The sequence below is a fragment of the Pelmatolapia mariae genome, linkage group LG6 (assembly GCF_036321145.2).
Source record: "Pelmatolapia mariae isolate MD_Pm_ZW linkage group LG6, Pm_UMD_F_2, whole genome shotgun sequence".
In the NCBI taxonomy this organism is placed as follows: domain Eukaryota; kingdom Metazoa; phylum Chordata; class Actinopteri; order Cichliformes; family Cichlidae; genus Pelmatolapia; species Pelmatolapia mariae.
Genome location: NC_086232.1, coordinates 421,089 through 545,855, shown reverse-complemented (window position 1 = coordinate 545,855; position 124,767 = coordinate 421,089). Strand labels below are relative to the sequence as shown.

Sequence of the window (124,767 nt, the reverse complement as noted above, 5' to 3'; positions counted from 1 at the left end):
GCACAGCCTGCAGCTTTGGTTCTGTCTGCCATGATCAGTGCTTGGCCTTTATAGCCACTGGTAGAATTCCTTGTTGCCATCCACTTCCTGTATCTGTCATGGTGCATCACATGCATGGGCTCGGTCATCCATGACAGTTCCTTCTCTTATTCATTATTACAGTAGCAGTAATAGTCTTCAGCTGCCTGAGGCACTCTGGGAGGGGTGGGGGGGTGGGGGGCATATTCCTGATACACTCGTGGATATGCCGTGTTTTTTCCAGGATCTTGGCTGTAACACTCACCAATCCTCGCCATCCCCATTTCCTCGTAGAGCTTCAGTGTGTTGGACTTCAGGTGGGGCCTCCTTCCAGTCGGACATGCCCAGAACACCTAAATTCCTAATCAGATGTAGGAACTACCTCAACTGGCTCCTTTTAATGTGGAAGCGTAGCAGCTGTGTGGAAGACAGAACTCCTCATCCAATCCCTAAGGGAGAGCCACCCTTCAGAGACAACTCACTACCCAGTGCTCGTGACTGTTAGTGAGAGTAGGGCCATATGCTATATTGCCAAAAGTACTCACTTTATAGACCTTGCTTTCTGCACAGTCATGTCTTTCACTCTAGAGAACATATCTATCTCTGTTGCTGTCACTGTTACTGACAGCGTTGCTTACACCACTGCCTCTGATATTTTGATTTTACTTGGTGATGCATGGCTTGGATCAGCTTCATGGAAACCGATTCCATGAAGCTCTCTGTGCACTGTTCCTAAGGTAATCTGAAGATGAAGTGTGGAGATCTGTAGTGATTGACTCTGCACAAAGTTGATGAACTTTGCACAATGTGCGCCTCAGTATCCACTGACTCCACTGTGATTTTACAATGCCTACCACTCTGTGGGTGAGTTGCTGTCGTTCGCGTCCACTTTGTCCTCTCACAGCACCACGCTGGAACTTCACTGAGCTCCTGAGAGTGACTCATTCTTTCACAAATGTTTGTAGAAGCAGTCTGCATGCATAGGTGCCTGATTTTATACACCTGTGGTCATGGAAGTGATGGAACACCTGAATTCAATGATGTGGCTGGCTAAATAAATACTTTTGGTAATATAGTGTACTGTCTTGAGGAATTCTGGACTGAGACAATATTTTAGTGCTGCATATCTTTAAAAAGGTCCTCTATGCTGTTGCATTCTGGGGCAGCAGGTTAAGGGTCGCAGACGCCAACAGACTCAATAAAGTGATCTGCAAGTCCAGTAATGTTGTGGGGATGTTGTCCAAGATAAGGACAATGTTAGACAACACCTCCCACCCACTCCATGAGGTCCTGGCCACAGGACACGCTCAGTGAGAGACTGAGATTACCCATAATGCACCACTGATTGACAGGAAATCATTCCTGTGGATATCTCTGTACCTCTCCAAAAGTTGATTCTGTTCATCTGGACGTAGCGTTTTGTGGGAGAAACGTTTCGTCACTCATCCAGGTGACTTCTTCAGTCTCAGCTGACTGCAGGTTTCCCCAATCTTATAAACAGTAATGGGGGACATCTAAAAGCTGACGTGTACCGTAAACCTACACATACGGATCAGTATTTAAGGTTTGACTCTAATCATCCACTGGAGCACAAACTGGGTGTCATCAGGACGCTACAACACAGAGCGAACACCATCCCCACTGACACAGCAGCCAGGGAGGGAGAAGAACAGCACATCAAGAAGGCCCTGAGTACATGTGGTTATCCCAGCTGGACTTTTGTCAAAGCTGGGAAGGCACCTAAAGAAAGCTCCAGCCGATCCAGGAGAGAAGGACAACCGCTGCCCAAGCAAAAACCTGTAGTGATCCCATATGTGTCAGGAGTATCGGAGCAGTTGAGACGCATTTTTTCTAAACACCGGGTCTCTGTGGCTTTTAAACCCCAAAACACGCTGCGCCAAAAATTGGTCCACCCCAAGGATCGGGTCCCCCGACACAAACAGAGTAACATAGTGTACGCTGTTAAGTGCCAGGAGGATTGCCAGGATTTATACATCGGGGAAACCAAACAACCTCTGGCGAAGCGGATGGCACAACACAGAAAGCTACCTCGTCAGGCCAGGACTCTGCAGTCTATTTACACCTACAGGCCAGTGGACACTCTTTCAATGATGAGGATGTACACATCCTGGACAGGGAGGAACGCTGGTTTGAGCGCGGAGTCAAGGAGGCCAATTACGTGAAAAGGGAAAGACCATCTCTGAATCGAGGAGGGGGCCTAAGGGTACATCTGTCACCATCTTACAATGCTGTGATTGCAGCCATTCCCCAACTCTCTGTGAATGGTACTCATGGCCATTGATCAGTGGTCTTTGATCAGTGGGTTTTGGTCAGTGGTTGTTGATCAATGGTTATGAGAATTTGTATAATTAAGATTAAGGAACTGACCTCCCAGCCCATTGTTCCTTCAGTGGGCTGGTTTCAGTCATTATGCAAATGTACTGTTTATAAGATTGAAACCTGCAGTCAGCTGAGACTGAAGAAGTCACTTGGATGAGTGACGAAATGTTTCTCCCACAAAACGCTACGTCCAGATGAACAGATTCAACTTTTGGAGATTTACTTTCCTGGATGATTGAGAATGCATCAAGACGTATCTCTGTACCACTCCTCCATCTAATGCACAGCACGCAGTGCAGCAGTCACAACCTTCTGCACAAGCTCCACAGTGAAAATAACAAACACCAAAGTTTTTTAGTATGTTGTAACACTGTAATATATTGTATTGTTTACTTTAGTTCAGTCTGTTACTGTTCTTATTGTCTCGGAGCCACTGTTACCACATCATTTCTTTAGGGATTAATACAGTATTGTGACTCTGACCAAGCAATAATGACACAGTGGGTGTAAAATGCGCACACTGTGAAAGTGGAATTAGAGAGAAACAAACGACACCAAGGCTGGAGCTTATGGCCTTTCAGTCAGATCAGTCTGGAGTGGGTCCGACTGTGGAGCGCTCTGTATCTATGCTCCACACGTGGGCGCGCATGTGAGATGGCCATGTGCCCCGAACGCAAACAAAGCTCTTCAGCCAATCATAAGACTCCCAGCTCGCCCTCCTCCTCCTCTCCTAGCTGCTGCTGCCTGCAGTAGTGCAGCGGAGTTCGGAGGAGTCGGAACATGCTGCCGGGGCCGTGTGGAGCTCCCGAAGTGTCCCGGAAAAGAGGTGCTGAGCCGGGCCTGCTACCGAGGCACGTCTCGGAGAGGAAGCGGGCCTGCTGGGGAATTCTGACCAGCCAAGGTGGGCGCATTGATGTGTTTTGGTTGGAAGCACATTGGCGGCGGGGGGGATTTCTGTAAATAGTCCCTATCAGAGTGTCAGTGTAAATAACACACTTCCTACAAGTGTGTGGCTGTCAGGTGGAATTTGAGCGTGTTTGGAACAGCCCTGCTCCAGGGCCAAGCGGGGCCTCCAGCAGTTTGACTGGAGCTGAGCGTCTGCTCAGTATGGAAACACTGCCGGTCGGGTGCTTTCATACTAAGGTGGTACATTTAAACGGGGTTTGCACTGAAGAGCTGCTGCTCTGTGGAGCAGCTGGATTGAAGATCCTTATGCTAAATCAGCAGCACTACTTGTGAAAATACCCACGCAAAACTCCCGATTAATGCCACAGCATCAGTATATCTGTCCAAAACAACTGTGTTTGAACTTTATCACGTGAAACTGCAGTAAAGCCTACATTTAAATGAGAAAAACACAATAATCTCTTTATTACAAGCTGAAACACTCACACAAGCACAGAGCACTCGCTTCTGTGTTTACAACAGGCACTTTGTATCGTGAAGTACAGATTTTACCACATTACACAGAAAACCCAACAATGTGCCTATGGTCTCCAAGCACCTGGTAACAGAACAGGAAGAGACCTCCAGCAGAACCAGGCTCAGGGAGGGCCATTTATCCTCGGGGCGTTGGAGGTTTAGGGAGAAAAGAATGTCACGAAGGCAGCTCAAGGGTCTTTTCCCTTAGGTTTCTTTGAAATCCGATTTTTTTTAATCATAAGTGGACATGTCATCCCTGCTGGCTGTTAGAAACAATGGAGGTTCACAGACCTCAGCATACACCTCCATTTTCAGCTGTACCGTCACTGGGCGTGTTTCAGACATGCAGCCTGCTATGCTGTGTTTGAATAATGTCGGTAAACAAAGTTAAGTAAAAATTCTGTGTTAGAGGAATTCATCATACATTCAGTTATTGATACAGAAATGCATAAATGTGCTTTAATGCTGGGTCATAATTAGCCAAACACAGAAAGCTGCTCAGTGTATTTGTGAGCTGTTTGTTACATGTTCAGTCAGTAAATACTGATCTTACCAAAGGCGACGTCTCTAATGTTGTGGCACTAATGGAGGCAGCACTAAGATCTATGACGTGATGAACAGAATGGATATTCTTGTCCTCCCACAGTCCACAGACACGCTTGTTAAGTTCACTGGTGAGTCTACACTGGCCACAGGCGTGAATGTGAGTGGGACTGCCCTCTGTGTCAGCACTGTGCAGGCACCCTGCCTCGCAGCCAGCTAGCTGAGAGCGACTCCAGCTGTTTATGATCTTCATAGGAAGTTTCTTTGTGCTTGCAAACGAGCTTTGCATTTATTTTTCTTCTATTTTTGACAGACGTCTGTCGTGATCTCTGTCTCTATCTCGGACTTGACTGCACTTTTTTTTCAAACCCGCTAACTAAAGATAGCCTGGCCATATCAGACTTGCTTACTACACCCTCCAGCGTCCTGTTTTAGAAAGCCAGTTTCAAATAGTCAAGATACCCAGGTCTGGCACCACTGACAAATGTTACCAACCAGCTGACCCAGCTAGCACAGAGCTACACTGGCAGATGTTACTATAAGTTATTTTCAAAAGATGTGTGAATGAAATGTTCCTACATAAGGTGGAGGGTGAGGGAAAGTGGGCTGTTTCAAGTAAAACACCTTAGGGACTTGTGATCCTGTTATGTTCTGAAAGATTCCTGCAACGCTTCATTCTAAGAGTGAGGAAGACTCCCAACGCAGCAGCACGAGTCTGTTTTCAGGAGTTACTGAGGCTGGAGGTGATTAATGCTGTGAACACGTCACACAGCCTGCAGTTTGCTTCAGAGGGGGTTCAGGTTTCAACCTTTGGTTAATGAATGGTTCTAAATTGGTTTTGGTTAGTTAGTGTTAATGTGGGCCATGCAGGGTTAGGCTTATTACAGTTAACTACAACTAAAAGACTTTTTAGTTCATAACATAAAACTAAACATTTTCAAACAATAACGACTAAACTGAACAAGGAATCTCATTCTGGAAAATAACTCAAACTAAACTGAATCCATCCATCCACTTATCCTTTCCAGGGTCGCGGGGGTGCTGGAGCCTATCCCAGCTGTCATAGGGCGAGAGGCGGGGTACACCCTGGACAGGTCGCCAGTCTGTCGCAGGGCTAACACACAGAGACAGACAACCATTCGCACTCACATTCACTCACAGATTCACACCTATGGGCAATTTAGATTGACCAATTAACCTATCCCCACTAACTGCATGTTTTTGGACTGTGGGAGGAAGCCGGAGAGAACCCACGCAAACACGGGGAGAACATGCAAACTCCACACAGAAAGACCCCGGCCTGATGGTGGAATTGAACTCAGGACCTTCTTGCTGTGCAGCAACAGTGCTAACCACCGTGCCACCGTCTTGCCCTAAACTGAATCAAAAGCAAAAAGTCCAAATGAAATAAAACAAATTAGAAAATAGAAAACTATGATAACATTAACCTAAAGTCAGCCCTGTGAACATGTGTTTAATACAGAATGATTTAATGACACATTTGTAAAACCTGCAGAAAGCGTATTTAAATGTAGCCCAGTTAAACCCCCGTGGCAGCTGTGTCGTCCCATCCACAGGACGCCAGCAGCAGACCGCAGCTCACTGGAGCAAGGCTGCGTTCCTACTTAACTGTGTACTGTCACCTGGATGATGACGTTTCTCCCACTGAAATATCCAGATGAACAGAACCAACCTTTTGGGATTTCCTTACCTGGATGACTGAGCATTAACTGTGCACTCTTAGCAGAAACATTACACATTTCTTTGCGGCTGAAGGCAGACTCATTGAATTGGTGACTCACTGACAGAGTGGGCTCAGCTTTTTGATCAGAGAGGTTCGTTATTATGATCTGGAGACACTGCTCAGTGCTCTGCCACAGGAGGAGCCTGTCAGTGATCCAGCTCATTATAAGCTCATCTGATCATTCTCAGTGTTTTGTTGGTGTTTAGATGGCGAGGTGATTCTTAGTCTGACGTGTCCCGCATACAGGAAGGACAAACAGGAGGAGTGAAGGGATTCTGCTTAATTCAAAATGTCCTATATCTACCAGTGGCTGGATGTGCCGTGGGGAGACGGAGATATGGGTATGTTGGACGTGAGACTGTGTGTGGGTCTGTGGTGTGTGCTGCAGTGACAGCTGAGGACGTGCTGACGCCCTGCTACAAAAGAAGTAAAAATCACGTTTCTCATGAAGTGCAATTCTTTGTGATTCGTCCTGTTTTCTACCTTAATTGCAGATTAAGCAGCAATTTCAGGAGCAGGACCACGCCTCCAAACACGCTCCTTCCGGTTCTCATCTATATAGGTTCCCCCAGTTCTGCACGCTGGTCATTCTCGTTTACGTGCCCCACCCGCCCTCCCTTTTCAATTCTTTAACTTCTTCTCTTCTATTTAGTACACGGGGATCTGTCAGGCCCGGGAGCTGTCGCCGATCACCTTCGAGGCCTTCCCCAAACCACAGCTCAACTCATGTCCAAGCATTCACCTTTACCTACTAAAATTCTGTCAAACATAAAATGAGGACGTGGGCCCAGCGAGTGAAATGTTCTATAAGAGTGAAATAAGATATAGTGGAGATTGGAGCCACATGCCTCCAGTGTGTGTGGGATTCAAAGCTTTCCTGTTGTCGTTTTGGGAGCGTGTCAGGCCGCACGTGCACGTGTGATGTGTGTTCACGGGTCGCAGAGAAGGAAGATGCTCTACTGCTTAGTGTTCACCAACACGACGGCAGGGTGCCATCATAGAAGTCCTCACATGGACAAACATGTTGTTGCTGTTTCATCGTGGAATTCCTGATCTTCAAACTAAGACTGAGACAGAGTTTGAAAGCACATCGGTCATTAATGAGCTCAGGCTGGTGCTTTGTATTCCACTTTCTATTACAGGTCTGCATTTTTTCTGTGTGTGTGTGTTTTCAGGGTCCTGGGCAGATCGTTCTCCTCTCCATGAAGCAGCTTCTCAGGGTCGGCTGCTTGCCCTGCGCACTCTGCTGGCCCAGGTGACTGTATCCCTCTTCATAAACACATCGATGTGAGGCTCCGGTAATCACTTATGAGTTTGAATAAAGTCGACACACGTCCCGTTATTTATATCTGTTTTTCAGGGCTATCACACCAACATTGTCACCATCGATCATGTGACTCCTCTTCACGAAGCCTGTCTATCAGGACACGTCGCCTGTGTCAGAGCTTTACTAAATGCTGGAGCTAATGTGAGTATCAGCACCATCTTTATGGACGCACCGTGTGTTTGTGTCCAGCAGCTGTTTGTGTGTCTAGGTGAACGCTGCTACCATTGATGGTGTCACTCCTCTGTACAACTGCTGTACGTCGGGGAGCGTCGGCTGTATGGAACTGCTCCTGCAGAGCGGCGCACACACACGTGCATATCACACACACTTCCCCTCAGCTTTGCACGAAGCCTGCAAGAGAGGTAAATATAGCCAGAGCACTGTTTGATTGTGTAACACGTGTTAACTACAACTACGTGAGCTTTGTGCTGTGGTGTGTGTACACGTGCAGGTAACAGCCACTGTGTGGAGGCCCTGCTGTCTCATGGAGCAGATCCAGATTATGAAGTTTCCCACCTGGGCTCTCCTCTGTATGTGAGCTGTCTGCACCGACACACAGCCTGCTCAAAGGTCCTGCTACACAGAGGTGTGAGTCTCATTCACTACAAAGCTGAGTAGCTTTACCTGATGTTGCTCATGTCTGCAGGGCTGTGACTGATGTTTCAAGCTTTAGAGTGAACAATCACCTGACAGCTCTCAGACACTCGTGCTAAAATGAAAGCTCCCGTAATTGTGGAAATACATCTGAAGGTGGAAAAAGTGAAAATATGAAGTCACTAACATCTCTTAACCAGCAGCTGGGGTCATAACTCGTACTCCTTTAAGAGACTATATTACCCCAGTTCTTCAACAGCTCCCCTGGTTGCTCACAGAAGCCAGGATAAACGTAAAAATCTTAGTTCTCACGTTTAAGTGCATCCATAACCTTGGCCCTCCTTATCTCTGTGATCTGCTTCATATCTCCACTGTTGCCCACTCTCTCAGATCTGCCACTCATCTTGTTGTTCCTTGTGCTCGTCTCCTCACTGTGGGGAGCAGAGCTTTCAGTTGCTCTCCTCGGCTCTGGACTCACTTCCTCCACTCATAGGAAATATAGATTCCCGTATTTAAGTCACAGCTCAAAACCAACTTGTTTAAACTGGCTTACTCACTATCACTTCTACCTCTTCTTAAAGTCAATAAACAGTTCTTTTACTGATGGCATGAAGTTGGCTTTAATGTTAGTTGTAAGGTCTTGGGGTTGTTACAGCTTCACCTTGATCACAAACTACGCCACCGTCGAACTAAAACATAACATAAAATTCAATGAAATAGTAAGACGAGTGAAATAAAGACATAAAATGATCTATATAACATACAAACATACCTCGCTGGCTGACCCATGCTTTGAGGCAGAAATGAGCACTTTACAGATACTTTTAAGAAACAACTTTCTCTGAATTAAATTGGCTTCTCTTGCTTCAACTTGCCACGCTCACACATCAACATGGGCGTGCATCTCCCTCAGGTGCACCAGTGGAACCAACATGCAGTGCAATAGTTCCTACATGAGAATTTTCACAATAAATGACCTAATGGCATATAAAATATGCATAGTGCAAAACAAAATACATTAACTGAAAGTAAGGCAGTAAAACTCACTTTAATACACATCTTACTTGTTGTCAAATCTTGTTTGTTGTTTTTCTATTTTAATGTATTTAAATCAATTTTTTATTGATATGTTTTTACTTTTTGTAAGGTGCCCTCAAATAAAATGTATTATTATTATGATTAACCCCGAGGATAGACTGTGGGGAGATGTAGATGCACTGCAAAGAGGAGAGTGTTAGGTCAGGGTTAGAGATCAGAGTCACTGTCATGTCAGTGTTAACACACAAGAGTGCGGTTTCCTCCCGGGCGTGTTAGATAAGAAGGGGTTAGATAAGATAAGATAAGGTAAGGAAAGATAAGGAAAAATAAACCTTTGTTAGTCCCACACCTGGGAAATTTGTTTAACAGGCCACGTCCTAAAAGAATAATAGAGGACAGTCCGCATGGTGGTGAGCACTGCGCTCTCACAGCAGGAAGGATCTGGATTTGGTTGTTCTGGTCGGCTGGTCTTTGTGTGTGGAGTGTTCTCCACACCCACAGTCCAAATACATGTATGAAGGGTTTCTTTGATTAATCTGGATTGGCCTTGTGTGTGAGTAAAAGCTCTGCAAAGTGCTTCAGGCTGCAGAAAAAAGTGTTGTAGGATGATGTGTGAACAAATGTGCTTGTGGTTTGCAGCAGCTCGAGTGGTCTGTCTTTCTAAATGTCTCTGTGTCGACTGTCCGTGGTCACGTTTCATGGCTCTGTGGGTGTGTCTGATCTAGGAGCAGATGTAAGTGTTGGCAGAGGCTGCGACAGCCCTCTGCATGCGGCTGTCAGACAGGACAGCGCAGATCAGGTGTCACTGTTGCTCGACTACGGGGCGAATACTAACTTCCGAGACAGCAACAATCAGCGGCCGGTGGAGCTGGCGCCCCCTGGTGGGAAAACACACCAGCTGCTGCTGGCCTTTGAAGGTACTGGTCATGTGTGGTGACTCTCTGTTATTGTGTAGAACCAGATGAAACTAAGTCGGTCTGAGTCACAGCAGCTCTGTCTCTGTCTCCTACTAGCTTCTCCAAGGAGTCTCTGCCAGTTGTGTCGTCTTCAGATCAGAAATCTGATTGGGCGATCCAGACTGAACTTGCTCCCCGTGCTTCCTCTGCCCGGCCTGCTCACTCACTACCTGGACTACAGAAGCAACGAGCAGTGACGCCACCGTGCACGCTGATATCACCGCTCTGTGGTTTACACCGAGTCCGCCGACATTTCACACGAGAACACGCAGACCTTCTGCTGCATGCTGTACTTGCTCTGTTGCACAGCAGATTACTTTCATCGCCATAACTGACGATCTGTTTTTTTCACTAGGACTTTAGTTACAATGGGGACAATTTGTCTTTGTGTCTTAAACAGAATTTGATTGTGTTTCTTCCTTTTGTTTAGCTTTCCTAATGACTCCTCGTGAACTTTAGGTGTGTTGACCCGGTGCTGAAACGACTGCTGTTTGCTCTGCTGGTCTTATCAGGTCTCAGTCTGTAGGTCTCGCCTTAGCTTGGCGATGGACAGTCTTCACCGTGATTGAGCTGAGCGCCTGTTTCAGCCATCATTGTACTTTCATTGTTATGGCTCAACTTCACCTGCTTCCAAGGGTCACGGAGAAGACAAAGATCTGATGACGTGAAGACTCCAGGGTGACCGACATCAGGGTCATCCCTGATGTCGGTCACCTAATAAAGTTGTTTAAGTGTCGCCGGAGTCATCACTCCTCCTGACTGAGCCAATCAGAAGCCAGGAGGAATGGTGACTGGATGAACATATTTCATGGAAATGTCCTGGACCCCAGTGTGAGGGTACCCGTCCTCCATCATTGCTGTTACCGTCTGAATTCAGTCCAACACTGATCAGAACAATACTGGATAACTCTGAGCACCCTGCATGACTTACTTTGCGATTTCACATGTATTTATTCATTTCACTTCAGCTTCATGTGTATTTTTTAATCTTTCTGAGCTGCTCGTTTGGTGATGTCATATTTATTTTATTGAGTCAGGCTGTTTTCATGTTGTGACTGCTGTAATGCGATCATTTCCCAACGTTTGGGATGAATAAAGTGTGTCATATCTAATCCTCTTCAATTTGTTATTTCCTTGGTAAAGTGATTTATTTGAAGGTCGGGTGTGGAAATACCTCAGCGAAGTGTGTGGTTGTACAAAACATGCAGGCGTTTAATTGGTTAGTTGAGTGCCTTTCAGTGTGCTGGCATGTCCACGTCTTTATGTGGCTTAAATTAGGCCAGACACGTCTGAGGTGTTGTACAGTTACCTGTACACACCTGTGATTCAGCTCTTGGTACCAAGAGGTGAGACCGAATCATTGCTTCTTATTATCACCCCGTACCTTTATTCTGAATGCTTTCATATTAACTCCGTGTGAATGCTACCAATGGCTACTGTCCCCTTGGATGCACTCTTTACAATTATATATGACGTGGACAATGAGCCACATCCCTCCTAATGACGAACAAACCAGACAGGACCGACCTCTTGTTTGTCTCCACACCCAGTAATACCTGCTTTTAAGCCCGTGCGTGAGCCAACAGCAGTGGAGACCACAGCCTACCAGCATTACTTGTCACCCGTGCAGCAGCACAGCCCCACAGGTGGTGGTACTGCGTCTACATCTACAAGGCGCCTCAGAGAGCGGGAGAGCCGGACACGACCGAGAAACAACCGAAGAAGAAGAAACTGTTCCTAGCATGGAGAGGCACGGCGTGTCGGTGTAGTGGAGGCGGAGGTCGCTGCGTCAGCGGGAGCCTGTTCAACACTCAGCACAAGCTAGAGACCTGTTAGCTGCTTAGCTCCCGTGCTAACTTGAAGCTAACGCAGCGTAGCGGCTGCTGCTAACATGAGGCTCAAAGTGGGATTCATTCTGCGGAGTCTGCTGGTCATCGGCACGTTTCTGGGCCTGTTGGTGCTCTGGTCCAGCCTGACCCCCAAAGCCAACAGCGACAGCCCGTTTGAGAAAAGGGTGAGTACACAACAGACTCTGAGCCACATCAGTGTTAGCGTGTGAGCAGTTATGACACACACACACGCTGTTGCACTGTGTGTGTGTGTGTGTTGGGCAGTCAGCGGACGCTGTGGTCTGGACTCTAGCTGCACAGCTGCCTGTAGAGTCGCTGCTGCTAACAGCACCGTGGCTCCCAGGATTCATATCCGCATATGTCACCATGTTGGAGTCAAAGGCGGAAGTGGGTTGTAAAAGTTGTTCCGGTATTGCGGTTTTTCTGCAAGGTATTCAAATGATTGCATGTAGACATATGACCAGTGTGCCACTGAGCCACACGGTCATGGCCAGCGGGAGGTTGTTGGTTCAATTCCAGCCGGAAACGCAGATCCTTTTTGGGTTAAGTAAGAAAGGGCACCCCGTGTGGAGATTGCGTGGACCCGGTCCCGAGGACGTGTTCTGGCACTTTGATGGAGGCTTCAGCAGCTCCCGGTGCCTCAGTCACACCTCAGAGGCTTTTCCTGTTGTCACTACAGGAGCAGATCTGTGTGCACACCGCAGCCCACAGTGGGACACCTTTACGTGTCGTGTCCCGTGTCTGCAGCTGTTTAATGGTGTAGGCCACGCTCTGCACAGTCACGCTGGTGTTGTCAGAGGACAAGTGTCCAGTACGTCCTCTTTATTTGTGCCAGAACAGGTGTCCTGAAGCCCTGACCAGTCTTACAGCGCTGTCAAACACAGGAGACAGACAGGCTGCACCATCTGCACTGTTGTCATGTCTTCAGGACATTATCTGCCTCTTTGGCTGGAGGCAGGTATAAGTAGAGGGGACTGGTGCAGGGTTTCACACCGTTATTCTATTTTTATCTTATTGTATATTTTATTCTATTTTATTCTAGTGTATATAGTATTCTATTTTATTCTATTCTGTACAGTTGTGTACTGTATTTATTATTTTATTTTATTCTAATTTTTGCTTCATAACTTTTGCACTGTCCACTTCCTGCTGTGACAAAACAAATTTCCCACGTGTGGGACTAATAAATGTTATCTTATCTTATCTTATTGGATCTGGTGTAAGGAGGCTGCCACAGAAATAGTGTCACCTCTACAGGGCTGGGCTATATGGTCAAAAGACGTATCCCAGTTGTTTTTGTCACATTAGTGTATATTGATATATGACGACAGTTTCTGTGGTGGTGGATGGATGGGGGGGTTGGACCATTTCCAGGAATTTGCCCCACAAATGCTCAAAGTACTAAAAAGTAGTTCTTTTTGATACTTTGCTGATAATTCATCCATACTTACAGTTACTGTAGTATGTTTTTGAATGCTGGACTAGTGGCGTATTAGTGTATTAGCAATTTTAGGGCAGTAAATGAATCCTTCTGTCACGGCTGACAGACACCAGCCTGGTGCAGAGAGGCTGTGTGAGTGCTGTGCCTCTCTCTGAACATGGATTCAACTCTGCTAATTTCTTGTTGGTATCAACATCACGCCGAGTCTCTTGAACAGTGTGATGTTAGACAGCTAACAGGCAGCACAGGCAGACTCCCTGCTATGGTCTTCGGTATGCTGCGCTGCTTCAGGCAGGACTGCTGCCTCTCTGCCAGCTTGTGTCACGGTTTGCTGGTGAAGCATCAACGGAGCAATCACAGCTGTTTGCAGCTACTGGTGATATTTAATTTTTAACGCGAGCTGCTTATGAAACCCACCTGTAGTCATGTACCTGCTGTGGTGTGTCGGTCTCCGTCTGGGCCTGCCACCAACCTTCAACACTGGGTAGTGCGCCACCTGGTGGTTTGTACTGAGGGTGAGAGAACCTCTCTCTCCATGAACCGTGACCCCTCAGAGCGGTTCACGTCATCATTGCTGATCGGACCCTCATGGCCAACTCTAACAGGGTTTCATCTGATTTAGCTTCCTGAAAGCAGCAGTCACAGGCAGCGTGCAAAACTGTTTATGTGGGCTATAACCATAACGTGTTATTATTACTAAATAAACTGTGCATAGAAGAACAATGAACTCCTGTGCTCCTTCAGATATCAGTGGGGCTGGTTCAGTGTCAGGAGTGTGGGACAGTCTGAGGTTTGATTTGTGTGTCCTGGCAGCAGTGAGGCAGATACATGATTTAGTACACACATGCACAAAGAGTGTGCCTGCACCCACTAAGTGTTGGCTAAACACAAAAACATTATTTGTCTAATAGAAATAAGGTAAACTGGCTAACACCGAGGAAGTCCAGCAGCTTCCTTCACTAGGAGTTTAGTTTCCACCGGTGTGTCTTTTTCTGAAACCCACCCCACCGTCTGCTCGGCTGTTTAACATCAGCTTGGAGGGGCTGAACCTGGACCAGACCAGATCATCAAACAAGGGGGAGGCGGGGTTTATTCTGCGTTGTCAATTTAGACAGACGGGAAGCTGCAAAAATCCATGACTGACTTCTGTGAATGAGAGAAGACTGAAGCAAGCTGACCAACACATGCTCATAAACATTTGTTACCAACTTGTTTTTATTTCTTTCTTGGCGTGCTGAGGTTTGAGAGCTGCTCACACTCAGTCAGTTTTACACATGCGGAGCTGCAGATTTGGCTGAGCGAGTCCATGAAGAAGTAGTAACAGGCTCTCATCATCTTAGGTTAACGGTGCTAAACGAGCAGCTTTGTTCCCTGCTGAAGCAGGTGAGTCACCGAGCCTGTGAGCAGCTGTATTTAATCCAGTCACCTCTGCTTATCCCAGTTCGGCCCCGGGGATGCTGGAGCCTGACCCAGCTGTCACAGAGTCAACTGAGTCACACCTCATTGTGTTTGTATAGATTTCTGTGTTCGTGTTTCTTTTTTCTTTTGATTTGGTTTCAGGGACTATACACAAAAGGAAAAGCTACAGTTAAAATCAACACACACACACACACACACACACACTCTGATATATCAGAATATTAAACATATAAATACAGTTCCATAAAGCACAAAACAATATTATTAATCATTAATGCTGACAATCCATTTGTTCACATCATGACAGAAGAGCTGAAATCTCTGCACATTTGGAAGCATAGCCCCCCCTTGTGGTGGACCTGGTAACTGTAATGGAGCAGCATTATTAATGATCTTGTGCACTAACCGTATGTTTGAATCACGTTTGATTATCAGAATTTAACATCTAGAACAGGACAATAATGATATTGATGTGCTTTTCTCTGTAGAACCTTTTGAGTTTGTTTGTTTGTGATGTGTTTGGTTTTGATTCGCTCGTGTTTGTGACCAGCATGGCGCGCAGACAGAATCGCTGGATTTAAGAGTGTCTTGGCTGCATTAACTCTGTGAATGTGTTTAAAATGAGCTGCATTGTATTTCAGTATAGGACACATGTGTTTGATATCCATGTCTGTTGTGTTTCATCATGCAGGATGACAGCTTGTTGCCCAAAGGTGACCTTGCAGAGCGGTTTAAGCCTGTGATGCCCTGGCCTCATGTGGAGGGGGTGGAGGTCGACCTCGACTCCATCAGACTGAAACACGGTGAGGACTGACTTTTGTTTTTTCCTGACTGTGGCTGAAGCGGGTGACTGTCAAAGTGACAGCCCACTGTATTACTGTATTTAAATCACCAATATTGGTGTATACCTCCTGTATTAGACATGAGTCAATCAGAGAGGCTGGGATGGTTTGTACATGTGCAGAGGAGGGAGGGTGGATGTTCTGGACACAGGGTGATGAAGACGGAGCAGGAGGGAAAGAGGAAGACCTCAGAGGAAGTTCATGGATGTAGTGAAGGAGGAGATGCAGGGGGATGCTGGGATAGGGAGATAGTCTGATGTGGAGCAGCTGACAGAAGATGATCCTCATTAGTGATTGTTTGTTGGTCTGTAATCACTGCTAATTAATATCAGCCCTGAGAGCCCTGACTGTGGTTTTCTTCAATATTCAGGTAAATTTGGTGTTTTCTCCTGCCAAAGACTTAAAGTCTAATTTTCTTAGCACTTGTATGCTGTGGTCCTGTGTCATCTCTTGGTTTGTGTTCAGGAGGGGCCGACCTTCCCAAGGATTCAAAGGAGCAATCCAACCAGAAGCAGGTGATTCAACAGCAGTATGTGACATTCAGACCTCACACACACGCCTACACTAGCCCCGTCCTGAAGAAAGGTACCCTGGGAAATTTTGAGCCTAAGGAGCCTGAACCTCCAGGGGTCCCCGGTGGACCCGGAGAGGGTGCTAAGCCGTTTGTCCTGGGTCCAGAGTACAAAGACTCGGTTCAGGCCTCCATCAAAGAGTTTGGCTTCAACATGGTTGCCAGTGATATGATCTCACTGGACAGAACAATCAATGACATACGCCACGACGAGTGAGTACTGCTTCCAGTTGCCACTGAATGCATGTCTGCCATCTTTTGTCCTGCAGTCACATAAACCTGATTAATATTACAGGAGATAAACTTTAATAACCACAGGAAACACCGATCGTCCTCCTGTAACCTCACTCAGGGAAAAACATGTTTAATCAATCAGGAAATGATACTGAATCATGCTGAGTGTGCAGACACATGTTCACAATGTGTTTCTCATAAACAGAAAAGCGACAGGTCATTAAGTACGCCGTATCCTCTGTTCTGAGTGCAGAAATGGGCGTGATGACCAAATCACTGTGGCTGATTTCTAACACGAGACCTTTGGCAGTGTGTAGAGTGACACAGGTGCTGCCTTACAGCCTTTTCAGGTGACGCTGCTGACTTTATCGCTCAGTTGAAGTGAGAACATAAATGTTTCCACTCAGATCCTCGTACAGGCTGCAAACTAATTAGATGAATTATGTTCTTGTGTTTGTTTCTGCATGTACGAGTCAGTGTGAAAGGAACATTAACATAAGTATGGGTCCTGCTGCCGTGGAGTGAAATGCACCGTTAGCCTCATTCTCACACACACACACATTGTGCACATGCTTTCTCTGTGCCTTCGAACTTTAACCTGACGTTCACACACTCACGCTCTGATGGATGCAGAGCTGAAGCGTCGGACTGTGAGACGGCGCCTGTGTCACAGTGTCGATGCACAGTTTAAACAAGTTTTACCGTGTAGGAGTTGCGTTGGTGCAGCGAGACTGTACTACGCTGTGCAGCAACAAGGTTTCTCATGGCACACCGTGTCCTCTGTGCAGGTGTAAGTACTGGCACTACGACGACAGACTGCTCACATCCAGCGTGGTGATAGTCTTCCATAACGAAGGCTGGTCAACGCTGATGAGGACTGTCCACAGTGTCATCAAGAGGACTCCTCGCAGGTACCTGGCTGAGATTGTCCTGATAGATGACTTCAGTAACAAAGGTGGGTCTGTTTCCCCTCTCCAGGAATAAAAACATTATTTTAGATGCATGTTGGTTCCACTGTGAACAGCCTCCTTTTTCCATCAGTGCTGTTAATGATCACCTGCAAAGGCCGTCCTGTTGGTTCACGTGGTGCTGTCTGCTGCAGTCTGTGGTCAGAGGGAAGGTGTCATATGGTGTTACCATCATGTCTGTGCACGCTCCTCAGATGTGGGCGGCTGTAATCACCCCAGTGGAGCCAGAACGCAGCACAGAGAAGATAGAGGCTAACAACCTGACTGTGTAGAGAAATAAAGCACCGGCACAGACACATGTCAGTGTATTTGCTACAGTACGCTGCACTCAGCTCTGAGTCTGTGGAGCATCAAAGAGAGAAATGAAAGTGTGAGAGGAGACAAGCTGTACAGCTGACTCATGCTAGCTAAGTTAGCTAATGTTGTCTGACTAGGCTGGAGTGCTAAACTCTTAGTGGAATGTAACGAAACCTACCTATGATAGAAACGTCTGTGTGATCAGCTGCTAGCAGTCATGTGGCACTGAACATATCAATCAGCTGGTGCTGTGTGCAAGCACGTATGTGGGAACACATCACCAACTCGTGTCTTTACTCCAGCATTCGTCTGTCAGCAAACCAAAACTGTTTTATCGAATGCTCATTGGTCCAAACGTGTGTACTAATGCTGGCTAACCAATGCACTTGCAGCCCATCTGAAGGAGCGCCTGGAGGAGTACATCAAGCAGTGGAACGGCCTCGTCAAGCTCTTCAGGAATGAGAAGAGGGAAGGATTAATACAGGCCAGGAGCATTGGAGCCAAGAAGGCCACCAAAGGACAGGTACCATGTGATGTCACTGTTGCTTTTCCTCTCTAATGCTGATGATGTCTCTTAGACTTTTAATTAGCAAACTGATCTGAATTTAAAATAAATACAGTGAAGTACACAGTGTGTGAGAGTACTCTGTGTTAAACTTACAACATCGCCTCTGAAGAGATCGTGTCTGTGAAGGTTCTCAGTCATCCAGGTCATCGTAGTCAAAGGAGTTAGCAAAGAAAAGCGTCTGGACTTCTTAAAGTTGCTTGAAGACGTTTCACCTCTCATCCGAGAAGCTTCTTCAGTTCTAAGGTCAAATGGCCGAGAGTCCCAGATTTAAACCCAGTGGCGTTCATAAAGTCAGCAAAGAGGCACAGAAAAGAAGATCAGACACCAGCGACGGAGGATAAGAAAGACAGACGCAACAACGTTGTCATCCCCTATGTAGCCGGTGTATCAGAGAAACTCAGGAGAGTTTTCTCCAAGCACGACATCCCAGTGTACTTCAGACCCAGCAACACACTCAGACAGAAACTGGTTCACCCGAAAGACAAAACTCCAAAACACAGACTGAACAACGTGGTGTATGCTGTACAGTGCAGCGAGGAATGCCCAGACCTCTACATTGGAGAGACCAAACAGCCACTTCACAAGCGCATGGCACAACATAGAAGAGCCACCTCCACAGGACAAGACTCAGCTGTCCATCTGCATCTTAAGGATAAAGGTCACTCTTTTGAGGATGCCAATGTTCACATTTTGGACAGAGAGGACAGATGGTTTGAAAGAGGAGTGAAAGAGGCCACCTATGTCCACTGTGAGCGACCATCTTTGAACAGAGGCGGTGGTTTACGACACCAACTATCTGCCATCTATAATCCAGTTTTGAGTTCCCTCCCCAGACGCCTTAATGCCCACTCACATCCTGGGCCATCTGACCTCAGGAATTCACACGACAAGGTGGGGCCAGGTTTCACAATGAGCTCACCCGAAACCATGGCTGATTAGGTCCCACACCCGCTTTCACACCTTGGCTCATGTGATTAGAGGATCACCAGGGGGTCCTTTGTCCCTCTTTGGGGGGATACTCCCACTGGGTTTAAATCTGGGACTCTCGGCCATTTGACCTTAGAACTGAAGAAGCTTCTCGGATGAGAGGTGAAACGTCTTCAAGCAACTTTAAGAAGTCCAGTTTCTTTGCTAACTCCTTTGACTCTGAAGAGATCCCAACGTGCGGCCGCTGCAGACAGGAAACTCTGTTCCAGCTCAGCTGATGACGCTCTGTTGTAGAAGCTTCTTACGTTCTGGCACTGCTGCAGTTTTCCGCATGAATTTTGGTTCCATGTGATGTAACTGTGTTTTGTTTTGTATGTACACTTTATTACTGCAGAACCAATTTCATATAATAGGAAAGTAAAGGTAACTTTGAACCTCAGTTCATAGTTACTGGGCTCCCATCTTTAAATAAGTGTCAATAACTGATTTGTAAAAGTGCCAAATGGCACCCCGCAGTCCTGTCAGTGATCCTCTGCATCACCGACAGTCCGACGAGCTGAATAAAAGAACTCAGACAGAGAAGCCATCACTGAAATTGATGGGAGATCAGCTGACAGGCGGGAGAAAAGCATGTAGAGAGGACACGAACACAGTACAGAGGAGCGTCCACAAACAGCTGCAGAGGGTCAGTCGTTCTGGCTCTAACAGGGATGAAACCACACACCACTAATTTATCAGCAGAGTGAGAATTTTTAGTTTCTAATTTTCAAACTGTGCAGATAACAGGAGGCAGGCCTCGTCTTTGTAACGTGAAGTTTAAACATGCTGGAGAAAAACCACTTTGAGGTTTGTCACAGTGTGACTGGAGGTCCGAGTAATGCCAGCCAGTAAGAGTGGACACCGTGTTTGTGAGAATTTTACCAACAAATACAAACACGGCACTTCATTTGTCCTTAAACATGGCTGCAGTTTAACCCTCCTTTGTGTCATGTGACGCCGAACGCACTGCCAGATTTGCAGATGCAAACTTGCTCTGTATCATGTACACACACTGAAGGCGTTGTGTGTTTTTGCTGTTGACATCAAGCCGCAATGAACTGGTCCTGATGTTTCTGAGCAAGAAAAGGAAGAATTCTCACGAGTCGGCAGATTTCATGACCCAGCAGTCGGAGCTGCTGTCGTACATATTTCAGGATGTAAGTGGGGCGCGTGGAGCTCTCGTTGCTGACTGATCTAAGCAACATTTAGACAGAGGCTCGGATGAGCAGCATCACATTTCAAAGGGTTTCCTTTTTAAAGGTGCTGGTCTACCTGGATGCTCACTGTGAGGTCGGGATCAACTGGTACGCTCCACTGATCGCTCCCATTTCAAAGGACAGGTAGTACACACACACACACACACACACACACACACACACACACACACACACACACACACACACACACACACACACACACACACAGACAGTGTAGCCTCATGTTATAACAGCTGTCATAGCTGTGAAGCTGTGCTGTCTGTTAACCTGCAGCTTGTTGTTTTTCAGCAATACTGATTTGACAGTTCATCAGTTTTTCTGTTTGCACGTCCAGTTCAATGACGTGACTTCAGATATACAGACATTATTATTACAACATTATTTGTAATGTTGCGTCTGTGCTCCAGTGTGATTGATGTTAAATCAAATCACGATGTGCAGAATTTCAGCTTTGAGGGCTTTGAGTCAGTGAATGATTTAGTCAGCTATCTTTATTAATCCCCAAAGGGAAATTGCACAAATTGTGTTTGTGTGAGTTTGTTATTGCAGCAGCAGATTCACACAAAGACACAAAGCAGACGCATTTTAGAGGCTCAAAAGTCACTGACTGAACTATCATAAAGTCAAATTTAAGATTTTATTTTTAAATTAAGAAAAAGATATGAAATGTGATGAACTGCAGGTCTGTGTAGTGTGTCTTGGACAGATGAGCGAACCGGCCTCGCTAACCACGAAGCCGTCTGTAAGTCAGTGTCCTGCTGCTTTTTCATTTTTGCAATATAATCTACATATAATATAATCTGGATATAAAATGGCTCTGATTCAAAACCAACACATCACCGTCCAGAATAATATGGATCCAACTGTTTAATGTTAAAAATAGCTCAACAATGTGACACAGATGGTTTTAATCTTATGGCCGATCAGTGGCTGAGGACCTGAAGCTGTATTCATGGAGCCTCGGTGAGTTAGGGCGTACCCTCCACCAGGCCTTTGACATTTTATGCTTTTTAATCAGTTTTCTGTATCAGAAAGGTCTGACGGCGCTCCAAGGACGCGTCATCGTCCCACTTTAGCACCGCGGCTGCTGACTGCAGCTCAGTCTGCGCCTCTAGATCGTCTGCTGTGCTGCATCACTTCTACACTCTGAGCCACACACTCCTTTACTCTGGTTTTACAGCGCTGTTATTGAAAAGCGGCACATCCAAAGGCTTGTGTGTGTTTATGTGTATGTAGGACAGTATGCACAGTGCCGCTGATAGACTATATAGATGGTAATGAGTACAGTATGGAGCCCCAGCAAGGCGGAGACGAGGACGGCCTGGCTAGAGGAGCGTGGGACTGGAGCCTGCTCTGGAAGAGAGTACCGCTTAGCCAGAGAGAGAAGGCCAAGAGAACACACACCACCCAGCCTTACCGGTACACACACAACACACCAGCTCATTAAAACTGACCTCTGTTCTGTTTGTGTCTCCACCCCCCACCCCCGCCCCGCGTGGCACCTTTCCCTGTGTCTGTCTGTGTGTTTTTCCTGCCACTGCTGTTATCCCCTTCATGTACACCCCTCCTCTCCACGTATGCTGTATGCGTGGCCCTCTGTGTCAGAACGGTGTGTACGGTGCCTCTGATCGACTCCGTCCACGGCGAGACGTTCACCTTTGAGCCCCAGGGTGGAGGAGACAGCAATGGTTTTGCTAGAGGCGCCTGGGATTGGAGCATGCTGTGGAAGAGAATCCCTCTGGGAGCCAGGGAACATAAACTGAGAAAAACTCAGACTGAGCCATATAGGTACACACAGTCATTCCTAACTCATGTGGACGTGTCCCGGGTCATTTCTCACAGGGCTCACAGTAAGAGTAGTGCAGCCTCACCTTAACAGAAAAATCTTAAAGTCATGTCAGCAGTGCTTGTGTAGAGGTAACGGTCATGAGTGTGATTCATTGTTTAGGTGTCTGCTTTTGGGGAATCGCTGCACACATCTATCTTCCACCCACTGGAGGGAAGGAGCTTGTTGTTGTTCTGACTCCACTCTTCTGTGTTCAGTGTAGCACAGCTTCCTCTCAGGTGTCTCTTACCCTGAGTCTGTCTGAAAGGACTCCTTCTTTCCTTTAAGTGGTCTTGGCGGCAGGCTGCGTTGCCTAAGGTGGGTTGGGTCCCGACCTGAAGGCCGTGGGACTTTGGGATATTTGTGGGGTCTGTGGGTGAGCTTCTGGTGTGAACTGGGCTCGGACTGGGGCACCATCACTCCTTTTTTCTGTCTTCACATTTTCATTCGTCCTCCTGCTGTCTTTCACTCATGTCTCTGTCACTTGTTCATTATTACGTCAGCAGAGGGACTGACCACGTAGAGTCACATGATTACAAAGAGATGGAAGGTTGTTTCGGGCTGAGGACTGTGTGTCTTTATACCTGCAGGTCTCCAGCCATGGCAGGAGGTCTCTTTGCTATAGAAAGAGACTTTTTCTTTGAGCTGGGACTGTACGACCCTGGACTGCAGATATGGGGAGGGGAGAATTTTGAAATATCTTACAAGGTAGACTTTGAATTGTCCAGTTTATGTTCATGGCTGATGGATCCCTGCACATTTTAAAGACATCATGGTTACTGTGACTCTGTATGCTGGTCCAGATCTGGCAGTGTGGTGGCCAGCTGCTCTTTGTGCCCTGTTCCCGCGTCGGCCACATCTACAGACTTCAGGGATGGCAAGGCAACCCTCCGCCAGCACATGTTGGATCCTCGCCTACTCTCAAGGTAAAAGCAGACAAACGTGAATGGATTGAAACTTGTATAGTGCACATCTTCTGTTTCAGGTTTCCACAGAGTCCTGCATTTCCAAGTTTCTGTCTACAGAAAGGAGGTGTTGCTGCCATTTGGCCCTCCACCTGCATGCATGGAGCCAGGTTCAATAGCAGATGCATGCTTTTGCCATTCTGCCCACAGTCACCGCTACACCTGTACAATCACTCTGTCATGAAATGGATGTTACTTCATCTACATATGTTGCATTTGTGTTTGCAGAACTATGTTCGTGTTGTGGAGGTTTGGTGGGACGACTATAAGGACTACTTCTACGCCAGCCGCCCTGAAACTCTCACTCTGGCCTACGGAGACATCAGTGACCTTAAACGATTCAGGTGCACAAAAACCGCTCTTCTACCTTTTTACTGAGTGAATGCCCACTCAGAACATAGTGTAGCACTGACTGACTTTCCCCAGGATGCAGCGTTTTAAACCACATGTATTCCTTCAGCTGTGCAGTGTGATTGTATGATTTACAGTCGACGAGTCGGTCTTCATTTAGGGAAAAAACTGTTTAATGTGAAGGAACACAGAGGAAACCCAGAAGCACACAGTGGTCACAACTCGCACAGAAATGGCTGTGCACTTTGTAAATTGTAGTGGGTACGATCATATCATAAAGGTTTGTTGTGCTTTTGACACAAATTCACTCCATCGCCGTGGAAACGTTAAACACTGACCTCCAACTGTGCTCAGAAAGATGTGCCTATGCATACACCCTTTATCACACTGTAGTGTCAATGTTTTAAAAGTGTGTGTTACAGGTGTGCAGTAAATAACATCCACTGTCTGTGACCTGAGGATGAAGCGTTTTTCTGTCTGAATTCAACTTCAGCTGCTAACCACACAGCTGATCTCATGTTTGCTTGTTGCAGGGAGGAACATCGATGCAAAAGTTTCAAGTGGTTCATGGAGGAAATAGCATACGACATTCCACTGCACTACCCACTTCCTCCTAAAAATGTAGAGTGGGGGGAGGTAGGTGTGCTCACACACACTCTCATTTTGATATCATAGTGAGGACATCTACTTCACATAATGCTTTCCCTAGCCGCTCACCCTAACCATTAAAGATTCAATTCAATTCAATTCAATTTTATTTATATAGCGCCAAATCACAACAAAAGTCGCCTCAAGGCGCTTTATATTGTACAGTAGATCGCACAATAATAAATACAGAGAAAAACCCAACAATCATATCATATGACCCCCTATGAGCAAGCACTTTGGCGACAGTGGGAAGGAAAAACTCCCTTTTAACAGGAAGAAACCTCCGGCAGAACCAGGCTCAGGGAGGGGCGGCCATCTGCTGCGACCGGTTGGGGTGAAAGATGAATGCATAACCCTGTCTGTGGCCCTAAAACCACATTTTGAGTTTCAGAACTGTCTTCCCACTCGTGTGGACGGGCATTTAGTCCCCATAAGGCACGCTTGGCCAACTCCAGGCCTCAGGCCGGTGTCCTGCAGGTTTTAGATCTCACCCTCAGTCAACACACCTGAATCACATGATTAGTTCATTACCAGGCCTCTGGAGAACTTCAGGACATGTTGAGGAGGTTATTTAGCCTTTAAATCGGGCGATCGTGGCTCAAGAGTTGGGAGTTCGCCTTGTAATCGGAAGGTTGCCGGTTCGAGCCCCGGCTCGGACAGTCTCGGTCGTTGTGTCCTTGGGCAAGACACTTCACCCGTTGCCTACTGGTGGTGGTCAGAGGGACCGGTGGCGCCAGTGTCCGGCAGCCTCGCCTCTGTCAGTGCGCCCCAGGGCAGCTGTGGCTACAACGTAGCTTGCCATCACCAGTGTGTGAATGTGTGCGTGAATGGGTGAATGACTGGATGTGTAAAGCGCTTTGGGGTCCTTAGGGACTAGTAAAGCGCTATATAAATACAGGCCATTTACCATTTAAATCAGCTGTGATGGATCAAGGACACATCTAAAACCTGCAGGACACCGGCCTGAGGCCTGGAGTTTGGACACCACTGCCATAAGGGCTGTTGGTCCCCACAAGCCTGCCAGTATTTGGTCCTCATAAACGTGTTTCACACACGGCATGCTTCATTGTCCCTGTGATTGCAGATCCGGGGCTTCGACACCAGTTACTGCATCGACAGCATGGGACACACTAACGGAGGCAATGTAGAGCTGGGCCCGTGCCACAGGATGGGTGGAAACCAGGTAATTAAACACTGTCACACGTGATGTGGCTCTTTGTTTTCATCTGGTGTGACGACATGAGCCAGTGTTACTGTGATCAGTGGGTTAAAGTGACAGCTGGCTGCTTGGGTTCCTTGTCTCCCCGTGAGCGTGCTCTCCTGCCTCGTGTCACAGAAAGGATGGAGGCAGGCTTTATGTTAGGTGTCCAGTCTCTCACACCAAGATCCTGACTCTGGTTTTTCACCCTGAACTCTGTGTAGCTGTTCCGCATCAATGAAGCCAACCAGCTGATGCAGTATGATCAGTGCCTGACCATAGGAGGCGACAAGTCTGCTATCATCATCACACACTGTGAAACGAACCAGCACATGGAGTGGAAGTACTTCAAGGTGAGACACACACAGATCATAAGAGAAGATGAATGTAGTGTTGGTCTTTAGATGTTTGCTCAGCAGCGTGTGGAGACTGGAAGCACTGAGATCACACTAACATGTAGGAGGCAGAAAATATCTGACACAAACTGAATTTACTGCCTTTTTTTTCTCTCCTTTCCTGTCTGTGTCTGCAGGATCTGCATCGATTCACTCATGTGCCAACAGGTAAAGACTGCACTGCCATTGTAACTTATCTGTTCTCATCATTTAACCAAAGGCACTTTGGCCTTTATCACACATGGAGTCAGCTGCTGTTTGCATCATTTACTTCAGCCTCAGAAGTGCACACGCACACACACGCGCACACACACACACACACACACACACAAGCCCGTTCAGCTATCTTAGTGAGGATCTTCATTGACATAATGGTTTCCCTAGCCCCTTACCCTAACCCTAACCATTAAAAATGAATGCCTAACCCCTACCCTGACCCTAATCTGGCCCTAACACTATTCTTTAACTAAGCCCCAACCCACATGATAAACCCTAACCATAACCATTTTAACGTTCTGGTCTTAAACCTAATTAATTAATTAAGTGGGAGGGTATAAATAGAAGTTGAAGGCACTCTCTGCTCCTTCCACTCCAAACCATCGGACAGAGCAGATCGCTGAGAGCAAGCCTGCTTTCCTTTTTTACTGTGTGCCTAGGCCTGAAGAAGATCTTCACAGGTCGAAACGTCGCCACATAGGCACACAAATTCGTATTCATTTGGCCTGTTATAATTTAATTTTTCTTTTTTCTTTAAAAACTAAAAGGTTTTTTTCAAAACCAATTCATTTTCTTTCTTTTATTTCTTTAAAAACGTATTAAAAATTTAAGTTAAAATTTAAAATCCTAAGTTAAAAAATTTCTTTTCATTTGGTAAAAAAAAAACAATAAAAAAACTCGCTTCCATCCAACTCATCATGGTTGGATGGACTTCTGACTGGACCCTGGTGCGCCATGGCAGACGCCGTGGACAATCCAGGACCCAGACACCCTACCGGGGGATGGCCCGTGCACTGCCCGCCTCCAATTGGAGGAGGGGCCCAAATGCTCATCCTAAACTTAACCATAACCTAACTGTAACCCTGACACTAAAACCACATTTTGAGCCTCAAAAAGGCTTCAAACTTGTGAGGACCGGTGAGTGTGTCACAAGTGACTGTTGGTTCTCACAAGTATAGTAGAATGCAGATTTCAGTCCTCACAGAGATAGCTAGACAGGAACACACACACACACACCATTCATGTTTTGCCCATGCTCTGCTCTGCTCTGGTCTGGTCTGGTCTACATCCTGCAGTGTGAGTGTTGGGCAGAATGTAGACCAGACCAGCACAGAAGGTTGTGGTTCTTTACTGGTTCTGGTTTGGTTTTTCGTTACCCTGCAGTGTGACACCCTGCACGCTCACAGCAGTAATAATCGTGTCCACACCAATCATTGTTAAAGTCTGAAGGGCAGCCTTCCCACAGTCGTCCCTCAGTGCATGTGGACAGCACCAGTGTGTAGACCAGGGGTGGAGGTCCCCACCCCTGGTGTGTGTTTTGTAGGTGGCCTGTGAGCGTCCGTCAGTAATCTCGCTGCTGTGTTCTCCTTATAGGAAAATGTCTGGACCGCTCCGACCTGCTTCACAAAGTGTTCGTATCAGACTGTGACACCAGTAAAACCACTCAGAAATGGGAGATGAATAACATCGTGGCTGTGTGAAGACCTCTGGGAGAGCGATCTGTCCCTACGATCTGTTTAAAGGAAAAATACCTGACACCTAGGTGTTGGTGTACCTCCAACAAAATGAAGCCCAAATGGTTTAACTGTTGACATCGGCCCAAATGTGAAGGTTGCTCTGACACTCCAGAAGAAGAGTTTGATCCAGAGCTGCTGGATGAACACGAAACTGTCCCTGGTGGTTGTTTACACTGTCTCTGTCCTTTCAGGCTCTCAGGTCTTTTCTAATTTTCTCATTGCATTTGTGAAATGAATCCCATCAAATCTTAAGATTATTAGGTCTGTTTAGCCCTTGGCCAAACTGATGAGCTCGCTTACCAAAGAGTTTAGACTTCAGTCGCATCATCATCATCATCATCATCATCATCATCATCATCATCATCATCATCATCATCATCATCATCATGGGTGTGGTTTTTAGTCTGCTGCTGAAAAAAGACCAGGATGAAGAAGGTCCTCGGTTTAACTGAGGAAAAGAGCAACAAGCGGCACATTTTTGAAGAATATTTGGACGTGGTGACTCGCTGCTGTTGTGTTTGCTTTGATTTGGTTTTATTGGAGTCTTCACAAACAAACCCCTCGTCTGGCCTAAGTGTGATTTTGATTGCACAGGCTCAGTTTGGCTAATTGGTGAATTTATTTTCATTTACCAAAATGTTGAAAAGGCAAAAAAAAAAGAAAAAAGGATTTCCTCCCATTCGTGTCCCTAAGCCGTGGCAGCGTTTCCTTCCTCTGTGCTGAGCTTTCAAACCAGCATGAACTCCTGAACTTTAGTGCTTTGCTCCTTACAGTCTTCATTTACTCTCTGGCATACACTGGGATACTCTAAAGGATGTGTGGTTCGCCGTCTTACCAACAGTCTGGATGAGGAATATAGAGTTTAGTAGCTGACCAGTACTGTGACTCAGTAATAATCGGGGGTGGGGGTAGGATTATTAACGTGTAAAAAATGCACAATTATTGTGGTTAAAAAAAAAAAAAAAAAAAAAAAAGAAGATGTTTTTGTTTTGTGTGCAGCAGGGAGGGGCTTTGGTGTTTGGATGATCATGTATGCAATGTTTTGTACTGTGTAAATAATCATTTCTAAAGATGATCGTGATGAATTTTGTGGAGGGCTTGAATGATCTTGTAAATAGCTAACTTATAGCAGAGATTTCATAATATGGGCTGAGGAAATAAATGACCTGATTTTTACTACTATAACTGTGTGACTGAAGTGGAACTACTTCATCAGACCCGTGCAATAATCTCGCCTCACAGCAACAAGGTTACTATGGATACGACCCCTCCCACAGGCCAAAGATGTGCAGAGTTATGGACACGAGCGGTGACACAGCCTGCAGTCTAAAGCAGGTCGGGCAGAAAAGGCGAGAGGTGTCAAGACGGACGGGTGGAGCTGCAGTTGGATGTGTCCGGTGTTACAGGCTGCACAGTGTGCTTCAGTTTGTTCTGTGCTCTTCTTTCTGTTTAAAGAATAAGAATCATTTCTTTTTGTGAAAAAGCTATAAACAGAAAAAGGATTGGGAGAAAAAAACCCTAAATTTCCAAACTAAATACACTAACAGACGATTGTCAATGCTCCTGTGTAAGGTCATTAAGATTAAACAGTGATGATAACCTTGGCCCATTAAACAATATTAAATTGGTTGAATTAATGCACAGTTTCTTCCTGATAAAAGGGAGTTTTTCCTTCCCATTGTTGCCAAAACAGCTGCTGGGGTTTTCTCCATTTTGCCAGATTTGTCTGGTGACACCACTGAGCTAAACGATCTTTATATGAAGTATTTAAACCTTGAGAAGCACACACACCACGGTATTGCGAGTCAGTCACGGTGTGTTCTGCAGTACCCCTCCATGAACATTGTGCTGATAATATTCATGTACTTTTACCCACAAGAATTTCTTACAGTTTGACACGTATTTACATTTTCACATAACTAATTGACAAATAATCATAAAATCATAAAAAGGAAATCCAATTATCTTTTCAGTGTAATGTAAATTCCTGGTAGGCAATATCAGTGATGGGAATAACGGCACAACTCCTGGAGCTAAGGGGGCAAAACAATGGCATGAGTGCTGCTGTTTGACTGAGGAAGAATAAAGTAGTCGTGGTAAGCCAATCACACGACCACTTCAAGATGACAAAGCAACAAGGTGACAGTTTTTAAATTGTGTTGATAGGCCACGTAAAACCAGAGTCATGATAAACAATATATACACGTGTTTTTCCTCAATAGTTTCATGTTTACTGTCTAAGGACAGCACAGCAAGCACTCTCTGCTTATGAGCAAACAAAAAAAATCAAACCAAAATCAGCCCGTTGGTTGTTTAGGAAGAGGGGGAAGATTTAGGAGTGACGGCGAGAGAGAGAGAGAGAGAGAGAGAGAGTTTTGAGATGTGAGAGATTTGTGACGTTTAACGTGTTTGGAGTGTGTAGTTCATGTGTTGTCTTGTGTAGTTAGTGTGTAGTGTTGTGGATAGTTTTGTGTTGTGTGTCAGAACAATGAGGCGACTGCTGTCTCCAGGTAGAAACAGGAGTGATACACCTGCTGCTGTCAGACCTGCAGGTGTCAGGCTGTGATGTTCTCCTTTATAGTGGACAGAAATTATTTTTTTGGAGTGGCACAAATAATTTGTGTGGCATCTTATTGAAGAACAGCTGATTGTTCTGTAAATAGTTTGAAATGGTTATTAAAAAATTACTTTTAGAATCTTGTAACTCAGTTACTAACTCAGTTACTTTTTTTGAAGAAGTAACTAGTAACTATAATTAATTACTTTAAGTAAGTAACTTGCCCAACACTGGGCAGTATATCGTTAGATGTAATGAAAAGAAAGGAAAACCCGAGCATCGAGCTCGTCCTCAGGTTCTCTTGTAGTTCCTCTACTCGTCCGCTTGGTGGCAGTATTAAGAGGGAACGAAGAAGAAGCAGAGGGAACGAAGAAGATTAGTTATGGCGGTTCAGGTTGAGGTGAGTTATTTGGAGACTTTCCCGTCTCACCTCAGTCCTCTGGATGTTTTGATGTTAAAACCACACTTGGACCTTGTCTTCCTAAATGACACGGATCCGCCGACCGTCCTCTTCACGCCTCAGGGGCCTCAAAACTCCGGCAGGACGGGTATTTTACTGCGTGTTCACCAAACTACCGAGGAAGAGACGGCCGACGGAGTGACCTGTCCTACAGCCAACACCGAGTCAGCGCCACGGGTTCGGCTCTTTACCAGCCGGCTCTTCCTGCGGCACCACGGGCTCCTGCAGTTCAGAGGTACCGGAACCGTCCGAGCTGTGGAGCCCGTCAGCCTGGACAGAGTCGTAGTTGGAGCCCGCAGCAGGCAGAGCCTCCGCCTGGCTGGATCGGAGCAGTTCACCGACAGGTTGCTGGAACTCTGCCGCCCGGGACATTGGCTGCTGGCTCGGCAAGGAGACCCGCTGCTGCTCCCCCGACATACAATCCTGGGAGAAGACCCAGGACAGGTGATGTTCAGAGTCAGATTGTCCCCACACTGATTTAGAATCCCACCGTGAAGAAATGCTGTAAACATCATTTCTGTTTTCAACTGATAATGTTTGTTTTAACTAGCAACAAAAGTGCCAAATCCTGTTTATGTTACTTCCACAGTGCAGGTTAGCCTGACCTGTTTTACTTATATTTGACTCATGTTGTGATGCTTGTTGCCTTAGATTCACACGTCACATTAGTAAGCAGATGATGGAAAAGGCCCTTTATTTACTTACACTTGTAAATGTTAGAATTATGGTGAAATCATTTTGAGACCATCTCGCCCGCCCTTTAATATTTTAAACACAATGCTCTCATTTGGATCTTTGATAGTCTGATGTTTATGTGGCAGCTGAAGACAAAGAGCAGGACTGATTGAGTACTTAAACACATGTTATTTGTTTTGTTCAAAGCTCTAAATTCAGTGATTCACTGATTCTAATAATCGCAGTGAATCATTTTCCACTGAGCAGCTTCTTGTTACAGCTCCAAAATAAAGATATGATAGAGAAATGAGAATACAGACTGATTTGCTTCTGTTTTCTGTTCATGGTGCAGCATCAGCTGTTGGAGCTGCTGGTGCTGGAGTGCAGTCCTGTAAAACAGGGGAGGATCACAGCTGATACCTCTCTGGTTCTGACAGATTGCTGGGATTCAGTCACCCCCCCACCCTGCAGGCCACTCAGACTCTGTGTGTCAGACTTTGCTCATTACGCTGATGGCCTTGGTGCTGGCCCATGTCTGCTTGATAACAGGAGCGTACTGGATTCTGGGTTCCCAGGTGTCCCGTGTCCACTGCTATGCAGAGTGGAAGTTCGGGTAATGGACACCCAGCGATGGCTCGAGCTCAAAGAACAATACGGGGTAGCCGTGGACCTGGACAGCTGTGTGTTTGTGACCAAACAGCTGCTTCTCAGACTGGGGCTTTTCAACCAGGAGTGGGTAAGGCTGTCGAAGCTCGGCGAATCCAGAGGACCCACAGGAGAGGGCGATGTCACGGGGGGCATCTGCAGAGAGAGGCTGGTCTCTGTGGTGGTGATGGATCTGCCACCAAGTCCAGAACTACAGAGCCATGACAACCTGGGCCTCATATCACCTACTCTGTGGTTCAACATGACTGAAGGAGAAGTGATCCCTGTAAACAGCTTTATGCTCAGGATGAAGGTGCTTCAACACACTCTGCAAACACTTCAATAAACAAGCAACTGTAACCAGATAACAGATTAGCTAGCCATCTGCACAGTGGGCGTTTTGTGCTGTGGGTGGACTGCACCTGGTGGCAGTCGTCCTTGTTCTGCTCTGTAGCCTCCATGAGCAAACTAGTTGAATGTAGAGTAGCTCACCAGCTCACAGCGAGTCTTCAGAGCAGAAGAAATGTCACCAGCTGCAGCCAAGGAGTGCATTGCTGTGAGGAGGTAGTTAAATCATGTCAGGAACCACAACACCTAAACAGTAAGCCCATACACTAATCCAAGACTGAGAGAGCCAGGCTGACTTTCAGAGTAAGTGCACGGTAACTCCCAGTAAATCAGTTTTATTCTTGGTTGTCGTAACACGTCTGTGCCCGCGGGCCCGTTGTTCTCGAATTGGTCCGCACTTTAAAAAAAAAGTAGGTAAGAGTATGAACCAATCAGGGTTTGCTTCCTGTCATTAACCTTTTGCTCATCCTTACCAGACATGGGCCACAAACAGTATGTTCAACTTGGAAACATGTGTTTGGAAAACTATAAGCACAGCCACCAGCAGAGTCGGATAAAGAAATTACTGCACAGCTGTGAGCAAGTCTGTTTCTTCAGATACATTCAAATATCAGGTTTTTAAATGACTTTAAATTTTTAGCGCTCAGCGGGTGCTCACAGAGGAATCAGCTGTCTGATAGACTGCACAATGTTCACCAGTCGTCTGAACTTTGAAGGTCGCTCTTTTTGTATAGTATGTATGTATGTATGTATATATATTGTCTGATGATCCGTTAATCTGGAAGAGTTGATTCTATTCCAGGATTCCAAATTCATTCAAATAAAGTGTCAGTGTAATAGGAAAAAGCTGTCACCACCAGGCATTTTATATTTGTTGAAGACTCATATTTGATCAGTTAAATGATTTTGATCCTTCCTTCTTCTTAAAGTTATCCAGGGTTGTACACTTCACACCATAAATATCCTGAATTTGAACCCGGGACCTTCTCGCTGTGAAGCAAAAAAAAAAAAAAAAAAAAAAAAAAAAGGTTTCATCCCATCAGCAAATCTTCAGTGTTTGTTTGTTTTTGTTTCTGTCTCTCGTCTGGTCTCAGAGGTGGGACCCCCCTCCTCCACAACCCGGTGGTTGTCGCTCTGACACGTTCTGCCGCTCGGCTTCTCCACCGTATGCCAGCGAGCTCCACATCCAGCCGGTCACCTCTCCGCTCTACAACAACCTGGGCTGCTATGACAACCTGCTGGCTCAACATTTCTGCACGCCCAGGTTGACTGATGCATCCAAACAGTGTCCTTAACATGTAGAAAGAAAGCAGCACTGTTTTACCCCAGCAGTTTGTCTGGGCTCGTTTCAGGCTGGTGTCACCAGGAGATGTTCTGACTGTTCCAGCTGGAAACCATCCAGACCTGCTCAAGGCCCACTCTGAGGGGATCCACAGGTGCTGCTTATTGCTGGTTAATAACATAAGTCTTTGTGCTCATTACCTAAATCAGATTGGTGTTTCTTAGGAGCACTTGTTTTGTTCAAGATAAAAACTTTTGAAAAATAATTCAAACATTTTAATAAATGAAATATCAGACGAGGTTTCTCAGAGAATACTGTTAAATGTCAGAACAACATTGGTGGGTGGGTTCATTTACATTTAGAGAGAAGCAAATTGAGCCTAATAGATCAAAAACCACTTTGAGGCTGTAAGTTTCTAAATTAATGTTTAAATCATCCACAATAACCATTTTGTATGAGCTGAGCTCTAAACAATAGGCCGAAAAATCCTGAGAAATCAGATGAATTCAAATGAATTCTGAATTCTCGTCGACACACAGGCTGAGGAGCAGGAGTGGCTGCAATCTCCCACTACAGCTTATTAAGCAACCAAAGACCCAGACAGTTAATGTGACTCCACGGTGTGGATTCATTTAGGCCATCATAATCATCAGATTTCTGTAAGAGGAAATCAACAAAGCTCAGAAGAGAGAAAACTAATATTTAAAAATCCACATTTAACAGTTTTATTCTTTGGTGCAGTGGAGGATGCTGTGTGTTCTTTGGAGGCACCAGAGACCAGAAACTGTTTACTGACCTCAGACTGACGTAGCTAATGCACTGCATCACTCTGTGACTGTTCAGTGAAAAATGTGTCCTCTGAACGTCTTCAGGTGTCCGGTGCTGTTCTTCAGGGTGAAGAAGGTGTGCTCATCTGCAGGAGGAGAAGAAGGGGGAGGAGCTTACTTGGCCAGCAGACAGCGCACCTCGCTCTATATGGTGAACAGTGACCGCTAACCTCAGTCATTCTTCTTTATTTCATTTCCTCTGTGTGCTCCAAATATGCGGTATGTTATTGGATCCAGAGACTTTGATTCACAGGCTCATCTAAATGTTCTTCAGCAAACATAAAACACACTTTGTCTGCAGCTATGGAGTCCTGCGTGGTAAGCATGCAGGTCAGGGTGGTTGAGTGCACTGATGCACCTGCTGGTCCTAAGCCTTTCTGTAGCTCTCCACATGTCGGCCCCTCGGACAACTCTCAGTAATTCTTTTCACTCTGTCTGAAATCCTGAGGGCAGCAGCTGGTCGAGGTCAGTTTATGGGGAGCTGATGTTCTGGTCTCCAGCAGTGCTCGCAGTTTAGAAATTCTTCTGTAAGCGATGCCATCAGTATGTTTGCAACAATAAGGCTGTGAAGTTCTTGAGAGAGCTCCGTGGTCTGACCATCGTTTCTTGTGTGACACTTTGGTAATGACACACCTTTTTATAGGCCAACAGTTGTGACTGAACCAGCTGATATCTGCACTGAGTGTTGCTTTCTGATTACTGATCGGGTTCAGCTGGCGCCTGTTTGCAGCTCCCTTTCTTCATGTGTTCAGTACTGTGTCCCTGTGTCATTTCATCATTTATGGACATCTATGGTTTGATTTCTTTGCATGTGTGGATTTAATTAGTTGTTGTCGACATTTGTTGAAAATTTCATGCAGCAGCACTTCTACACATCCGTTTAGTTGGTGATGTGTTCAACACTTATTGTGGATACTGCTGCCAGTGAAACTGGGTTACTGGTGTTCATGAATGATTGTGTGACTACTGGTCCAAGTAGCATTCATGGGTGGCTGTAGCTCAGGAGGTAGGGCAGGTCGCCTACTGATCGGAAAGTTGGTGGTTCAATCCCTGGCTCCACCAAGTATCCTCGGGCAAGATACTAACCCCAAGTTGCTCCCCGATGCATCCATTGAATGTGTGTGAATGTAGTTAGAAAGCACTCAGTTTAGAGTGTGATTGGGTGAATGTGGCATGTTGTATAGAGCACTTTGAGTACTCCGGGAGAGTAGAAAAGCGTTATATAAGAATCAGTCTGTTTACCATTCATTTTGAAGTGTACAGGGTTGGACTGTCTGCTCAGATCCAGCTGAATGCTGTGAAACTGATTGGTGAATACCTCAGTGTAACACATCCTGTAAAAGCTACTCGAGTTTCTCCAGATATGGTGTAGTGACCATGTCAGCCAGCTGATCTCAATGCTTTAGTTAAACCGTTGAATAAACCCATTTTTAGCTCACTGGGTTGGAGTCCGAGCCACTTCCCTCTCTGTGTCCCTGCCTTCCTGTCTGTCTTCACTGTGTCTGTCCAATAAAGGCTCTTTTCCCAAAGTGTCAGACAGCAGCTTAGCTGTGTCTGAGGATGCTAGCTCAGGGGAGCCCTGACTCACAATAGATGCACTGATGAAACGTGAGTTGTGTGTATTTTGTTATAAAATGTACCAAAAGTCTTTTTTTCTTTTTTCCCTTGATAATTTTTCTACATCTTTGTGTTTTTCTTTATTTGATCTCCATTTCCATCTTCAGTGTTTTGTTGTCATGTTTCCTGTCTTTGTAGTTTTTCTTTCCTTCTCATTTTTGTTATTATTTTTGCCCCTCGTTCATGTGTGTGTGCCTTTCACGTCCTCTGTGCCTGCACTTCTTATATTCTGCCTGGTTTGCCTTAGCTCGGGGATAACAGGGTTGCAGGCACTGTTGATTTATCACAGCAAGTAAATGAGACTGTTTGTTTGCAGGGATCCTGCTCACAGTGCAGTCTTTTCTAAATCTAAGCTGTTGTTAGTCAGCGTTGTTGCTCTGACAGCTTCCCCCCATCTCCTCAGGGAACATCTATAAACAGCCCCGTCCCATGTTCTCTCGTGGAGGGAGCAGCTCTGTCTCCTCCAGGCCTTAACAAGACTGTGGAGCTCCTCATCGACACCATCCTGCCTCACCTGCAGCACAGGTAACCGACCTGTCTGCTCAGATTTACAACATCAGGCAGTGAAAAATACAACTCAATAGGACCTGAGCTTGAAGTTCACATAAACAAACCTAGTTCAGTAACAGAGGGATGCATGATGGCACACTGCTGATGTTGGCTGCATGTCTGCTCGCAGCAGCTCTCTGTCTGGTTGCACTGTCCTCCTTCACGGTGCTGCAGGAAGTGGAAAGATGGCAGCAGTGAGGGCAGCAAGTGGCAGACTAAACCTCCACCTGCTGAAGGTACAACAGCTGTGCTCAAGTTTTAGAGTGATAAGATAATTAGACATCAGCACATTCTTCATGATTCCTCTCTGCAGGAGAATATTTTGTCTTTAAATAAAAGGCAGCGTATTGTTTGTCTGCTGTTGTTCCTCGTTTGCAGGTAGACTGCGTGAGCCTGTGCGCTGACAGTCCTGCAGCCTCTGAGGTAAAGCTGGCGTCAGTGTTTCAGAGGGCCGAGGCCCTGCAGCCCTGCGTTCTGCTGCTCAGGAACCTGCAGCTCGTCCTCAGATCACGAGGGGCTGCCGAGAGCGACTGCAGAGTCCAGGCAAAGCTCTGCCAGCTGCTCAGCTGCGCCCCCACCAGGTCAGTGACTGCCTCTAACCCTCATTTAATACACTGGTCTAGCTCATCGAGTAGGTGATCATGTTGATGAAATGGGCTTTCCTTTTATTACATCCCCTACCTGTAAACCATGCACCACTACAGGAGCGCAGAGTTTGACTAGGCGCCACACTTTGACTCGGCTCTGCTTCAGAGCATGCAGCAGAGACGTACACAAGTGTTTTTAGTCAAACTGGAAGTCTCCTGTGTGAGCCATGGCTCAGAATATAATAAAATGTATCTGTGGTTCTCTTTCAGTGTGGTGATGGTGGCAACTGTCTGCAAAGTTCGAGATTTGCCTGCAGGCATCATGGCAGCGTTTGTCCATCAGGTAGCAATAGAGAGTCCAACTGAAGAGCAGCGGCGTGCCATGCTTTCCAGCCTGAGCAGAGACCTGCACTTAGGGAAGGACGTCAACTTAGAGAACCTCTCCAGACTCACCACAGTGAGTAATGACATCGACTCTACTTCACACCACCACTGGGGCAGAATGATTACTGTTAAAGCTCAGGCGTTCAGGTGAAAACATGTTAGGCAGCTGTGTTGGTCCAAATTAGAGACCTCTGTAAAGCTACTCTGGGGAAGGCTTCAGGTTGTTTCTAACCACGAAAGCCTAAAAGCTTCTTCTAGCTGCTCCCGTGTTCAGGAGTTGCCACAGCTGATTGGATCCACATGTTGGATTTGGATGCTGGTTGCCCTTCCTGAGTGTGGTTCCTGTTTCAGTCCACATGTTCTTCCTCTGCTCCACAGGGTTTTGTGTTGGGGGATCTCAGTGCTTTGCTGGTTGAGGCTGGTAGAGCTGCCTACAGGAGGTTGATCCACAGCTGGTGAGAATAACTACGTCTTACAGGACAAGATTACCTTCTAGTCCAGATCAAATGTGTCATACTTCATCACCTGTAGTTTATAACCCAGTCTCTGAAACATGTTGGTTTTGAAGGTTGTGGTCCTGGAAACAGCGAGGTGGTGGGGTATTTAAACGCTGAAGCTCGGTGCTCTCAGCTTCTTGGTTTTTGTGTCTGAAGCTCTAATTCAGTATGGAAAGGTTGAATGCTCCCCTCTCAGGTCTCGACTGAACATCCTTCTGCCTCCTGGAAAAAGGTGTAGACCAGGGGTGGGGGACTCCAGGCGTCGAGGGCCACAGGTTTTAGATCTCACCCCGGGTCAACACACCTGAATCACATGATTAGTTCATTACCAGGCCTCTGGAGAACTTGAGGACATGCTGAGGACACCGGCTCTCGAGGCCTGGAGTTCCCCACCCCTGGTGTAGAACCCTCAGACAGAGAGCTTCTTCTCCACAGCACCATATCTACCTCACCCCTGCATACCTCATGCTTAAAGAACTGTGGAGACTTGACAGCAGTTGGTACAGTGCTACTTTGTAAATTGTTTGCTTCTTACATATCCTGTTGTCTGTGTCTTAAAGACTGCTGTTCTATGCTGTAGGTTACCGTCCACTGTTGTTGTGTGAATACTTAATCGTGACAGAATGAAGAACGGTGTCTCACTGAACAGCCTGTAGTTCAGTCTTTATTGTTGTTTGTGCAGTGGTGCTCGGCAGCAGGAGGATCTGTGCTCCAGCGGAGTGACCATCCTGAACCAGGACTTCACCTCTGCTCTGGAGATCCTGCAGGACACCCTGTCCAAGGCCATCGGGGCCCCGAAGGTGACCAAAGACTAAAAGACCGTTATATTTCCATTTTTGCTGTCGTTTTTGTTAGCGCCCCTAATAAGGCCACACACACAAGTTTGTTGTGCATGAATGGTTGTCTGTGGCAGACTGTGGTGGAGTCGATCAAAGCAGAGGAATAACCTTCACTCAGTTTTTAGAAATTCAAATCCATGTTTGGAAAAATGAACTGACACAACAGGCAGTGATCTTTGTTGTGTTTATTGTGTAAACATAATATTCATTATTTACACACAAAAAACGTGAATATAACAGTAAAGACTTCTGTGTGTCATCAGGTTGTTTGTTTACATGAGAGTTGTGTCACTCCTGTTGTATAGATACACTGAGGAGGTGTGTGTGCGCAGAAACACTTTGCCACACACACACACACAGTGTACCAGGGGCATGTAGAAACATTGTCGTACCATATGCACGAGGAGTGTGTGTGTCACAGGTGCAGCTTAATAAATTGGAAAGAAGCAGCTGTTTCTTGTTTCATCACGTTGTTGTCCTTTGTGTCCCGTGTTGTGAGTAGATACCTAATGTGCGCTGGGAGGATGTCGGCGGTCTCCAGCATGTGAAGAAGGAGATCCTAGACACGGTTCAGCTTCCTTTGCAGTGTCCTCAGCTCTTGTCTCTGGATCTGAACCGGACTGGAATCCTGCTGTGTGGACCACCAGGGACAGGAAAGACTCTGTTGGCCAAAGCTGTGGCTACTGAGTGCTCCATGACTTTCCTCAGGTAGATTTAGTTCCACTTCATAGGAACGAAACGGCCAGAAAGGCGTCACGCTGAAAAGAATCAGCATTTGTTTGCTGAGATTTGCTGCTAATGGCCGAGTGTTCACTGACACTGTTACTTCTGTTTTTTAGTGTCAAAGGTCCAGAGCTCATCAACATGTACGTGGGTCAGAGTGAAGAGAACATCAGAGAAGGTGTTTCTTAGTCTTTACATTCAACCTTATTTGTTTTGGTAACGTTGTTAGTTTCAAGCTAACATCTGACATCTGAGACTGAAAACTCACTGAGTTACTATGAAGCCACATTATTGTTTTTCTTGGAACATTGTTTCATTTTAACATGACTTCAAACAAAAAGACGACTTGTGGGGACTGCAGAGTGCCTGGACAGATTGTCGCTCCTTCTTTAAACCGTTACCAAAAAAACTGAAGTTTATTTTTTAAAATGGCTCACTTATAAAAAAAACAAACTGTCGTCTCTTCCTGTTTGTTCTTTTTTGTTTTGCTGCATTTACAGTGAATAATATTCTTGTCCCCAAAAACGTATCACCCAGAGTTAAATTAGAACACATTTTTAAGTAAATGTTATATATTTTTGTACGTGATGTCATCAGTTTTCCACAGAGCACGCTCAGCAGCTCCCTGCGTCATCTTCTTTGATGAGCTAGACTCTCTGGCTCCCAGCAGAGGGCGCAGTGGAGACTCTGGAGGGGTGATGGACAGGTGTGTGCACGCCTTCATTTTTTTTGTTTGATTATTTATAATATTTGTTGTTTCTGATTTTTTTTCTTTTTGTTCAAAAGAAATGAATCCTGTCTTTTTCATTATTGGGAAGCACTCTTTGGCACCTTGACCGAGAGACATAATTTACTGTGCTCAGCTGTTGTACCATCGATAAATTTTACTTGCCTTTTTGTGCAGAGTTGTGTCTCAGCTGTTGGCTGAGCTTGATGCGCTGAACTCATCTGGTGGGGTTTTTGTAATCGGAGCCACAAATCGTCCAGACCTGCTGGACCAGTCGCTGCTCAGACCTGGCAGGTCAGCGCTCTCACTCACTCACACACAGTTATGTTTGCATCACTTCACAGGGTGTTGTGCTGGCCCCAAAAACAAATCAGTTCTTAATGAACCACAGAATTACCCTGCTGCTTAGTTGAATTGTGATGTGATTTATTACTTTTCCTGATAAGTTTTTGTTTGCAATTCCTAGATTCAAGACTTCTTCAATAAAGCAATTCTGGTTCCCTTTCAGTCGTTTCACTTGGTACAACACATAAGCATCCTCCCCCTTCTATTTAGCTCTGTTGTCTGCCGACTTGAAGTTAGCTTCAAGTCCGCTGGGACCTCACCCTGTGAGTCTTGAACAAATATTTACAAAGGTTCAAGGTCAAGATGCTAACAATCAGCTTTTGAATGCAGTCGGCCTGGAAGATTGTTTCAGACCAACTGATCTAATAGATGCTTATTTTCATGTGGCTATACACCCGAACCACAGGCAGCTTCTGAGGTTGGATTCGAGGGCGTAGCCTACGAATACCTGGTGCTGCCATTCCGGTTGTCTCTCACTCCTCGCACCTTCGCAAAATGTGCCGAGGCAGCATTGGCACTCCTCAGAGAGAGAGGCATTTGCATCTTAGCTTATGTAGATGACTGGGCTCTTGTAGCTTGCTCCAGAGAGTAGGTGGCGACACAGCTGTCACTGGTTCTGTCAAATATTCAGGCACTGGGAACTCTGTGAACTTTCAAAGAGCTTGCTAGTTCAGAGTCAGCACATTTCTTTCCTCGGTTTGGAAATATGCTCGCTTTCCAGCTGCGCACGTTTGTCGGCTGCATTTCATTGCTGATTTACTCTATGATCACTGTAGTGCCACTTGAATTGTTAAAGATGAGAGCGTTTCAGTGCTGCATCTTGCATGCTAGCTCTTGGTCCTGTAGGGAGCCGGGGTGCTGCATCAGGGTGTTGTTTCACAAGGTGGTGTCCACAGATGCTTCCCTAAGGGGGTGGGGAGCACTGTGTGAGGGCACATCAGTGAGAGGGATCTGGACCACAGCCCAGTGTGATCTGTGCATCAACCACTTAGAGCTGCTAGCAGTGTTCTTGGCTCTCAAGCATTTTAATTCAATTCAATTTTATTTATACAGCGCCAAATCACAACAACAGTTGCCTCAAGGCACTTTCTATTGAAAGGTAGACCCTACAATAATACATACAGAGAAAAACCCAACAATTATATGACCCCCTATGAGCAAGCACTTTGGTGACAGTGGGAAGGAAAAACTCCCTTTTAACAGGAAGAAACCTCCGGCAGAACCAGGCTCAGGGAGGGGCGGGGCCATCTGCTGCGACCGGCAGATGGCCGGTGATGATATGCATAAATGGGAGCTCATTTCTGTCCAGTTCTGAGGGGCCAGCATGTCCTAGTCAGTACAGACAAATCAACAGAGGTCTCTTACATAAACAGGGAGGGAGGAAGATGCTCCCTTCCCCTGTTGAAGCTGTCTTACTCTCTGCTGTTATGGTGCAGTGTTCGTTTTATGTCTCTGAGAGCTAGTTATGTTATGGGCAATGTTCCCTCTAAGCTGCGCACGTGCGCAATTGTGCACTGCTGGCACGGTCTCTGCGCACAGAAAATCTGCGTTGCGCACAAAAAAATCCAACCTGAATTGAAATTAAAGTTAATACTTTAACAATTCTGTTTTGCAGTGTTAGTCAGTAAGTGACTGGCTGCTCCCATATGGGATTAGCACGATGCCACCTTATCCCATAGTTCAGCCAATAATGCGTAAATACGCAGCTAATCAACATGGTTGACAGGCTATGACAGCGTCCTTATGTGCCGACACCGGTGTTTTAGCTAGCAAAGCGGCGTGGCTGATGTGGAGTGAAGCCACGTTAATGACAACGTGTACAACCATTGGAGATGTGAGCAGGACAGACGGAACAATTGACGGGAAAAGTGTGGACTTTATACCAGTTTTTAAATTGTGTTGATAGGCCACGTAAAACCAGAGTTATGATAAAAATATCTGCAATGTTTGGTTTTCTTCCTGAATACTATCGTTGTTTATATTTACTGCGGGAAGAAACGGTAAAAACGGCGTTTTATAAGGAAAACGCTCGAAAGCCTGTGAGCAAAAACAAACTCCACCCCCCTCTCCCTTTCCTATTCGTCCAAAAAAGTACCATGTGGACCAATCAAAAAAATGATATGGCAGCATGGCATTTAGTTGTTTAGGAAGGGGGAAGTTTTAGGAGTGACGGCGGTGTTTTGAGATGTGAGAGATTTGCGACGTTTAGCTCAAATCTTGTGTAGTTAGTGTGTAGTTAGTGTGTAGTGTAGTCAATAGTTTTGTTGTGTGTCAGAACAATGAGGCGACTGCTGAATGTTACAGGTGTTACAGGAGTGATACATCTCCTGTTGTCAGGCCTGCAGGTATCAGGCTGTTGTTCTCCTTTATCTCATAGTGGACACAAATTATTTTTTGGAGTGGCACAAATAATGTGTGGCATCAAATTTGATGCAGAACAGCTGATTGTTCTGTAAATAGTTTGAAATGTTTATTTAAAAAAAAACGCCTTGGCTGCATTTTTAGGTAAACAGCTGCAAAAAACTTTGTTGTTTGCAAAACTCAGTTACTTTTTTGAAGAACTATATAATTAATTGCCCAACATTGGTCATTATATACTGTATTTTGCAGACAGAGTTACAGACTCTCTCCCAGACCTCAGACTCAGACTCATAATACAAGTCAGAGCTTTATAAAACAAAGAAAAGAAAGTTGTGTTTATAAATTGGAGTTCAAGTTATTTTTACTTCCAATAGTGTTAACATACTACACAGGACATGAACAAGATTTTTTAAATTTTCATTGTAAGTGGGCTAAAGCAGTTAATTAAAAGTAGTCTAACATAAATGTAAATGCTGTAATTTGATTATTTTAATAAACCATGTAACTTGGATGGATTGGATGCTGGCGTGACCACAGTGCACACGTCTGCTGTTGCTCACAGTGGTCCAAGGGACCGCTCAGGGAGTTTGTGTGTTCACTCAGACACATGAAAAATTAGAGGGAACATTGGTTATGGGCCATTTGAACCTGGGGCCAGACCTTCTCTCCACAGGGGGTCCTCTGGTGAGGGAATGGAGGTTCCACCCTTTTGATAGTGGCCCAGATTTGGGATCTGTTTGGTGCAATTTGCGCCTTGCCAATCTTTTTGCCTCCAGGGTAAACACTCACTGCCCCCTGTTCTTATCCATAATTGACCACACTGCACCCTTGGGCATGGACGCGCAAGCGCACCAATGGCCAGATGTGCTCCTGTATGCATTTCTCCTGGTGGCAATGATATCTCCAGTTCTAGAGAGAGCCTCACCAGTGTCTTTCTCTGATTCTAGTGGCCCCTTGGTGGCCCACAAGGTCATGGTATGCAGAGGTAATTGGTCTGCTAGCAGTGAGTCCTTGGCAGCTTCCTCTCCACAGGGACCTCCTCTCACCCGTGATTCAACCACACCCGAATCTGTGGTGCCTTCATGCTTACCTGGTCAACTTGATTGCTACCGCAGCATCCACTAGAGGCTGGTACCCTCACAAATAGCAGTCCTTGGAGCGATGTTGCTGAGACTGCCACACTCTCCCATTCAAGTGCTCTGTTGTGGATGTGTTGACATTCCTGCAGGAGCTGCTGGATGAGGCCCTTTCATTTTCTACAGTTAAGGTTTATTTAGCAGCTATATCTGCTTGTCATATTGACTTTGACAGGGTGACACCAGCCCTCGCCATACATTCTTTGAAAGGGGTTTGCCGGCTGAGACCCGTGGTTAGGTTAATCTGCTCTTATTGCACCTACTGCTCTTGCACTTCTGATTAGATGCAAAATTTATTTCAATAACCTGTATTTATACATGTGTCATGACAATAAAGTTTAAGTACACTGTCCCTGCATGGGACTTGTCTTTGGTGCTGGAGCGCCCCCTTTTTTTGAACCCATTAGGTCTGTGGATATGAAATATTATATAATATGCTTCTCACTTTGGCAAAGCGAGTGGGTGCAGGAGGGATGTGAGTGCATCCCTCCTGCACACAGTACTCTCCTGATTGTGCCCGAATGTTGCCTATTTTCCCACCGGCATTCCTGCAGCTTATAGCTCTATGGACATTGAGTGGCTGAGCTTTTGCTCCCCTCCTCTTGCGTCTGAGGAGCAGAGAAGGATGCCTTCTTTTTGTCCGGTGCGTGTGCTATGTACCTACATTGAGTCCACTCAAAACATGCGTTTATGTGACCAGTGTTTGTCTGCTTCGCTAATCCAGCCACAGAGGGGGCTCTGTCTAAACCAGGGGTGGGCAACATCAGGCCTTGAGGGCCGGTGTCCTGCAGTTTTAGATATCACCCTAGGTCAACTTCTGTTCCCTGAAGGAGAGGAACGAGGTACAACACAACGTTGCCCTGCCGCACAGCTTGGCTCGGTGAAGAGCGACTATCGAACTGAGGGATGACTGTGATGACACTGGGTATATATGCAGGCGGGGCCGTGTGCATGTCATCGCAGGTCATCTGCTTTAAAGGCGTGAATAAAGGTTTCTTCAGCCAGGGCACGTGGGAGCGTAATATCAAATACTTATGTGTTGTACTACGGCTGTGCGATATGACCAGAATCTCATATCCCGATATAAGACATCTATCGTCCGATAACGATAGAAATCACAAAATTTTAACATTTTCTGTAAATTCTGTGAATCTCGGGCAGCTCGACTTGCGTGAAGTGTTTCCAGCTGGGCGTCGTGTACCTGGAGTCGAGTGTTTTAACCGATGTATGAAACGATACATTTTTAGACATAAGTTGTAACGGCTGCCGTTTTCTTTGTGAGTATTTATTACACGGCGTGCTGCGGGGAAAAGAGTCTCAACAGCTTATTGTGAAAGGTTTATGTGGAAAATAAACAAGCGGACATGCGATGGTTTTACCATCGTTGTTGCTAACGACAACTAAAAACAGGCGCTTGTCCGTCTGTAGTGTGGTTATATTAAATATAAGAGAAAGAGAGAACTTTAAGAAATTAATATAGCCACTACAGTGACCATCAAAATTATGAACAAATATTGCCGTAAACAGTTTATTTTGCAACACCACGAAACAAACGATAGCGTAAAATGAAACGATGGACGTTTTTATATCGTCATCCGATATATATCGTTATATCGAACAGCCCTATGTTGCACCTCGTTCCTTTCCTTCAGGGAACAGAAGTTATAGATATAACGTTTTGTTTCATTTGGAATCAATTAGATTTCTCTGATTTCAGTGTGTGTCTGAACCTCTCCTGGACTTTGTCTTCTTAGGTTTGATAAGCTGGTCTACATGGGAATCAATGAGGATCGTGTTTCCCAGCTGCAGGTTTTTCAGGCTATCCTCAGAAAGTAAGAACAGCACTTCCTGCGAAGGCCGGGCCTTTACACAAGCTGCAAAAAAGCTAGGCACAAAAAACAGCCATCGACCTTTTTTCTCCAACATATTTCATTCTGTTATGTTTCATAAAATACTTTGGTCTTCACAGCTTCAGTACAGAGAACCTGTCATTGGATTAAAATAAAATTGTGAAATTATGAGCATGAGAAATTTGTGTTTACGTAGCATCAGTCCATTTAAATGGTAAGTACTATACTTTAACTTCATCTTTTAAAACACAAGCTTTTTCTTGGTTCCAGATTTCAGTTAGACCCTGCTGTGAATCTCCAAGAGGTGGTGGATTGCTGCCCTGCTCACATGACCGGTGCTGACCTATACGCTCTTTGTTCAGATGCCACGATGGCAGCCATCAAGAGGAAGATCTCTCTCATCAATGACGGTGAGGAAACTGCTTTTGCATGATGTTGCCCTGTTGGACAAAAGGGAAAAAGTTGGCTAAATTTGAGAAGATAAATGTGGAACTGATTCAATGAAAGGACTAGATGTTACAATCCCTGATAATGCATTGCTTAAGCGATGACTACTATGAGGAAAGGCAGCCCGAAGCTTTTTCAGCGGGACACATCGTCAGCTGTGTGCCTCGACTTCACAGGGTGTTTCCGCCTTTTATCACAAATATTTTACTTTTAGCTTCCTTGGTGAGGTTTAGGGATTAGAAATCTGATCTAGAGTATAATATTTAAATTTTTGACTAAGGTGATATGTTTGGAGGGCTGATGAAGACAACACAATGCCAGGATCCTAAATCTCATGGAGTCAGTCGAGGGAAGTGACCCATTTACTTTCTTGGGGAAGTTTATTCCCAAGATTGTGGAACTATCGGTTTGGTCTGTCACTGTGATCACAGTCTTTTCTTTCTGATTTCATTTATCCATATTTATTTTTATTTTAATTATATCTTCTAACCTGTTGTTGCCTTTACCCATGAACTTAACTTTCATTTTTGGGAAAGTAATAAATAATGCTGATTTTATCGTTATTACTGTTGATTTGTTTACTCAGACCTTCTCTGTTACTTTTTAACCGGATCTCGAGTGAAGGAAGTCCCTTTTAGCACAGTTGCATTAGCAGATTTTTCTCTTTGCTCCAGAAGAATTATATACAGGGCTCTCCCCGTCTGCTCTCTGTAATATGTTGACATTTATATTGTTTTTGCAGGTCTTGTCCATCTAACAGGGTTTTCCAGTTAACTGCTCATTCTTCTGCTGCTGATAAGTGTAATGGGGTTGTGAGGATTTTCCATTGTAATCTACAGTTCAAATTGTTGGGCTGACAACGGAATAGCTGTGCAAAAACTCACACTGATTTGTGTTACTGATTTATAGTCAGCTAGTATTGCTGGGCCTCGCAGGCTTTAAACTTGTTATATGTGCAGATTTCAATGCTCTGATGGATCGTACACTGTATAGATCACCGTATTGAACAAGTCTTTGCAAGCTTGGTCAAACAACAATAGCAATAGTAGATTGCTGCTGCCTGTTAAATCCTAGTGTTTACTCACCTATCATTAAGACATAAATCCCACTCAAGGATTGACTTCAGTTTTGTGTCTAGTTGTTTGTTCCACGAAATCGCTGAGGTTAATCACGTAGGCTTTACTCTTCCTGACTGTGAAGCAGGGACTGCTCCGTACACTACACCTCATTGAAACACCACCTAACTGTGTGATGAGCTCTTTGGGAGGCCCCGGTCGGTGTCTCAGAAAAGCGCTCTGAATCCAACCACAGACGACCTCGACCCCGGCATCCACTTGCCGCCTTTTATTGAAAACAGTTACAGTACACACAAACACCACCCATTGTAAAAACCCCCCTATGGTCACAAAAGGTTAAAACAGTGCGTGCGTGCGTGCGTGCGTGCGTGCGTGCGTGCGTGCGTGCGTGCGTGTGTGTGTGTGTTTGGGGGGGTGCGTTTGTGTGACTTCCTGCTCACCAAAGGGGAATCTCCCCCACCCTGTATATGGCTTAACCCCTCTAACAGTCTCACCATACACAAACACAGGTGAGGTCATAAAGGCAGGAAGGATAACATCCTCACTAAACTAGAAAGCGAAAATTTCAGAAGAAATTTTAAGTGTGCCTATGCCGCTGCTAATCAGTGTAGTTTGCCATTCATACAGCTACAGAGAGCAAAACTCAGAAGAGCAGCCATTCTCCACCATGAACTATGGTAAAAACAAACACCGCTCACACTTCACAGATGACAGGTTACAGTTTTGTTTAAAGATGAAGTTACTTCGTACAGCGCCGATTTGCAGACGCTGTGCACACAGGTTTATGAGCAGAAGTCCCATTGTACCACGGCAGACCCGACAATGTTTGCATGAACACGCTTTGAAGCATTACGTTATGGACCACTTTTCACACATGGTTGGTGTACCCACACAGCCGGCTGTAGCTTTTCAAGTCACAGCCCGACACACAACCAAAAAAATAAATATTTATGCACTTTCGCATTCACTTTTTGTTATTTTTACACAGTGTTCTGAATGATGAACAATGGTCTACAGCCAATCTTGTGTATTATTATACAAACTTTGGTTGTAAGATTCAGATAACTATTTAATAAAAGCTAAATATTTTATATGAGAGTAAGAAAGAAAAGTATATCTTTGTACCCCCCTTTCCTTGTTAATGCCCTACCTGGCCCCCTGGCAAAAGCTTTGCTAGATCCGCCCCTGCACAGTTACCAGCTGTCAGCTGCACAGAAAAGGATCTTAGTGTCATTTGTCTCTCAGAAACAGTTCATAACTTCCCTTCAACTCGTTCATGTCACCTAAAAGGTAAACCTGTTTCTCCATCACCAGTTCAGCTCTGATGATTCAGTAAGGACATCTCCTGGTTTCGACCAGCCGCTTCTACAGCTGTGGCTCCAGCAAATATCAGCTGATACTAGAAATTAAAATCAAATGAATTCTAACAACAGCTGATCAAGCTTAAACGTGCTGCTGTTGTTTAGCGCCATAAACAAGAGCGAAAAGCCGATCGTTGATCAGTTTCATGATTGAAGTTGCAACAGGCGAGAGAATGACAGGGGAGGCTTCGTAACGACAGAATAAATCGTAATATTTTCTCTGAATGTGGGACGATTCCGTTTGTACGGCAACTCTACGAACTAACCCTTATGAATAAAATAAAGTTCAACGTCAGTAACTTAGCGCGCACACAGCTGTATAGAAACTCCCGTGGTGCTAGCTAGCACGCAGTACGATTGTAAAAGGTCAGCACAACAAAAATAAACTACACCTAAACTCGGTTTATATCTGACCCAAATAGAGTGCAGTTCATAACTTCTTACCTGAAATTCAGTTCACCTCACGCTCCTGCCTTCGGTTTCCAGCATCATCGGCCCATATAAACGAAAACTAAGTCCAGCTAAAACACAGACTATTGGCGAGCGATCGGGTGGTGCAACGAGTTTCAGCCGCCTCACTGTAAGCCAATTCCGGGTGCTTTTTCACGAAGGGTCGCTAGCGGCGCTAGCTAGCTACGCTAGCGGCGCTAGCTAGCTAGCCGGCTATCAGCAACACCTAAGATAACTGTTGCTAATATGGGATGTCTTGATAAAACGATCAGATATTTGAAGTTTACACACCTATATTCTCACCTGAAAATATCTTAAAAGTTTATTTTGTGACCTAGAAACACGAATAAAAGACATATAAAACGAAGTGGTGTCCGCCATTGTTTGACTCGGTAGAGGCGTGCTATGAATTGTGGGATATGGAGTTTACCTCCAAGCATACACCCTTCGGCCGTACTACTCCCGGTATACCACTAGAGAGAGCCAACACACCACAAATGAAGTCTGTTTCTATGGAAATTGGCCTAAATTTGCACTAAAATCTAAATATTTAAAAAACTATGAAAGTCATAAACACCAAAAGTCATACCATACCAGTCCAGCTCCAGCCGCAAAAAATGATCTAACATATGTAACCCTATTGTCAAAACTGTTCGGCAGAGAAGCGCGGGAAAATTTTCACTAAAATATTAATATTTAAAAAACTATAAAAGTCATAAACACCAAAAGTCATAGCACACCATTCCAGATCCAGCCGCACAAAATGAGGTAACATATATGAAGCTTGTCTCAAAACTGTGGGGCGAGTTTCGCTGCAAAATTCAGGCGGAAACTGGAGAATAATAATAACTAGAAAAATTTGCATTTCCTGCGAAAATGCTGTGTGGATGCCTTAACGCTGAAGCTGTCTGCTGAAAAGCTGAAAAAGATGAAAAGTTGGAAAAAGTTGTATGGTGGTGAAAAAAAAATGTTGCCTTGAGCAGGATTCGAACCTGGTCATCCTGGTCTCAAGGCAGCTACTCATCTCACTGACCCAAACTCATTCTCAAAAAGAACAGGTGGAGAGACGGACAATTCTGCTGAAATGAGCAGAAGCTGCTGAGAATTGTGCTGATAAGAGGTGAAAAGGCTAAAGATTTTGCAGAAAAGAGGTGAATCAGCAGAATTTCTGCTGAAAAGAGGTAAAGAAGCAGAAAGTTGCGCTGAAAAGAGATGAATCAGCAGAATTTCTGCTCAAAAGTGTTTTTTCTGAAAACAGCTGAGATTTGTGCTAATAAGAGGTGAAAAGGCTGAAAATTTTGCAGAAGAGGTGAATAAGCAGAATTTGGGCTGAAAAGAGGTGAAAATTCTCAAAATTCTGCTGAAAAGAGTTCAATCAGCAGAATTTCTGCTGAAAAGAGGTTTTTGCTGGAAACAGCAGAAAAAGCTGGGATTTGTGCTGAAAAATGGTGAAAAAACCGGAAAATTTTGCTGAAAAGGGGTGAAAAAGCTGAAATTGAGTTAAAAAAGTTTAACTGTTAACTGAAAGAAATGTTGCCATAAGTGGGATTTGAACCCGGGCCTCCCAGTCTGAGAACGGCTGCTCATCTCACTGAGCTAAAACACAGCTCAGCCCGGCGAGCGGAAATAAGTGACCACATTGATAATGTGTTCCATTCATTTCAATGGGCAAAAATATTGCAAAAAAAAATTCAATATCTCAAAAAGTATAGAAGTTATGAGCACCAAAAGATATAGCACACATTAGCAGAAAGAGCAGAATTTTTTAAAGTTTGAACTGAGAAAATCGGCTGAAAACTGAGGGAGTAGTTAAGCGGCAAAGAAAGTGGCAACTTGAAGAATAAAGTATAAAGAATAAAGAGAAACAGGAAAACAATAGTGTGGATGCCTTGAGGCATCCACACAACTAGAAAAAATTGCATTTCCTGCGAAAATGCAGTGTGGATGCCTTAACGCTGAAGCTGTCTGCTGAAAAGCTGAAAAACGATGAAAAGTTGCAAAAAGTTGTATGGTGGTGAAAAAAAAAAAAAGCAGTCCTGAGCGGGATTCAAACCTGGCCCTCCTGGTCTCAAGACGGCTATTCATTTCCCTGAGCCAAAGTCATTCTTACAAAGAAGAGGTGGAGAGACGGACAATTCTGCTGAAATGAGCAGAAGCTGCTGAGAATTGTGCTGATAAGAGGTGAAAAGGCTGAAAATTTTGCAGAAAAGAGGTGAATCAGCAGAATTTCTGCAGAAAAGAGGCAAAGAAGCAGAAACTTGCGCTGAAAAGAGATGAATCAGCAGAGTTTCTGCTGAAAAGAGTTGTTTTTTTCTGAAAACAGCCAAAAAAGCTGGAATTTGTGCTGAAAAGGGGTGAAAAAAGTGAAAATTTTGCTGAAAAGGGGTGAAGAAGCTAAAGTATACCAAATCAAAGTATTTGTGCCAAAACATAGTGTTTCTCCCATATTGTGGTACTACTACATTACAACATGAATACGGATTTAAGATGAAAGAAACTGGCAACAAATTCCTCCACTACAAACCAGTCTGATACCACTTCTTGCAGTGTTCACGTTTACTAAGGCACTACCCAAAGGGCGCCACAAGAGGGCACTCCAACACAAGAGATGACCTATGTACACTGATGCACTTAGTAACAGTCAGCCTCCTACTTAGCCACTACGTAATACAGCGATAACATAGCAGAAATACTGTGATTTTGTTGAAATACTATGTTTTAGGACAAATACTATGATTTGGCAGAAATACTATGATATAGCAGCAATATTATGTTTTGGTACAAATGCTGCACTTAGGCACAAATATTATGATTTGGCAGACACTATGATTTAGCAGAGATAATATGATTTGACAGAAATACTAAACTTTGGCACAAATACTATAATTGAGTGCAAGTACTTTAAGATAACAGAAAAACTATGATTTAGCAGAAATACAATGTTTTTGCAAAAACACTGTAATTTCACTCAAATACTTTGAAATAGCCGTAATACTATGATTTGGCAGAACATAACAGAAATTCTACGACTAAGTAGTAATACTATAACATAACAGAAATATTAATTGGGCACAAATACTATAATTTGGCACAAGTACCATGTTTTGGCAAAATCCCATAATTTGGCACAAATACTATGATTTGGCAGACACTATGATTTAGCAGAGATAATATGATTTGGCAGAAATACTAAACTTTGGCACAAATACTATAATTGAGTACTGTAAGATGAGAGAAATACTATGATTAAGCAGAAATACAATGTTTTTGCAGAAACACTGTAATCTATATTTTGATTTGAATACTATGATTTGGCACGAGTAGTATGATTTAGTACAAATACTACGAATTGGCAGAAATACTGTGACTTAGTAGTAATACTATAACATAACAGATATACTGTGATGTTGAAGACATAGTACGTTTTTGCACATATGGTACGATTTCGCTCAAATACTATGAAATTGCAGTAATACTATGGTTTTGAAGGAATGCTATGATTTGGTAGAAATACTATGCCTTAGTAGTAATACTATAACATAACAGATATACTATGATTTTGCAAACAGTCTATGTTTTTGCACAACTAGCACAATGTGGCAGAAATATTATGATTTGGCACAAGTACTATGATTTAGTAGAATTACTCTTATTAGCATAAATACTATGTTTCAGTACAAATACTATGATTTGGCAATAATACTGCGTTTCAGCACAACTACTGAGATTTGATTGAAATACTATGATTTAGAAGAAATACTATGACTTCGTACAAATACTACTATGTTTTGGTTCGAATACTATGATTTGCAAAAAATACTATGATTTGGCACAAGTACCATTATTTAGTACAAATACTACGAATTGGCAGAAATACTGTGACTTACTAGTAATACTTTAACATAACAGATATACTGTGATGTGTTTGGCACATATACTATAATCAGCAGATATACTATAACATAACAGAAATTCTACGACTTAGTAGTAATACTATAACGTAACAGAAATTTTAATTGGGCACAAATAACATGATCTGGCACAAATACCATGATTTGGTAAAAAAATACCATGATTTGGCACAACTACTATGATTGGGTACAAATACTATGATTTGGCATAAGTACTATGACTTAGTACAAATACTATGATTTGGCACAAATACTATGATTTAGCAGAAATACTATGTTTTAACATAAATAATATCTTTTGACAGAAATGTCTGCTAAAAGGTACTATTTCTGCTTTTTAGCAGAAATCCTGCAATTTTGCATAAACACTATGATTTGTGATAAATACTATGATTTGGCAAATATACTATATTCAGCATATATACTATAACATAACAGAAATACCTCCACCTACTAGTAATTCTATAATATATCAGAAATGTCATGATTTGACACAAAAACCATGATTTGGCACAAATACCATGATTTGGCAAAAATACTATGATTACCCAGAATTACTATGATTGAGCAGAAGTACTAAGATGTAGTAGAAGTACTTTGATTTAGCAGAAATACTATTATGGAGGAGTAATACTTTAACATGGGAGAAATATTGATACACACACACATACACAGAGCCTAAAGGGAACAGTGGCTGTTAAGAGTCTGGGCTTGGTATATCTAGTTCAGCTAAATTGGCTGCGCCTGCTGTAATCAGCACTTACACACACAGACACAGAGAGAGCTATGGGTTTTCTTCAGTGTATTTCTCACATTCAGGATTCCCCTGAATGTGCAGTACGCAGTATTATTCATTTGGCAATAATACTGCGTTTCAGCACAACTACTGAGATTTGATTGAAATACTATGATTTGGCACAAGTACCATGATTTAGTACAAATACTACGAATTGGCAGAAATACTGTGACTTACTAGTAATACTTTAACATAACAGATATACTGTGATTTAGCAGACATAGTATGTTTTTGCACATATACTACGATTTTGCTCAAATACTATGAAATTGCAGTAATACTATGATTTTGAAGGAATACCATGATTAGGTAGAAATACTATGCCTTAGTAGTAATACTATGACATAACAGATATACTGTGATTTAACAGACAATATGTTTTTGCACGAATACTACGATTTCGCTCAAATACTATGAAATTGCAGTAATACTATGATTTTGAAGGAATACTATGATTTGGTAGAAATACTATGCCTTAGTACTAATACTATAACATAACAGATATACTGTGATTTTGCAGACATAGTATGTTTTTGCACAAATACTACAATTTGGCAAGAAATACTATGTTTGGGCACAAGTACTATGATTTGCTATAAATACTATGATTTGGCACATATACTATAATCAGCAGATATACTATAACATAACAGAAATTCTACGACTTAGTAGTAATACTATAACATAACAGAAATTGTAATTGGGCACAAATAACATGATCTGGCACAAATACCATGATTTGGCAAAAAAATACCATGATTTGGCACAAATACAATGATATGGCAGAAATACTATGATTGGGTACAAATACTGTGATTTGGCACAAGTACTATGACTTAGTACAAATACTATGATTTGGCACAAATACTATGATTTAGCAGAAATACTATGTTTTAACATAAATAATATCTTTTGACAGAAATTTCTGCTAAAAGGTACTATTTCTGCTTTTTAGCAGAAATACTGCAATTTTGCATAAATACTATGATTTGGCTCAAATACTATGAAATTGCAGATATACTATATTCAGCACATATACTATAACATAACAGACATTCCTCCACTTAGTAGTAATCTCATCACATGAAATTTATATTATGATTTGGCCCCAAAACCATGATTTGGCACAAATACCATGATTTGGCAAAAATACTATGATTTAGCAGAAATACTATGATTGAGCAGAAGTACTAAGATGTAGTAGAAGTACTTTGATTTAGCAGAAATACTATTATGGAGGAGTAATACTTTAACATGGGAGAAATATTGATACACACACACATACACAGAGTCTAAAGGGAGCAGTGGCTGTTAAGAGTCTGGGCTTGGTATATCTAGGTCAGCTAAATTGGCTGCGCCTGCTGTAATCAGCACTTACACACACAGACACAGAGAGAAGTATGAGTTTTCTTCAGTGTATTTCTTACATTCAGGATTCCCCTCGAACAAATGGCCATAATTTCCTAACCGTAGGGGCTAGAACACTCATTCTGACACCGTTTTGTTCAGAAGAGATGGGGAAATCTGCAGGTCTTCATAATTCAGAGATAAAATATAAATTATTGAAGATATATGACGTGTAATACACTGTAACTGAGTAGAGGCAAAGCAAAACTGCCTTGACTTGCCCTCAAACAACGTTTTGTAACTCTAAATCGATATGGAGCATCAAAATCATTCTTTCACCGTAAGAAACAGCAGGCTTTGGTTAACAGTCATGGAAATATTCAGGTCTCTGTGGAAATCCATCAAAAAGATCTGACGAGAGAAAAAAGTGCCTCATTTCCAGAGTTTGAAATCTGAAGAAATCTGAGGGAGGGACAAATTTCCTACCCTCAAATAAGTGTAATTCATGGCCAAACGGTAATAGGTGAGAAAAAAATTCTTGAATTGTGAGCATCAGGAGTGTCTGAAGATATATTTGCACAAGCCTCATGTCTCCACTTTGTTTCGTTAAGGAGATATGACAATTTGAAAATGCCTCTCATTAGAGAAATCCAGCGGTGATTTTGAACAAACTCTCCATTGACTTTCTGTGGAGACTGTTCAGACTTTGTGTTGCTCTGAGGAGATTTGCAAAACATCTGTAGGTCCCACAACAATGATAGTGACATTTTCTGAAAGCCAGCAAAAATACCTACGTTTTGATGTATAATTTGTGGGGGTTGAGTGGAAATTGAGCGATTAGCAAGAAGTTGTTCAGACATGAAGAGAAAATTCAGAAAGGACAAGTGCACACTCTGAGTTAATTGCATAGCAACCATAACAACGCATGTATTTTCTGAAAAATCACAATTTTGCAACTGAAAACTTGAAGAGGTATAAAATTAAAATGGTAGAAGATCTGAAAAAGCTGAATCATACAGGAATAGCCCAATAATCTGAGAACATTTTAAAGTTTGAATGGAGTTTCTAGGTGAAAGTATGAGGAAGTAGTTAAGTTTCAAAAACAAGCAAGTTTTAGCAGAATTTCTGAAGATTTCCATTCATTTCAATGGGACAAATTAAAGGAAAAAAGTGTAATATTTTAAAAAGTATAATAGTAATAAACACCAAAAGTCATAGCGATCATTAGCAGAAATAGCAGAACAGTATAGAGTTTGAACGGAGAAAATCGGCTGAAAACTGAGGGAGTAGTTAAGCGCCAAAAAACGTACGGAAGCAACTAGAATAAAGTAGAATAAAGAATAAAGAGAAACAGGAACTCAATAGTGTGGAAGCCCTTTTAGGGCATCCACACAATAATAAAGAATAAAGAGAAACAGGAACTCAATAGTGTGGATGCCTTTGAGGGCATCCACACAATAATAAATCCGACGAATAGTAATTGTGCAATAATCTTTTCTGGCATCGTTGTATTTTTACTCAGTTGTATATAGCATTTGTATTCTATTTTTATCTTATTGCATATTTTATTCTATTTTATTCTACTGTATATAGTATTTTATTCTATTCTGTACAGTTGTATACTGTATTTATTCTTATTTTATTTTATTCTAATTTTTGCTTCATAACTTTTGCACTGTCCACTTCCTGCTGTGACAAAACAAATTTCCCACGTGTGGGACTAATAAAGGTTATCTTATCTTATCTTATCTTATCTTATAAGTGTGCCTCTTGGCATAGGCACACTTAATAAATCCGACGAATAGTAATAAGTGTGCCTCTTGGCATAGGCACACTTAATAATAAATCTGAGGAATAGTAATAAGTGTGCCTCTTGGCATAGGCACACTTAATAATAAGAATAATAAGAATAATAAATCCGACGAATAGTAATAAGTGTGCCTCTTGGCATAGGCACACTTAATAAGAAACAGAACCCTCACATGGGATGTGCCCCTATCCGGTCGTAAAGTCTGACGTCACTAGCCGTGTCTGGGCCTAAACTCCGCTGGAGGTCCATATATCAAACGATCACTGTGGCATTACTGAGAGTTGAAAAACTGTCTAAAGTCTTTCATCTTTAATAAAATGATCAGCGTTCTGCTCTACCAGGTGTAACAATTGAGTTTAACATCCAGGCATCCATGAAAACGGAATTTATGACATTTAACGGAGTTAGAAGTTAGCAGGAAGTTAGCTCGCTAGCTTCTATCTAAATACAATATAGCATGTCCTGACTGCGGGATTTTGGAAACAAATTCAAACGTACAGCTCTGTTATCATTTCCAACATAAATGAAGACAGAAAACTAAACAGCAGTGACGTTTGTAGGGTTACTGAAGTTTGGCTAGCTGGTATATAATGATGTGCTACGTGACCGCTAGTGACACAGCTATGTTAGCATAATATAAACAAGCTAACTTTTTTTCCACTCGATAAAAGTTAACTTGAGTGTTCTCGGTGGTCAGGAACAAATGTAATCGCATGGCAGGATGCTGTAAAAGGACCAAACTTCAGTCAGGAGAACAACTGAGATAATCCATCCACAATACGAGGTTGGTCATTAATATACTGCTGCATGGGCTGGGCTGTACTTACATCCTAAGGTTTTAAAAACCTGAGCTTTAATAAATGATTAGCGGTAATAAAAGCCGAGGGAGGTCAACAGTGATCACTGACTGTTTTAGGAGCTTTTTGAGATTAAATAGAAGAAAATACAAAACATTAAACATGTTAACAACACAAAAGCCATATTAAACGCAGACTACTTTAGGCCCGGAAGTAGGATTCGTCACGTCATCACTTAACGACCGGATAAAAAAACACTACAGCTTCCCCCACCAACAGGCTGGGGAGGTCAACAGAAACAAAAGAATGTTTTTGATCATGCTGCTTGAACTAAGACTTACAAATTTAAGTAACACAATGACAACATTTAACAATTTGATTTGTGTAAAAACAACAAAAATGTGATCACAAAAGATACACTTCCTGTTTCTCTTTCTGTGCTTGTTGTTTGCAGTAAACACTGATGGACTATATGTATAGAAAAGTCTGAGTGCCATGTCAAACTGCAGTCTGCCAGCTGAAAGTTGTGCCTGTTACCAGCTGATTCTGCTGGTCTAACAAAAATGATGCAAAAAGATCACTGTTCCACATCTTTAAGCTTTTGAACAGGCGGTGAGATCGGCGCGACTTACCTGTCTGCTCTTCTCTGTTCTCCCTCTCCATCCCTCCCTCTCTCCCTGTCAGGTCTAGACTCTGAAGACTCTCCTGTCCTCCTCTCCACTGAGGATTTCTCCACTGCTTTAGAAAACTTCAAGTCATCAGTTTCTGATGAGGAGCTCCTGCGATACAAAGACATTCAACAAAAACTCGCTGCAAAGTAGAAACACACAGACATCTGTTCGTCATGGGGCTGACGGATGTTCAACAGTTAGTTTCATTTAAATCACCTCAGAAAAATCACTGCTGTACAATACTGCACGGCAATGTAAATCATGTAAACAGAAGTTGGTAATATATTTAATTAATAAAGACACTAATGAAAAGTGGTTTGTCTGTCTCTGTGTTAGCTGTGTGACGGACTGTCAGTCTGTCCCGGGTGTACCTGGCCTCTCGCAGCCTATAGGCTCACTGTGACCCTGGACTGGGTGGATGAAAACTGGTGTAGAATTTCACTGTGTTTGGTGGAGCTGCAATCATCATTTGTAATTGTCACATAAGCGGGGCGTCGGAAAGATCTGGAGTGGTGTTTCAACACCTTCAGTAAATCTGAGAGGCAGCTTAATGCTGTTAAGGAAGATCTTTCTATTTCTGTGCTGGAGCCATGGTTCCACCTGCAACGCTCGCCACACAGCCTGCTTTCCTTCTCGTCTCTGTCATGCATGTAAGCATGCATAGGTCAAAGTTGCAGCCAGTGTTTTTCTACATGTAACTACCATGAACAAAGCTGATGATACCGTAAACTCCCACAAAAGAAGAATCAGCAGCAGACATAATCTGTTGAACCCTTTTGTCAGCTATGTTAGTGATACTCATAGTTCCCAAAGTGCAACGTTATACTTTATACTTTTACTTTAAACTTTATCCCTTTTCCTTTCCTGGACAGGGAGGAACGCTGGTTTGAGGGCGGAGTCAAGGGAGACCATTTACGTGAAAAGGGAAAGACCATCTCTGAATGGAGGAGGGGGCCTAAGGGTACATCTGTCACCATCTTACAATGCTGTGATTGCAGCCATTCCCCAACTCTCTGTGAATGGGACTCATGGCCATTGATCAGTGGTCATGACAATTTGCATATTAATGATCATAAACTGACCTCCCAGCCCGTTGTTCCGTCAGTGCTGCTGGTTTCAGTCATTAGCAAATGTTTATAAGGTTGGAAACCTGCAGTCAGCTGAGACTGAAGAAGTCACCTGGATGAGTGACGAAACGTTTCTCCCACTGAAAACATCCAGATGAACAGAATACATTTTTTGGGGCTGTTTATAATAGATGTAATTTATCCACTCTGGGTTTTTTATTGTTGGTATTACATGTCCAAAGAATAGAAGCCATGATGTGATCCTGCAACGATTTAATTGCATACTTTAAATTTATCAGGGATCTCTGGGGTGTCTATGTATCTTTGTTTGAAATCATTAACAATAGCAGCCCGTCTGACAGCCTGGTGGAAGTGTTTCAACAAATGTGTCCTTAGCACCACCCAAATAAACTTGTATTTTGAACAATTCTGACTTTACAGTTAATATGAAACCACTGTACTTGTGCACACGAGTTAGAAAAGGCTTCACACACCTGCAGCACATTTTTAAAGTAATATCCTGGTCTTATTTTCACTTGATGCAGACGTACAGGATACAGACATTTATCTGCAATACCTACAACTTAAATCAGTTGTCCACTCACTTAATACTGAACATAATACTATAAATATTATCTTTCCACAGGCAACTTCAGGACTACTCAACATTCCAATTACAAAAAAGAAAAATGGGAATCAGACCTATCACTCCATCACTACTAATGCCAACATCTGGAATGAGATTTTCAGAAGCATCTATTTCAAAACAAAATTTGCCAATTTACAACTAATGCAATATTAAATATTCCACAAAACTCAGCTTTCTTTTCAAACACAACTTTAAATAGGAGTCACATCAGAATTGTTCACAAAATTAGGTAAATGGTTTTATGCAGCTCTGCTTTTACAGTTGTGCTTTAAATCAACTTAAACTACAGTATAAAAGGACAGTGACCTGTGTGCTGTGGGTGGGTGCGGTCCTTAATGATGTTGTGTGCCCTTTTTCCGACCTGGGTGATGTAAATCTCCTGTAGTGGTGGGAGGGGTACTCCACAGGCAAATTGTGCCGTTACCACACTGTGATGGAGTTTGTCAGGATACTCTTTGCTGTGCATCTGTAAAGGCTGCTAAGAAGTTTGGAGGTTAATCGAAATTTTCTCAGCTTCCTTAGAAAGAAGAGGTTTCAAGATTGAAACCATCAGTATCATGAACTGAACACACCTGCAAAGCAGGTTGCTGAATTTAGATGCGTGAGTGTCATTGAATACCTGTGCCTGTGAAAGAAGTTAGTTGCATATGATTATGTTCTTTCTTGCTCATGGCTTTGTAAATAAATATAATTCCATATTTTACTTATAAAAAGGGGGTTGTCATAGTTTACCCCTTCAACATCAACCAGGTAACAAGTCCCAAAAAACTGAAGACCTCCTCAGAATCTGGAGCTTTTTCCTATAAGAGATCTGGAAGTGACTCAGAAAAGGGAATTAATAGGCATTTTCACATAATAAATCTGCAACAGTAGGGCTGCGCATGTTGAGAAATAGAAATCTATTTTACTATTTGATATCTGGCAAATAGGTCTTTAAATTAGTTGGTGTTGATGCTTCTTATCACTTTTCTCTTAAACCCGTCCATGGGTGGATGGTGTCTGCTCATTATACTGGAGTGCTTTTGAAGAGAGGTATTTTGAATATAACTTTGTAAGGTGTAGTCCCCTGACTTATATACTCATCAATAAAATAGCTGTCTTTGCGCCATCTGAATTTCATGTTAATTACAGACAGATGAGGATTTTTTTTAAAGGTTTATTTGAAGATCATCACACACTGACAATGTTTTTTTTACATTGGAGTTTTCAGTGGTAGAGCACAGAGACAACTATGAAAAAGGCAAATGTATTGATTTATTTATTGATTTGGTGTCGGTAAAGTAACTATCTAAACTCTGTAACCTTAAAAACGGTCAGAATCTTCTCCTTCATTCATGCATCATTTCACTATAAAACAGTCACATCACATAGATCCTGCTGAGGGGAGATTACAAGTGCAGTCTCTTCAGAATCTTCATCTTTATTTCCACCACTCATTCCTTCTGAATGACTTTGACCTTCATCACTTGAGGTACTCGTTTCATCCTCATCCTTGTCCTTGCTCTGGTTCCCCTCCTCTTCATTCTGTCTGTTTAGTGCCCTCTCCCTCAGATCATCCCCCTCCAAACTTGAGCAGTCATCCGAAGTGTCGCTGTCTTCCTCCTTGTGTTCTCCTTTTTCCTCGTTGCTTAGTTCATTATTAGCTCCTTCTCCACCCCTCCACACTTCTCCCTCATCTGCCTGTCCTCCTTCTGTGTCCTCCATGGCATCCTCCTCCATGGCATCCTCTGCTGTTCTCTTGTCCCCTGGCCAAAGCTGAACACCCAGGTGGTCCTCCAGGTTCCTGATCCAGGTTCTCAGCCTCTCCCTCACATCTAATAGGAACCTGGGGACAGAGCCGCTATGGTCGGACTGCTGGCACACGTGATGGAGATATCCCACAAGCACCATCAAAACCATGATAACCAACAGAATGACAATAAGCCAAATCTTCACTGCCTTTCCGGATGTGGAGGGTGAGGGAGTTGTGCTAGATAGATATGTATTTTTTCTACCTGATGAAACAACGGCTGTAACTGAATTGGATGTTGGGGAGGATGTTGTTGTGCTGTTTGTAGCTCCAGAGGGAGAGTGTGAATAGCCTAAAGTTTGAGTAGATGTCATATTGTTCCCTAGAGTATAGTTTTGAGTGCCGGTAGCAAAAGATACGGGAATCAAGAGTATCAGTATAAACACTGACGTGAGAAGGATGGCTTTGGTCCTCATGGTGACTCTGTAAATCACTAAAAAGACAAAAAGCAGAAACTGCAGTTAAAATGATGTGAATGACAAGAAATGACTTCAGTAGCTCTAAAACCAATGAACAACCTGTGAACAGATTTGTCAGGTAATGTTTCTTTAAACACTAAATGATTATTCACTTTTATTTATATAGCACCAAACCACAACAACAGTTGCCTCAGGTCGCTTAATATTGTAAGGTAAAGGCCCTACAATAATACAGAGAAAGCCCAACAATGACACTACCCTTTTTGAGCACTTTGGTGACAGTGGGAAGGAAAAACAGTCAGAAACATCTGGCAGAACCAGGTGACCAGTAGGGGCTGTGGGGAGGGAGATGGTCAACAGTGGGTAATTATGCCTCCCCTACTAAAGAAGCATGCCGTGGTGGAGAGCTGGAAAAAGAAGCAGCGGCAACAACAGGTAGACACTACAAAGGCACACACAGGAAGACGTGTGTGTAAATACATAAACCCCACATTGTTTGCAATAAACAATTTCTGTAAATGTGCAGATGTGATTATTTGCCAGCAACTTTCCTCTCTATTTGGAACTGTATACAGTAGATACAGCACTGACTGTACTCTATAGCTCCATCCAGCAGGTAAATAGTTACATATTATTAACATATTATTAATTATTACATATTTTAAATGTTTTAAAGAACTTCAATAACTCAATAGACTCAAGAGCTGCATGACATTAGCCTGAATTCTAAAGAAAAGATTATTAAAAAAAATGATATCCTGTTTTATGATGTGATGGTTTATTTTCATTCTTCCATGATATGACCTTAGTGTCTCCTCACTGTGCAGCTGGTCTTTTTTCCTGCTACTTATCTCTTCTCCTGCATGTTGCATTACCATTCTGAACATGTCTCTGTCTCGTGGTTACAGCGTCACCAGTTTGCTGTGGTTTTTCAGAGGTTTTTCTTTCCCACGTTACTGAGTGCTTGCTAAGAGGGGAACTTTGCATTACACTGTATACAACAGATACATAGAGTCTGACAGATTGGAGATGAAACTACTTTAGCAGAGGTACAAAGGTGAAGAAGAAGCAAGAAATCTGCTATATTTAACATCATAAATGATAAACACACTGTACAGTGATTTAGCTAGAAGCCAGGCAAACAGGTTTTTCACTTGCATTTTATTTAGAATTTAACTATTGACATTATTAACATCATATTTTATAAATTCATATCTGAAAAAAAAAGTTCAGCTATGATAATGAGACACACACCTGTGTGAAGTGATAATCAGTCATGCTTGTATTAGTTACAGGAAGTATGCTGTCATAAGAGTTTTAGTTGCTTTTAGGATAATTAAAAATACAAGACTGACTGATGAAAAGCACACGGACACTCGCTGAAAACTTCACGAGGTACACCTGGTCAGCTGCTTGTTAATGCAAATCAGCAAATCACATGGCAGCAACTAAATGCATGTAGGAATGCAGTCATGGTCGAGATGATATCAGAACGGTGAAGAAAGGTGATTTAAGTGAATCTGGTTGTACTGAGTATTTCAGTAACTGCTGATCTACTGGGATTTTCCCATATAACCATGTCTACAGTCTACAAAGAAACTGGTCAGAAACAAAGCAGCAGCTCCCTGTGTGAGAACGCCTTGATGCCAAAGGTCAGAATGGACAGGCTGTTTTGAGCAGACAGGAAGACAACTGTAATAACCTTTCTCTATTTGAGTTATGTACTCTTCGTTGTGCATTTCAAAAAGAGCACCTTGGAATGCAGAACACATGAAACTTTAAGCAGATGGACTACAGAAAACCACACTGGCTCCCACTCCTGTTAGCACAGGAAACCGAGTCTACAGTTTTTGTGAAGCCATGAAAACCGTTTGCACAGAACACTACACTAATAACGAGAACGCCAAATGTTAAAGTAAAAAGGTTATATTTGCCCTGTTCACTGACTCACACTCATTCAGGCTCAGGATGTGGTTAGTTCTGTGCACTCTGCATCTGTGTTTCACTGAAAAAAACAGGAAATCGATTTTGCACCTATCTGCAACTTTGCAACAGCAACTGCAGTAATCAGGTGGTTTTCTAACTGGCACCTGTGGACCTGTGAATTCTGACTGTTCTATACACAGCACTAAATGTTCTTTTCACTGACAACAAAGTGAGTTTCACTGCTTCAGTCCACTTCAGATCACTGAGATCTGCACGTGGCCCACCATGCTAAATATTTATAATGTGGTCACTGTAATGAAGCTTTCATTACAGTGACCACATTAGAGTTCCTCATGAATAATGACAGCTGCTGAACTCTTATGAATCTCTGTAAAAGGAAACTCAGTTTTAGTTTAGTTAGTTAAATCATCCCAGGACTGAAGCTGATTCTAGCCACATGTTACATATTTTATTACCTTCAATTCAGATTCATTTCTCTCATACTGTAACACAGGAAACATTTGTTCTTTAAGAATGAAGAACATTTACAACAGGTAGGCAGAAGACGAGGAGGTGAATAAATATGTCCGATAAAGAAATGAGTTAAAATAAATGGGAAACTCTATAATACCAGGAAGATACAATATTAAAACGTAACAAACCAAACTAAAAACTGCAAGTATTTACTTACTCAGTAAATGAATAATTCAGTGAAGTAATGCCAAGCTCCCAAGAAAGACAGGATGTGAAGGAGGCAAAGTTATAGCTACGTATGTGAGAAGACTTAGAGAAGGGAAAGAGAGCAGACACCGAGGGTGGGTGGGGGAACAACAAAGATGAAGGCTTCAGAAAATAGGTTACCACATGCTTACATCTCACAGGTCTCATGCAGTCATTTGTCTAACTTTCCTTTTTTAGCATTTAAATGCAGTTTTTTTTTTCAAATGCAGCAGATATAAAATGCTAAAGACAGAAATTAAAGCTGCAAACAGAGAGGGCAGATGACCATTTGACCAGAGCTACAGCTTGGGCGAGCTATTGGTGATCATACGCACGCAGTCATTCCTATAAAGCATGTGAAGTTTGGGACAGATTACATGATGTACAACTGAGAAATACAATGTGATGTCCTAGAATAAAACAGCCCTAAAGGTCATGTTTTAAATTTGCTTATGTATTATGATTGTATAAACTCTTTGCTTTTATGTTGTTTTTTACTCTACTGTGTACAGCGACCTTGAGTGTTTTGAAAGGCGCTTTCAAATAAAATGTATTATTATTATTATGTTAATGTGCTAACACAGGGGTCAGCAACCTTTAACACCCAAAGAGCCGTTAGGACCCAGTTTCCACAGAAAAGAAAACACTGGGAGCGGCAAATACTTTTTGACATATAAAATGAAGATAACACTGTTATTGGTTTTTACCTTTACGCTTTGTATAAACAACTAAATTGTGTTGCTTATGAAATCCATGAAGTTCTACAGAGAAAATTAAATTTTATTTGTGTAATGAACACATTTTGAACTCTTAAAAATATATAACAAAAAGGAAAGACACCCAGGTGAAGGTCTCTTTTAAATGAATTAAAAAGCTGAACTTAAATTATTCATATAGCAAACAAAAACTGTAGTGAACCGTCATCCTTATATCACTTATGGGATTTCGCAGCCTGTAGCGGAGCTTTGACCTGAATTTTAAAAATAATTGGAAAAAATCAACTGCTAAAAAAATGAAAAATAAATATTTGCAAAATATCTGGATAAATATTTATTTTACGTGGTTAATGTGTGTGGCACGGCGTGGTCTGCAGCGCCGCTGCAGGGGAGGCGGACGCACCTGAGCGGCATCCGCAATCAAGCCTCGCTTAAAGTCTGTGCTCTCTCTGCTGTTGTGTTGGTGTGTGTGTCTGGCTGTGAGCTGGAAAGCTACAGCCGGCTGTGTGGCTTCAGCAACCATGTGTGCAAAGTCGTCAATTAAGAAAAAAGCATGTTCGTGCAAACATCATTTTTTTCCAAACCACGTGGAGCCCCAGTATAAAGCCGCATGCGACTCCGGAGCCGCATGTTGCCGACCCCTGTCCAAGGAGAAGGCCCGAAATGGTGAAACAAGAACATTTTAACCCTCATGCTCATTGTGAAAATTTAGCATAAACATTGTTGAAATTGCTGTTGTTGGTGCTCCCTTAGCAGACCACAACAAAATACAGTGCACTCACCACAAAACGAAGCATGTTGCTACTACCTTTGAAATATCTCAGCTTGCATAGGAAATATAATGCCCATCCCTTTCATAAATGCACAAGAGATAGTTTCACCAGGTGGAGCAAGACTTTTCTCTGCATGTGAGCTGAGGCTACTGCAATGACATTTTGTGGCACTATGGAGGCGTTTGCTATCCCCGTGTATGAGACCCATTCTCTGCATGTGCGTCTCTCAGCTTAAGCAGTGTCAGAGCGTAAATGGAGCGGATACACCAACATGGCTCCAAATTTACATCATTTCAAATCACTAAATTAAAGAGGTTATTGTAATGATATAATGAATCCAACTCACAAAAGAAATGAATAAAAAACACATTTCCCTATTTTAGCTTCCTCGATGCTGCACACTGATTAGATATTTTATTTTAGGTTTCTGTAATGGGTAATCCACCACTATGCACAAGCTCTTTGATCAATTATATTGTCTTGAAGCATGCTCAATCATCCAGGTAAGTAAATCTCCAAAAGTTGATTGTGTTCATCTGGACATGGCGTTTTCAGTGGGAGAAACGTTTCGTCACTCATCCAGGTGACTTCTTCAGTCTCAGCTGACTGCAGGTTTCAATCTTATAAACAGTACATTTGCATAATGACTGAAACCAGCCCAGTGAAGGAACAATGATGAAGGAACTGTCCTCCCAGGCCTTTGTTCCTTCAGTGGGCTGGTTTCAGTCATTATGCAAATATATTGTTTATAAGATTGGGGAAACCTGCAGTTAGCTGAGACTGAAGAAGTCACCTGGATGAGTGACGAAACGTTTCTCCCACTGAAAACGCTACGTCCAGATGAACAGAATCAACTTTTGGAGAGCAATTATATTATTTGTACTAAAATATACATTTTCAATTGACTTTAACTAAAAGCGGAAGGAACAGAAAAGCTTGTTCTTATTTTTCTTTAAGATATCAAATTACAGTTTTTACTTGCATTCCTGAGCAGAAAAACATGTTTTATTGGTTCAACGTTATGCTTGATTAATGCCTGACTTCCCAGAGAAGTACCAGATTTCTAAAATTCATGTATGTCTTCTTGTTTTTATGACAGGTTGAAGGTTTTGGCTGAAGTATCACTGCCCACATCAGCAACAGGAAAAGTGAAACTACAGTGATGCAAAGGCTGAACCAGAAGCAAATTTGTGGCAGTGACACCACACTCGGCTCTCGTGACACCACACTGTCAGAGGATGCATGTAAATGCATGCGGCATGGAAAAAACATATTTTTTCTTTGTTTGTTTCACAGCAGGTAAGCTTGCTTGTTTTTCTCATCAGCCAGTCTTTTTGGTAAAATGGTTCTAGGAAGCATATTATCTTGATATATACACAGTACAGCAGCTAAAATCACTACTGAACACCACTTTTCCAAGTAAATATATTTCTAAAGGTGCTGTTGACATGAAATTCTTACCAGATGTCGACAATAATCCATCCAATCCACACATGCAAAGAAATCAAACCATAGATGTCCATAAATGATGTGTAATAATGAGAAATGACACAGGAAGTATTGACATGCATACTCTGTGTAAAAGCCTTGTTGTTGGTGATGACAGCTTCAAGGGCTTGAGAGTCCTGAGCAGTATCTTAGCTGGGGTGGCTGTAGCTCAGGTCTCTGTCTGCATGCCAAGTATCCTTAGTATCAAACCTCAAGTTGCTCTCTGATGCATCCATCACAGTATGAATGTGTGTGAATGTTAGTTAGTGAGCACTTAATACCATAGAAGAAAGTGTGAATGACTGTGATTGGGTGAATGTGGCATGTTGTGTAAAGCGTTTTGAGAATCAGTCCATTTACCATTCCCACGACTGCATTCTTCTGGACAGAGCTCTTGGATGTTATTCCTGGGATCTGTTGGAGTCACTGCACCGAGTGCTCCGGTTACCACTGGGACCACCGTTACCTTTACCCTCTACATTTTCTTGAGCTCGTCTCTGAGCCCTTGGTACTTCACCAGCTTCTCGTGTTCCTTCTTCCTGATGTTGCTGTCATTCAGTATCACTTCATCTATCACTACAGCCGTCTTCTTCTGTTTGTCTACCACCAATATGTCCAGTATATATACAGCCTGCACCTGGGGTCTTGCCTGGTGTGATAGACCCCAGCCTCTATGGATCTTGTACTCAGAGCTTGTTGTTGTGCAGCCATGATGGAAAGTCTATAGGCAGTTTTAGGTTTAGATCAACAAGCCACAAAGACAAGCATCCCACAGTGAAAAACCTCTAGTATCTATGAAATCAGCAGTGAACAAATTTATAGAAAATCAAGTGTTTTAACAAATTAGAGTTTAAGAATTGATTTCAAGTCTTGTTTCTAACTTTGATGTTTAGTACAGAGATAATGGCTGCTATTTGCATGTGTACCTTTAGTGCAGGCTACCATAAAACTTTCCATCTCATAGAAACATAGCACTCTGTGAATAGATGGCCCACAACCCCCCAAACATTGTGGTTAGCACCTTTTTTTTTTCTTTTCCAAATGTAGTATTTGTCTTTAGTCTACTGCATGTTAGAAAGAATGTTTTTGTTCTATGTTGCTATTTAAAGTTTTGAAAGCTCAGAGGAGGGTTGTTTATGAATCCTGAAATCCTGCAGATGATTGGAGGACTGTTCAGAACTACATAAACTTGTGAAAATGCGGTGAGGTTTTTGTTACCTCTATGCAGATTGCGCTTAAAAATGAAAAAAGAAAAAGTATTTCATGATCCTCAGTATCTGTGTGTAGAAAATTACCCTCTAACTTGCTAAGAAACTGCAACTTCAGAGGGTTAGATATCTAAACCAATTCTCTCTGGACATTCGAACTCAGCTTGATCATTGATGAAGACTGTTACTGTGACCTGAAGGTTTATTGGCTTTACTTTCTACATTTTGTAATCGTATCACCAGATACCAACCATATGTTCTGGACACTCGGGTACAGAGAGGGGCTGAGCTGTCAACTGTTCCCCTCCGGTGGTGAGTTGGATCAGGTGGCGGGGGAGGATGCTGGACAGACCCAGTGCACCTAAACGCGTAGTGAGGGTGTGTTGGGAACGTCTAGCAGAGGCCCCAGTCTGCGAGATCTTCAACGCACACCTCCAGCAGAGCTTCAACAGCATTACGAGGGAGATTGGGAACATTGAGTCCGAATGGACCATGTTCAGCATCTCCATTGCCGAAGCTGCTGCATTGAGCTGCGGCCGCAAGGTGGTTGGTGCCTGTCGTGGTGGTAATCCCCGAACCAAATGGTGGACACCAGAGGCAAAGGGAACCACCAGGCTGAAGAAGGAGTCCTATCGGGCTTGGTTAGCCTGTGGGACTTTGGAGGCAGCTGATAGGTACCGACAGGCCAAGCGGAATGCAGCTCGGGCAGTGACTGAAGCAAAAACTTGGGTGTGGGAGGAGTTCGGAGAGGCCATGGAAAAAGACTTTCGGACTGCCTCGAAGAGATTCTGGCAAACCGTCAAGCGTCTCAGGAAGGGAAAGCGGTGCTCTACCTGCACTGTGCATAGTGCTGGCGGAGCGCTGCTGACTTCGACTGAGAAAATTGTCGGGTGGTGTGGAAGGAATACTTCGAGGACCTCCTTAATCCCACTGACACGTCTTCCGAGGAGGAAGCAGAGTCTGGGGATGAGGGGGATGACCCGCCAATTTACGGGGCCGAGGTCACTGAGGCAGTTAAACAACTCCTTGGTGGCAGAGCCCCTGGTGTGGATGAGGTCCGCTCCGAGTTCCTGAAGGCTCTGGACGTTGTAGGGCTGTCCTGGTTGACACGCCTCTACAATGTTGTGTGGAGATCAGGGACAGTCTGTTCCAACTACAGGGGGATCACACTCCTCAGCCTCCCTGGGAAAGTCTACGCCAGGGTGCTGGAAAGGAGAGTTCGTCCGCTAGTTGAACCTCAGATACAGGAGGAACAATGCGTTTTTCGTCCTGGTCACGGAACACTGGACCAGCTCTTTATCCTCTCAGGGATACTTGAGGGCGCATGGGAGTTTGCCCAACCAGTCTACATGTGTTTTGTGGACTTGGAGAAGGCATTCGACCGTGTCCCTCGGGGTGTCCTGTGGGAGGTGCTGCAGGAGTATGGGGTGTCTGGCCCATTGCTACGGGCCATTCCATCCCTATACAACCGTTGCAAGAGCTTGGTTCGCATTGCCGGCAATAAGATGCACTCATTCCCGGTGGGTGATGGGCTCCGCCAGGGCTGCCCTTTGTCACCGATTCTGTTCATAATTTTTATGGACAGGATTTCTAGGCGCAGCCAAGTGGCGGAGGGCTTTCACTTGGGTGGCCTCAGAATCTCATCTCTGCTTTTCGCGGATGATGTGGTTCTGTTGGCTTCATCGGGTGATGGCCTCCAGCTTGCACTGGAACAGTTTGCAGCCGAGTGTGAAGCAGTGGAAATGAGGATCAGCACCTCCAAATCTGAGGCCATGGTTCTCAGCCAGAGAAGGGTGGAGTGCCCACTCTGGGTCGAGGATGAGTTCCTGCTCCAAGTGGAGGAGTTCAAGTATCTCAGGGTCTTGTTCGCGAGTGATGGGAGAAGGGAGCCGGAGATCGACAGACGGATTGGTGCTGCGGCCGCAGCACTGCGGCCGCAGTGATGCGGACGCTGCACCGGTCCGTCGTGGTGAAGCGGGAGCTGAGTGTAAAAGCGAAGCTCTCAATTTACCAGTCGATCTACGTCCCTACCCTCACCTATGGTCACGAGCTGTGGGTAGTAACCAAAAGAACGAGATCGCGGATACAAGCGGCGGAAGGTTGGCTGGCTTCTCCCTTAGAGATAGGGTGAGAAGTTCAGCCATCTGGGAGGGGCTCGAAGTAGAGCCACTACTCCTCCACATCAAAAGGACCTAGCTGAGGTGGTTCGGGCATCTGACAAGGATGCCTCCTGGGCGCCTCCTGGGTGAGGTGTTCCGGGCATGTCCCACAGGGAGGAGGACCTGGGGCAGACCCAGGACATGCTGGAGAGCTTCTATCTCTCGGCTGGCCTGCGAAGGCCTTGGTGTTACCCTGGATAAGCTGGAGGAGATGGCTGGGGAGAGGGAGGTCTGGGCTTCTCTGTTTAGGCTGCTGCCCCCGCCATCCGGTCCCGGATAAAGCAGAAGAAGATGGATGGATGGATGGATGGATGGATGGATGGATGGACTTTCTACATCAGAAAAGACAATCTTGGGAAGATGGCTTGTGATGGACCAAGTTGAAAACAGGAGTCGTCACAGGAATTATTAGAAAAATTGGGTTTTTATTTATTTAACCCAAAAATTATATTTACAAAAGTAATACATTTTGAGCTCATAAAAGAGGCCAAAGAAACAAAACTGAACTCAGGCAAAAACTGCAAACTCAACAAACCAAGTAACTGCCCAAACTAACATAACTGACCTAAACATGAAATGACACACAATGGTATATATTCAATTCAATTCAATTTTATTTATACAGCGCCAAATCACAATAACAGTCGCCTCAAGGCGCTTTATATTGTACAGTAGATCGTACAATAATACATACAGAGAAAAACCCAACAATCATATGACCCCCTATGAGCAAGCACTTTGGCGACAGTGGGAAGGAAAAACTCCCTTTTAACAGGAAGAAACCTCCGGCAGAACCAGGCTCAGGGAGGGGCGGGGCCATCTGTTGTGATTGGTTGGGGTGAGAGAAGGAAGACAGGATGAAAGACATGCTGTGGAAGAGAGACAGAGATTAATAACCGATGTGAATCAATGCAGAGAGGTCTATTAACACATAGTGAGTGAGAAAGGTGACTGGAAAGGAAAAACTCGATGCATCATGGGAATCCCCCAGCAGCCTACGTCTATTGCAGCATAACTAAGGGAGGATTCAGGGTCACCTGGTCCAGCCCTAACTATATGCTTTAGCAAAAAGGAAAGTTTGAAGCCTAATCTTAAAAGTAGAGATAGTGTCTGTCTCCTGAATCCAAACTGGAAGCTGGTTCCACAGAAGAGGGGCCTGAAAACTGAAGGCTCTGCCTCCCATTCTACTTTTAAATACTCTAGGAACAACAAGTGAGCCTGCAGTGCGAGAGCGAAGTGCTCTAATAGGGTGATATGGTACTACAAGGTCATTAAGATAAGATGGGGCCTGATTATTTAAGACCTTGTATGTGAGGAGCAGGATTTTGAATTCAATTCTGGATTTAACAGGAAGCCAATGAAGGGAAGCCAAAACAGGAGAAATCTGCTCTCTCTTTCTGGTCCCTGTCAGGACTCTTGCTGCAGCATTTTGGATTAACTGAAGGCTTTTCAGGGAGTTTTTAGGACTTCCTGATAATAATGAATTACAGTAGTCCAGCCTGGAAGTAATAAATGCATGAACTAGTTTTTCAGCATCACTCTGAGACAGGATATTTCTAACTTTAGAGATGTTGCGCAAATGGAAGAAAGCAGTCTTACATATTTGCTTAATATGTGCATTGAAGGACATGTCCTGGTCAAAAATGACTCCAAGGTTCCTCACAGTGTTACTGGAGGCCAAGGTAATGCCATTCAGAGTAAGAATCTGGTTAGATACCATATTTCTAAGATTTTCAGGGCCGAGTACAATAACCTCAGTTTGATCTGAATTAAGAAGCAGAAAGTTAGCGGCCATCCAGGTCTTTATGTCTTTAAGACATTCCTGCAGTTTAACTAATTGATGTGTGTTATCTGGCTTCATGGACAGATAGAGCTGCGTGTCATCTTCATAGCAGTGTAAATATATGCTATGTCTTCTAATGATACTGCCTAAGGGAAGCATGTATAATGTAAACAGAATTGGTCCTAGCACTGAACCCTGTGGAACTCCATAATTAACCTCAGTGTGTGAAGAGGACTCTCCATTTACATGAACAAACTGGAGTCTATTAGATAGATATGATACAAACCACTGCAGTGCAGTACCTGTAATACCTACAGCATGTTCTAATCGCTCTAATAGGATATTATGGTCGACAGTATCGAACGCAGCACTGAGGTCTAGCAGGACAAGCACAGAGATGAGTCCACTGTCAGAGGCCATAAGAAGATCATTTGTAACCTTCACTAAAGTTGTTTCTGTGCTGTGATGAGCTCTGAAACCTGACTGAAACTCTTCAAATAAGCCATTCCTCTGCAGATGATCTGTTAGCTGTTTGACAACTACTCTTTCAAGGATGTTTGATATGAAAGGAAGGTTGGAGATTGGCCTATAATTAGCTAAGACAGCTGGGTCTAGAGATGCTTTTTAAGTAAGGGTTTAACTACAGCCAGCTTGAAGGCCTGTGGTACATAGCTGATTATTAGAGATAGGTTGATCATATTTAAGATTGAAGCATTAATTAATGGCAGGACTTCTTTGAGCAGTTTTGTAGGAATGGGGTCTAAAAGACACGTTGATGGTTTGGAGGAAGTAATTATTGAAGTTAACTCAGAAAGATCGATTGGAGAAAAAGAGTCTAAATGAATATCAATGGTACTGAAAGTAGCTGTAGATAATATTACATCTGTGGGATGATTATTGGTAATTTTTTCTCTAATGATTGAAATGTTATTTGTGAAGAAGTTCATGAAGTCATTACTAGTTAACCTTAAAGGGATGGTTGGCTCAACAGAGCTCTGACTGTTTGTCAGCCTGGCTACAGTGCTGAAGAGAAACCTGGGGTTGTTCTTATTTTCTTCAATCAGTGATGAATAGTAAGATGTTCTGGCTTTGCGGAGGGCTTTCTTATAAAGCAACAAACTATTTCTCCAGGCTAAATGATGATCCTCTAAATTAGTGACACGCCATTTCCTCTCCAGCTTACGAGTTATCTGCTTTAGGCTACGTGTTTCAGAATTATACCACGGAGTCAGGTACTTCTGATTTGAGGCCTTAGTTTTCACTGGAGCTACAGTATCCAGAGTCGTACGTAGTGAGGAGGTAAAATTATTAACAAGATAATCGACCTCTGTTGGAGTAGCGTTCAGGTAGCTGCTCTGCTCTGTGTTGGTACAGGGCATTGAAGATGATAACAGTGGGTGGATTATATTCTTAAAGTTAGTTACAGCGCTTTCAGAAAGACATCTACTGTGATAAAGTCTACTCTCCACTGCTGTGTAATCAATTATTGTAAATGTAAATGTTATCAGGAAATGATCAGACAGGAGAGGGTTTTCAGGAAACACTGCTAAATGTTCAGTTTCTATGCCATATGTTAAAACAAGATCTAGAGTGTGATTAAAGTGGTGGGTGGGTTCTTTGAGTCTAATAACAGATTAAATGCCATGTTGAGGCTGTCATTTTTAGCATCTACATGGATGTTAAAATCACCCACAATAATTATTTTATCTGAGCTGAGCACTAAATCAGATAAAAAGTATGAGAAATCAGACAGAAACTCTGTGTAAGGCCCAGGTGGACGATAGATGATAACAAGTAAGACTGGTTTCTGAGTTTTACAGCTGGGGTGGACAAGGCTAAGCATCAGGCCTTCAAAGAAATTAAAAGTCTGTCTGGGTCTTTCGTTGATTAATAGGCTGGTGTGAAAAATTGCTGCCAAACCCCCCCCCCCCCCCATCGCATATAATGGCTGATCAGACCACTATGACACACAAGGGGGATACTAAACAAAACACAATCATAAACAAACAATGCAGTACAGTCTGGTTTGTTATTAAACTAAAGATCAAAGAAGAAAATCAAAACTATTGAATCCTAAACTCAATATCCAATTAAATGCTAATACTTTTTCTTTAATAAAAGAAAACACATTCTCCCCCTTCAGCAGGAAGTGGTGGTGCAGTCCAATTATCCCTTTGTATTTAAGGGTAAGAAGTAAAGAAACAAAGGTTAGTCAAAAGTCAAATTAATGAACTGGTGTGAATACGTAAGTAAACTAAATGTGCGTGCTTACAAATAGAACAAATTTATCCAAACCAGTCAATAAACTTATTGGAAACTAAAGTGTGTTATTGTGTTCAAATGAAGAAATGAAAATACACAAGAGTTACCGACTTTAGAGTGTGGCCATGGGTTTGGCCATCACATGGCGCCTGTGTTCAGTTTTGGTGCTGCTACTACCCGTTTACCTGTTGTTTTTGTTTTGTTTTTTGCTTTCCTGCTAATGTGTCATTGTCTTTCTTCTCACTGGGTGCATGATCTTCAAACTCTATTATACATCCAAGCTGCTATGAGAAATCAGTTTTCCGTGCATGGTGAATCTCACCCTCAGTGGTCTCAGTATGTCCTCACAGCCAGCGCCAGTGGAGCTACTCGGTGACCTCTCACTGGCACAGACCCTCCGTCTGTGCCAGTGAGAGGTCACCGAGGGCTAGAGTCCAAGTGAGACTGTGGCTGCTTTGGAGACAACAAATTGGTGGGAAATCTTTGCCGTGGCTACCTTCTGCAAAGAACTCAGCACTGGACTCTCTTAGAATGGCACTGATAAATTTGTGCTCAATCTCAAATAAAACTTTGATCTCTGGATTTCTTGGCAACTTGGCAGACAGAATTGGATCACACCCCCCCTCACTAAACTATCTCCTAAGGATAATTCATTTCACAGCTCACTCTGTTCTTCAGAATGTGCTGGAGGCCTTGGCACAGTTTTTAGGAGTAGCTCTTTGTGCCAACTCGTGAGCACAGATTTATTTTGAATGTGGGTGATTTTAGTCTCCACGTAGATGATGCTCCAAATAAACCTGTAACAAAATTCATTAGCAGACTCTTACAGACTTACAGACTCTTAATTTTATTGTGTCAGGGCCCACAACAAGGACTTTTTTAGATCTGGGTATGAATATAGTCTCTTTATTCTAAAGAAATTTTTATTTTTGAACACATGTTTTTTCTTTTTAATTTATTTTCAGATGTAAATAGTGGTCATCATTTTATCACCTCTAATATTTTTAATCATCTTTCTTTGCTGCTATTTTAAACATTTGTGATGCTTTTTTCCTGAACAAAGATGTAGAGATCATGGTTCTGTCATGAAACTGCTGTGCAGGCAGGAAAGGATCCAAAAGCACACTTCACCGAGGCGTGACGTGAACTCCAAAATCCCAGCTTTCTTTGCTGGGAAAAGGCGATACAAAACTAAACTGGGAAATTCTAACTCACGAGGAAACACAGGGAGAGTGACACAGCCATGAGGGAGGATAAGACACAGAACTGAGGGAGACGCGGACATAAATACACAGAAGGATCAGACGTGGAGCACACCTGACACAAATAACCATAGCAAGACAGGAGAAGAGCAAACACAACACGATGCACACTGATGGGAGACTATCAAAGTAAAACAGGAAGTACACTGGAGGGAGAGAGAGGACATGGAGGAACTGGGGAACGTAGATAAACATGACGAAATGAGGGGCAACGAGGCACAAGAACTCACACCACGATACAAACACAGACACACAGAGGGCAACAACACAGGGGGAAATCTAATAACTAAACTAACAGAACAACCCAGGCACTTACAAAATAATAACAAAGTAGACTTAACATGATACAAAATAACATGAAACTACAAGAACACAAAACACTGGCTCAAATGGCCCAGAACCATGACAGGTGCATCCTTTCATTGATCACTGTTCACCCGTTTTAGACAGCAAACAGAAACATCTTTATCCTGTGTGAAATACAGCACGCGCTGTTTCAAGCGTAGTTGTCAGAATGTGAAACCTTTGTGGATTTCCAAACTCCAGGTTCATCTTTGTCATCTTATATTCTTTTAATATGGTCAAAGATGTGAGGGCTACATATTTTTAAAATTGAATTTATCTTTAAACCTCAACACAATCAGAGACATCATTACACCTTTAAGCTCTTCTCTAACTGTTTACTGAAATGAAGAGAATTTTTTGTTAATAGCATTCATGATATCAGAGCAGTTATTACCCCTCCTCCTTGCTCTCTGACCACATGCCTTAACTGGCTGACAATCTCAAAGATCTTTGTATCAATATCTCTGAACACTCAACAACATCAGGCCTTTAATTTCTGGTTGTTTACCTAAACAAGCTGTTATTTAGCACTGACCCCTCCCACCAGAATTTATCTCCAAAATATTAGAAAAAGTGGTGGCCAGCCAGCTTCCAGAGGTTTAAACTGCCCACAACATTTGAGATACATTTCAGTCTAAATTTCAACATGATATTTACATGATATTTCACATTATAATTTAATGCATAGAGATACAGATGAATATTCAACCCTTGTACCCTTGGAAGTCTCAGCTGCCTTTCACATATATCACAGTACCTGACTGAGAGACTTATATCTTAGGGTCGCAGCTCTGACTGGCTTCTTCCTCTGTCTCTCTCACTAAAGCTTTTCAGTTCCTGTTGCTAATTTTGTGTCCTCCTCTGCAACTCCATCTTGTGTTGAGCTGCTAGGTTCTGCACTGCTATCGTGTTTGCTCTGTACATCCTTGACACACCCTGAATAACTTTGAAGAAGTCTCATATCTTTTTTACACAGATGATATTCAGCTGTGCTTGTGTTTCAAACACTAGAACATAGCCAAATTATCTGTCCTTCAAGACTGCATACATACTGCAACAGAGAAGAAGACATCAGAGGGTCTTCTTCTGCTTTTAAAAAACAAGACCAACATTGGCCATTAGACACACAAACAGGACTAGTCCTGAGTTTTTAGCTGTACTAGGTCTTTGCAAGTATTTTTTCTGCATTTCTCTTTGATTACATTGATGCTGATGCACATATTGTAGAAATGTGGAAGAATATACAAGAGAAACCAAAAGATACTTAAAGATGTGTGTTTGTAGTTATTATTCTTTGAATGATTTAGGTAACTGTTTGTTACAGTTTTTCATGATTGCTAAGACACATTCCTGGAAAGCTGCTCTCCTTTTCCCCAAACTCTGAACACAAAACCCAATTTTCAAGTTACATTCACAAAACCTCTGACTCTTCTTGCAAAACCAAACTTTCACCCCAAAACAGTTGAATTTGTGCTCAAAACTGAACTATGCCGTCAAATCATGCCTCAAGTCAATCTAAATTATATTCTCTACTGAGTAGTCACTAAACGCTACATAGAAAAAAGGAAAACACAATGCTGAGGACATGAAGCGGTAGAAATAAATGTTTAATTAGGCTAAATGTATGTTGCAAAACAAAATACCTGGGCATTTCTAACACCTGTACATAGAAAAGAGAATTTGCCAAAAAAACAGAAATCCTATGCATTTACATGTAGCACTTGTTTGTAGAAATAAAGCACATACAGTGGCTTGCAAAAGTATTCGCCCCCCTTGAACTTTTCCACATTTTGTCACATTACAGCCACAAACATGAATTGTAATTGGAATTCCACGTGAAAGACCAATACAAAGTGGTGTACACGTGAGAAGTGGAACGAAAATCATACATGATTCTAGGGCTGCCACAAACGATTATTTTGATAGTCGACTAGTCACCGATTATTTTTGCGATTAGTCGACTAATCAGAACATCATCCATTGAACGTAAAACGTACAGCTTATTGCACCAGCAGCATCTGCTCTTATATAACTATCATTAGCTTACAGCTTTAAGTGTTTAAGGTATGTGCTAACTAAAAATAAAGACAAGATGATAGTTTATTGAATTTAAATGAAATTTGCAGATTCTTTCGGTGGAGTTTAATAAAATACAACCGTCTGCTCCTTGCTATCTAAAATATATCAGGACACCGGAGTAAATTCTCGAGCATGTCACACTTCTGATAATCTGTTGTCTGCTTGATGTTTATTCAGCTGTGTAAAAACTATAACTTTAATCTCAGCCAAACCGATTTACTCAGGAACAAATAAAATACTGAAAAAAGTTATCTAAGTGACTTATATATCATGTTTAACCTGAGTAGCGAAAGACGGCAGTGGGTTTGAAAACGATTTGCCGGGAGTCCGGTGCAGGTTTCTTGAGTAGAGGCTGAATCACTGCATGTTTAAGATTGCCAGGTACAACACCAGAGGACAGACTACTATTTACAATGGATTGTACAAATGGTGCTATAGTGAGAAAAACCTCTTTAAAAAATCGAGGAGGGAGAGCATCATAAGGGGAACCTGAGGGCTTCAGGTGAGAAACCAACTCCTGCAGGCAGAGCAAAGAAACTGGCTCAAACCTGTCAAAGACAGCAGAGCTAGGGACAGGGATAGAAGGGTCGAGAACGGACTGGGAAATCTGCGCTTTCACAGATAGCACTTTATCAATAAAGAAGTGTAGGAAGTTTTCACAAATTTCCTGAGACAACTCGACACCAACAATCTGTGGAGCATGAAGGACCATACAATACAATACAATACAACTTTATTTGTATAGCACGTTTAAAAGACCAGTGGTACACCAAAGTGCTTTACAATAAAAACAGGAAATTAAGACAATAAATAAAAGACTATTAACAAAGTACCACATATGTCATCAGGTTAAGGGCACTAATTATACAGCAATAGAAGGGAATATAAGAACAAAGTTACTAAGAACAGATATAGCTAAAAGATAAAATACATAAATAAGAAATTGAACCAAATATAAAACATGGACGCTAACTAGATGGAAAAGCTATGTTGAATAAATGAGTTTTTAAACGGGATTTAAAAGATAAAACGGAGTCTGACGCACGGATAGCGATAGGAAGGTTGTTCCACAGATTCGGTGCAACCAGGGCAAAAGCACGGTCACCCCTAGATTTAAGTCTAGATCTAGGCTGAGCCAGGAGTAATTGGGCTGAAGACCTGAGGGCTCGCCCAGGGACATATAGACTAAGAAGATCGACAAGATAACGAGGGGCTAAATTATTTATAATTTTAAAGGTGAGCAACAATATTTTAAATTCAATGTGATATTTTATGGGTAACCAATGCAAATCAATAAGAACAGGGGTGATAGAGGCATGCTTTCTAGTGCCAGTCAGGAGGCGAGCCGCAGCATTCTGGACAAGCTGAAGTCTGTGAAGGAGAGCGGAGTGAAGACCAAAGTAGAGAGAATTACAGTAATCCAATCTAGAAGTCACAAAAGCATGAATGAGCTTTACAAGATCTTTATGAGGGACATAGTGCTTAGTCTTAGCAATAAGGCGCAGTTGGTAAAAACTAGATTTGATTACTGAAGACACTTGTTTGTTAAATTTGAAAGAGCTATCCAGCAGGACACCTAGGTCACTAACTGAGTCAGAGAAAGAAGTGGCAAAGGAACCAAAGGTATCAGCTAATAGGCCCCTAGGGATATGGTTGCCAAACACCACAATCTCCGTTTTCTTTTCATTCAGGATAAGGGAATTGCCTGAAAGCCATTCTCTGACTTCTCTCATGCACTCGAGAAAGCAGTGCAACGAAGGAGCAATGTCATCATCATCTAATTGAAAATATATTTGTATATCATCGGCATAGAGGTGATAAGAAATGTCAATAGTCTTAAATAAGACATGAGGCTTACCACAATTTGCCTGAATAATAGCAGCAAAATGTTTCCTCTTAGCATCTTTTACAGTCTTCTGATAGGAATTCCAGTAGTTTCGTAATATTTGGTATGACACCTGAAGGTGATCCTTCATCCATTTACGTTCAGCTCTCCTACACTTTCTTCTGGCAGCACGGGTGTCTTCATTCAGCCACGGTTCAGATTTGGCTTTAACTTGCCTAAGCTTAAAGGGGGCCACCGAATCTAAAACAGTTTGGCAGACTGAGTAAAACCAAGTACCCAGCTCTTCTGTATCATTACATATGGAATCAGGAAGGCTGCAGTTCTGATTAAAAACAATAGAGAACTGACCAGTAGAGGAAGGGTTAAAAATACGACAGCACCTAGCAACAACAGGAGGAGGATTAACTTTGGTACAAGGAAGGGAAACCTCAAACAAGACAGGCTTATGATCCGACCATACAATGTCACAAACTTCTAAGTTAGAGACAGGTAAATTGTGAGTTAAAACAAGATCCAACGTGTGCCCATATTTTTGTGTAGGCACAGACACAGGTTGCACAAGATCAAAAGAGTCAATAAGATTTAAAAAGTCCTTTGCCATTGGCTTGTCAGGGCAGCACACGTGAATATTGAAGTCCCCAACAATAAGGACATGATCATCGCTAGTCCTCCTCCTCTGCCTGATATTCAAGGAGAGTTTAAAAAGCAGCAGTCATCTGGTAAGAGATCTGTGAAGACGCTGGACTCACGGGCCCTCAACCATGTCTCAGTTTTACAGAGGAAATCCAGTCCTTGGGTCATAAATAAATCCTTTAAAATAAAAGTTTTATTACTCAGCAATCTAGTGTTCACCAATCCAAACCTGGTGGAGGTCAGCGTGTTCGTGGCTGACTGCGAGACCCGACACAGCGGCCGCAGGTTCTGTAGGTTCGCACTGCGCCGACAAAGATGAGGGAAAATCCTTTGCGGCTGGGACATCTGATCCAGCCAGGCATCGATGGGCTCCAGAGAGCGCAGAGAAAAGACATTGTGAGGCACAGATCCACGTTCGTTCCAAGGAGCCGGGGAAGAGTGCACCAAGTACGCCTTAAGTTTCACGACCAGACCACTGCGTTGGCCCCGGCATCTGAAACGCTTTCGCCGTGAGGCTGGGGCCAGGATCCGACAAAGGTTAGCTGGTATCCCAGATAGGAATGGAGGTAACATTTTATGTCCAGTATAAGTTGCATTGGTAAGATCACTGGCAACTAGTCGGAGGTCCAGCAGAGTTTGGCGATTGTATATTAAAAGAGAGTTGACTCTAGCAATAAAAAACAACACAAACAAACACAACAGGCGAAGAGACAGACGGCGAGCCACACACACTGGCGCCATCTTGTAACTGTTGTCAACATTTACATACTATGATGTGAAAAAAGGTAACTACCTGTGCTCTTCTCTGAATGTTTGGATTATGGTGGACACGGTGAATCTACTGATGTTTGGTTGTACCCTTAGTCCGGCCTCCTTCATTGTCATACCATGGACAAGAACATGGTCAATCACAGTAGCTCTGATTTAATCTGATATTACTGTTCTTTGTCCTCGCTGAACACCTCAACCACCTTGACCTCCTCTTCTTGGATTCCTATCCATTGTAGTGCCTCACAAACCAGTGATCTGGCTTATATGTACCCTCACATCATTAGCCACAAGTGTGATAAATTTTGAGTTGTTGTGTGCAACCGGCAAATGGACTGGTTCTTATATAGCGCTTTTCTACTCTGTCTGAGCACTCAAAGCGCTTTATACAACTAATTCATTCACCCAAACAGCAACAACCATTCACACAAGCACTTTTTTCTGAGCTAAGTAGTCTACCATTCACACTCCGATGGATGCATTGGAGAGCAACATGGTGTTAGTATCTTGCCCAAGGATATTTGGCATGCAGACTGGAGCAGCCTGGGATCAAACCACCAACCTTCTGGTTAGTGTCTGACCTGCTCTGCCACCTGAGCTACAGTGTTTGACTTTTTCCACCTGTGCTCACCATTATGCAACACAGGTGCATCACAATGACAATGTGTTGACAAGATGTGTCTAAACAGATGAAAAGTGCTTATGGTTTTGCCAAAAGAGTGACTGATTCAATAAGTGGGTTCAGGCAACTGAGACTTTGGTTCAGGGAATAGGGTTTAGTGTTTTAGCAATCGAGAAAAATTGTAAGTTACTTGCAAATTCAAAATAGTGCAGTACCCACTGAAGGTCAAGCTTTGTGCACAGTCGTCAAATGACGCTGGAGAGATTTTGAAGTCTGAAGCTGCAGTAATTGCTTCTTAGTCCAGAGTCAGTCAGTGTTATTACAAACGATCTTGCATCCCATTTTAAAACAAATTTAATGGTGTTTTGACTTATTTATTGTTATTATTAATCAGTGATGAATATTTACTGTGGTAAAAACATCAGGAAAGGTGATTTACCTGTATGACCTCTTCAGCATCATTGAACAAAGAAAGAAGCTCTTAGTGAGTGGTGAAATTCTGTCTGTCATATTGGAAACATATAAGAAAACATTTACATAGCATTTTCAGTGGGAGAAACATGCTTCAAGACATTTATGCAAAGGCAGTTTTAGCATTTTCACAAGGAATTCTCATGGAGCCACATCTTCTCTCTCTCAGGAATACTGTGTTGTTTTGGTGGAAATGAAGGAAAGACTGCTGTGAAAGCAAAAGAGAGAGCAGATGTCACCCTACAGACAGGAGAAAGTCCAAGTAATGCCCAGATAATATGGACTTTTGGAGCCGAAAATCCAAACATGCTACTTGCCACCATAAAGAAGAGAGTGGTCAAGAGTGACTTCGATGGGCGTTTTAGAGACAGACTGCAGCTGGACAGTCAGACTGGAGCTTTGACCATCACACAGCTCAGTGTCCAGGACTCAGGCATCTACAAGTGGCAGGCCATCAGCGACACCATCTTATGGAAGCAGTTTAACCTGACTGTTTATTGTAAGTACATCTGCTCACTCGCGTCACTAGACCTGGAAGACAATTTAATAAAAAGGCAACATTTTTTTCCCCTCACTGATTCATTAAAAGAAGCACAACAACTCCTTACTGCTGCTCTGTTTAGATACATCAGCCTCCGTCTCACTTCATTTCTAGCATTCTCCTCTGTTACAAAGGCCCTCTGCATGTCCTCCTTCACTACATTCATGAATCTTCTGGTAAATGGACTGATTCTTAAATAGCGCTTTTCTACTCTCCCAGAGTACTCAAAGCACTGTATTCAAACATGCCTCATTCACCCATGCGCAAACTAAACTACATTCACGCTCCGATGAACACATCAGAGGGCAACTTGGGGTTAGTATCTTGCCCAGGGATATTTGGCATACAGACTGGGGAAGCCAGGGATCGAACCACCATCCTTCCAATTAGTAGCTGATCTGCTCTACCACCTGAGCCACATGTGCTCAGTCTATGTGCTCTTCCTCTTTTCCTCATACCACACAACTTCACATCCTGTCTTTGTTAGTGCCTGTCTCCGAACCATACATCATAGCAGGTCTCATTCCCCTTTCACTCTTGCTGTTACCATTCTTTCACAAATCAGTCGGAGACTTGCCTCCACCCATTCCACCCTGCCTGCACTCTCTTCTTCACCTCTCTTGTGCATTCACAGTTCCTTTACATTCCTGTTACTTAAACTCATCTACCTTTGCTATCTCTACTCCTTGAACTTTCACTTTTCCAACTGTGTCCTTCTCATTCACACACATGCTTCCACTGAATTTTTTTCCCTTTCTCCTCTTCTCTCCGGAGCATAGCTCTTCATGAGCATAGCTACTTCATGTGCTCCATGAAGTAGCCAGTGAGGTTCAGAATCATTTTCAAGATCCTCATGTTTCTATACAAAGTCCTTCATGGTTTGGCTCATTCCTACATTTCTGACTTCAGCTTCCAGGTCCCTCCAGTCAGCTGATCATATGCTTCTAACTGTCATGTGCTCCAGATTTAAACTCAGAGGAGACTTCTCTGTGATTGCCCACAGTCAAATCTGCTCCCTCCATTCAGTCTTTAAAAACTTAAAACTTATTTTTACACACTGGCTGATTGCTCATTGTGTTTCCTTCTATTTACTTATTTCCCTATTCCCTCCTTTTTTATTTCCTGACTTTTGCTGATGCTTTGGTCAACCGGAGTTGATTTTTAAATGTGCTTTGTAAATACATTTGAGCTTTAGTTTACTCGATTAAACAGCTATTTTCAATTCATCATAGTAATCACATTATGTGTCATGATCACGAGAGAAAGACTTGGGAGATCTACTCTATATTCAAATCAGTTTTGTTTATATCCCTTTGCTCTGTTTGCAGAGTATCTATGAGCCCACAGCTACAGTTAGTAAAGTCAGAGACTTCATCAGTATGATAACTCTGTCAGCACTTATCAAATCACATCATATTTTCACTCTCTTTCCTTCATCAGGTTCTCTTGGTACTCCCTCCATTACAGTCAGATCATCTTTCATTAACAAAAGCTGCTCCGCAGTCACAGTGGAGTGCTCAGTGCACAACAGCCAAGACCTGGTCCTGTCCTGGTACAGACAGGAGGGAAGATTGACAAATGTTAGCAGTCCTGATCTGTCCTCCAATCTGTATCTCACTCTGGAAATAGAATCCCATGACAGAGGCAGTTACAGCTGTGTAGCTGAAAACCCTGTTGAAAAAAAGGTCACCAAACTATCAGGAGAAGACACAACTATGAAGATGGGGTCTGGAGGTATGATGGTGATAAATCATTTTCACCTTTATTAAACTAGATTATTTTTTTGTTTATCACAGTCTTATCATTAAAGAATATCTAAGCTCCAAGCTCTTCTCCCCCCCCCCCCCCCCCCCCCCCCAAGAGTCCAGGAGCTGGTGTCAGACTGAATCTACAGTAAGACTGGTTATCTCTACTGTCTTTGGCATGGCCTTGATTATTCTTGTTGTGGACCACATCAGACTCCGAAGATGAACCACATGTGCACCGAAGTTTTTCTCAAGCTTCACAAAATGCAGTGTGTCAACACATCTGCTTTAGAGCTACACAGGACATGGGACATAATTCTTTTCAAAAGTCCTTTAAAAATTGATTTTGGATCTCAACCAGAAATATCATAAGGTAAGGTGAATAATACACAGAAACCCCAATAATCAAATGGCCCCCTGTGAGCAATCACTTTGCAACACTGGGATGGAAAATCTCCCTTTTAACAGGAAGAAACTTCCAGAAGAACAGGGCTCAGGGAGGGGCGGCCATTCTGCTGCAAACACCTTAAAAGAAACCCAAGGATGCTGTACAAAAGAACATTAAGAGTAGTTCATTCTTATTTTTGTCTCAAAGTGCATATAATACAAACGTCATGGTCCTGGTGTTTTGTTTTTGAATTATTAATAGTCTTTGATTGCATTGTTAGTTTCTAGTCTCTGGATGTCTGTCTCTGTGCTTCCTCCGTGTTCTTTGTTTCACGTCTGATCTAGTCATGTTTTCATATCTGTGCTTCTCCTGGTTTTAGTGTCAAGTCCGTGTCTCTGTGCCTGTCTCGTGTTTCCTATTTTACTTTGCCAGTCTCGTGCTGTGTGCTCAGTGTTTTCAGTTTTGCTTCCTCCACGTCTCGTTATGTGTGATTACTCCTAGCTGTGCTCTCCTCCTGTGTCTCATTCCCTCGATATCCCTCTGTGTATTTAAGCTCTGTGTTTTCCTCTGTCTGCTGTTTCATTGTACCCTCATTTGGCTGTGTGGCTCTCCCATGGTCCTCTTAGCTTTGCTGTTTATTGTTTTCCTAGCTCCCTAATGTTGGCTTCTCCTTTGGGTTATGTTTTGTATTTTTGTTGCTTGGACATTCACAGCAATAAAGCTGTCTTTTTCAGTTTATCCCTGTGTATGTTGACTCCTGCATTTGGGTCTGCAACCTGTCTGCTGCACAGCTAATCTTGACCAGTGTTGGGGAGTAACGGAATACATGTACCGGCGTTATGTATTTAAAATACAAAATATGTAACTGTATTACAGTTACCGTTTAATTAGGTGATAATTAGAATACAGTTACTTTGTTGAAATAAATGTAATACACAGTGGTCATATCCTGTTCCATATGTTAGGCTATACCCTCTCTAACTTTGGTAATTCTACGCATTGCTGGAAACCCTGATACAGAAATAGTTTTCTATACAAGATCACTGCAAAAAGTGCAGCCTTACCTAATGTCCACCCTACTGTTACTCATTTTATATTGAGATTTAAAAATCTAGTTGGTATTGGTATGACGGGTAACCTTCAGTACCAGTGATTTATCAGTAGTAACAAATCACACAGCAATAGTACATTCATGTAGTTGTAAAAAACATGACAATGTAATTAGTATTTCAAAGTATTCAGAATCCGTTACTCACATTGAGTAACTTAACAGAATATGTTACAAACGACATTTTAGGGCGTGTATTCTGTAATCTGTATTTTAAAAGTAACCTTCCCAACACTGCTTACAGTATAAAGCACCTTGAGTTGACTGTTGTTGTGATTTGGGGTTGTATAAATAAAACTGAATTGAATTAGATGCCATTGGTATCAAAGGTTTTATCTTTGTGACAAACTCAACCTTGAGTAGTACCTTTCGCGAAAGCGTTACTAAAACGCGATTTTGTTTGTGAGAGTGTCTCACGACAATAACGTACGAGCGTGTGATGCCCGTGGCAGCAACAGACGTGTGCACATCAACAATGGATAACATGGAGTGCAGGAGGGAGTACGACCATATAGTGTTTAAACTTTGGAAGTACTCACATTATTTTGAGTTTGATTCATTAAAAAGTGACAAAAATATTAGCATCTGCCGTTCACTTCGTGTGAAGAAAACTTCTTTCTACAGCGAAAAAACCCTTAAACACAACAGTGTAAACACAAGAACATTATTTTATTTTATATGCTGGATATGCAGAACATTGGTTTAAATGTTAAACACATTTCTTCTTGCATATAATTAAATTTTTGCTTGATGCAATGTGCATAAAGTTAAAAGATTAAAACTAATAAAACAAGTTTTAAAGAGAGACTTTTTCATTTGATTATATCTGATATGATGGATTTTGCAGAAAAAGTAGAACTGGGCTGAAAGATCTATTGCTTTATTACGTATTCAGGTTGTGTTTCATGTTTTTAAAAAGTAAATAGGTAACTAATTACTTTCGAAAAACTAATCAGTAAAGTAACGCGATTCTCTTCAGCACTGTAGCCAGGCTGACAAAAAGTCAGAGCTCTACTGAGCCAACAATCCCTTTAACGTTAACTAGTAATGACTTCATGAACTTCTTCAGAAATAAAATTTTTATCATTAGAGAAAAAATTACCAATAATCATCCCACAGATGTAATATCGTCTACAGCTACTTTTAGTACCATTGATGTTAAGTTAGACTCTTTTTCTCCAATCGATCTTTCTGAGTTAACTTCAATAATTACTTCCTCCAAACCATCAACGTGTCTTTTAGACCCCATTCCTACAAAACTGCTCAAAGAAGTCCTGCCATTAATTAATTCTTCAATCTTAAATATGATCAATCTATCTCTAATAATTGGCTATGTACCACAGGCCTTCAAGGTGGCTGTAGTTAAACCCTTACTTAAAAAGCAATCTCTAGACCCAGCTGTCTTAGCTAATTACAGGCCAATCTCCAACCTTCCTTTCATATCAAAAATCCTTGAAAGAGTAGTTGTCAAACAGCTAACAGATCATCTGCAGAGGAATGGCTTATTTGAAGAGTTTCAGTCAGGTTTCAGAGCTCATCACAGCACAGAAACAGCTTTAGTGAAGGTTACAAATGATCTTCTTATGGCCTCTGACAGTGGACTCATCTCTGTGCTTGTCCTGCTAGACCTCAGTGCAGCGTTTGATACTGTCGACCATAATATCCTATTAGAGCGATTAGAACATGCTGTAGGTATTACAGGTACTGCACTGCAGTGGTTTGTATCATATCTATCTAATAGACTCCAATTTGTTCAAGTAAATGGAGAGTCTTCTTCACATGCTGAGGTTAATTATGGAGTTCCACAGGGTTCAGTGCTAGGACCAATTCTATTTACATTATACATGCTTCCCCTAGGTAGCATCATTAGAAGACATAGCATAAATTTTCACTGCTATGCAGATGATACGCAGCTCTATCTATCCATGAAGCCAGGTAACACACACCAATTAGTTAAACTGCAGGAATGTCTTAAAGACATAAAGACCTGGATGGCCGCTAACTTCCTGCTTCTTAATTCAGATAAAACTGAGGTTATTGTACTCGGCCCTGAAAATCTTAGAAATATGGTATCTAACCAGATTCTTACTCTGGATGGCATTACCTTGGCCTCCAGTAATGCTGTGAGGAACCTTGGAGTCATTTTTGACCAGGACATGTCCTTCAAGGCACATATTAAACAAATATGTAAGACTGCTTTCTTCCATTTGCGCAACATCTCTAAAATTAGAAATATCCTGTCTCAGAGTGATGCTGAAAAACTAGTTCATGCCTTCATTACTTCCAGGCTGGACTACTGTAACTCATTATTATCAGGATGTCCTAAAAACTCCCTGAAAAGTCTTCAGTTAATCCAAAATGCTGCAGCAAGAGTCCTGACAGGGACTAGAAAGAGAGAGCATATTTCTCCTGTTTTGGCTTCCCTTCATTGGCTTCCTGTTAAATCCAGAATTGAATTCAAAATCCTGCTCCTCACATACAAGGTCTTAAATAATCAGGCCCCATCTTATCTTAATGACCTTGTAGTACCATATCACCCTATTAGAGCACTTCGCTCTCGCTCTGCAGGCTTACTTGTTGTTCCTAGAGTATTTAAAAGTAGAATGGGAGGGAGAGCCTTCAGTTTTCAGGCCCCTCTTCTGTGGAACCAGCTTCCAGTTTGGATTCAGGAGACAGACACTATCTCTACTTTCAAGGTTAGGCTTAAAACTTTCCTTTTTGCTAAAGCATATAGTTAGGGCTGGACCAGGTGACCCTGAATCCTCCCTTAGTTATGCTGCAATAGACGTAGGCTGCCGGGGATTCCCATGATGCATTGAGTTTTTCCTTTCCAGTCACCTTCTCACTCACTATGTGTTAATAGACCTCTCTGCATCGAATCATATCTGTTATTAATCTCTGTCTCTCGTCCACAGCATGTCTTTATCCTGTTTTCCTTCTTTCACCCCAACCGGTCGCAGCAGATGGCCGCCCCTCCCTGAGCCTGGTTCTGCCGGAGGTTTCTTCCTGTTAAAAGGGAGTTTTTCCTTCCCACTGTCGCCAAAGTGCTTGCTCATAGGGGGTCATATGATATGATTGTTGGGTTTTTCTCTGTATTTATTATTGTGCTATCTACTGTACAATATAAAGCGCCTTGAGGCGACTTTTGTTGTGATTTGGCGCTATATAAATAAAATTGAATTGAATTGAATTGAACTTTTTACAATTGGTGAGGAGATATCCATTTACATTAGATGGTAATGATATATAGGTGTTCTTAACTTACAGCTTCTTTGTTTTCAGTCTGGTGGTAAGGAACTAAAACACCTGCCAGGGGGTGGGGTTATATCTCATAAGTGTCTAACAGTCACATTGTTTTCAGTCATAAAATCTGTAGACTTCCTGATGCAGATTAAACATGATTTAGAAAGTTCTTTTTTTTTTTTTTTTTTTTTTTTTTGTCTGTCCCATTTGGTTCTTTAGCCATCAGAATTGTTGTCTGAAGACCAACAAGGATACCAAATGGATTTATTTTGCCAAATGGATCATCATGGCATTGCCGTATTGGTCCATTTGATCAACTTTTGTTGTTATTATTTATTTTATTTTCAGTAGTTACAGATGAGACAGACATGATTGGGGGATAGGAAAGGGAGAAAGAAAGAGAGGAAGGAAAAGAAAAACAGAAGGGAAGAGGGACAGTGAGAAAGGGCACTTACAAAGACAAAGAGAAAAAAAAAATCTCCTGGATCACCTGTTGAGAGAAAAAGAATAGAAAACAAGCAAAAAAAAAACAAAGCAACATACTAAACACAACACCATCATGTTAATCTAGCTAAGTGTAAACAGCAATAAATACTAAATATTGAATGTTGTTGTGCAGCACAGACAGCGCACAATGTGCTTTGAAGTAGCAGCTAAGAAAGGTGTAGTTTATGTCTACGAACAGTGAACACCCGTGTGCACACCTGTGTGGATCAGCGCGCTTGTATACAGAAGGTTTCCCCATGTAACGGTCTGCTAGAGGGTGTGGAGGGCCATAGCCCCGTCCCCCAGGGCATGAAGCAGGCATGGAGGAGATCCAGGCTCCAGACATCCAGGGACCCCAGAGTGCGAGAGCCCAAGGAGTACCACCGGAGGGGCATCCGTGCCACCCTCCTGGGAAGGGCTGAGGAGATCCCCAGACGAGGGGTCACCCAGTAGCCACGGAGCAGAAGCCAGAGGGGGCTGCACTGGCGCGCCCGCCGGCTCTGCCGGCAGCCAGCTGTGCCAGAGTGAACCGAGCTGCAGGCCCCGAGGCCGGAGGTTCGAGGGCCCCCTTTGCCCCGGAAGAGGCCTGACCGAGCGACAGGCACCAGGCCCCGCCAAGTAGCCACCGGGAGTGAGCTGGTGTATACCTGAGCGCCCAGCCCCGGACACCAAGAACCACCAATGCACCGACCCCTGAGTGCATCAGTTACCGGCAGGGAGTGTGGTGAGGGGAGATAGGCCTCCACACTTTGGAGGGCCTGGGTGTTCCCAGGGAGGTGGAGTCTAAGACCTGACCTGACATATAAACACAGACAAACAGGCACACACAGACACAAACATGCATTCCCACCCTCATGCACACATATACAAACACTCAGCACTCATCCAACGTAGGAATAGACATATATGCACATGTACACACAATCGCACTCCCCAAACATACTCTATACCCCGGGTCCAGGTACCCTCGCCCCCAGAGGGGGAAACGGCACCCAGACCCAAGAGATGTGACCCTTTCCCCCCGGGGTGGAGGCAAGCAGACCGCCCCAGGCCCTGCGGAAGCAGGGAGGCCAATCTGTCAGCCAACACCTCCTCCCAGCCCCCCGCCCCGATGGCTGGCAGAGAACGGGGGTGTGTGAAGACCCCATACCTCCCTCCTCCCGCTCATGTGTAGTGTTGCTGCGTGTTGTTCTAAAGTGCATTTAAAACAGGGGAGGGCATGGTGCTGCTGCCGGAGAGCAGCAGGTGTTAGCACGGCCCCTCCCGAGAACCCTCAATGTCTACATGGATTTAAAATTGAGAGGTGGGCACCGGCGCCAGAGGTAGGGTTGAATACTCAGACCATTCACTGGACGCCGTTGGCGTGGTCACCCTCAAGGCCCTATATATATGTGTGTGTTATGACAGTGTGAATAATGTGGATGTCTAAGTTGTGGAATAAAATTGAGGCACAGGTGGCCAGAAGGGGACAGAGGGGGGGGATGTCTCCCCTGCACCCTGGTGACACACCCACACCCCAAGGCCCTACCTGTGTGGGTGGGTGTGGTGGAGCGGGAAGAGGGAGGCAGCCGGGGATGGGGAGGAAAAGAAAGGAGGGGCAAGAAAGTTCTTGAATATCTATTCCAGTGTCAACAAACATGTGTTGAAACATCCATGATTCCCAGGAAAATATGTGGCTCGGTCAGGCCTCTTCCGGGGCAAAGGGGACCCCCCGGGCCTCCGGCCTCGGGGTCTGCGGCTCGGTTCACTCTGGCACAGCTGGCTGCCGGCAGAGCCGGCGGGCATGCCAGTGCAGCCCCCTCTGGCTTCTGCTCCGTGGCTACTGGGTGACCCCTCGTCTGGGGATCTCCTCAGCCCTTCCCAGGAGGGTGGCACGGATGCCCCTCCGGTGGTCCACCTTGGGCTCTCGCACTCTGGGGCCTCTGGATGTCTGGAGCCTGGATCTCCTCCATGCCTGCTTCATGCCCTGGGGGACGGGGCTATGGCCCCCCACACCCTCTAGCAGACCGTTACATGGAGAAACCTTTTGTATACAAGCGCGCTGATCCACACAGGTGTGCACACGGGTGTTCACTGTTCATAGACATAAACTACACCTTTCTTAGCTGCTACTTCAAAGCACATTGTGCGCTGTCTGTGCTGCACAACAACATTCAATATTTAGTATTTATTGCTGTTCACACTTAGCTAGATTAACGTGATGGTGTTGTGTTTAGTATGTTGCTTTGTTTTTTTTTTTGCTTGTTTTCTCTTCTTTTTCTCTCAACAGGTGATCCAGGAGATTTTTTTTTTCTTTTTCTCTTTGTCTTTGTAAGTGCCCTTTCTCACTGTCCCTCTTCCCTTCTGTTTTTCTTTTCCTTCCTCTCTTTCCGATCCCCAAGTCATGTCTGTCCCATCTGTAACAACTGAAAATAAAATAAATAATAACAACAAAGGTTGATCAAATGGACCAATACGGCAATGCCATGATGATCAATTTGGCAAAATAAATCCATTTGGTATCCTTGTTGGTCTTCAGACAACAATTCTGACGGCTAAAGATCCAAATGGGACAGACAAAAAAAAAAAAGAAAAAAAAAAAAGAAAAAAAAAAAGGAAAATATGTGGCCATTTTTACTGTTGTTTGTTCAAAGTAGTTTCTCTTTCACTTACATACCCAATGACTTAATATTTTCCAGAAGGATGTCTCATTTTACTGCTGAAGTTTATCTCATAAGTGTTTGCTGTAATCACTCATACTCATTAACTCATTGCACTTTGAGTAACCACAATAAACCCAAGAGAATCACCTATAAGCTCCATTTTTTTAAACTCCCTTATCATAGGGGGTAACCACAGCAGGTAGCTCAGAGTCTTCAGAGGTACCTGCTTCATTTGAGTTTTACAACAGATGTCCTTCTTGACACAACTCCAGAGGGGGATTCATATGTCTGGAATCATGTCAGTGACCTTTTTTCTTATTTTCTTCAGTTTGTCAAGGGTGTTAATTACCACAGTATGGAGATAACAAGGAGAATCAACTGTGATATTTATAAAACACCTTGTCTATCATAAAGTGTCATCTAGCCTAATGACAGCAGTGTACCTGTTTACCTGACCTCCTCCCTGATGGTAAAATGGGCAGCCTACAGATGTTTATCTGCCAGTTATGATCTGTAACATTTAGTTCACCTCAGAAACAGTTTGTTCTTACACAAGTAGAGCTCTCTCATTGCACACTCACTCATTCAAATACTGGGCAGACTTCTTGCTGTATTTTACCTGGGATTCATATATAAATATATATATATACACACACATATATGTATGTACATATGTACATATACAATTCAATTCAATTTTATTTATATAGCGCCAAATCATAACAAAAGTCGCCTTAAGGCGCTTTATATTGTACAGTATATCCTATAATAATAGATACAGAGAAAAACACAAATATCATATGACCCCCTATGAGCCAACACTTTGGCGACAGTGGGAAGGAAAAACTCCCTTTTAACAGGAAGAAACCTCCGGCAGAACCAGGCTCAGGTAAATGGTAAAATGGCCTGTATTTGTATAGCGCTTTACTCAGTCCCTAAGGACCCCAAAGCGCTTTACACTACATTCAGTCATTCACACACTGGTGATGGCAAGCTACATTGTAGCCACAGCTGCCCTGGGGCGCACTGACAGGGGCGAGGCTGCCGGACCCTCTGACCACCACCAGTAGGCAAACATGGGGTTAGTATCTTGCCCAAGAATATTTGGCATGCAGCCAGGAGGCAGCCTGGGATCGAACCACCGACCTCCTGATTAGTGGCTGACCTGCTCTGCCACCTGAGCTACAGCCACCCCAGTACTTCCAAAGTGTAGAAACCTGAAAACTAGCATGTTGCTGCTTTGATGGCAGAGGTGGGGCTAAATTTCTCTGTGCACCTACAACAATTGTGGAGAGCGAGAGACTCTTCAATACAGCCTCCATTATTATTAATGAAAGGAGAAGCAGGCTGACAGCTGAGAAGGTTGAAATGTTGATCTTTCTGAAGACCCTACCTCTAATGTTAACGTGAAAAAAATGTTACAAATGTGTTATTACAAGGATGTCGTGTGTTTAAAAATGAACTTATACAAAAACAGTTAAAAAAAAAAGACTATACTGGATTCATATCGGTATCGGCAGCTATCCCAATGTGTGCTCTTGATATCGGACATAAAAAAGTGGTATTGTGCCACCTCTAATTCTAGCCATCAGAAACCTTGAAACACAGGCCGAGGGGGCGGTGTGGCAGCGATTTTTCACACCAGACTATCAACCAACCAAAGACCCAGACAGACTTTTAATTTCTTTGAAAGCCTGATGCTTAGCCTTGTCCACCCAGGCTGTAAAACTCAGAAACCAGTCTTATTTGTTATCATCTATCGTCCACCTGGGCCTTACACAGAGTTTCTGTCTGATTTCTCAGACTTTTTTTATCTGATTTAGTGCTCAGCTCAGATAAAATAATTATTGTGGGTGATTTTAACATTCATGTAGATCAGCGGTCCTCAACCTTTTTTGCGCCACGGACCGGTTTATGCCCGACAATATTTTCACGGACCGGCCTTTAAGGTGTCGCGGATAAATACAACAAAATAAAACTAGTACCGGTACCGAAAAAAAGAAGATTTATTCATAACACAAGTGAAAAGACCCAGGAAAACCGAGTTAACGATAAAAACGATAACAAAATAACGCTGAAAACCGATAAAAACCCTGAAAACCATACATTTCACACCTGAGCCTCAACTCTCGCGGCCCGGTACCAAACGACTCACGGACCGGTACCGGTCCGAGGCCCGGGGGTTGGGGACCGCTGATGTAGATGATAAAAATGACAGCTTCAACTTCGCATTTAATCTGTTATTAGACTCAATTGGCTTCTCTCAAAATGTAAAAGAACCCACCCACCACTTTAATCACACTCTAGATCTTGTTTTAACATATGACATAGAAACTGAACATTTAACAGTGTTTCCTGAAAACCCTCTGCTGTCTGATCATTTCCTGATAACATTTACATTTACAATAATTGATTACACAGCAGTGGAGAGTAGACTTTATCACAGTAGATGTCTTTCTGAAAGCGCTGTAACTAAGTTTAAGAATATAATCCACCCACTGTTATCATCTTCAATGCCCTGTACCAACACAGAGCAGAGCAGCTACCTGAACAATAATGGATTGTATTTATATAGCACTTTTCGAGACCCTCAAAGCGCTTTACAATTCCTCTATTTATTCACTCTCACATTCACACTGGTGGAGGCAAGCTACAGTTGTAGCCACAGCTGCCCTGGGGCAGACTGACAGAAGTGAGGCTGTCATATCGCGCCATCGGCCCCTCTGGCCATCACCAGCAGGCGGTAGGTGAAGTGTCTTGCCCAAGGACACAACGACCGAGACTGTCCAAGCCGGGGCTCGAACCGGAAACCTTCTGATTACAAGACGAACTGCCAACTCTTGAGCCATAAACGCCCTCCAACAGAGGTCGATCATCTTGTTAATAATTTTACCTCCTTACTACGTACGACTCTGGATACTGTAGCTCCTGTGAAAACTAAGGCCTCAAATCAGAAGTACCTGACTCCGTGGTATAATTCTCAAACACGTAGCCTAAAGCAGATAACTCGTAAGCTGGAGAGGAAATGGCGTGTCACAAATTTAGAAGATCATCATTTAGCCTGGAGAAATAGTTTGCTGCTTTATAAGAAAGCCCTCCGCAAAGCCAGAACATCTTACTATTCATCACGTATTGAAGAAAATAAGAACAACCCCAGGTTTCTCTTCAGCACTGTAGCCAGGCTGACAAACAGTCAGAGCTCTACTGAGCCAACCATCCCTTTAACGTTAACTAGTAATGACTTCATGAACTTCTTCACAAATAAAATTTTTATCATTAGAGAAAAAATTACCAATAATCATCTCACAGATGTAATATTATCTACAGCTACTTTCAGTACCATTGATATTCATTTAGACTCTTTTTCTCCAATTGATCTTTCTGAGTTAACTTCAATAATTACTTCCTCCAAACCATTAATGTGTCTTTTAGACCCCATTCCTACAAAACTGCTCAAAGAAGTCCTGCCATTAATTAATGCTTCAATCTTAAATATGATCAACCTATCTCTAATAATCAGCTATGTACCACAGGCCTTCAAGCTGGCTGTAGTTAAACCTTTACTTAAAAAGCATCTCTAGACATAGCTGTCTTAGCTAATTATAGGCCAATCTCCAACCTTCCTTTCATATCAAACATCCTTGAAAGAGTAGTTGTCAAACAGCTAACAGATCATCTGCAGAGGAATGGCTTATTTGAAGAGTTTCAGTCAGGTTTCAGAGCTCATCACAGCACAGAAACAGCTTTAGTGAAGGTTACAAATGATCTTCTTCCAGTGTACAGAAATGCAAGTCGCACTAGCAAGTATACCATAAACTTAAGGCAAGTGACAAAGCAAACTAAAAATCTACTACTCAAATAATTCTTTGACTCATTATGAGCAGCAGTAAGACTATGATGTACTAGTTCCTTGAACTGTACCATAGTCACAACTCGAATACTCCTAAGAAACAGTGTTGGGAAGGTTTAAGTTTTAAAATGTTTTCCACTACAGATTACAGATTACATGCCCCAAAATGTATTTTGTCTTAACGTCTTCCGTTGTGTTACTCAATGGGAGTAACATATTCTGAACACTTTGGATTACTTAATATATTATCATACTTTTTACAACTACATGAATGTACTATTGCTGTGTGATTTATTACTATTACTGAAGGTTACTCGCACATATATAAAACAGGTCAGTGGCTCCCAACCGTAGTAAAGGGACCTCTGGCTAAGAAACAGAGAGAGGCGTTGAAAGGCTGCTCCAACGGAACTTGTTGTTTTGGAGGAAAACACGAACACAGTGTACAGTCGAGTCTTAATAGCTTACTTACAACTGGGCTACACTGCCCATGAGGCTACATTCTTTAGGGCTATGCCTGTAACTCTGCCTGTTGCTTTCATATTAAATCATTTTTTGAATAATACTTTTAAAAAATATTTCGTCACGTCATTATGCAAGTAGAGGTGACATGGTTTGTGAGATTGAGACACAGGCATTAGAGCCTCTTAACCTCCTAGGGCCTGCCGTCCACATATGTGGACATCACATTTTTGGTTATTTTTGACCAAAATACTCAATTTTGCTCTACATGGGCCTGATATCTACTTACGAGGACATTATACTGCTACTGTTCTATCAAAATTTAAAATGAATATCCTCATTTGTGGCTCTCATTTTTCTAAAAAACAAAAATAAGGTAAAAAAAAAAAATCTGGAAATTCTTTGTTTTTACATTCATCGGGCCCCAATATGCCCAAATATCAAAGAGAAATTAAAAATGCATGTCGTGGAAGAGTTCGGGCCTTAGGAGGTTAATGCATTTTTTGTTTGGGTTTCCACCAGCGTGGAATTACCAAAAATAGAGAGAGCATAGCCTAACATATGAAACAGGAAAAGACCGCCGTGTAAACCCTTTATTTTAACAAAGTAACTGTATTCTGAATACCAGCTTTTTAAACGGTAACTGTAATGGAATACAGTTACTCATATTTTGTATTTTCAATTCAATTTTATTTATATAGCGCCAACTCACAACAACAGTCGCCTCAAGGCGCTTTATATTGTACAGTAGATCGTACAGTAATAGATACAGAGAAAAGCCCAACAATCATATGACCCCCTATGAGCAAGCACTTTGGCGAGGGAAACAAGTGTTAGAAGGGTGAGGTGTAGAGGAAATCCGATGAGTAAATGAGTTAATGCCAGAGTGCTGGGCAGGGAGGCAGGAAGATGAGCATAAATGGAGAAACTGCGTGCTGATCAGCGACTGAACGAAGGCAGGTTATGGCAGTGAATTTCAGCAACATGCAGAAGTTTTCTGTGAGAAGGTACAAGGTCACCACAAAAATAACTTTGGCAAGATACTGTAACTTTGACCACCTTGACGAATGAGGGTTAGGATACGATCTGGCAGAGAGTGATCGTGAGCGCTGGTCTTAAGAAGCCGGCAGTTCAGATTGCACTCAGGTGCAGCCTGTCAGCGGTGATGCAGCGGCACCGGCCAGAAGTGGAAACGCCAGCACTGTGGAAAAACCCAGCACTCACCCGGACCATGACAGTCTACATTACAATATAAAGCGCCTTGAGGCGAGTGTTGTTGTGATCTGGCGCTGTACAAATAAAATCAAATTGAATTGAATGCTTGCATTTGATTGTGAGGTGCAGCTCAAACGAAATGATCTCCACATTGCAGTAACCGAAAACATGCTCAACCTATGCTGAAGGGCTCTGCTGACATCTACGACCATGTCTTAGCAATGGAACAGAACTGCCAAGGTAATCTAACGTGCCTTCTAAAATTGAAAATCATGTACTGGCGGCCTTTGACAGAGTCCTACAAACCCACTTCTTCAAGAAACCATACATGTTTCAGTTTGTAGCCTTTTTTTTATTACAGGTAAGCTGTAAGCTCAGTGAAGTTTTATAATATCGTTTTTTAAGTTTCAGGGGGCAATCAATTTTTTACAAAGGGCTATGTGTCAGGCTCAGGAGAGACTCAGAAGCAGACCGTCTCAAAAGTTCACAATTTATTTACAAACAGACACCAGGTGCAGATATATACAGGTGAGGGGTCACAGGAAGAGGGTCTCCGGGAAACACAGGCACGGGAAGGGAACACACGGGCTATGTACACAATCCTCCACTGACGCTCAGGTTTAGCTCGGACTCCGGCTTTTAGCTCACCAAACGGCGGTCCTCAGGCTGGCGAGAAATCTGGCACAGGGAGGAAGAACAGGTAAGTTGCGGCACGAATGAAACTCAGAGAAAGCTCGGACTTGCAATGACACTGACGAGTGTTACACAATAATCCAGTGAAGAACCATTCTCAGCAGCCGCCTTAAGAAGTGAGCGTGGTGATGAGATGATTGCTTGCAGGTGTCAGAGCCCGGTAGAGCGCAGCGCGCGGGAGGAGAGAGAGAGAGACGCAACACAACAGAAAACACTTGTAGCCATACAAGAGTCAGCCGAGAAGGCACAGGGACCATGACACCATTTAGGTTTGGATTTTTTCCACCTTAATCATAAACACCTTCATTTAGAAACTGCATTTTATGTTTACTTGTGTTATGTTTGTCAAATATTTACATTTGTTTGATGATGTAAAACATTTAAGTTTGGCAAACATACAAAAAAAAGGAAATCAGTGGTGCAACACTTTTGCTCCACTGTGGTGGTGTATCATGAGCTATAATGAGATCATCCCCCACTGTCTGTCTTTGATGTCTTTTATGATCGTTTGTCCTAACAAGTGTAGTTCTACATAAAGTTGTGCAGCAGGGCCAGGAGTGCCAATATCAATTTATGGTGTGTTTAATTGATTCATTTTGGTACTCAATGCCCTCCATATTTGTTGATTTCAGCTCTGCATTTAATACTTTAATCTCATAAATTGGCACATAAACTAAGCAACATAGGACTATCCACCTCACTTTCCAGATTGAGTTTGTACTTTCTTACCCACAGACGACGGCAACAAAATCTCCTCAACTCTGCTGGCTATAGCTGCTGAATGCTGTGCTTTTCTCAGTCTCATAAGAGACTGTGTAGCGATCTTTGTCGATTAGGGTATGTCTGCTCTTGTTAACAGTGATTGGAGCTGGGTAAGCTGAGAGGCCAGTAGTTTTGTTTTGTTTGTTCTTATGGTTTGAACATGTGCATTGTGGATAAACCTCTGGTTTTTGACTGTAAACTGACAGGAGGCTTTCACTCCCCTGAGATCAGAAACAGCTAGCATTAGCAAGTAAATGAGCTTCAGGACCGATTATAGAGTAATATCAAACAAGTCTACAAAGCAACACACCTCCTTCACCTAAGACAGACCTTCCCAAAGTGTGGGGCCCGCCCCCTAGGGGGGGCGCAGAGCCATTGCAAGGGGGGCGCGGTATGAAAAGCGAAAAAAAAACAAAAACAACAAGGCTTGGACACTGCTAGCACGGGGCGCCCACACAAACGCAAAGCAGGAGATGAAGCATCGCTGAATATGTTTCCAAACCAACTTCATTCTAAGCCAAAGACTAGAAAATATGGTGAAGCATATCTGACCTTTGGTTTCACCTGCACAAGTGCCGAGGTAGGTCTCCCTGCAGAATTGGTTTTCCCTGCGTCAGGAGCACGCGCTTGGCTCTCCAAATCACGGACAAACAGTATCCCACATTCTTGATTTTTAGTTCACAAACACTTGTTGTAATGACTAACTACTCCTGACATTTTGGAGATGTTAGCTCTTTATACAATAAAGTTACAGTGGGATACAAATAATATCAGGCTGATCCTGCCACGATTTGTTCCCCGGTTCAAATCCTGGACAAACAGTATCCCACCGTTGTTTATGTTTTTGAACCCATTTTGCACAGAGAGGCATTTTTTGAAAAATGTATTGATAGCAATGTTGAATATTATTACACAGGAAAAAAACAACTACACGTAAAATAATCACAGCGTGACGCCTCTGCCTTTCTAAATGGAGGGACAGTAACTGCGTGTGTGTATGTGAGCGTGTAAAACCTTTTCGGTGATTTGAAACGCCGTTTACGTGTGGACGAAACAGCTGCGTTTTCAAAAATATCCGTGTAGGTGCGGACGTAGCGTAAAAGAGTTAGTAGTTTATTTTATTACTACCTGTAATTTATTGCAGATTACTTGTATTTGCTTACATTTTACAAAATGGTTGAGGTGTGAAATAAACCGCAATGGAGCAAAATATGGGTGTGTGTGGTTGGAGGATGTGTTTGTGCATGTGCGTGCACGCGTGAGAAGGGGGGGGGGGCGCGAACATTTTTCTTGTAAAACAAAGGGGGGCCCAGCAAAAAAAGTTTGGGAACCACTGACCTAAGACAATCTGATAATTCTCTCTGCTCCTTATCCCTGCCGACACCCCCCTCAGGAAACTCCTCCAAGCACCCGGGTCGCTAAAACATGACCTGATGTTAGGTACCCAGGGTCTACTACTGAGAATAGGAAGGCTGCACAGAGTAATTAACACTGAAAAAAACAACAGTGGCTGCCCTCTGTCACCCCTGGAGGCCATCACCAGCTCCTCCTGTCTTAGGAAAACCATGCCCATCACAGGTGACCCCTTGCACCCAGCCCACAACCTGTTTCAGTTTCAGTTTCAATTTTATTTCTATAGCCCATTTAAAAGACCAAGGTACATCAAAGTGCTTCACACAAGTGCCACATTGCAGGATTACAACAATAGAAGAACAAAGAAAATACAGTTATCATTACAGAAAAGTTACAGGTAGTTGCGTGGCACAAGCGTGAACCGGGTAGAAGTTAAAATCTAATTTGTCTCGAAGGCTAGCTTAAACAGGTGCGTTTGTTAACGTGATTTGAAAGATTGAATGGACTCCGACGCACGGACTATTCCAAAGTTTAGGTGCGGCAATAGCAAAAGCACAATCCCCCCTAATCTTCCGTCGGGACATTGGTTGCACTATTAGCCATTGATTAGAGGATCTAAGTGCTCTCATGGGGGTATATAGGTCAAGGAGGTTGATTAAGTAGCTGGGCACCAAGTTATTTCAAATTTTAAAAGTGTAAAAACGATACGGTTTTTGACAGGAAGCCAGTGAAGGTTGGCTAAGACAGGTGTAATATGATCATGTTTTCTGGTGCTGCTTAAAATACGTGGTAAAAGCTGGTTCTCACCACTGCAGCCACTTGCTTGTCTAATTTTATTGAGCTATCCAGAACTACTCCAAGATTTCTAACAGTATAGGAGAGATGACTGGCATGACTGTTTGACCTGTAATCTAATTTTGTTCACCCAATAGTAAAATTTAAAAGTCTCTGTTAAATGGCATAACACAGACTAAACTTGCTTACTCTGGGGTCGAACCCTAATGTCCCAATCAGTAATACATTAATTATATATTACACATACAAATAAAATTGATTAACTTAAGATAAAATAAGATAAGACTTTACTGATCCCACGGTGGGGAAATTTGTGCGTTACCTCAGCTCAGGTAGAGATAGCAGAAGAAACAAGTACAAAATAAATAAGATAATGCAATATAACAGTTTATTAATAATTTTGATTAGTCATTGGTTCTGTTGTTGATGATATTATTATAACAATATATGTTAAATAGGAATACTTTGAGCCCTTGAGTCACAGATTAACGGTCACAGGTTAAAATCTGACCACGCTTTGAACTCACTGATGGTGACTTTGGTGACGAGATCGACGGTCATGTTTCCTCCAGCCTTCCCCTCCAGCTTCAGAACCCGGTTCCACTTCAGCCCTTATCTTACTCGCTCTCCTTCCCTGTTCACACAGAAACCACCACACTATGGGTCAGCTGACACGGAGCAAACATCTGCAGCCACAGCTGCATGGAGAGCTGAATGTTTTCTGTCAGGACATTTCATGATCATATTGGATAATCAGATGGCCAGAGTCTCATCACGAGAAAAACAAAGACTTCCCCAGAGGTTTGAACGGCGCCCGGGGCACCGATGATAACGTACCTGTGATGAACTGCTGGCTTCTGCTTAACAGCTGAAGGTTTTCTCAGGTTCACAGCAGCACCAGCTCCACCTTCCAAAAGTCCATCACGCCGCCTCCATTCAACTCCTGGATGGCAACCCTTCAAACCCATTATCTCCAACCAGCTCTGTAAATTATATTTTATTATTTATTCTGTAGATATATTCCTGAAGGGAAATTGCACACACTGTGCTTGTCAAATAAGACTGTGTACTAAAAGCAAGCCACTTTACTACGTCTTAAAAAAAGTCCAGATCAACAAAATCCCAGCAAGGTTGCTATAGTTACCAAAAAGGTAACTGACATTAAAAAATGAAGAGCTGAATAAAATTAAAACTAACCTAAACAATTTTGTGAACTTGGAAAAGTAAAATCAAATGAAAACAGAGGAAAGCCTTTGGCTCTGTTGGTAAAATTTGTTATCACAACTTCCCTGATGAGGCGTGGACGGACATGTTTATTGAGTGTTTATTCTGTGTTTTTATTCTAATGTCTGAACTGATGTTACTGAACATTGCCTCCATATGCTGGAAAACTAACACTGAACTTCTTCAAATAAAACTACACTGAAATGAGCACATCGGAAAGTAAATGAAACAACGGCATTATTCCAAACATTTTTTACCACCTGCCCTCAGTATGTGAGGATCCAGAACTATGTGCCTGCCAGGGTCATCGGCAGTACAGGCACACAGTGAACGTTCCTGGCTCCATTTCTATTCACCATATACTCTGCAGACTTCTACAGCTCTGCTGACTGCTCCCTGCAAAAGTTCTCTTGTTCAGAAATTGTTGGCCTCATTGCCAATGGGAATAATGGGGAGAACTGGCTGACAACTTTGCCAGTTGATACCAACTGAATCACCTCTAGATAAACACTAAGATAAACAAGGAGCTGGTGGTGGACTTTCACATACAAAAACACCCACCACCTACACCATTAAACATCCAGGGCTTGAACATTGAGACAGTGGACTCATTTAAGTACCTGGGTCTTTATCTGACCAATAAAATGGACTAGACTAACAATTCAATTCAAATATGGGCCTGGAGCAAATTCTCTCATGACAACCTTCCCAAAGTGTAGGCTCATAAAGTATTCAGTTTCATTTTTCGCTGGGCTTGGACCTTGTTCAGTTTTCTTTAATAAGGTCCAACCTTACTGAATGAATCGTGGACTTTAAAGTTTTATTCAGCCGCAAATGGCAAATTATTCCATATTTTAGGAGGCAAAGACAGAAAAGGCTCCACCCCCTCTGAGCTTCCTCCTGGATCTCGGTACCTCCAGGAGCAGCTGGTCAGCTGACCTGAGAGACCGACAGGGTGTGTAGGGATGAAGAAGCTCAGAGAGGTAAGGCGGGGCAAGATTGTGAAAGCATTTAAAAACAAACAGAATTTTAAAATTAACTCTAAAAGACACAGGCAGCCAGTGCAGTGAGGCCAGCACAGGGGTTATATGCTGTCTTTACGAGTTCCTGTTTAACAGTCGTGCAGCTGCATTTTGAACCAGCTGCAGACGTGAGAGCAGCGACTGACTGACCCCCACATAAAGTGAGTTACAGTTGTCCAGATGGGAAGAAATAAAAGCATCACTGTTTCAAAGTGCTGCCTAGAAAGAAAAGATTTCACTCTCACCAGTCACCTTAAATGAGAAAAACTGGACTTGACCACTGCTCTGATTTGGCTGTCCAATTTAAAATCAACATCCAACTTAAAACCAAGGTCAGTAATAACAGGTTTAAAATAAAATTCCAGGGGTCCCAAATCTACAGAGGAGCACTCACATGGACCACTGGGTCCAAACAACAATATCTCTGTTTTCTTTTCATTACAATTTAAGTAGTTCAAAGCCAACCAAGCTTGAATGTCATCTAGAGCAGCGGTCCCCAACCTTTGTTGCTCCACGAACCGGTTTAATGTCAGACAGTATTTTCACGGACCGTCCTTTAACCCTAGAACACTATCGCTATAAATAGTAACACATCACTAATGCCGGGTGATTTTTACCCGATATAATATGACCAACAAAAAGTACTTTTCATCAAAATATATCAAACACATGACAAATCAGAGTGGTCAGCTTTTACTTTCAACTGTGCCATGTCTAACAAAATGAAAAAAAGTGTCATGGGGGGATGCTAAAATAATGCTCCAAAATTACAGAAAAATCTGGAATTCAAGAACAAAAAATTTCAAAAAAAAAAAAAAATGACGCTGGAAAGCTGGTCTTTGATACACCCATTCCTGGGACATTTGAGACTTCCCTGGTGAAGGCACAATCTCCTCGACACACTAACAGCTGCAGGAGAGAGAAATCATGTAAATGTATTTGCTCGGGTGAAAATCACCCAGCGATAGTGTTCTAGGGTTAAGGTGTGGCGGATAAATACAACAAAATAAAGTGATACGACAGAAACTGTGGTATTTTGTAAATATAACAATAAACGTGAATTAACTGTGTAATTGTGTGACTTTATTAGCAGCGTCCTCCTGAAATGCGCCAACAACCTTGAGAGTAACATCCTCCTCTCTGCCCCTTAATGCTCTCTGGTCGCTATGGTAACGCGTAAACATTTCTTTCAAAATAAGACACACAACTACAACACAGGAAAAGACCCAGGGAAACTGAGTTAATGATAAAATCCCTGAAAACCATCAATTTCACACCCGAGCCTCAACTCTCACGGCCCGGTACCAAACGACTCACGGACTATGAAGGGTTTTAAAAACTGATTGAGAAACCTCAAGGATGCCGAGACAAAAACGATGATGCTTTCGCTGGGAATGTAGTCAGTATTTCTTTCGGAAACTGAACTCAAGAGAAGACCTGAAATGGCGAAACACTCTTTGCAGAAATGACAATCTGGGGAGAGGTCCATCCAGTCCAACATGTCACTGCACACATCTGGGAAGCTTCTAGAAGAGGCCGGCAGCAGGCTTAGAGCCACCGTCTGAGCCTTCCCTGACAACAGCGGCAGTAACTAGTCTAGCCACAGGCCACTGGCACACCTCTGTCATGGTCTGGAATGTTCCCATAAACACCTGGGAATCGTCACCCGCTCCCATCCGAGGATTGAGGCTAGAAGGATATGTCTCCCAAATGGAATCTGGTTCAACAGAAGAGGGGCCTGAAAGATGAAGGCTCTGCCTCCCGTGGACCCACTATCGTTGTACCCCATATACCACACCAAACCATCACTTTTGTTGTTCCAACAGTCTTGGAGGGATCCATCCAATGTGGGTTAGGGTCAGATCAATAGCGGTGGTTTTGTTCGTTAACTTCACCATTCACATAAAAGTTTGCCTCATCACTGAACAAAATCTTCTGCGTGAACTGAGGGTCCTGTTCCAATTTTTGTTTTGCCCATTCTGCAAATTCTGTGCGCCGATCTGGGTCATCCTCGTTGAGATGCTGCAGTAGCTGGAGTTTGTAAGGGTGCCATTTGTGAGTAGCTAATATCCGACGAAGGGATGTTCGACTAATGCCACTCTCCAGTGACATGCGGCGAGTGCTACGCTGTGGGCTCTCGCTGAATGAAGCTAGGACAGCCACTGATGTTTCTTCATTAGTGACAGTTTTCTTGTTTCCACATTTTGGCAAATCCAACACTGAACCAGTTTCATGAAACTTAGCAAGCAGTTTGCTAACTGTAGCATGGGAGATGGGTGGTCTCGTAGGGTGTCTTGCATTGAAATCTGCTGCAATGACCCGGTTACTGCGTTCACCAGATATCAACACAATTTCGATCCGCTCCTCACGTGTTAACCTCTTCGACATGTCAATGGGTGTGAACAAAGAGAAACTTGTAAATAACTCATGAAAGAATAAAGTTACGTTGAAACCAAGCACACCATTGTTTTTCTTGTGACATTACCAATAAGTTTGATGTGTCACATGGCCCTCTTCCTATTGAAAAAACAAAAGTTGTAACCAAGATGGCCGACTTCTAAATGGCCACCATGGTCACCACCCATCTTGAGGAGTTTGCCCCCTCACATATACTAATGTGCCACAAACAGGACTTTAATATCACCAACCATTCCCATGTTATTACAGTGTATCCATATAAATGGCCCACCCTGTAGTATTATTGTTAATAGGCTATACTGCATTTGTTTTATTCCTGCCCTGTGCAATGGTGCTGTTGTAATACTTGTCCTGTGACCCACTTTATTTTACCTGGGTCAAGATGGTTTGTATGTGCAGCAGAGTGATGTGGTTCGTTAGACTGATTCTGTCATTTGGAGTGCCTTTTTTTGTAGCAGGATGCCCAACAATATTATTTATTTCTTTACTTTTTTGGAGTGCCAGTCAGATGGTTCTCTGGGAAACTAACTCATATCCCCATAAACCCATCTCCAACCAGCTCTCTGAAAAGTCAAGCACATGCCTGAAGGTAAATCACACACTGTGTGTCAAAAAAAAAGAAGCTGTTCACCAAACAGCAAGTCCGTTTCAAAAAAAGGGTCCAGCAAATTAGCACCAAAATAATAAATACAAAAAGCTGAAAACGGCAGTTCCAAGCAAGGTTAATGTAGTTACCTAAACTAAACTGAGAAAAGTGGAAAAGCGTTTTAGTTAACCCTTTAAGACCTACCATAGAACCAAGTCCGCCAGAGCTTATATTATATTTTTACAGGCTGTGAAGCCATTTTTGGGAGCATTTCAAGTTGCTATACATCAATACAACCATTATAGCCCAAATTTTAATAATATGTATGCATTAAGTGCATAGTAATTACATAAATTGCAAAAAAGTGCAATAAACTACAAAAAAATTAAAAATCGTTTTTGTTTTTTTTAACATATATTTCTAGTTAGAGAAATTTAAGAGGCTTATCCCTCAAAACTGTAAATACAAAAAAGTTGCACAAAATAGTTTCCCACCACAGGAAATTTATTTTGAGTGTCTTCATAGTTTTATTTTTGAAATACACCAATTTTTATATACTGCAGGAAAAACGAAAATAAATATTATAGTGCAAATTTGCAAAAAAGCAGCATATGCATCAAAATAAACTATTTCTAGCAGTGCAATATGAGTTCTAAGCATCCCAGAAACGACACAGAAAGTCATAAAGTCAAAGATAACTTTTAAAAACACCAGTATAGGCTCATGAGGCCCTGACAGTGATGGGAATAACGGCGTTACAAGTAACGGCGTTACTAACGGCGTTACTTTTTTCAGTAACGAGTAATCTAACTAATTACTATTCCTATCGTTACAACGCCGTTACAGTTACTAACAAGGAAACGCGGTCCGTTACTATTTTTCAACAAACAGACGGTTGAAGCTGTGTTCCGCTTACCGCATCTTATATCAGTAGCACGGAAGTAGCTGACTATGTAAGTAATCTGGATGCTACAGCTTTAAGCAGCTGGGCACGCTCCCGCGGACGCGAAAATCACGATCACTTTTTGCACAACACCTGGAGCTAAGGGGGCAAAACAATTGCATGAGTGCTGCCGTTTGACTGAGGAAGAATAAAGTAGTCGTGGTAAGCTAATCACACGACCACTTAAAGACAAAGCAACAAGGTGATATATACCAGTTTATACATTGTGTTGATAGGCCACGTAAAACCAGAGTCATGATAAACAATATATACACGGCGTTTTTTCCTCAATAGTTTCGTCACGTTTACTGTCTAAGGACAGCGCTAGCAAGCACTCTCTGCTTATGACCAAAACAAAAAAAAAAAACAGCGGAAGTTTTAGGAGTGATGGCGAGAGAGAGAGAGCGAAAGAGAGAGAGAGAAAGAGAGAGAGAGAGAGAGAGCAGAAAAAGAGAGAGAGCGAGTTTTGAGATGTGAGAGATTTGTGACGTTTAGCGTGTTTGGAGTGTGTAGTTAATGTGTTGTCTTGTGTAGTTAGTGTGTAGTGTTGTGGATAGTTTTGTGTTGTGTGTCAGAACAATAAGGTGACTGCTGTCTCCGGGTAGAAACAGGAGTGATACACCTGCTGCTGTCAGACCTGCAGGTATCAGCTGTGATGTTCTCCTTTATAGTGGACAGAAATATTTGGAGTGGCACAAATAATTTGTGTGGCATCTTATTGAATTCAGAACAGCTGATTGTTCTGTAAATAGTTTGAAATGGTTATTTAAAAAAAGGGTAAAAGTAAACTTGTGCATAGGATTTTAAAATTGACAATTTATAGTTGCATTTAAAGTTATGAAATATGATTCATTAAAGATGTTTGTGGTTGTTACAGTAAAAAATATCACTTTTTCTACTCTGATTTTATGGTTTTTGTCTGATTTTAGATCAATTGTGTTAATACAGTATATCAAAATGAAAACATAACTGTAAATTCAGACACGTGAGGTTGTGCTGAAAAGAATGATACCAAACAAGGCAAAGTAAATAGTTTTTAAAGGTGAAATGTGGAGGGAAAATCAAAAGTAGTTAAAATGGCCAATTATACCCTGGACCCCAGAGGGTTAAACTTTTTTTTAAAGTAACGCAGTAGTTACTTTTCAAGTAATTAATTACTTTTAGGATATTGTAACTCAGTTACTAACTCAGTTACTTTTTTGAAGAAGTAACTAGTAACTATAATTGAATTACTTTTTCAAAGTAACTTGCCCAACACTGGGCCCTGATGGTAAAAAAAACTACATTTCCGCGAAAATGACGTCACTTCCGGTTTCGGGCAGGTCATGGCGGACATGTGAAAGTTTGTGCTGACGTCTATTACAACCTAGGAAGTGTTATGAACAGCTGATCGGATCGGCAAAGTGTTTCTGGAATATTATGTTTTTGTTGCTGCAAGTGCTTTTTATGCAGTTTTTGCAAAGCTATATGTGGAAGGAAACTGTGACCTAGGACAAGCTGATCGCTTAAGATGTAAGTACAACTCCTCCGGTTTCATATGCAAAAAAAATTATTGCGCTAGCTTACGTGGTTGCAGAGCTACCGGGATTTAAAAATAGTTACGCAAAACAGAGCGTGCCTGCTCCGACCGGTTTTAAAGGGTTAACTGAGATAAAAAAAACTAGACTTCTGTGTTAAGTCTAGTTTTTTCAATATTATCCAATATTACTACATGGATATTGGACTACCTCACTGACCGACCAAAGTATTTGAGAACTGTCTGTGTGTCAGACAGGGTCGTCTGGAGTACAGGGGGCCCAACAGAGAACGGTTCTGGCTCCGTTCCTCTTCGCCATCTAAACTGCAGACTTCTCCCACAACTCCACCCAGTGCTTCCCGCAGAAGTTCTCTGATGACTCTGCAATAGTTGGCCTCATCACTGATGGGGACGACAGGGAGTACAGAGAACTGACCCAAGACTTTGTGGACTGGTGCCAGCAGAACTACCTCCTGATCAACACTAGTAAAACCAAGGAGCTGGTGGTAGACTTCCGCAGGCACAAACATCCCCCACTGCAACCATTAAACATTCAAGGTATGGACATTGAGGCTGCGGACAGCTACAGGTAACTTGGTGTTTATCTGAACAATAAACTGGACTAGACTCATAATTCAGACGCCCTCTACAGGAAAGGGCAGAGCAGGCTGTACCTGCTGCAGGGACTCAGGTCTTTTGGAGTGAAGGGCCCACTCCTGAAGACCTTCTATGACTCTGTGGCGGCCTCAGTCATCTTTTATGGTGTGGTCTGCTGGTGCAGCAGCATCTCTGCTGGGGACAGGAAGAGACTGAACAGGTTGATCCTGTTCAGTCCCCATGCAGACCCCTCCTGCATGGACTATACATGTGCAATAGCAATAACACTAAGGGCAATACACTTTTTTTGACAACGTTGTATCTTACTCAGTTGTACATAGTATTTGTATTGTATTTTATTCTATTGTGTACAGTTATGTACAGTATGTTATTCTTATCCTATTCCAGGGTTTTTCTAATTTTTGCTATGTAACTTTGCACTATCCACTTTCTGCTGTAACAAAATAAATTCCCACGTGTGGGACTAATAAAGGTTATCTTATCTTATCTTAAATTAAAACTAGCCGACCTTGGAACTCACTAATTGTGACTTTGGCGACGAGGTCGACGGTCACGTTTCCACTAGCCTTCCCCTCCAGCTTCAGAACCCAGTTCCACTTCAGCTCCTGTCTGACAGAAAACACCACAACATGGATCAGCTGACACGGAGCAAACATCTGCAGCCACAGCTGCATGAAGAGCTGAATGTTTTCTGTCAGGACATTTCATGATCATATTGGATAATCAGATTGAAGGTATCTCATCATGAGAAACTCAGAAACCTCTTCTGAAGCTCAAAAGGAGCCTGATGGCGTAAATGACAACATACCCATGATGAACTGCTTGTTGCTGTAGAACAGCTGGAGGTTTTCTTGGGTCCATAGCAGTACCAGCTTCATCCTCCATGAGTCTATCACAGACCCTGTGTGTACACAGACCTTGTACATAGAGAAGGGGTACATAGAAATATACAAAATCTTTTCTTACTTAATAAAAGAACAGCGACGCTGTCAGGAGGACAAACCCTGCAGCAGGTCAGGTGACAAGTTCAGAAAGGTTATCACACCTCATTTGTATCATGTTTGGATAGAAACTAGCAACATAACTTCCTGATAAGTTCGACCTTGATTGAACCTTATAGATTCACTTTCTTCTCAATGTTAAACGTCTCAATGTTAAACTTTATTGTAAGAGCTGGAGAACTCTCTCTCGCCAGTCTTTCACTCTTCAGCTTCACCCCCTGAGGTCTGAAACTGTCTGATTTGGCTGCTTTGCTCCAGTTTTGTGTTTATTTGCTTCGATTGGTTCTCCACACTCTGGGCTCTCTGCTCAGCTCAGCTAAGCTTCCTCCGCTGCTTTGCAGAGCAGCAATCCACTCTGTTCTCCTTGAGTGTTGTGCCAAAAAGTGATTTTTTTTATGTTTCTGTGTTTTTAAAGTCTATAAGGCTGTAGTCAACAAAAGCTATCTTTTTCTACAACATACTGTATGAGGTTCACCAGTGGAAACGCTCTTTGTAAACAGGCTGCACTCATTTTAGAAGTTCCTACAGGACCATCTTTGGCACAAAATGTCATCAAGTCACTTTGTGACACGGTGCTGACCACCTCTTTCTTTCATGCTAGCGTAACATTGTTTTTATTGCAGCCCTCACTCAGTTTTGTGGAAGTGGCTCTGACAGTTTTCAGATTTCACAAAGCTATATGATTACTTGAGGCACAGTACTCTGTGGTATGTGCAGAACAGTTTGCATCTTTAACAGCAGAGATATTAAATTGTGCTGTAGCTGTTTTCTAAATCACAAAGATGACTTTCACTGGTTTCTTCACTTACATCTCCTAACTCTTTCAGCATGTAACATTTGCCCTTGCGTAGCATCACTGTCATGGCTTAGATAATTACAACCATTTCTAACTTGAATCACTTCCAGTTGTTTTTTAGTCCAATGCGTGTAGAAAGTGAAGTGACGCCTCTTTCAAAGTTAGTCTTTCTGAGGCCACGTGATTTACTTTGATGTGCAGGTGGGTGAAATAGTCAACAAACCCAAACGACAGACGGCAAAACAACTCAACACTGGACAAGCCAGATGGTCTCCTTTTTTTCCACACGATTTAACTTCACTATCGCTTCCAAACATGCCTCTTGTAACCCACAAAGAGAGATGCCGTAACCCCCAATCGCCAGTATGTTCCCTCTAGTGTCCCTTCACAAGGTATCTACTGTGCACACACCAGCCATCCTGGTAACAATTGCACCATACCCTCCTTCAGTTTGTTTTGGTGGTTCATTTTAGTTCAGGATGTTAAGGATTATGTGTATGTCTGTACCACATGTGCTCAAAACAAGTTTTCCAGCTCTCCTTCTGCTGACCTACTCTCCACATCGACGCTCCACTTCAGCTCCTGTCTGACTCGCTACTGGTAGAAGCCCTCCGCCCCTGTTCACACAGAAAACACCACAACACAGGTCAGCTGACGCAGAGCAAACATCTGCAGCCACAGCTGCACGAAAAGCTGAATGTTTTCCTTCAGGATGCTTCATGATCATATTGGATAATCAGATGGAACCCTTTCTCATCATGAGAAAAACAAAGACCCCCCCAGAGGTTCAAACACAGTCCGGCAGCACCGATGATGACATACCTGTGATGAACTCGGGTCCACAGCAGAACCCAGTCCAGCCTCCATCACGCTGTCTCTGCGTCCTCCTGGACAGCGTTCTGTCAGTTACAAGCAAGTGGACTGCCCTGAGTAGAAGAGACCAGGAATTGTTATTGGTCAAAATGGACCAGTAATAACACGGCCTGCACCTGAAAGAACACCTCTGAGATTAATTAGAGCAGAGACTACAAGCCAGGGCTTCTCATCCAACATTGGTGTCTGACCTTACCAGCTCACTTCTGAAAGAAAATTCCCACAAACACTCAAACCTGTAGCTGCACAGGGTAGGATGACATCATATTAGACCCTATGGATAAAGAAAGAAACCAATGAGCTAAAATTCAAACTTCAGTGTGAAACTAGATGAATTACTTTATTCAAAGGAAGTGAAATACAGATGCAAATTAAACAAACTATATCACAGATTTATGAATGAACTGTTCATCACTGCCTTTGTTACCTGTTCAGGCTCTGGTGCTGGGTTGGGGTGTATTCACTCATCTTTAACATCACTCTGGGTCAGCGTCACGGCCGGGCCTCAGGAGTCTGGTTCCACTCCTGCCCCTGTTCACAACGTCAGCACCACAACACATGTCAGCTGACACAAAGCAAACATCTGCAGCCACAGAGGCACAAGAGCTGAGTGTTTTCTGTCAGGATTCTTTATGATCATAATGGAGAATCAGATCCCTCAAATCTCATCATGAGAAAACAAAGACGACCTCAGAGGCTCAAACAGAGCCTACCGACTCTAAAGTTTTTCTAATTTTTGCTATGTAGCTTTGCACTATCCACTTTCTGCTGTAACAAAATAAATTCCCACGTGTGGGACTAATAAAGGTTATCTTATATTATCTTAAATTAAAACTAGCCAACCTTGGAATTCACTAATTGTGACTTTGGCGACGAGGTCGACGGTCACGTTTCCACTAGCCTTCCCCTCCAGCTTCAGAACCCAGTTCCACTTCAGCTCCTGTCTGACAGAAAACACCACAACATGGATCAGCTGACACAGAGCAAACATCTGCAGCCACAGCTGCATGAAGAGCTGAATGTTTTCTGTCAGGACATTTCATGATCATATTGGATAATCAGATTAAAGGCATCTCATCATGAGAAACTCAGAAACCTCTTCTGAAGCTCAAAAGGAGCCTGATGGCGTAAATGACAACATACCCATGATGAACTGCTTGTTGCTGTAGAACAGCTGGAGGTTTTCTTGGGTCCATAGCAGTACCAGCTTCATCCTCCATGAGTCTATCACAGACCCTGTGTGTACACAGACCTTGTACATAGAGAAGGGGTACATAGAAATATACAAAATCTTTTCTTACTTAATAAAAGAACAGCGACGCTGTCAGGAGGACAAACCCTGCAGCAGGTCAGGTGACAAGTTCAGAAAGGTTATCACACCTCATTTGTATCATGTTTGGATAGAAACTAGCAACATAACTTCCTGATAAGTTCGACCTTGATTGAACCTTATAGATTCACTTTCTTCTCAATGTTAAACGTCTCAATGTTAAACTTTATTGTAAGAGCTGGAGAACTCTCTCTCGCCAGTCTTTCACTCTTCAGCTTCACCCCCTGAGGTCTGAAACTGTCTGATTTGGCTGCTTTGCTCCAGTTTTGTGTTTATTTGCTTCGATTGGTTCTCCACACTCTGGGCTCTCTGCTCAGCTCAGCTAAGCTTCCTCCGCTGCTTTGCAGAGCAGCAATCCACTCTGTTCTCCTTGAGTGTTGTGCCAAAAAGTGATTTTTTTTTATGTTTCTGTGTTTTTAAAGTCTATAAGGCTGTAGTCAACAAAAGCTATCTTTTTCTACAACATACTGTATGAGGTTCACCAGTGGAAACGCTCTTTGTAAACAGGCTGCACTCATTTTAGAAGTTCCTACAGGACCATCTTTGGCACAAAATGTCATCAAGTCACTTTGTGACACGGTGCTGACCACCTCTTTCTTTCATGCTAGCGTAACATTGTTTTTATTGCAGCCCTCACTCGGTTTTGTGGAAGTGGCTCTGACAGCTTTCAGATTTCACAAAGCTATATGATTACTTGAGGCACAGCACTCTGTGGTATGTGCAGAACAGTTTGCATCTTTAACAGCAGAGATATTAAATTGTGCTGTAGCTGTTTTCTAAATCACAAAGATGACTTTCACTGGTTTCTTCACTTACATCTCCTAACTCTTTCAGCATGTAACATTTGCCCTTGCGTAGCATCACTGTCATGGCTTAGATAATTACAACCATTTCTAACTTGAATCACTTCCAGTTGTTTTTTAGTCCAATGCGTGTAGAAAGTGAAGTGACGCCTCTTTCAAAGTTAGTCTTTCTGAGGCCACGTGACTTTATGATTTACTTTGATGTGCAGGTGGGTGAAATAGTCAACAAACCCAAACGACAGACGGCAAAACAACTCAACACTGGACAAGCCAGATGGTCTCCTTTTTTTCCACACGATTTAACTTCACTATCGCTTCCAAACATGCCTCTTGTAACCCACAAAGAGAGATGCCGTAACCCCCAATCGCCAGTATGTTCCCTCTAGTGTCCCTTCACAAGGTATCTACTGTGCACACACCAGCCATCCTGGTAACAATTGCACCATACCCTCCTTCAGTTTGTTTTGGTGGTTCATTTTAGTTCAGGATGTTAAGGATTATGTGTATGTCTGTACCACATGTGCTCTCCTTCTGCTGACCTACTCTCCACATCGACGCTCCACTTCAGCTCCTGTCTGACTCGCTACTGGTAGAAGCCCTCCGCCCCTGTTCACACAGAAAACACCACAACACAGGTCAGCTGACACAGAGCAAACATCTGCAGCCACAGCTGCACGAAAAGCTGAATGTTTTCCTTCAGGATGCTTCATGATCATATTGGATAATCAGATGGAACCCTTTCTCATCATGAGAAAAACAAAGACCCCCCCAGAGGTTCAAACACAGTCCGGCAGCACCGATGATGACATACCTGTGATGAACTCGGGTCCACAGCAGAACCCAGTCCAGCCTCCATCACGCTGTCTCTGCGTCCTCCTGGACAGCGTTCTGTCAGTTACAAGCAAGTGGACTGCCCTGAGTAGAAGAGACCAGGAATTGTTATTGGTCAAAATGGACCAGTAATAACACGGCCTGCACCTGAAAGAACACCTCTGAGATTAATTAGAGCAGAGACTACAAGCCAGGGCTTCTCATCCAACATTGGTGTCTGACCTTACCAGCTCACTTCTGAAAGAAAATTCCCACAAACACTCAAACCTGTAGCTGCACAGGGTAGGATGACATCATATTAGACCCTATGGATAAAGAAAGAAACCAATGAGCTAAAATTCAAACTTCAGTGTGAAACTAGATGAATTACTTTATTCAAAGGAAGTGAAATACAGATGCAAATTAAACAAACTATATCACAGATTTATGAATGAACTGTTCATCACTGCCTTTGTTACCTGTTCAGGCTCTGGTGCTGGGTTGGGGTGTATTCACTCATCTTTAACATCACTCTGGGTCAGCGTCACGGCCGGGCCTCAGGAGTCTGGTTCCACTCCTGCCCCTGTTCACAACGTCAGCACCACAACACATGTCAGCTGACACAAAGCAAACATCTGCAGCCACAGAGGCACAAGAGCTGAGTGTTTTCTGTCAGGATTCTTTATGATCATAATGGAGAATCAGATCCCTCAAATCTCATCATGAGAAAACAAAGACGACCTCAGAGGCTCAAACAGAGCCTACCGACTCTAAAGTTTTTCTAATTTTTGCTATGTAGCTTTGCACTATCCACTTTCTGCTGTAACAAAATAAATTCCCACGTGTGGGACTAATAAAGGTTATCTTATATTATCTTAAATTAAAACTAGCCAACCTTGGAATTCACTAATTGTGACTTTGGCGACGAGGTCGACGGTCACGTTTCCACTAGCCTTCCCCTCCAGCTTCAGAACCCAGTTCCACTTCAGCTCCTGTCTGACAGAAAACACCACAACATGGATCAGCTGACACAGAGCAAACATCTGCAGCCACAGCTGCATGAAGAGCTGAATGTTTTCTGTCAGGACATTTCATGATCATATTGGATAATCAGATTAAAGGCATCTCATCATGAGAAACTCAGAAACCTCTTCTGAAGCTCAAAAGGAGCCTGATGGCGTAAATGACAACATACCCATGATGAACTGCTTGCTGCTGTAGAACAGCTGGAGGTTTTCTTGGGTCCATAGCAGTACCAGCTTCATCCTCCATGAGTCTATCACAGACCCTGTGTGTACACAGACCTTGTACATAGAGAAGGGGTACATAGAAATATACAAAATCTTTTCTTACTTAATAAAAGAACAGCGACGCTGTCAGGAGGACAAACCCTGCAGCAGGTCAGGTGACAAGTTCAGAAAGGTTATCACACCTCATTTGTATCATGTTTGGATAGAAACTAGCAACATAACTTCCTGATAAGTTCGACCTTGATTGAACCTTATAGATTCACTTTCTTCTCAATGTTAAACGTCTCAATGTTAAACTTTATTGTAAGAGCTGGAGAACTCTCTCTCGCCAGTCTTTCACTCTTCAGCTTCACCCCCTGAGGTCTGAAACTGTCTGATTTGGCTGCTTTGCTCCAGTTTTGTGTTTATTTGCTTCGATTGGTTCTCCACACTCTGGGCTCTCTGCTCAGCTCAGCTAAGCTTCCTCCGCTGCTTTGCAGAGCAGCAATCCACTCTGTTCTCCTTGAGTGTTGTGCCAAAAAGTGATTTTTTTTTATGTTTCTGTGTTTTTAAAGTCTATAAGGCTGTAGTCAACAAAAGCTATCTTTTTCTACAACATACTGTATGAGGTTCACCAGTGGAAACGCTCTTTGTAAACAGGCTGCACTCATTTTAGAAGTTCCTACAGGACCATCTTTGGCACAAAATGTCATCAAGTCACTTTGTGACACGGTGCTGACCACCTCTTTCTTTCATGCTAGCGTAACATTGTTTTTATTGCAGCCCTCACTCGGTTTTGTGGAAGTGGCTCTGACAGCTTTCAGATTTCACAAAGCTATATGATTACTTGAGGCACAGCACTCTGTGGTATGTGCAGAACAGTTTGCATCTTTAACAGCAGAGATATTAAATTGTGCTGTAGCTGTTTTCTAAATCACAAAGATGACTTTCACTGGTTTCTTCACTTACATCTCCTAACTCTTTCAGCATGTAACATTTGCCCTTGCGTAGCATCACTGTCATGGCTTAGATAATTACAACCATTTCTAACTTGAATCACTTCCAGTTGTTTTTTAGTCCAATGCGTGTAGAAAGTGAAGTGACGCCTCTTTCAAAGTTAGTCTTTCTGAGGCCACGTGACTTTATGATTTACTTTGATGTGCAGGTGGGTGAAATAGTCAACAAACCCAAACGACAGACGGCAAAACAACTCAACACTGGACAAGCCAGATGGTCTCCTTTTTTTCCACACGATTTAACTTCACTATCGCTTCCAAACATGCCTCTTGTAACCCACAAAGAGAGATGCCGTAACCCCCAATCGCCAGTATGTTCCCTCTAGTGTCCCTTCACAAGGTATCTACTGTGCACACACCAGCCATCCTGGTAACAATTGCACCATACCCTCCTTCAGTTTGTTTTGGTGGTTCATTTTAGTTCAGGATGTTAAGGATTATGTGTATGTCTGTACCACATGTGCTCTCCTTCTGCTGACCTACTCTCCACATTGACGCGCCACTTCAGCTCCCGTCTGACTCGCTACTGGTAGAAGCCCTCCGCCCCTGTTCACACAGAAAACACCACAACACAGGTCAGCTGACGCAGAGCAAACATCTGCAGCCACAGCTGCACGAAAAGCTGAATGTTTTCTTTCAGGATGCTTCATGATCATATTGGATAATCAGATGGATTCCTTCTCATCATGAGAAAAACAAAGACCCCCCCAGAGGTTCAAACACAGTCCGGCAGCACCGATGATGACATACCTGTGATGAACTCGGGTCCACAGCAGAACCCAGTCCAGCCTCCATCACGCTGTCTCTGCGTCCTCCTGGACAGCGTTCTGTCAGTTACAAGCAAGTGGACTGCCCTGAGTAGAAGAGACCAGGAATTGTTATTGGTCAAAATGGACCAGTAATAACACGGCCTGCACCTGAAAGAACACCTCTGAGATTAATTAGAGCAGAGGCTACAAGCCAGGGCTTCTCATCCAACATTGGTGTCTGACCTTACCAGCTCACTTCTGAAAGAAAATTCCCCACAAACACTCAAACCTGTAGCTGCACAGGGTAGGATGACATCATATTAGACCCTATGGATAAAGAAAGAAACCAATGAGCTAAAATTCAAACTTCAGTGTGAAACTAGATGAATTACTTTATTCAAAGGAAGTGAAATACAGATGCAAATTAAACAAAGTATATCACAGATTTATGAATGAACTGTTCATCACTGCCTTTGTTACCTGTTCAGGCTCTGGTGCTGGGTTGGGGTGTATTCACTCATCTTTAACATCACTCTGGGTCAGCGTCACGGCCGGGCCTCAGGAGTCTGGTTCCACTCCTGCCCCTGTTCACAACGTCAGCACCACAACACATGTCAGCTGACACAAAGCAAACATCTGCAGCCACAGAGGCACAAGAGCTGAGTGTTTTCTGTCAGGATTCTTTATGATCATAATGGAGAATCAGACCCCTCAAATCTCATCATGAGAAAACAAAGACCTCCTCAGAAGCTCAAACAGAGCCTACCAACGCTAATGACAACATACCTGTGATTAACAACTGGCTGACGTTGAACAGCTGCAGGTTTTCTTTGGTTCCACAGCAGCACCAGCTCCAGCCTCCAAAAGTCCTTCACACCGACTCGTGCCTCATTAACAGGCTAACACTGACACTTCCAAAGTATCTCTACCAGAGACTTGCAACACAATAAAAACAAAGCAAACAAGAAATAAGGACCTTAGGTGGACTTCAGGTGCACCTCCAGCAGGCTTAAAAAGCGAGCTGCCCAATCTTGAATTTTCTAAGCCCGAATATCCTAGCAAACCAATAAAAAGCCCAGTAAAATAATATACAAAAAGGGCACTGATTCTGAGAAAAGGAAAACATGGCAGGAAGTCTCAGAAACCTGAGTTGGACGCCAGAGGGCACAACAAAAGAGAAGCGTTACACATATATTTTTGAAAAAACAGATATTTTCCGTTTTTGTTAAAAAATAATAATAATCAGGTCCACACGTGCAGTTTTGAAAAAATATCTCCGTCCACATGTAAACGCAAAACACGAAGTCAAATGCCATCAAGAACATGCCAAATCCTAACCGTGTAAAAATGTTGGCTAATCCAAAGTCTAGAAGCCTGGGAGGGAAAGAGTAAACAGGGTGAAAGAACAAAACCTGAAGTACTTGTGAAAAGATTTTGTGTTTTTCTGGAAAGGCAACTAATTTTATGTTACATTTCAAGTGCCTTCATCATTTCAAATGTTAATAACTAAGGATAGTATTTTGGATTTTGTCTCACTGGCTCTCTTGGCCAGAGTTCATTCAATAAAGAAAGAAACTGAAAATTTTACATTAGTCTGAGTGATTCATAATCATAATCAAGTCTCAGCGTTGTGCAATATGGCTGGTGCAGACTCACAACTTAGGAATGGAAAAAATGCACACAGCATACATAAATTAAATTTTAAAAAATGTATTCAAACCTGACGACAACATTGAAAAAATGAATAAAAATACCGAATACCAAAAATCCTGATTGAGGTTGTCATAATTCATGCATGAAGGGGTTAAATAACAATCATTACAATGAAACACGTCATACATCTATAGTAACATTAAGCGACCAGTGGGTGGCAGAGTGTGGAGTGACACATCAGTGTTCAATGTAGTGCAGGTATACCCATCAACACTGACACAAATACAAGAAAACAGCCTTTGAATCGCTGTCCACTGTATTCAATTTTCAATTCAATTCAATTCAATTCAATTTTATTTATATAACGCCAAATCACAACAGCAGTCGCCTCAAGGCGCTTTATATTATAGAGTAGATACAGAGAAAAACCCAACAATCATATGACCCCCTGTGAGCAAGCACTTTGGCGACAGTGGGAATGAAAAACTCCCTTTTAACAGGAAGAAACCTCTGGCAGAACCAGGCTCAGGGAGGGGTGGGGCCATCTGCTGCGACCAATTGGGGTGAGAGAAGGAAAACAGGACAAAGACATGCTGTGGAAGAGAGAGAGAGATTAATAACAGATATGATTCAATGCAGAGAGGTCTATTAACACATAGTGAGTGAGAAAGGTGACTGGAAAGGAAAAACTCAATGCATCATGGGAATCCCCGGCTATTGCAGCATAACTAAGGGAGGATCCAGGGTCACGTGGTCCAGCCCTAATATATGCTTTAGCAAAAAGGAAAGTTTTAAGCCTAATCTTAAAAGTAGAGATAGTACACATAGTGATCAATGTAGTGATCACTATGTGTGAGATAGCACACATAGTGATCACTATGTGTGAAAGGGTTAACTGGGTCCTAAAAAAGGAGAAGTTTCAAGTTCCTGGAGGGAGGCTTTTATTTCAGTTATCCCCAAAGAAGGAAAGGATAAACTGGATTGCACAAATTACAGACAAATTAGCATCCTTAATAGGGTTGGGTGATATGTAAAATCGACAATCCTAAGTCGACAATCCTAAGTCCAATAATCAATTTAGGATTATTGGGCGATATATTCACGCATGCTTTTTGGTGGGTGGAGCAATGTAATCATGTAATCACGGACTGATTTGCGTGTTTACAACACAGAAGAAGTCTAAACACGGACGAATTAATTGCCCAAAAAAATATAAAGTCGACAATTTGGGTTTTCTTTGGCTTTAAACCAGATGAAAGAAGTAAACCCAAGGACGTAACCAAAGCGGTGTGCCACTTGTGCAGACGTATAGTGCGAGCAAAGGACTTACACTGTCAGGGTCCTGGGTGTGAGCGACCCAGGGTCCCTGGGCAGTTCTGGACATGTGTATTTTTGGTGCTGCTTCCTGGTTTGTGGGTTTGTGTGTGTGTGTGGGTGTATGTGTGCTGAGCACTGGTCTACAGGAGTCTTCAGGCCTGCTGGGTGTGTCCTGCCAGGTGGCTCGCCACGCCTAAGGACCTCACACACCTGCAGCTGATCTGGTTCATCTGGGGAGCTACATAGGAGTGTAGCTGAGAGCTCCTCAACGCGGGATCATTGAGTTACACTCCAAGTTAGTGTGTGTCTACATCTAGTATTTTGCCGGTCGTGTTTGCCCACGGGAGTTGGTGCTTGATGGCTGCTTTTGTTGTGTCCCTGCAGGAGGAGCATGGAGCAGAAAAGGACACGCACGGGGTGTGCAGAAACACGGGAGTGGAGAGCACGAGCATGGACGTTGGAGTGAGACACGACACGGGAGTCTAGGGAGCTACGGGAATTTATTGTGTACTTGTTATTTACTTCACTGTAAATAAACGCAGTGCCTTCATTAAAGAGTCCAGCATTTGGGTCCTCCTTCCTCACATCCCCACGGTTGGCCAGCACAAACCGTGACACAAACATGACTAACTTGCATGAGCATGTATGTGTCCACCATCCGAATGTTTTTTTCTGAACATAGGCTACTGCCTTTCTTTCTTTGTATTATGAGTTTGAGTAAATGAGTCAATGCAACTGGCAGCACTCTGAGGATGGTGCATTTGCTTGCAGATGAAAGCAGGTGCTGTTAAAAGAGCACTATTGAGGGCTTCCGGTTCACTGGGAATCCATCCTACCTGACAAACCATCCTACCTGTTGTTTCTGCGCATGCGCACAACACGAAATTAAGTGTCGAACCGTACTACCTTTGTGAATATTAGCTAGAAAAATACTCTGGTGGGTAAAATTAAGTGCCAAACCATCCTACCTTTGTGAATGTGACCTACAAGCATACTTTAACAGCTAAAATTGGCAAATTGTCCTACCTTTGTTAAACTGAGCTAGAAGTAGTGGTGCAACGGATCACTGTTGATCCATGATCCGAACCGATCCCTCTCCACGGTTCGGAACGCACGCGATCCGAAGATTTGAAAAAGAAAAAAAAAGTTTCACTGCACAAGTTTCATGCGCAATCTGTGCATGGTCAGTCTTTCAAGCAATAGTCATGGCCAGCGCCAGCGGTCCAACTGAAGGAGCAGAGGAGCTCGAGAAACCTCCAGCATCACTTAAATCTCATTTTAATGGGGAGCATTTTGGCTTCCCCATTAAATATATAGATGGGAAAAGGGTGGTGGATAAAACCACCACAGTTTGTCGACAGTGTGGCACGAGGAAGCCTTATGACACTGGCAACACGTGGAGCGTGGCGACTCATTTGAAACGACATCACCCTAGTGTGACAGGAGCTAAGACGAGGGCTGCGCAACAACCGCTGATATCCGCGGCATTTAAGCAGCCCCTTGCTGCCCAATCCGACCGGGCTAAAGCTATTACCGAAGCTATTGGTGTGTTTATAGCTGCAGACATGAGGCCATATTCCGTTGTACAAAACAAGGGGTTTAAACACGCCCACTTCAGTGAAAAGATCATTCCAAGCATGTATGAGCTTTAAAAGTCTAAAGTTATGGCTGAACTGTCCCAGGCATCTTCTGTTGCGCTAACTACAGGTGGTTGGACCTCCAGGGCAACGGAAAGCTACGCGACCGCTCATTACATCACAGCCGAGTGGGAGATACGAAGCCCTGTACTGCAGACACGCCCCCTCTATGAGAGTCACACAGGTACAAATCTGGAAATCAGATTTAATAATAATAATAATAATAAATTTTTATTTATATAGCACCTTTCAAGACAGAATCACAAAGTGCTGCACATAAGATTACAAGTCATAAAAAGATTTAAAAAGAGAAAATAAAACAGGCAAAAAATTAACCAAAAGCAATTTTAAAAAGGTGAGTTTTGAGTTGTTTTTTAAAAACAGCTACTGAGTCCACAGTTCTTAATGTTTGG

General features: G+C 43.0%; 3 protein-coding genes across 6 annotated transcripts; all 3 read left to right on the top strand.

The window, feature by feature from the left end:
• The first annotated feature begins 3,095 nt into the window (after window positions 1-3,095).
• On the top strand, window positions 3,096-11,099 carry LOC134628813 (ankyrin repeat and SOCS box protein 5-like). Its single transcript, XM_063475576.1, has 7 exons — window positions 3,096-3,259; window positions 7,243-7,322; window positions 7,428-7,535; window positions 7,603-7,756; window positions 7,846-7,980; window positions 9,752-9,943; window positions 10,040-11,099. Exons 1-7 carry the CDS (start codon window positions 3,139-3,141, stop codon window positions 10,177-10,179), a joined length of 930 nt encoding a protein of 309 aa, XP_063331646.1. The 5' UTR covers window positions 3,096-3,138; the 3' UTR covers window positions 10,180-11,099.
• Window positions 11,100-11,488: 389 nt separating this feature from the next.
• On the top strand, window positions 11,489-29,042 carry galnt7 (UDP-N-acetyl-alpha-D-galactosamine: polypeptide N-acetylgalactosaminyltransferase 7). Of its 2 annotated transcripts, none has more exons than XM_063475575.1 (15): window positions 11,489-11,996; window positions 15,384-15,495; window positions 16,000-16,318; window positions 17,128-17,294; window positions 17,997-18,127; window positions 20,399-20,478; window positions 21,961-22,143; window positions 22,771-22,888; window positions 22,984-23,106; window positions 23,374-23,489; window positions 24,030-24,132; window positions 25,229-25,327; window positions 25,567-25,695; window positions 25,875-25,905; window positions 27,328-29,042. In XM_063475575.1, exons 1-15 carry the CDS (start codon window positions 11,874-11,876, stop codon window positions 27,432-27,434), a joined length of 1,941 nt encoding a protein of 646 aa, XP_063331645.1. In that variant the 5' UTR covers window positions 11,489-11,873; the 3' UTR covers window positions 27,435-29,042. The 2 variants fall into 2 exon arrangements, with proteins under 2 accessions (XP_063331645.1, XP_063331644.1); XM_063475574.1 differs by lacking the exon at window positions 21,961-22,143 and adding an exon at window positions 21,592-21,774 and having other exon boundaries at window positions 11,491-11,996; window positions 27,328-29,040.
• A 1,338-nt stretch (window positions 29,043-30,380) lies between these two features.
• Window positions 30,381-58,865, top strand: pex6 (peroxisomal biogenesis factor 6). 3 transcript variants are annotated; one of them, XM_063475589.1, is made up of 18 exons: window positions 30,381-30,931; window positions 31,515-32,120; window positions 33,250-33,419; window positions 33,508-33,591; window positions 34,310-34,415; window positions 36,285-36,406; window positions 36,564-36,666; window positions 36,809-37,011; window positions 37,288-37,474; window positions 37,780-37,856; window positions 38,581-38,698; window positions 39,240-39,445; window positions 39,577-39,638; window positions 40,058-40,166; window positions 40,365-40,481; window positions 45,784-45,861; window positions 46,150-46,289; window positions 58,559-58,865. In XM_063475589.1, exons 1-18 carry the CDS (start codon window positions 30,410-30,412, stop codon window positions 58,693-58,695), a joined length of 3,147 nt encoding a protein of 1,048 aa, XP_063331659.1. In that variant the 5' UTR covers window positions 30,381-30,409; the 3' UTR covers window positions 58,696-58,865. The 3 variants fall into 3 exon arrangements, with proteins under 3 accessions (XP_063331659.1, XP_063331658.1, XP_063331660.1); XM_063475588.1 differs by having other exon boundaries at window positions 36,561-36,666; XM_063475590.1 differs by lacking the exon at window positions 45,784-45,861 and having other exon boundaries at window positions 36,561-36,666.
• Window positions 58,866-124,767: the final 65,902 nt, after the last annotated feature.

Coding starts and splice junctions, on each gene's coding strand:
- LOC134628813 (XM_063475576.1), top strand. CDS start 3,139: ATGCTGCCGGGGCCGTGTGGAGCTCCCGAAGTGTCCCGGAAAAGAGGT. Junction 7,757..7,845: donor GCACGAAGCCTGCAAGAGAG/GTAAATATAGCC, acceptor GTACACGTGCAG/GTAACAGCCACTGTGTGGAG. Junction 9,944..10,039: donor GCTGCTGCTGGCCTTTGAAG/GTACTGGTCATG, acceptor GTCTCCTACTAG/CTTCTCCAAGGAGTCTCTGC.
- galnt7 (XM_063475575.1), top strand. CDS start 11,874: ATGAGGCTCAAAGTGGGATTCATTCTGCGGAGTCTGCTGGTCATCGGC. Junction 22,889..22,983: donor ATTTTGAAATATCTTACAAG/GTAGACTTTGAA, acceptor ATGCTGGTCCAG/ATCTGGCAGTGTGGTGGCCA. Junction 25,906..27,327: donor ATTCACTCATGTGCCAACAG/GTAAAGACTGCA, acceptor TTCTCCTTATAG/GAAAATGTCTGGACCGCTCC.
- pex6 (XM_063475588.1), top strand. CDS start 30,410: ATGGCGGTTCAGGTTGAGGTGAGTTATTTGGAGACTTTCCCGTCTCAC. Junction 32,121..33,249: donor GCTTTATGCTCAGGATGAAG/GTGCTTCAACAC, acceptor GTCTGGTCTCAG/AGGTGGGACCCCCCTCCTCC. Junction 33,420..33,507: donor CAACATTTCTGCACGCCCAG/GTTGACTGATGC, acceptor GGCTCGTTTCAG/GCTGGTGTCACCAGGAGATG.